Genomic DNA, 143,884 nt, shown 5'->3' on the forward strand with positions numbered 1-143,884 from the left:
GCATGAAAAAGGGAATGTTGGACAATTTAATCCCCAACTGATAAAAGTTATTGTAAGGGTCTTATTGCTCTTTGGTTAGGTTTTGGAAAATTAAGGAAGGAAGATGTAGACTGGAAACAAGAGATTTGCCCTAACCGAAGTTCCTTAAAATATGGGAAGTCTACCAATGTGGAGTTTGGAATCTCTTTACTAGATGCATTTAGAAATCTTGGGTGGTCCTATAAATTGGAATCCTACTCAGAGGTGGAGAGCTGAATCAGGAAGTATCTTGACATGACCTCTTCCAAATAAGCTGTATGATTCAGCAGACCTTTAGGTGACTTAATGGCAGGAGTGACATTTGGTCCAATCATTTCCAATCAAACACATACTTGCTTCAAAAGCAGCAAAAATGAAATGAATTTATTTCAAACATTCCCATTGGATGCTGAGACTATGTCCCACCTCCTCCTGAACAAAATCTCTTCCCTTGGTCAGACTATCTAGAGTCTTTCATCGGCTGCATGGGAGAAACATCTGTCAATATGTTTAGGTGCCTTCTAAAAAATTTTCAACTCTTTTTTTTTTTAATTTATCTTTATTGTTGAAAATATTACAGGTGTCCCATTTTCCCCCCCAATTAACTCGCCCACCTTGCTCCCACCCCCTTCCCAGGCCTTCACCCCATCATTAACTGTGTCCATGGGCTATGCATATAGGTATAAACTTCTTTGGTTAGTCTCTTCCCACCCTCCACCTCCTTCCCTATTTCCTCTGAAATATGACCGTCTGTTGCATGTGTCAGCGTCTCTGGATCTATTTAGTTCGTCAGATTCTTCTGTTCATTAGCTTCTTCTTAAAGAAGACCCTTCAGCTTTTCCTTTAGTGCTGGTCTGGTGGTGATGAACTCCTTTAGCTTTTCCTTGTGTGAGAAGCTCTTTATCTGACCTTCAGTTCTAAATGATAGCTTTGCTGGGTAGAGCAATCTTGGTTGTAGTTCCATGTATTTCATCACTTTGAATATTTCTTGCCACTCCCCTCTGGCCTGCAAGGTTTCTGTTGAGGAATCAGCTGACAGTCGTATGGGTGCTCCCTTGTAGGTAACTAACTGCTTTTCTCTTGCTGCTTTTAAGATTCTCTCTTTGTCTTTAACCTTAGGCATTTTAATTATCATGTGTCTTGCTGTGGGCCTCTTTGGGTTCCTCCTCTTTGAGACCCTCTGTGCTTCCTGGACTTGTAAGTCTATTTCTTTCCCCAGATAGGGAAAGTTTTCTGTAATTATTTTTCAAATAGGTTTTCAATTTCTTGGTATTTTTCTTCCCCTTCTGGCACCCCAATAGTACAAACGTTGGGCCTCTTGAAGTTGTCCCAGAGGCTCCTTATACTATCTTCATACTTCTGGATTCCTTTTTCTTTTTGCTCTTCTGGTTGGGTGTTTCTTGTTTACTCATGTTCCAAATTGCTGATTTGATTCTCAGTGTCCTCTACTCTACTGTTGCTTCCCTGTAAATTATTCTTCATTTCAGTTCGTGTAGCCTTCATTTCCGATTGGTACTTTATTATGTCATCTATGGTCTCAGTTGTTTTCATAATAATATGCTTGAGGATCCTTATAAACAAAATTCTGAACTCTGTATCTGTTAGCTTGCTTGGATCTACTTCATTTAGTTCCTTTTCTAGATATTTCTTCTGATCTTTCCTTTGTGACATGTTTCTTTGCCTCGACATTTTGGCTGCTTTCGGGTGTTTGTTTCTATGTATTAGGTAGAGCTGCTGTGTCTCCTGGAATTTGTAGAGTGGCTTTGTGTTGTAGGTGTCCTCTAGGGTCCAGTGGCTCAGCCTCCCCAGTCACCTGAGCTGGGCCTTCTAGGTGCTCCCCTGTGTGGGCTGTGTGCACTGTCCTGTTGTAGTTGAGCCTTGGTTGCTGTTGGCGTCCCTGGGAGGAATTGACCCCCCAGGCCAATCGGCTGTGAGGACCAGCTGCAGCTACAGCCAAAGAGCTGCTGTGCTGGAGACACCCCTATGGAGCAGGATTTACTCCAGTGGGGCTTTGATATTCACCAAGTACGCCCCTTGAGTGTCACTCGTGGATGTGGTAGGGTTGTAATCCAGCGTGGTGGAGTCTCCCCACCAGGTGCACTGTCTCTGGGGCCTCCCGGGGGGTGCAAAGTCAGCCTGTGCCAGTGCCTTGCCCAGGGCCACCCAGCATGAGCTGCACAGCAAACCGTAGTTGGCTGCTGCTTGTGCTGGGCTTGGAGGTGCCCAGGAGAGGCCAAGCTATGAGCCAGTGCAGCTGCCGCTAGTGCCAGGCCTGGGGCCGCTTATCAAGCTGTATGGGGCAGCTGCTGCTTATTTGAGAGATTTTAGGAAAGTCCTAAGCATGAGGCTGGAGAGGCCACTTGCACAGAAAAGCCCCTGGAAATGGCCTGGATGAGCTGCAGGTGGGGAGGGGCGGGGCCTCCGGGAATCACGGGGCGGGGCCAAAGGTGAGTCAGGTGCTGGCGACTCAAACATGGCGCCCGCCTGCCGGCTGTGTGCGGGGAGGACTCGCCACAGGAGCCATGGCCTCCGCCAGCCCTTCTGCCTGGGAGGAAGCCGCCCTCCGCCTCTCGCCCAGATCTCAGGCAGGTTAGTTCCCCCCCGAGTGTCCCGGGTCCTTTCAGGCTGCTCCCGGCGCTGGGCTCAGAGGGAGCGTCCGAGTGAGTCCGCGCCGGGCCCTTTAGAGGAGCTGCTGGGGCTCCCGCAGCCTCCGTGACCCTCAGGGACAGTCCCCGCTGGGTTCACAGCCTGAAGGTGTGGGGAAGTTGCTTCCCAGCCCTGGAGCCCTGTGCTGGGGGCCTGCTGTGGGGCTGGGACCCCTCACTCCTCTGGGAAACCCCCACCGCCGAGATGCCCTCCCGGGTTTCAACCGTGGCACCGGGTGTGGGCCCGCGGCCTCGTCTCCAGGATTCAGCCCCGATCCCCCCGCGTCTCCGCCCCTCCTACCCTCTCGGTGCGTCCTCAGCTCCCTGGTTGTGGGGCTTCTGCTCAGCTGGATCTCAGGGGGCTCCGAGTGACGGTGGTTCTGTGTTTTAGTTGTGATTTTGATGTGGTTGCGGAGGCGGCGACTGCGGCTGTTCCCTGCGCCGCCATCTTGTTTCCTCCCCCAGGATTTTCTACTCTGTGCGGAGCTGAAAGGCTCGGAACTAAGGCTTTCCCATAAGTAAACAGGTTGTTGAAAACATGCATGCCTTCTACGGGCCTTATCTTGGTTCAAATTAAAGCCTTCCTAGAATGACGTCAATATCAGGCCTCACTCATTATGGTGTGTAACCTTGCTGAATTCTTGTTTTTAAATTCAGTAAAATACCATATGTGCCTGTCAACTTGATGTGTATGTGTGAAAACGCTCATCCATGCCTGGAACGCAGCTCCTTGAGAGATAAGAAACAGAGATAGCGACTGGGACTGAGGCTAGGACCACGTCCCCGGAGAAGCAGGAATACCACTGGCTGCCTCCCATTTCAGGGACATTGGCGTGGACACTGCGCTATTTTTTATTTTTATTTTATTTATTTATTTATTTACTTACTTACTTATTTATTTATTTATTTTTAAACATATCTATTGATTTCAGAGAGAGGACAGGAGGGGGAGAGAGAGAGAGAAACATCAATGATGGAGAGTCATTGATCGGCTGCCTCCTGCACGCCCCCGACTGGGGATCGAGCCCGCAACCTGGGCATGTGCCCTGACCGGAATCGAACCCCGATCTCCTGGGTCCTAGGTCGATGCTCAACCCCGAGCCACGCCCAGCCAGCTGCTGCTGTGCTATTTTAATGAACTGCTTTGGTCTGGAAATGGTGGTTCTCCCCCCCTCCCTTTGACTCAACTATCTTTAGCTGCCTCATGACCTTAAACATTACCGGAAAGCAAATGAATTTGGACTCTTAAAAAAATCAATGTCATTAAAAAAAAAAAGATGGAGGAAATTATAGAATTAAATGCACTAAAGGTACGGGGCAACAAGTGCAATCTTTGATTGGATCATGTTTGTTACTCAGTGAGCACAACCTTTCTGTGTATTTGAAAAATTTTCAAAATCAAAAAATTGAGGGGAAAACCGAAACAATCCAGCTCTCAGAAAAATTACCTGGGGTTATGTTTTGGTGATAACTCATCACCTTAAAACTTTTAGTAAGAAGCTCTGTACATTTTGGTAAAATGCTCGGCACAGTGCTTTATGGGTGCTTAAATTGTACTTTTTAGGGGCTAAAATGTAAAACAAAGAAAGTCACAAAGGGAGAGGGCACCATTCCTGGTTATGAAGCACGTTCATCAACCTCATGCTTTAATTACAGCTTCTCCGGAGCCCACAGCACGTCGCCGTCATCAATCCCCAGCCAGAGGTTTGAGCCACGGAAGTGAAGCTGCAGGACGCGCGCCGGGCCGCGCTCTGCCCGGAGCGGCCGCTGCGCCTCCAGCTCTGCAGGAGCCAGAAGCGGAGCCCCGGAGGGGGGCAGCCTGTACTTAGGGGGTGTTTTTGCAGATGCCGGTTGGGACATGCAGACAAACGTAGGAGTGTTTAAATGCTGAGAACAGAGGGGAAACTTCACTGGGGAAATACAACGTTCCTGGTAGAAGCAGCTTAAGTTAACTTCAATGCGTAATGACGCCCATCGGTTTTACGCTCAGCGGCTGTACCCAGGGCAGGTATGGGGTTAGCTTCACATAATGACGTGGTTCTTTGGGGAGGAGGGCTTGGGGGGGGGGGGTCTTGGGAATGGGGGAGATCTTGGAAGAGTGGGATTCCTTCTGGACCTCAAAGGGAAACAGCCCAAGTTGATTCGAATCGGATCTGTTCTGTCCTCTTTCCGTTTGCCACAGCAGCACTGCGCAGGATTCCCCGCGCTGCTCCATGTGCGCCCGCGATTCGCGGTGGGGACTCTCCTGACGCACCCGGAACCCCTGTTCAGCAGTTCTCAGGCTGAGCCACCCCGAGACGCCCCACGAGGCAGTCGGCTCCCCTGGGCGCTCACACGCGTCCAGGGCTGCGTCCTGGGGAGGAGGTAAAGGCGCCAGGTCCGGGAAACTTCCTGGCGGGAGGTGGCCGGGGTCTCCGCGCGCCCCAGCCCTCCCGCCGGCCCCGGGTTTCCCTGAAGTGGTGCCGCAAGGACTGCAGGTCCCCAGCTGCGGACACCGCGCGACCTGCAGCCACGCCTCCCGGCGGGGACCTGCGTCCCGCCCGAGCGCGCGCGGACAGGGCCGCGGGGGCTGGCGGGGCGCGGGGCCCCTTTGCGCCAGGATGCTTTGTTTTCCTGCCGCAGGAGCCCGAGGCGGCCTCTTGCCACCAGACGTGACTCGCCCGCAGCAGTAGCCATGGAAGTCGAGGCGGCTGAAAACGAGAGGGGACCGCTTGGCGCGGCACCTTTTCCGGATGCTGTTTCTCTGCACAGCCCACTCCTTCCCTCCTCCTCGGGGTAAGTGGAATCCAGTTGGCAATAATGAAGGTGGAGAATTGAAACAGTAGCACAAAGGTCTAAAGTGCCAAGTTGTCTCACTTGGCGGGGTGGGGGGGCTTCCCCCTTCCCCCCACCGCCAGCCGCCGGCAGTCCATTCCAAGTACTACGCAGGTCAGGAGTTGGACTTGATTTAGGCCAGGTAGAGGGGGCTAATTAATTGATTATTTTTTTTGGTGGACACCCCCCCCCAAAAAAAAACTTGTCTTTGTCTTCATTCTGAGAAAGCAGAATGAAAGCGGAGGTGAGAAAAACCCCGGAGGTGGTGGTGTTGGGGGCGGGGGAGAGGCACCTAGTGACTTAGCAAAGAGATGATCTTAAGGGCCAAGGACCGGTGCAAGTCTTTAACCCGCAGGGGGACCCCACAGCCCTGATCCTGCTCCCTCACCCCAGTAGGCCCACCCCAAACCTCCCCAGCTTCCAAATTATCTTCCTGCTGATGCTTTCCTGGGAAGGTTCTCCAGGTCCTGATGTAACTTTTAAGAAAAACTGCAAACTGTCTTGTACGCAGGAGATGCTCAATAAATGTTGGTTGATTGGCTGAAAGATGTGCCCTAAGGCTGTGTTTTGTGCTTTGGGAACTTGCCCAGGACAGTGAACTAATTCCCTGATGTAGACCCCAGGGAACAAGGTTGTCCAGCTCACTTGGCATTGGAGGGGCTGAAGTCTTAGGTTATAGAGTGTTTAGATTTCCGTTACCCAGAAGAACCCATGAAGACGGCTTCAGGGGGTCAGATTCATGGGGTCAGGGACCAGATGATGAGCTCACTGGGGTTTATATCCCCCTGTTGTGACCTTGGGCATGTTCCTTCATCTCTCTGAGCTTTGGTCTTCTCACCTGTAAAATGGGACCAGTTAGAGCTTCCTCAGAGGAAAGATGTAGGGAAGATGAGTGGAGAGAAGAGTGAGAAGGTGAGGGCTGTGTCTGATAAATGTTAGTCTTATATCTCCCTCCTCAGAGGATTTGGAGAGAGGGAATCTTTCTCTGTGGACACCTCTCTGACTTGGATGCAGGTTTAAAAAAAAAAAACAAAACACACACGTGGCATTGCAGTGACTGGGCTGGAGCTTCCTGCCCATGAGCAATTAAGGAGGGGGCAGAAGGGGGCTCTGGGGGCTCGCTCAGGAACTTACAAGCAGTTCCCTTTGGGTTTGGAGCAGAATTGACATAGACACTGATGTCTCTGGTGGCATGGCTGGAGAAGCAAAAATTCCTTGTTTGTCTCATTTCCATGTCTCATCCGCCCTCTCTGCCTTCTAGTAGAGGGAAGCAAAGTGTGGAAGGAGTCCCAGAGAAGGTGTCTCTGACGCGCCTGGGGAACCTGAGCCTGCCCAAAGGGCATTGTCAGAATGGTACCAGTTTTTCTGAACAGGGTTTGCAGAGGACTCCAGGCTCTGGCCATGGCAGCCCGTAGGGTCAGTGACAAAGCACTTACCAACCCTTCCCACAGATGACGGTGGAGCTCTGTGGATCTTGCCCTGGAACTCAGAAACCTGAAGTGACAGTGGAGAATAGATGCTGAAAATGATGCTGCTGGCCCAAGGCTCCTCAGGAGCCTCAGGGTGCCCCATCACGCAGGCAGTTCAGAGAGCAACTCCTGGCCTAGAGGCTAGGGCCATAGCGGGCAGGCTCAGCGATGAGCCAGGCAGTCACTTTCTCTTCCATAAGTGAAGGCAAGGACCACCTAACCCACCTGGTGGCGGCAGGCAGGAAGCTCCACGAGGGCAGGTCCCGTGCCTGTCCTGTTCTTTGCTGTCTGGCCAGCACCTAGTGCACTGATGGCGCAGAGAAGGGGTCCAAGATCTGTGCAGATGGACAGGGAATGGGCAGTAACTTAAACCACTTCCTCTCCAGCACTGCTTTGTGGAATCCATGCCTTCATTTAGCAAGTATTGCTCCAGCATGTGCTATGCGCAAGGTTCCATTACCAGGCACCCGAAGTAATTTCCAGACATTGTTCATGGGCACTTTCAGTGGCCCATTCAGGACCATCTCAGCCCACTAGGTTCTTCTGGAGGCTGAGGTCCCACGCAAGTCTTTGTGTAGCTTCAGGCAGGGGCAGAGAGAGGCGGGGAGGGGGAACTGCCAGGTTTAGCCTCTTTCTGGGAACAGGTCTGGAGGCCCTTTGCACCTGTACCCGCTGGGCCCTGGAGCTGCCAGGTCTTGGCAACTCCGCTTTCCTCTGGGGGCTCTGCGTCTCTCTCCAGCCTCCTCCCCGGGTCTCGGAACAGCGGCCTCAGCTACTGCAGGTAGCTGGGGAAGGGACAGGGCTGTGCCTGGGGAGCGAGGCCCAGGGAGAGAGAGGCTGATGCTGAGCGGCCCCAGAACAAAAGGCTCATGGCTGGCACGGGTCTCCTCCGAGCGCGCTGGGCATGCAGGTTCGGGGCGCAGGCGGGAGAGCCTGGCGCTGGAGGGGAATGGAGTGAAAAATGAAGTGAGAAAAGAAGGGGGGTGCGCCCAGGGTGGGAGCGGTGACAAGAGGTGACCCCGGAGCAGAGGTCTGCGGCAGGGCCACCGCGGCTCTTCCTCCGCCTCCTGCAGCGCCTTCCAGGCAGCCAAGCGCGTCTCCGGCTGCAACTCCACCGCGCGCCGCGGCCGCCTCCACGCCCGCCCGGAGCCAGTAAGTAGCGGAGCGCCGGCCGCCCGCGCCCCGCCCCGCAGCGGCTTCCCGGGCCCCGCTTCCCGCCGCTGCCACCGCCCCGCCCCGCCCCCGCCCCGCACGGCCCCGCGGGCAAGTCCGCGGCCCGCCGCTGCCTCGGGCCGGGCGCCTGGGGCAGAGCCCTGGCCAGGCACCTCCACCCGCCTGGAGCTCTCCGGTCTCGGCGCAGCTTCTGCAGAGCAAAGCGCAAAGCGGGGAGGGTCTCCTTCGCGGCGAGCTCCCCGAGCGCCGCGCCACCCCTACGTCCAATGGCTTTTCAGGGGTGGAGAGTGGGGGGCGTCGCCTGCAGGCGAGGAGCCACCGCTGGGGTGGGGCGTGTGCGCGCTGCACCACCGAGCCCGGCTGACGTGCCACCGGAGCCTGCGCCTGGCGAGTGTGTGCGCGAGTGTGTGTGTGCGTGTGCGCGCGGGAGTGCGAGCACACTCGCCTTCGGGGGCTGGAGTGACACTGCAGTGGGCTTCTCCCTCGCGCAGGCCCTCCGGCTGCTCAGCCCCAGCCAGCGCGCGGCGCATTTGGGGAGCTTGGCCCTTTCATCTTCCCGAGGCTCCTTCGTCTTCACCTCGTGGATCTTACTTTTCCTTTTTACCCAGGAGGTTGCTGCCTCCCACTCCTCAGCCGGTGCAAACACCCAAGCCGCCTCCAGTTCTCTCCTAAGCCAGTCTTTCCCACTTGTTTTCCTCGGGGGTTCCTCCACGAGCCGGTCCAGGGCTCCCCCATCCTGGGAAATTGTTTCGTTGGACTGCTGTTACCGCGGCGGTTAAAGCTTGAGGAATTTGTTATTTTGTTTCTTGTTATTTCCTCCCCGTCTGGGCAACGGAGCAATGAAATTTCCAATCGAGACTCCAAGAAAACAGGTGAACTGGGATCCTAAAGGTTGGTACTCGCTACTTTCGGCCGCCCTCGCCCGGCCTCCACCTCCCGCGTGTGCGCGCTGCCGCGAGTGGAAGCACGGGCGCTCCTGGCAGCGAGTGTCCTGAGGCAGAAAAATGCGCCTGGGAACTGCACCCGGGTGGGAGGAGGGCGGAGGCAGCGTGGGTTCCAAACCCAGGTAGCGCCTGTCATTATCACACAGTCATTGTCCCTCCTGGATTGTTGCAAAATCTATTTAAAGATGCACCACGCTGGCTGTTTGGCTTGAAACCGCACCAAGTGTGGGTATTTGCTGTTGACTTTGTGTGCGCACGAGTCTGTGTGTGTGTGTGTGTGTGTGTGTGTGTGTGTGTCCTTTGTTTCTGGTGATCTTTGTCTCTCTAGCAGATGGGTGGGGTGCCTCCTCTTGGACCTGGGGCTGCGCCTGCCCAGGGTGTCCTCAATGGGAAAGGTTTCCTGGCAGCAAGTGGGGCTGGATGTGCAGAACAGTCCCTGGAGGTGGCCCTTCTTGTAGGTTGTGCGTAATAATGGAGCCCAGGGGGCCTTCCGAGTCTTCCCTCAATCTTATTACCAAACCAGGCAGCTAGTTTGGCTCTGATCTGAGGAGGAGTGGGGAGTGGTGTGTGAGCAGGGTGGGGCTGGAAAGGGCTGGGGAGGGGGCAGTCCAAGCAGTAGTATTGTTTCACAAGCTCTTAAGAATGTTGGACAACGGTTCCTCCACGCCAGCCACTAAGTCAGATTTGCGTGTGCCTAGCGTTGGCCACCGAGTCTGTAATTAGCATGCAGATGCTAAGTAAGGCTCCTCCTGAGATCACATGGGGGCAGGATAAGTTGAAAGCTAGTGTCCAGTTTTGACAAGAATGTGCTTTAGCTTTTCTCTTATCTCATCTGAAGGCTAATTCTGGCTTGGACACACCTCCGTGTGTATTGGGGTTGAAATTTCTTTTTTGATGTGTATGTGTGCATGTGTGTGTGTGTGTGCGTGTGTGTGTGTGTGTTTAGTGTTCTTTACAAGTGCTTTTTTTTCTTCTTTTCTCCAGACTGGAAAGAGGAAACCCCTTCGTGCATTAAGTAAATGTCTTATAAATTGACTGGCTGTTGAAGAGTGAAGAGATAGTGCCTATTTTCAACCCTGAGGCTGTTACTCCTTAAATACGACTCACACCTCTTTTGTCTCTAGATCTCTGGGAATATGAAAGTGTGCCTTGGCTTTGTTTGTTTGTTTGTTTGTTTGTTTGTTTTAATCCCTGCAAAACATTTTCATTGAATACCTACTACAAACCAACCAGCCGCTGTCCCAGGTGCTGGAGATACAGTTAGAATAACACAGAGGCTCTGCCTTCTTAGAGTTGATTGTGAGGGAGACAGACCTAAATCAGTCATTGCACAGAGGAATGCATAATTACAGGTTATGTATGTTCCATGGGGGAGAGCAGCAGCATTTTAAGAAAGCGGTTGGTCAAGGAATGTATTCAGACACTTGTACTGAGACCTAGAGGATATGTAAGGAGGAGAACTGTTGCAGAAGAGGGGCAGCATGTGCAAAGGCCCTGAGACAGAAGGAGCATGTGCATTTGAAGAACTGAAAGGAAGTTTCTATGGCTTGAGAAGAAAGAAAGGGAGTGTGTGTTTTGAGGTGTGGCTGGGGGTCTGTAGGGTCAGACCCCAAAGCCTCAGGTCTTGCAGGTAGGATGTGACTACGGTCAGCAGGATGACCATAGTCTTTATCTTAAGCCACTGAAGGGCTTCAAGCTAAGGAATGACAGTATCTGAGCTAAGTTTAAAAACAAGTGCTGTGTAGCTCTTGTGGATGTGAGGGACCAGATACCATGGTGACATGGACCAGGAATGGAAAAGTGGATGGAGTGGGGAGCTACTGAGGACACAGGCTTCGGGTGAAGCAGGATTTGTGGAGATGGAGGAATGGGAATCACTGAGGCAGCAGCCAGGGCAGGACCAGTCTTGAGGGAAAGCCTGTGAATTCAGTCCAGGACTTGCTGAATGGGAGATGTTCCTGTGTCGGTCAAGAGGCGTGTCCAGTGGGCAGTTGTCCAAAGAGTCAGATCAGGCTCTTCAAGGAACTCTGATAGGGAGGGCTGTGGGGCTGCCTGTGTGAAGCTGGCCTTGGCTTTTAAATGCATTTCTATATGACTGTCTTTCTATATATTTATGCCACAGTGATAAACAGATGAGTCCCACGTTATAGCCCAACACAGTGAAGAAGCATGCAAGTAGCATCCACAGTCACAGCCACTGGTGCTAAAGATAAAAAGACGCTAAAAAATAACATTCAATGAGCAATTATTGCACGCCAGGTGTGTTCTGTACATTATTTCATATGATCATTCTCATAATGCTTATCTGATGGTACAACTGTTATCGTCCCATCTTGATTATCATCAGGACACCTCTGAGCTGATATCCAGCAAGGTGCTCTGCCTTCCTGCACAATTGTTCCTGAAGGTGGGGGTGACAGGTCTTTCCTAGCCAAGAGGCCAGAGGCAGGAGAAGAGTGCGGAGTGAGGGTGACACACCTCACACCTGTATAGAACTGTGCCGGACACCATGTAGTGTTTTACCTGCATTCAATAAATAAATTATTACTCAATTATTATTTAATTAGAAGATTAATTTATTTAATCTCGAGAAAAAGATACTGTCCTTATTTTACAGTTGAGGGAACTGAGGAACAAAGAGGTTGAATAACTTGCCCAAGTTTACACAGATAGTAGGCGGCAGTGTTGGACTATAAGATGGACCCTCAAACACTTTTCAACTCTCTCTCTTAAGTTATTGGACCTCTGGCTCTTGCCTTGCGAGGCTCCCAGAGCTCAGGGACCAGAGAAAGCTTGTTTCTAGGAGAAAGAGGAAAAGAGGGGAGGTGGGGCGAGGAGGAGGGAGGGAGGGAGGCAGCGAATCAGCCTTTCCACAGATTCCTTTCTCTACTGACCCCTCCAGCCAGATAGCACCTCTGCTTCTTCGGTGGACCAGTCACTGGCCACTGGACAGTTTGGGTCTGTCCTTTGGAGGTTTGCATTTACACAGGCCAAGTGGGCTTAGCAGGACAAAGATAAAGAGGAACCTAGCATTATACCTGAAAGGCGAAGGGGCAGTTCACATTAAACAGGCTGCACGATTTGAGTGTTCACAGATCTGAGCCTTCAAGTGGAGGCGCTCACAGATTGCGGAAGGAAGTTGTAATTATGATGTTTTGCTTACGGCCCTGTTACCTGACAATTTAATAGCACAAAATGAAGGTGGATTGTGAACAGATTGGTTTTGATTGCACTTGGGTGAATTAAGCAAAGCACCGTCAAGAGGTTTAGGTGCAAAAGTAAGACCTAAAGGTAAAATGATTACTCTCTGGTGAGCTCTGGCCTTCCTCCTATTTGTAAAGCTGAGCCTTTAATCAATAGTTACTGTTTGTGTGGGACCTACACAAAAGTAGATTGACACTAAGTCTTAGCTTCCGTAGCAGAACGTATGGGTACTTTAAATTGGTGGGATGGCTTGATGATTTTCTGCTGAAAAGTGGGATTCGCTTGTTGGCTTTATGCATGTTAAGGGCTTTTAAAAACCAATAAAATTAGTGAACAATATTCCCACGGTTTGAGAGAAGCTGATAAATATGGCTTAAAGAACTCTGCATTTGGGAACAAAAGGATGAGTTGCTAGAATGAGCTGTAGCAATAATAAGCTGTTAGACTTTGGGCTGTTCATTTAGCCTCGTTGGGCTTCACTTTCCTCCCATGCGCAAGGGGGTCATTGACCCTGTTGACCTCTTTGACCCCATCTCTTCAACTTCCCCCCTTGGTCTGACCTTTGGACCACTTGGCTTCTTTTGGTTCCTCAAATAGAGCACCTTTGTTCCTGCCTCAGGGCCTTCGCACTTGCACTTCCCATAGCTTACAATGCCTGTTTGTGTGAATGACTGCTTTCCACCCTTTGAATCTCAGCTCAATTGTCAGCTCATCAATCTCAGCTCATTGTCCCCTCTGAAGACCTCTCCTCTCCTTCCCCAGCCCTGTCACTTATGTCACCTGTTCAGTTGTCTTCCTGGCACTTGTCATGATCTGAAGCCCTCTTACTTAACTCATGTGTCCTCTCCAGCATGTGAGTCCCATGAGCAAGAACTTTCCCTGTCATAAATAACCGCAATACCCAAGGAAGGGCTGGCACACAGTAGTAACTAACTCAATAACCTTTTGCTGAATGAATGGATGGTAGGATGGATTGGAGAGGATCTCTAAGGCTTCATGCAGATGGACTCCTCCAAGCCACAAATGGCAAAGTGCAAACAGGGAGAAGGAAGTGTATCTCTAAATAATGGAGCATCAGAAAGGGCACCAATACTGCCTCTTCCTTGCAGGCCCCCAGCTCTCGAAAGCCTCCAGCCCACTGTTTTCCTTCTGTTCTTCTCACCGGGAGTCAAAGGGCTGATCGGGCATGAGGTGGGGACGGGTAGGTGAGCTGGCACAGATACGCTTGGTGTCTAAAGAATAACTTGGCTCATATTGGCCATTGGTGTGAGGCTCTTTTGAGGTATTTAAATCCATGTAAGAAAGAAGCAAAGCTGCAGATCTGGAGATGTATTTTTTTAACTGCATTTTTTATGCATAATTTAATGCAAAATTCTGGAGAGGCTGTATTGTATGTGCGTAGCATCTTTCAGTGTACAGAACACTTTTTACAAGTTATCTCACGTGTTCTTTAAGCAGCTCTCTTTTTGTCAGTTTTGGATCTAGATTTACTGTTGGTAGCACAAAGAGTAAATTACTTATTTGGGGGGGGAAGGTGTCCAAGGCTGCAAACAGGCAGAGCTGGGGCCAACCCAGGCCTTTCGATGCTTACATTCAGGGCAGTTTCTCTCAGGCTTTCTTCCCTTTCAGGGTCTTTGTGCCTTCCACACTCCCCTGTTCCTCCTTATCCAAAAATGTGTTCAGAGGTTGCTCTGAAAGATTTAGAGAAAAAAAGGCTCTCAGTTGATCAGTGAGTTCTTAGTCAATGGCTGTTTTCTGCAGGTTGGGTTTGCACCGGCCACACATCATCCCAGGAACTCAGTGGAAGACTCTGGGATCCCACTTCTCTTCTGGCTAAAACAAGATCCCGCTCTCTTATGAATGTGAGCCACGCTCAACTTGCAAGGCTGCTCGACTGCATCTTTATTAATGTGTTTCCAAACTCATTTGTGTAGCTTAGATTTCCTGGAAAGAAAATAATCTGTTTTGATTTAATATCCAACTTTCCAGAGATCAGCTTTCCAAATGGGATTAATAATGTGCCAAAATCACCACAATTATCCTAGAAAGTAAAGAGGAAAGATGTTCCAAAGACTGTCTGAGCCAAGACTTGGTTTGGGCTTCTTTTCCAATGGTGTCTACGGGAGCTTCATTAGCTTTTGTCAATCCCAGTGATTTCTGGGTAGAATTAAGACTAAGTAGGTAGATTTTGTTATTTCACCCATTTCCAAAACATCTATGCTTTGGCTCTGTATTAATCTGCTCAGACTGTCATAACAAAATACAATAGACAGGGTGGCTTAAACAACAGAAATGCCTTTTCTCACAGTTCTGGAGACTGGAAGTCCAAGATCAAGGGCTAGCAGGGTTGATGTCTGGTGAGGGCTGTCCTCTTGGGTTACAGATGGCCACCTTCTCGCCATGTCCTCACATGGTGGAAAGAGTGTGCTCTGATGTCTCTCCCTCTTCTCAAAGGGCACAAGCCCTATGGATTAGAGCCCTACCCTTATGACCTTATTTAACCTTAATTCTCTCCTAAAGGCTTTACTTCTAGTATAGTCCCATTGGGGTTAAGGTTTCAAAATGAGTTTGAGGGGACACGATTCAGTCCATAGCAGTCTTTATTATGAGCATCATCTTAAATCAGATGTACTTAAAAGAATACAATCCACATTTTGCCCCAAATTGGGAAACTTCAACCACAACTGAGATGTGGTATAAAGTATATCTGATACAGGCTTAGAGCTAGGGACCCGCTGTTGGCAAGAAACGTATTTTTGAGATAGTGGATTCCTTTTACTTTTAGTCTCTAGGGAATGAGAGTGTGTTCAATGATGAAACAGAATGAAGTGATTTTATTGATGGCCAACGAGGAAGTTTCCGTTTGGATGGCTCCCTTGACGGAAGCAGCAAGGAGCATATAAGTGACTATTTTTGCTGCACTCAGATTCTGGCCTAAAGGGCACTGGCTGGATGGCCAGACAGGGTTAGAGCTGGCTAGGGGCTCAGACTTGGTTACAGAATCTACCTAAACACGGCACCAGCACCATGTTGGTTACACCCCGTGGCAGATTTCTTATGGAGGAAGGAGGAAAGATGTTGAAAGTCAGCCTGCCCAACCTTAATCCTACCCTGCAATCACTGAGATTGGCAGAAGGATGACAAATCTCCCCTGGATGCCACTGGAAAGGAAGCCTGAACCAAATCTTGGCTCAGACACTCTTTGGAGCATCATTTTTCTTTACGGAGGTCGAAGGGATCATCCACTTTTGGGCTCTGGTCCTAGTGGTGCTCTCAGTGGGAACTTGACTGTTTCTCTGTGTCAGAATGAAGAAACAGAAATCTCATGTTTACTTTCTAGAACATTTATTTGTGGTCTGCAGACAAAGTTTGAAACTCATTTTTCCCTCTTAGGTGCCTGGAACTGAGTACTATGAGTTGAGAATGAAGTCTGACTTTCCAACCCTCTCTTTAATGTTGGGGTGGGGGGGAAGAGGGCCTGGACCATTGGCAAGGGGGGGTCACTAGGGGAAAGCATTCTCTTCCTTCTGCATTCTCAGAACCAGGGAACAGGGGAGGGGTGAGCATAAGAGGTTGTATGGAGGGGTAGGTGGGTAGGATTCCAAGGGATTCCAGTTTCTATGCTGCCAACAGCTTTGGTTCCATTACTTCTCTTTTCCATGGAGGAAATTTTGAGGCAGAGTGGAATGGTGGGAAAACATGGGATTTGGAGAGTTAACCACTGTCATACACAAAACATGTAATCACAGGGAACTTCACCTCCCTATCCCTCCCTCCTTCCCCCCCTCCCTCCCTTCCCTCCCTCCCTCCCTTCCCTCCTTCCCTCCTTCCCTCCCTCCCTCCCTCCCTCCCTCACTCCCTCCCTTCCCTCCCTTCCCTCTCTTCCTTCCCTCCCTTCCCTCCCTCCCTTTTTTCCTCTCCCCTCCCACTTCTACGGAATTCTGGTCTTAATGTCTATTTCTTATGCAAAGGATCCTAATTTTTGTTAATTCATCTCCCCAATGGGTAGGGTGGTAGTAGTGTTTTCCTTTTAAAAAGAGGTGCTTGAAGAGATGAGGCAGATTTGGTCAAGCAATGAAAAATCTGGAAGTCACCGTGACTTTTGCAGAATGGGCTACAATGCCAATATTTGTAATTCCGACATATAGCTAGAGACAATTTTGCTACCAGGAAAATGAGTTCCTTATATGCAAGCAGGCCCATGGGTTCCTCCAAATAATAACATCCAATAGTTTAGGAGGACAAAGACAAAGAATATAAGGTACCAAATTTATTGTGATGGGAGCCTGGCAGTTTGAATAGGGATTCTTGGTCTTGGGTGTGATATTTGACAGTTGAACATTCACTCGCTTTTGTCATGTGAAACAAGGAAGCCATGCCAAATGTTTTTTTAAAATGATGGGAGGAAAAGCTTAGAGGTGAAAAGATTCTATCCATTAACTTATATTTTTTCTCTGCAAATTTGGGACAATCTGTTGTTAACCAATTTTAACCATAAACCAACCTGGGTCAGCTCCTAGATTCTACTGGTTGAGAATGTTGCTTTAGGCCAGGGGTGGGGGAACTTTTTTCTGCCAAGGGCCATGTGGATATTTATAACATCATTCGTGGGCCATGCAAAATTATCAACCTAAAAGTTAGCTATGAAAAAAGCTCCTACATTTATTGAATTCCAAGTCCCGCCTATGGTTGCTTTGGCAGGGCCAGACCAAACAATTTCGTGGGCCATATACGGCCTGTGGGCTGGACGTTCCCCACCCCTGTTCTAGAACAAAGGAGCAAGTGAAATTATTATCCCTGCTGTCTGAGTGAGGAGGCTGAGGCCTACAGAGCTTAAGCAACATGTCCAGTTACCTTGTAGCTCTGTGACTTCAACCTGGTGTCTGCTAATGCTGGAGCTCTCACCTCTACCTTGTACACCTCCCCTGATAAATCCAGCAGTACAGAGACCTGGGCGATTTGTTTAACCCTGCATTTCCCAGTTACCCACAGAGCCACGGCTCATTGAACTCCAAGCCTGTCTTGTGTGGCCACCATGCTACGTGTAGATCTGTAAAACATTCACCAAAAACTGACCACACGATGTAGTCTGTTTCTTGTCACTGTGGGTCAAGAGGTTGAGAGTGACACCTCCCGCACGTGCTTGTCTCACAGAGTCCCTTCTTTGACAGCCCCCTTCCTTTACACAGCCAGTGACTGAGAACGCTGCCTCCTTGGATAAAGCCGGAGGAACAGAATATCCTTCAGGCCGAGCGGTAGAAACGTCAGGGGATGGGTGTCTGCTGTGTGTCTGCAGCAGACCTCCTGGCAAAGGGCGTGATTTAAGCACAAGTCAGGCGTAGCCAAGCTGGCAGGAACTGTGAGCCTGGGGGTGACATCACACACATAAGCAAAGCCCCTGGTGGAGGACTGCTAACACTCCCTGTCCTATTTCCAGTAAACATTTTTTTTAATCCTTACCTGAGGATATGCTTATTGATTTTAGAAAGAGAGGAAGGAGAAGAGAGAGTGAAAGTGAGAGAGAGGGAGAGAGAGAGAGAGAGGGAGGGAGAGAGAGAGAAACATTGATGTGAGAGAGAACACCGACCGGTTGCCTCCCATTCATGCCCCCACCAGGGACTGAACCCGCAGCCTAGGTATGTGCCCCAACAAGGAATCGAACCCAGCCTTGAACACGGGACAGTGCTCAAACCAGCTGAGCCACACCGGCCAGGGCCCAGCGAACATTTTTTGACTAACTTGCTGCTTCTTTGCGTTCTGGGAGAGAAAATGATTTCCAGGAAGCAGGACGCATTTCATAGCTTAGAGGTTCCCGGGCTGCCAAACACTGCACGCCCGGCTTCCTTCTGAGGCGGTTTCATATTCTGAGCACAGTGCTGGAGCTCCTGCGTCCTGGGCAGAGGACAGTGAAGATAGTTTCTTTTGAGTGCCACCGTGGGCTTTGTTGAATGTGTCACTTGCCCCGAACAAAATGGCAAAGAGAAGCCAGCCCCAGGGCAGGGGGAGAGTGGGCTGAATGGGGCCGCCTGAGCCAACTCTCATGGCGTCTGTAACCATAGTAACCGTGGGCTGAAAAATTGTTGGGATGTGGCTATGTCATTGTACCATGTCTGGCTCTGTTGTATTCCCCTCTGTTCCTTTATCCAGAAACGATCCCCCTTCCCTGTGCCTTTCCTCTCTGCTGCCACTGGTGATTTAACTTCCCACCGACTCTTCGCTTCCTGAGGCCCCATCTTCAGTTCTTAGACTTGCAGCTGGTTCATTATGACCCAGTCTAAGCCACATGCATGTGATTCCTCAGCGTTTCAGTTTCTACTATGAAAAGTTGGTCATAAGTCACGTGATGTACACATACTCCAGATTTCGTTGTAGCTGTGCATAATGATGGTGGCTGATGGCCCTCATGATTTCAGATAACACTCCTACAGTTGCGTCTGGTTTAGATCTCAAGAGCGCTGGGATGTGTTCTAAAAGAACAGAGGCGCAGTATGGAGAGCTCGGGTCTCCGGCCAGGAGGCATGGAGTTTGGAACTGGCTGGAGAGCGAGACGTGTCGTGGTGACTGACATGAGGGTGAGGAGGTGGGTGGTGGCCAGATTATGTGGGTGTAGATGACATTGTGAAGGAAATTTTTTTTCTGAGGATAGTGGGAAGGCACTGAATGGTTTGAGGCAGGAAGATGACATCGTCAGGTTGGTATTTTTAAAAGCATTTACACCGCTTATAAATCAAATGATTGTTTCAGCAAATGTTTATGGAGGACCTACTATGTGTCAGGCATGGCGCAGGAGGCAGAACTCATCTGGGGGGTTCAGTTTTCTTATAGAAATCTTAGGAATTTTTGAAAAATGTTTAGACAGGAAAATAGCTTTTCTTGACATCTTTGGTTGCAAACTTTAGGTTGCAAATGGAAGGTGTATCTTAAAGAAATCACCCCCACCCCCCACCCCTGTTTTCAATTTCTATGAATTAAAGATACATTTTCCCTGGCTTTGTTGCTGTGATAATTTGCATATCTGGAGTCAACAAACAATAGACCAAAATCTATGGTGCACCCACATTTTATTGTATTTCAGACGCTTTGGGGAAGCATTCAGCTATCAGCCCAGCATAATGGGCCTAATAAAAATTGCCAGCATCCCTCCATACCCTCTGTCACTTTATTCTTGGAGTGTGGGGAGGCATTGTGACACTGGGATATTTCTCCTTTGACTACAATGGGGCCCCCTGCTAGTTGAGCCTGTGTGGCCTCAGCTCAGAAGCCACCCCGCAGCCTGAATTAATGAGAGGCTATGGCGTACTGGTCCCTTTCCCTGGCAGGGTGAGAACACAGCTTCTATAGGAGCATGAATGCCTGCTCCTCACACAATAATCTCTGCACACAGACTGAGTCTAAAGACGAGTGGAGCCAACAGCCCCCGGGGGTGGGATTAGAGGAGCCCTGTAAGTCCCTGCCTGCAACTGACCTACACAACTCCTTCCTGTGACGATCAGATTGCCTAAAATCTATCAGTTACCCTGTTCACCAACCTCTTGTTCATCCACATGGCTATTCCGTAAACATTTACGGAGTGCATGCCCACAGAAATGGGGCTAAGCACTAGACACAGAAAGATGAAAAGGAACTGAGGTTTTATACCCAGAAAAGTGACAATCTGGCCACCAAGGCAGGTGCATAAATAAGTATTCTGATACACCGTGATCAATGTACTGATAGAAATGGGATTAAAACATCATCTCCTGAATGTGTCTAGTTCAAACCCAAATATATTTCCTCTGGATCACCCATGAGCTCTCAATTACCTATTGGCACAGCCATGCTAATCAAATGTCTAATGGAAAGGTGGGCCAAAGGGAATGGAACCCAGGGCTGAACCGTATTGCTGGGTTGAGATAAAGTGGGGAAGGGGAAAGCTGGGACCACGGAAGATAGGCTTTGGGAAGTGCCATGCAGGGAGCAGACTGAGGACCCTGAATACTGGTACAGTTGTGTGATGGGGCAGGTGGGACACAGGTGCCACAGGGGTGAGCAGAGGGCAGAAGGTACCGTTATAGAGGGCGAGGGAGCTGACAGCAAACTTTCACTTGCTTAAATGTCATCCAGTTCACCAGTTCACACTGAACTCACTTCAGAAACTGGAGGGGACTTTGAGACACCGAAACCCTCTAAGGCTTCTCAAAGGATCACGCTGAAGTCTAGGGAGGTCAAGTGGCTTGCCCTTGCCCAGGCGGGACAGGGGATGAAGCACATCTTTGAGCCCTTGTCTGCTAACCGCCTTTACTCAGCATCGCCTCTCATGGTAACGCTGACAGGGGCTGGGGCCTGCTTTTCTCTCCCCCTCCCTTTGGGAAGAATTAAGAAGGAGCTGTGGCTGCACTAGAGCCTCCAGCATATTGGTTCTGAGAGTGTCCCTGCTCTCCGTAAGTCTGTAACGAGTCTGGACGTGAGTGTATACCCAGCCTCTTGGAGAAGATGTCCGTTCACCTACCCAGTGAATAATTACTGAGTGCCTGCCTTGTGCCTGGTGCTGTCCCAGACCTGGAAGCACACGGATGGACAGCACAGTCCCTGCCTCCTGAAACTCACCACCTGGCCAGAGCTCAGCTGTTCTTACAGACACTCAGGTCAGCTTCTTCTGCACTCGAGAAATCTCTTTCAGGTGCAAGTAAAGGGGTTTAAAAACTATGATAACGAACATGAAAACAAGGCAGTTCTGATGTTATATTGCTCTGCAAAGAAATGTTTCATTTGATAATTTAGTAGGAAAAGAGATTTGATCCTGATAAAGGCAGCAACATTCTGTTGGAAAATTCAGCAATTTCAGAGAGGGCCTCAGAACTGCCTCAGTTGTATTGAAATTTTATTAAGAACCTTTGTTAATTAGGACCATGTGGTTTGTGCGCGGATCACTGGGACGAGATGAGAGTTTGAGTCTCCCCGTGATGATGACATGTAAATTAGTCTCCGAGGAATTGCAAGAGGCTCAAATATCAGCTGCTTAAATTCATTCTCTCTCTCTCTCTCTCTCTCTCTCTCTCTCTCTCTCTCTCTCTCTCTCTCTCAGATCGGACTTTCTGGTACATGTGATTTCCAGAGTGTCTAAATTTGCATGTCTTCTGAATAGGGCGAAATTGGGGCTCCTGGTGGTTATGAGCCTGGCAGCCGCTTTGCTGCATTTGGGATGCTGGGGCAGACTGAGGCCAACAGTGATTCCAGGATGCCAGCCTGGGCCAGGAGGGCTTAAGGAGGCAGCGGCTGGTCAGAGTGTCCACTACGAGTCCAGGGAGCTGTGAGAGTATTACCTGGAGAGTGCGGCACTGTGGGCGTGAGGACACACTTTCACTGCTACAATTCTCGGCTGAGTGGCTGGGAGAGCTCTGTAGGGGCCATCCTGCCAGCAGCTACCAGACCTATCTGTTTTATTTTTAACTGGTCCTAGTGATCGGGAGAACCCTTCCTGGTGATGCTAATAGTGATAACAGTGGCCATTCTGTGATGGGGATGAGAGGTGTGTGATGAGAAGGTGTGCCAGAGCTCAGGTTTGTCCCCAGCTCTGCCACCCCCAAGCTGCTGGTCTTAGGTGCTGTGCCTGTGTTCCTACCTGAGAGCCAGAGACGATGACAGTACCCACCCCCTAGGAGTTGTGACACTTAAATGAGACAATGTACACGAAGAACAGAGTACAGTGCCTGGCACTTAGGAGACGCCTGATAAATGGTGATAGTGATATTACTGGTAACACCATAGACTGAGGGGCTGTGTGAGGCACAACCCTTAGTGCTGATCACAGGAGACTGAATTTCTTCTTCACAGCAGCTTGAGCCACTTTGCCTCTTCTTCCAGTAAATATCCTAATGTTTAGCCAAATGGCCTGGATGCTCATGGGCTCCAAAGAACCTGCACATAGTGAAGGCTCCAGGTCTGTTCCCAATATATTTTTTTAGATGACAGCTTTATGAAGATCTTATTTACAGCCCTGGCCAGTGTGGCTTAGTAGGTAGGGCGTCGTCCCATGTACCGAAAGGTCGCCGGTTCAATTCCCCATCAGGGAACATACCCAGGTTGTAGGTTTGATCCCCAGTTGGGGTGCATGCGGGAGGAAGCCGATTAATGTTTCTCTCTCACATCGATGTTTCTCTCTCTCTTTCTCTCCCTCTAAAATAAATAAAAACATATTTTTTAAAAGATATAACTTATATAACATAACATTTTTCCATCTAAAATGTATAATTCAGTGGTTTGTACTATATTCACAGAGCTGTGCAACCATTACCACTATCTGATTTTAGAAAATTGTCACCACTCCCAAAAAGAAACCCCATCCCCATTAGCAGTGGCCAGGAAAGGCCTAGCACCAGCTGGCTCTTGGGCAGGGATGTGTGTTCTTTGGAAGTTCATCAGGGAACTAGCTAGTCTCTGATGGTGACACAGCCCATCCAATGAAGTGCTGGATTCCCCATGATTTCCAATAACTGCTTCTGTCCTGCTGTTCTCCCTCCTGCTATTCTAGGGAAAAGGTCCCATTGGATCATTAAAATGCAAACAAACTTTCCATTCTCTACCAAAAAAGAAGGTAAATAGCCAGATGTACCTCCAAGGTCCTCTAAAGGCCCTCTAGAAACATCATTAAAACTTACTTTGACTTAAAAACGAGTGGGAATTGGTCTTTGAATTAGCTAATTAGCTAAAGTAGCTGAAGACCCCAGGACTTAGGAAGCAGTGATGTGCTTGTTCTGCAGATTTCCAGGGATGCGGCCTCGGGCCTCACCTTGGTTTATGCGACTTGCAGCTGGAGCCCTGTATAATGTCACAGGCGCATCCATCTTCATCCCTTGGCTCTCTCCACTCAGTGAAAACTGGCTGACTTCTGATGGCCAATTCCTTTTTTTTGTTTGTTTGTTTTTGCCTTTTTCTTTGCTGCTCCCATGGGAGGCGGAAAGTGCAGGGGACTTAGTGCACCCCAAGAGCAGCCTGCAATCAATGACTGATGGGAGATGGTGTATAAACACCCCAGTTCCCTCAGCCTTGGTGGGAGAACTCAGGAATATGTTTTGCATGGGGCCCCTCGTTTCCCCAGAGGGAAAACTCCCATTGTCCCACAGTGATAGCTAGCTTGGTGCTGAACCTTTTATTGGTTTTCTTGGCTGCTTTCCTATCCCTGTCTGTCTTTCCCACTCTCCTACGGTGCTTTCTTCACCTCCCAAACAACTACTGTGCTCAAGTCCCTATCTTAGGATCAGCTTTTGCGGTAGCCCACATTAAGCCCTATGGTGAAGCTTTATTTTTCCCTGGCTTCTCTGCCTGCTTCCCCAGCCAGCTAGCATTGAGTGAGAGGATAGGGTACAGCGCCCCATGACACTTCCAGGCAGGCTAATGGCTCTCGGGGGATACAGTCTACAGCTAATCAGCAGCTTTCTTCCCAAGACACTTTCAGCACACATCCTGGTGCTGCTGAGTAATCCATAAAGCATGAAAAGAGAAGTTAAGGCTTGATGAGACTCATCTCAGCCTCATCCATCCACTGTTTCCGTAATTTTCCTTCTGAGAAGATGGCAAGATGAAGTACAGTTGGTTCTTTGTTATTTGCAATAGCCATGTTCTATAAAGTGGCAGCGATTACAGAATTAGTGACTACCTAACTATTGCTTCTAGGGGAAATACAGGGGTAGGCTTCTGCAAGCCTCTGGTCACCACGCTTTCATCCACTGATCAATATGTAACTTTGTTTTATATGTGTTTCGGTTTAAAGACACCTTATGTGATGTATAATGCTTGTTCATTAACCTTGAGCTCCTGACAACAGCACAGTAACCCGAGCCTGATGGAACCTACCTAGTGAATGTATTTTCTCCATAAGGTATCACAACCTTGCTCTCAGAAACATGAGACAGACCTTCAGCGCTGTGCTTGAGTGCAGTTTCAAGCAGTGAAATGACCAACAAAAAGCACAAATCTGTGAAAAACGTGGGACTAAATAGACCGTGGAGAGGACACCCATCGTATGAGAGCTGACGCATGAAGGCTGTGCATTGCCGTGCTCGACCGCACCTGCAAACACGCGTGTTGAAGTACTGTACTCAAATAGTCTGCTGCTCTGCACTTGCTTGCAAATGACTGCAAAAGCGCCATCAGTTTTGATTTGGGGGTTACAGATAAATTTCAGCAAGCAGGACAACTTGGAAATCCTGAATCTGCAAATAATACGGGTTTACTCTCTTTTTAACCCGGCACATTGGGACTCCATTTCAGTTCGGAATGTTTATGAAACATGTGTGCCAGGCTCTGCGGTGGATTCTGAGATGATAATTAGATGCTCCCTGCCCTTAAGGAGTTTCCATTCTGACGGCATAGGAAATTAAAACTATGACAAAAGATGGGATCCATCCTCCAGAAGAGAGATCATTCTATGGGTGTGTGAAGGAGGGAATTGAGAGTACAGGTAGGTCAGGAAGGACTTCTCAGTGGAGGGAGAGTTTTGAGAGACATTTCACAGTTTGAGCGTTTCATGCACCATTGGAAAAAAGGGGGCAACTGGTCAGAACAAGCTCACTTCCCCTCACCAAGTCTGCCAGACCACCTGCATCTGTATGCACCACCCTCCCCCGTGTGGTTCTCCCTAGGTGCTCACAGCCCTGAGTACCTCCCAAGTGTGTTTCTCCAGATTTCCACAAGCACCTGCCTCCTGGATGGTTCTACTCACATGCCCAATGGCCCTCTCAAACTCCAAACACTGGAACAGGACTGTGCACTTCCCAACCCTAACCTGTTCCTCCCTGATATTTCCTCATCTCAATAAATGGCACCACCATCTATACAGTTTCTGAAACAAAAGTCGAGGAATGATGCATGAGTCTTTTCTTTCACGCCCCCTGCCCTTTCACATCCATTCATCAGCGGGTCATGTCAAATATGACATCTAAACACATTCAGAATCTGTTGGTTTCTGTCTCCGCTGGATGGCTGATATGAGCTATTTTTTGGTTCTATTGGCCCCTATTCCTGCTCTTTATAATCCGTTCCTGTTATTAAAATAATTAGCTAGTTATTAATATTAATAATAGGAAGAGCAAAAAGGTGGCCAGACATCAGAAGCATGGGCATTGGGGCCATTTCACCAGGAAGCTGCAGCTTCACGCTCCCCAGGCCCATTCCCTGCAGATCACTGGGGAAGGGTCAAGCAAAGGGGGAGATGGGCACAGGCACAGTGAAGTTGGGGTGATGTAGGCAAGGAGCTTGCCTGTCAGTCTAGCCTGGGAACTATGGATTGGCTTGGAAGGTGGACCCCACCAGAAATGCATGACATCTTGGAAAGCTAGAATCCCCAGACAAGAGTCGGCCCCGCCCTCTCTCTCTTCTTCCACACTCGCCGGAGCACTTGCCTATGCTCTCTCCATAGCCAGGTGGCCTTAAGCAGCCGCATGGCCCATGGCTGTGTGGACCCCACACACAGCTGGGAACGCAAGCTAAGCTAGCCCGATGCTGGACCGGACTGGACTTTTATAGGAAGCCGAAATCCTGGGCAGTGACTAATTCTGGCTCTGCTGAAGGCAAGATTGGACTTCTTCTGTGGCGAGACAGACAGAAAAGGGACCTTGGAGAGGAACCCCTTTAATTTTAGATCATCAATAAAGCTTCCATGAAACCCCATCTTCCCACGGGGGCCTCAGGAAATTCTTTTCCTCACAGCACCCCGAGAACTCCACTTCCACCAGTAACATTCCCACAGAGCAACCAAAGCAAACTTTTAAAAATGAAAATCATTCCGTGTCACACTCACAGCTTGGAATTCTCGAATAGTGTCCCTTTCCACTTGGCATTCACTCCGAGCTTTCGTTGGCCTGCAAAGGCCTGTGAGGTGGCTGTTGCTTCCTTCCTCTCCAGCCCTGATCTGGAGTCCAGCCCTCTCGAGACCTATTTTTGCCCCTTGAATAAACCAAGCCCCTCCTTAGCCTCAGGCCTTTGTAGGACCCGTTTTCTCCTCTTGGCGTGCCCTTCCATGGGATCGTTATGGGACTGGCTCCTCCTCACTTCTGAAATCTCAGCCCAGTGTCACCTCTTCGGTGATGCTTTTCTAAGCAGCCACCCATACAGGTCACCCTCTGTCGCAGTGCACACTGCACAATTCCCTGCATTATGCTCCTCGCTCAAGGACCATTTTCTTTCTATTTATTCATTTAATACGACAAAACTAAAAAGTTAAAGTAAAAATGCTAAAATGATATTTCTATGAAGTCAAGGGAGGAGAGTTTTAAGGTGGGGAATTTAATTAGAAGCTTTAAATGCTCTACAAAGACTAAAGATGATGATGATGACGATAAAGATAATGACAGTGACAGTGAGGACCAACATTTATCGTTGCTGTGAGCCTGGCACGGTGCCAGGCACTTTGCATACGTTATGTTATTCAGTCCTGACGAGACCTCTGTTGTCAGGGAAAGCTCTCATTCCCATTTTACAGAGGAAAGCATTGAGGCTTATGGAGCTCGGGCACAGTGCCTACCTGGCACCCAGTAGCTGGAACTGATGTTTGCTCTGTGAGTAACTGGATTTCTCCGAGATCCTGGGGCTGGCACCTGTTGAAGCTGAGAGTCTAACCTGGGTCTGAGTGAAACCAAAGTCCGTGTTCATAACCCCTGGACTGTATTTCCTCAAATGATGATTGAAATGCTGAGATACCCCTTAGCAAAATGAGAAAGAGACGTATAATATGGCATAGATGATTTATTTATTTTAAACATGATAGCTAAAATTGATTTTCAGACAAAAGACCTTCTGACTTCTGGACTCCATCAGATTCTTTTGAAGGGATAGTTGAATTTTGTCAAAGTGTTAGGGATGAATCCAGATTGAGCGATTTCCTCCTTAAAATACACTAAGGATATGGTCTAATGATCGACCCAGATTCATCATGCGGGAAGACAGTGAAAACTCGGTCCCTGGGATGAGTGCAGTAGGAGGCGCACCCTAAGCCAAGTTCACAACGCAGTGGAGCACCCCGGGTGAGGCATCTTCTGGATGTGCTGGGTTTTAGTTTATTCTGTTACGAGACATATGCTTAGTGCTCGTGGTATGCTCAGCGCTCTTGCAGGCGGGTCGAGACTTCACACGACATTAATGGCATAGTCTTTGTCCTTGCCCAGCCCACCGTCTAATCAGGATGATGAAATTCCCCAGTGAGTGAATGAATTCATCAGTGGAGCGGACCAAGAATGTCCGGTGCGAGGTGGATCAAAATAAGAAATAGAAGAAGTGAAGGCTTTGAACTTCCATCACTCGGGGGAGGGAATGCACGTGGGTTGGTGGAGAGGAAAGGGGTGTGCTGGAGAATGTTCTAAGCACAAGCAAGATGGTCCACATTTTCAAGGTTTGGCCAAGGGGGAGGAAAGGCAGAGTCCCCCTCCGGAGGAATCAGAGGGAGTCTGGAAAAGAGTGTTAGAGAAATGAGAGCTGTCCGTAGAGGCAGTGAGATGTGGCTGGTTGTGGGGAGCTGCTGTGGCTCCTGAGACCTGATGTGACATGAAGGAATATTCGTAAGGGATGAATCTAGTAATGGGGATGGGATATTTGGGAGCAAAATCAGTTTTGAACTGGAAATACTAGTTAGGGTCAGGTTTCTTAACTTCAGCCTTTGCTATGCCACATTCAATTTTTAATTTTTTTTGGCCATATTTGAATATCACCTGGACCGCTAGTTAGAAGAAAGGTCTGAATAGAGGGACAACGCAGAGGTCTAGGGATCTATTGGCCACCAGCATAGTGGAGGCAGTTCCTTCTTTTAAATTATAAGAAGGAGAGCGGTGTCATCATGAGGAATGGAACATTGGGGAGCATTGATCGCAGGGGAAATCGAAGGTAACGATTGCTGTTGTGCATGTGGGCGAGGGGGAGGTGGCGTCCGACAGATAGCACTTCACTACGACAGAGCAGAGGCAGCCAGTCCATAGTCCGTGGATTCCTTTTATTTTGTCTCTAAGCGCCCACAATGAGAAAGAGCTGTATCATTTCTGTGCCGACGTTTATGCTCCAGGGTCATTTAGGTCGCACTGAAAATGGACATCATTGCTCTTGATTTGTACAAGGGTAACATGTCTTGGGAAACTGGCCTATAGTCTTCTGTGAAAAGCCATTTGAGTGACTTGCTTTTATCTCTAGAGTGGCCATTTCCCCTGTATGTAGGGACACTTATTGACAGGACTCCTCTATTCCAATGCCTTGTGTTTCACCTGTAAAGGACCTGACCTCCCGTGGCTGTGGATGCAGTTCTCCCTCAACACAGAGACAGGCCTAGTGTGGATGTAGCCAAGCAAACAGCAGACGAAGGCTTAACAAGAGCAGGGCCCGGAATTCAGAGTGAAGAGAGGGGTGGCTCTCTCTGATGCTGGTGACATCTGTCACTGGAAGTGTTCCCGGAGAACCTTTTAAGTTTATGAATCTCGAAAATCTATCTATATTTTGGGTTCTTTATCTGTCTGTTTTATATAATGCCTACCTCTGTAGCACACTGATGGATTTTTATTGATTTTTAGAGAGAGAAGGGAGAGAGAGTGAGAAAGAGAGAGAAAGATGGATGTGAGAGAGAAACATCGATTGACTGCCTCCTGCACCCACCCTGACTGGGGATTGATGGTAGGAATAGTAGGAAACACTCAAAACCTGGGTATGCGCCCTGACCGGGAATCAACCCTGTGACCCTTCCATGTGCAGGACAATGCCCCAACCAACTGAGCCACACTGGCAGAGCAAAATGCACTAATTTTTTTTTTTTAAATATATCTTTATTGATTTCAGAGAGAGGAAAGGAGAGGGAGAGAGAGAGGTAGAAACATTAATGATGAGAGAGTCATTGATCGAGCCCGCAACCCGGGCATGTGCCCTGACAGGGAATCGAACCCCGATCGCCTGGATCTTAGGTCGACGTGCTCCAAGCACCCTGAGCTTTCTAGTTCTTTCACAGCGGGCTAGATGCTACATCTCTCCAGCCCCTGCCATGGTCCACAGCTGCAAGTTCATGGCCCTGTCCTTTGGGCAAATGTTGCCTTGTCTTTAAGAGAAACTAATAGCACGTGTTCATCTTCTTACTGAACTGATCCCTTTCCAAGATTGTTTGTCAAAATGCCAGTGGGGTCCTGCTTCAAGCTGAGGTAGCAGGCGGATAGACTAGGAAGAGCCCAGTGAAACCGCTCTTTAGTGTTTCACAGAGAAACCACCTGGCGATTTTAAAGGGCAAAAAGAGAGTACATTAAGGTGAGTCTGAAGGGAATCATTTGAATACTAAAGGCCATATTATTCTTGATTTTTGCAAGAGTTTCCTTTGGTGGAAATGGAAATGTTACATGAAGGACAAGGTGAGGGGAAGGTTGGCCTCCTGATTAGGAGTGGTGTCACAATGACAGTGACACAGCTGCTGGGATGACTGGCACCAGCTTACCTGGGTATGTTAGATGCTGGTAGGACAAGGAGAGGAGGGAGAAGGTGAGGAGGGTCGGCCCAGACTCTGGGATGGGGCTCATGAACTTGGAAAGTGCTGATGCCTCCCCAGCTCTGAGCCGAGAAAGTGCCACAGGCGAAGGTTTCCTGAGCTCTCCCTTCTGTGGGGCAGGCTGCTGGGGGAGGGTTTGCATTTCCACCTTCTTATTTCCTGAGACCACTCTGTCCCCATGCCTTTGGTTGCACCCGGAGCCTAGGAGACACATTTTAGACACAATCACAGATTGGCTAATAGAAAAATGCTTGTTAAATTATGGCAGACATAGGGTGGCCAGACATTCTGGTTTTTTAAGATAGCAATTATTTTTTAATACTGGTGACTGATTAAATGCATTCTATATGGGGGTTAATTTTGGGATATTTGTAAGATTTTACATGTATAAAATCACAAGTCAGAAAAATTCAGTGGCATACCATGGCTTCATTTCCTTTTTCCTTCCTTCTCTCCCTTTTTCTCTGCCGTTCTGTCTATCTGTCTCTCTCTGTCTCTTTCTCCCTCACTCACTCTCCCTTTTCTCTCTTTCACTGGTTACTCTGGGATAGACTTTGGACTCAGAACTTGGGATACAAAGATGAATAATTACCGTCCCTGACTGCCAGGGACCGGTAAAGGAATTCATTTATTGTATCCAACAGCTATTTATAAACTATGGTGTAGCGGACACTAGTCTAGGGTTGGAATGCAGCAATGAACAAACAGACCAAATCTTATATCCCAGGTGGGAAGTCTGGGTTCCAATGGGGGGACACACAACAAACGAACAAATACAGAATACAACTGGGCTCATGCTACTATTTCAGCTGCGAAGACAATAAAGTCAGGCAATGGGCTGGAACGTGACTAGAGGGGAGACTGGCCTTTCTGAAGTGGGGTGGTGAGGCAGAGGCCTCTCTGAGGAGGTCACATTGAGAAAGAGCTACCCTGCAAGGATCTGGGCAAGAAAGTTCCAGCTAGAGGGCACAGCAAATGTGAAGTCCCCGAGGTGGGAGCTAACTTGAGAAAAACTAAAGGATCAGGGTGGCTGGAGGGTGTTGTGGTGGGCAATGAAGTTGGAGAGATGGGCAGTGGCCAAACTGTAGCGAACTAAGGAAGGAAGTTTGGATGCTCTTTGGGGTGAAATGGGGATGATCTGGAGTGTTTTAAGCAAGGGGGAGGTGGGGTTGAATTTACGTTTTAGAAAGAAGTCACCTGGCTGCTGTGTGGTGAAGGGGAGAGAGCAGGGGCAGGAGTGGAAGAGCTGGCTGGTTAGGACACTGCTGTGCGGCTTGGATTGGGGCTGTGAGGCTGGGTGGGGAGCGGTGGACATCAGGATATATTTGGAAGGGAGAGTTGGCCAGATTGGCCGACACGTGGCTGGTGGCACAGAATGGAACCACGAATGACTCAGGACTTTTGGGCTAAACTGCTGGGTGAACAGCAGTGCCAGTAACTGACTCAGGTGGTCTGGAGAAGAGGCAGATTTCGGGCAGGGGTATTATGAGTGAAAACAGGATTTCTCTTAAATCATGTTCTGGTTAAATTTGAGAAGCGAAATGGACATTTAAGGTGTATACTTTTATGATAGCTTTGGAGATCACGTAGTGTCACTTCTGCCTTAGTCACAGCCTGTCCGGATTCAATGAGACGGAGCATAAATTCCACCTTCTCATGGGGAGAATAGCACAGTCATACAGTGAGAAGAGCATGCAGGACGGGAGAGGTTGCGGCCAGTTTCAGAAACACATCGTCTACCATGAGGCTTAACCAGGAAATCATTTGTGAGACTAACTGGGCTTAAAGGATTCAATTTCTTCTAAATTTTGGACATGCTCTGAAATCAGGGTCCCTTGTATTTATTAAAGGACTTGACTGCTCTTAACCTAACTTGTATTAGAGTTCAAAGGTTGACACATTAGAACTGGTAAGCACTCATTCGTTTAAGGAACATGGATGGAACACTTACTTTGTACAAGACCTGTGCGAATTGCTGTGGGGGCAAATCGAGATACCACAAGACATCAACAAGCTAAAAGGTGAAGACCAATACAGTTGACTTTCAATTAACTAGTCTCTGGAGAGGAAGAAAGCCATTGACAATCCCTAATGATAATTACAATAAAAGTACTCAAAACAAAACACAAAGTGAATGTAATGGAAATTTGTTCAGTTGGCATTGCACTCAATGTTCAGAAATATATTTCTTAGTCTAAAGACTTTATCAATTAATTATTACAATTTAGCAATTATTCAATACTTACTCTAACCATTCAATATACTAAGCGCCCTACAAGAATGATATCATTTAATTTGCAATGTAATCCAATGAGGCAGATTACTATGTCAGTTTTACAGATAAGGGAGAGATTGGTAGGGAGGTTAAGTGACACAGGCTGGCATTTGTACCGGGGTCTTCTGCTCTCACAGTGTATGTACAAAGCTGGGACAAGACTCAAAGTTCTGGATTTTCTCTTTAATGCTCTTTTCTCTAGACTCATGCTTTCCAGTCGTGTTTCATGAATTGTCTGAGTCCTAAGGGGAACTTAGGACCCAGCAAGTATTGAGAGGGAGGAAAAGCTCGTATGACTCTGGGCCCCTTCTCTAAATTTCAACCAAATAAACTTTCTGAGATATGTTACATTATATATATTCTATTACACTTGTGATATTATATATATTTATGTTATATCATAACCTATTATACTTACTTATATATAGCAATACAGTATATAAAATACTGGTTTGATAGAAAATCAGTGATACTTGAATGAAAAGAAACTCCCTGGTACCTGTGACACTACCTAGAGAATTCCATAGAATGAGCTTTACGTGGAAGTTCTCAGGGAATTAAGGCACTAGTGGCTGTGCTGGAGAAGTCAAGTACTTACTCCATGACTCACCTGTTTTAGCCCCACGGTTCTGGAGCAAATGGCTTTGCTGATTTCGGGACATCCCAGTTAGAAGCTTAAATGCAGCTGGCTTCTGAGGGGCCATTAGAAATCTTTAAAAGGCAGGGCGCTCTTAGAAATGCCCACAAATTCCGAGACAGCCAGTCAGAGTCATTCGCTGTTTTAATTGAGGGCACCAGTTTCTGTGCCTTCCTTTCTCCCCTGTTCTCTGAGGTGGAGAAAACAGAACCACAAGACTGAATTTTCAATGACCCCTTCAGAGGCCATTTCAAAGCAATTAAGTACAAGTTGAATCTAAAATGCAGGACGAATTAACTATCAGCTAGGACTTTCTATGAAGATTCTGTTCCTTGGTTAAAACCCGAGAACTCAAAGGTTAGATTTAACTGTCTATGAAAATGGTTTTTATTCTCTTGGGGTTTTTTTCCTGAGCTGTGCTGTTTACAGACATCTTGCTTCCACAGTTAACATTCATTTGGCAAGCTGAATGTAACATTTGCATTCTACACTGATTGATTGAGCCCTACTGTGTGCCAGTATTCAATAACTAATTTGTGCTTCGATCAAATTAGATTTTCAAATAATGTCTCATGGTTCTTATAACAGTTCCTTGAAAGGGAATCTGCTTATGGTGGCTGCTCAGTTGTGACTAACCTATCACATACTGAGTGTGCCTGGGTAACAGATTTGGGTCTGGGTGTGGTATATGGAAGAGGGATTCACCCCTTGAAAACGAACGACGGCATGCTCTTGCTTTAGGACCTGTTTCTTGGGGAGCAACTTAAGGACTAGCATAGAAGCTTGGCACATTTCCATGTGATCCATGTAAGGGTCTGTCTGCTCTCTGAGGTTTGGAGGCATGCTCTAGAACCTGAGTGCTTGGTCTTTTCTGAAAGTACCGCCACCCCAATTCATCCAGCCTTGATTTCCTGGACAGCGGGGTTCTCTCATCACCTTTGTGTCCTCTGGTGCCTGAAGCACAATAGACACTTGGCAGACACTCGTGGAATCCATTCTGGGACCCTGAAGTGAGCTTTTACTGTAGGCTGTGCACTACAGTTGAGACAAAAGGACCATGCTCAAGAGATATCCAGAGGAATTTACCTTCTGGCAGGAGGAATTACTAGTGAGAAAGGACTGCAGCTATTTGGGGGGTAGGGTGAGGTGTCGGTTTAGCCAGAAGCTCTAGCCCACATTCAGCAGCTCCCTATCGTGGAAAATTTCCCCGAGGCTGGTTCACCCTGTGATCCCCCTGGCAGTACTGACTCTTGCCTTCGTCACACCCCCTTTCACCCCCTAGACCTAGGTGTTGCTGGGAGTACACGGAGCTGGCTTACTGAGGCTTCCCTTCCTGCCTTTGGACATTCATTCCCCCAACGCAAGTCTCTTGACCCCTCGAAGACTCCACTCATTAAAGCTAATGATAATGTTTCATGATCGCTTCTTTGTCTTGGGAGAAATGGGCCTGTCCGTTTCCTGCGTCATTCTGGGCCCAGCCGGGAGAGGAACAAAGCAGGTAGTGTTCCCCTGCTGGTTCAGCGCCGGCTCACCCCCACGCACCGCAGGCCTGCGCCTGGGGCTGCATTTGCAGCAAGTCATGGACATGCTGATGTCAGCAGCAGCGGTGCCGCACTGGAGGAGCCACTTCCCAGGGAGTTGGAGGGTGACGCTGGAAGGCAAAGCTATTTTCTAGGGTATTTCATAGACACTGTTTTCTTCCTTAGACGGATTTCATTCATTTTTGCCACTTAGTAGGCACAGCAAAGGAAGAACTATCTAAAACAAATTTTCCCCATCTAAGTTTTTGGTAGGAGGTTTTTAGTGGCTATGAAATGAGCCAGAAGCACTGAGCCATGAAGCTGCTGAGACTGTTTGCTGAGCAGAGTGTACTGGGGCATGGAGACTCCATCTCCGTGACCCCGGGAGAAGGGCAAAGCAAGGGTACCCCTCACTCTACATCAACGGTTCGTTCTTAAAACTCTGTAGATATAAGCCAAAGCCCATTTACATGCACACAGAGCTTTCTGTTTTAACCCATTCTGCAGAAAATTCATCTGTAAATATCTGTTGCAGAGGGATTTCCATCCACGATTTCAGGTTTGTTTATAGGAAGATCCACCTTAATATCTTCATGCCCTGGGTCCTGACTGCTGGCTCTGAGCAGGGAAGCAGGGCAGGCTTGCAGTGCAGCTTCCAGGGCGGGTGAGGGAGAAACTAATCCCTGAGGCCGTTCAGTTTCTCTAGCAGCCGGGATGTGGACCCTGAGCAGAAGGAAAGAATAACAGTTTCCAGGAAAGGGAGTTGAGTCTATTAGCTGAAGAGTGAGGTGCTGGGCATGGAACCTAAGCTGACGGGAAAGGAAGAAAGGGAACTTAGGGAGGACAGGATAGAGGGCGAGATGGTGCGACAGGATGGGACCTGGGAGTCACTGAGGGTGAGAGCCCACAGGAGAGCATGCTCAGGTCTGAAGTGGGTTTCCTTAATGGGGTATTTCAGAGGAAGGGCCATTTCGTGCAATGACAGGGCCACTGGGGGAGGAGGCAATTGTAGTGGGTGCTGTCAGTGTTCCCAGCTCTCACAGATGGTCTTCCTGGACCTGTGTGCCCATCCTCCAGAGTCTGTGTGCTTGTCCCCGCAGTGCCTACCTACAACTGTTCTCAGAGGACTGTGCTGGGCCTGCTAGAATCTCTTTCCAGGCTGGGCCTGGACATTTATATTCCCCAGGGCTTGTTTGAAGCCAGTGACTGACTGGGTAAGAGAGTGAAAGTTTAGCCCCCTTACGTCAAGGCGAGATGAACTCGGAGATGTAACACATGTGGCAGAGCTCCCCAAGAGCTCAGGGAGAGATGGGGCCTCCCCTGGAATTGCACCCTCGCTTGGCTTCCTGCCCTTCGCGGCCCCGCTCCCTCACTCCCTGCTGGCCTTCTCCTGGAAGTGCTTCCTAAATAAATTGCTTGCAAACCAATGTTCATTTCAGGACCACTCCATGGGTCTACTTAGGAATCTGATCTGCATCAGTGGTTGAAGTAGAATGGAGATGGTGATAATGGTGATAGAATCGTGGCGATGGGCGTGCAGGTATTGGATGGATTGTCTGGGAGCACTGAAACTGCCCAGGAGGAAGGCCAGATCTGATGGAAGGCTTCAGGAACTCTAGGCGAGAAGTCGGGTCTACCACCAACGGCCATGAGGAAAAGGAGAGAGTGGAAGAGCCAGAGGGCTTGCGTCTCAGACGAACGGGGGCTTTGACACAGAGTGTAGACTATTGGTTTTCTGGGACAGAGTGGCCCTGATGTTGTGGGTGAGGGAGATTGAACAACCTGTACCTGAATGCCATGCTCAGAGGACAGCATCCTCAGGGGAAGTCCAGGTATCAGAGAGGAAAGCGGAGGAAGGCTCCCTGATGAGGCTGAGGAAGTAAGGGTGGTCTTCGGTTCTGTAGCGAGGGGTCTTGAGTGTTTGGGGGAAGGTTTGGGATGAGAGAGAAAGGGAAGGTTGGATCAGAGCAGAGGAAGCAGAGAGTAGAAAAGGGACCAAGGCTACATGGAGGGAGATGAAAGCTACAGGGGGGCTTACATCCCGTGGCTTTACAGGCCTCATGCTGCTCAAAAGAATTGTTTCCTCCGGTTTCCTCGTGGATGGTGGCTAGTACTGTTCCTGGCACCTAGTTGACATGCACTGGCTGAGTGAGCCGACGAATGACACAGCAAATTTCTAAATGCCTCCTCCTTGTTCATTATTGTAAAACATCGGTGCGCTTGTCACCTCAATGTATTTTACGCTCTGATAAATATGGAACTTTTTTTAAAATATGGAACTTACTGAAGTACCCCTAGCTACTCTCACCGTCATTGGGTGGGCTGCAATAAATAGATTTCCTAGGGCTAAGGAATTAGGCAATTGCATGGCTTATGGACTTGATCATAGAATTTGTCTCCCTAATGGGTTAACACGTTGTTCAGTTTTGCTTTCTACTGTGGACATTTTATTTTATTAGGGTTTTTTGGTTTTTTTTTTAAATATATCTTTATTGATTTCAGAGAGAGGAAAGGAGGGGGAGAGAGAAAGATAGAAACATCAATGATGAGAGAGTCATCGATCGGCTGCCTAGCCCACAACCCGGGCATGTGCCCTGACCGGGAATCAAACCCTGATCTCCTGGATCTTAGGTCGATGCTCAACCGCTGAGCCACGCCCGGCCGGGCTACTGTGGACATTTTAAAAGAATTAGTTAGATCAGTACAACTACTTATGTGTTTGCTGATATTGATGGGAGTCGGTTGGGGTTGGAGGAAAGCCTGGTGAGGGTGAGGTAGGGCTGAGCCGGGGCCTGAGCACGTGGCACATTGGAGGCCACGTGAAGAGTCACGGGAGTAACAGGGGTTTTAAGCAGGAGCAAGATTGGAATTTTAAGAGGATCCTCTGCTCCAGCCTGGTTGTGGGCATGCTCTGTGTGGAGCCCAGCAAGGAGAGGTATCTGCTTTAACAAGACACCTGGGAAAGGCAAGCCTGTCCCTTGAAGGAATAGGCCCTGACAATAGGATTTAATACACTTGGCTCCAGGGTAAAGGAGATATTTTTGGAAGCTGCAGCTGCTTCTATTATTTTTAATCCCTAAGGGAGGGGAAAAAATGTCTTTCCTTTGAAAAGTGCTGTGGTTAATTTAAATTGTGGAGGAAAAATATTAGGACAGGAGACAAAATATGTTATCCATGAAGCATTTGGGGACAAAGCAAAAGAACCCCAGCTGTGGCTGTGCACCTTTCGTCCTTGACCATGGAGTCAAGACCAATGAGTCTGAGGTCTGATGGGAGAACCACGAAGTAGGCAGCCCTGGGTTCCAAAAGATGAGCAGTCCAGTGGGAAAACTCCGGGGCTATTATGACCAGCTGCGGACGCATAAGGACTCACTCTGTCCTAGGCAATTTGTGCTCGTGTGGGTGATGAGGGTCCACTTCATTGTAGCAATGAAGGCAGCCCACCTACTTCAGGAGTAACCTACAATGCCCAGAAATTCTGGAACAGGCGTTCTTTTGAAGAGAGCTTCCTGGCAGCCAGGGAGAGAAAATGGTCTATGAGATAACCGTTAATGAGCAGCAACATAATGCTATATGGCAGCAACCAATTCAACAGACACACACTGAGGCCTTGTGAATGATGCTGCAGACAGAGAGATGGAATAAGAGCTGCTGTCTCTGATGCCCTGCTTCTTCTGTGTGCATTTCTGCCCCCTGCTATCCCTGGAAAGCTGCTCCCTTGAGCACCATCTTTCAGTCTCTTCTCATTCTATGTGTTCCTCTGGATCAGTTCATCCAGTCCTGTGCCTTCAATACTACTTCTATTCTCATTGCTCTCAAACCTGGCTAGATTTACCCCCATCCCGAATTCTAGTCCCTTAAGCCTAGTGTCTACTAATATCTCCACCTGGGGGTGCTATAGGAGCTGCAGGCCAAAGCCTCCTGCCTCTTCTGTCCTGGGGAACACCACGCCCTTCTAAGCCAGGTACCTGGGTGTCATCCCACCCTCCGCCCCCTCCACACTGCTCATGTAGGTTTTCCAGCCCTTGTCTCTGACCCCGCTTCTTTACCAACCCTGAAATCCTTATTCTCTGGGCCCTGTGTGTTGCTAAGGACCCTGATTGTGTGCCATGCCCCTGGTTATAAATACAACAGGAGATTTGGGGGAAATCAGGAGAAGCCATTTGCTTACTAGTCCTGAGAAGTCACTGGTCCTTTTAGCCCCAAATGAACCAGCAACCTTTGTACTCTTCCTGGGGTGGGAGTCCACTGGGGTGGGTTGGGGAGGGCTTCAGCCTTGGGGCCTTCTAATCCAAATCATGCTGTTTGGTCCTAGTCAGAGGGACCCAGATAAGCAGATTGCAGGGAAATTCTGCCTGCTTGGCACCAGAGAGGTGACTCACCAAGGGTGATTCATGCCATTCAATAGATTTTTTTTCCACCTAACGAATATTTTGTGTCCATGAGTAAACCAGAAACTTCTAGCCCTTTGTGAAGAGAATAAGAAAGCTCAGTGTTTGGAGCACAGTGAAGAGAATCACTTCTCTGTCCCCTTTCCAATAGGACCAATTGACAATGGAACCATGAATAGCTCTGCTTGAACTATTGACTTTCTGAGAACTTAACACCTTGACTTGGGATATCTGTCTATGGAATAAAAAACATGCACATAATAGTACCAGGGCTACTCATATCAATCAGACTCAGTGAACTCTGCAGTTAGATTTTCTTGGGGGCAGGTGCGTGAGCTTGATATTATAAATGCCAGCTCCAGGCAGATCTATGGAGGGATGCATGAATGAGTTCAGATCTATGGAGGGATACGTGAATGAGTCCTAGTTCAATTATAACTAGGAGCCTTCCAGGTGTAGCACTATGCTAAGCTCCACACTGAAACACCGAGAAAGCATAGAGGAAGGGCATCTGATCCCACCGGGGGTTGGACAGCCAGGGAGGACTTCTTGGAGATGGTGACATATGAAATAAGTTTTGAAGTATAAGGAGGAGTTGGCCAGATAAAGAGTGGGGAGGAGAAAGGCATCTGGGAAGCAAGACCCACTCTTCTGGGCTCAGCATGCAGGGACCTGGGTGCTGCTGGGTTTGGCTGGGGCGAAGGTTGTGTGTGAGGGCGTGGCGGTGGGAGAGGCTGGGGAGACAGCCGGCACCAGTTTCTGGAAAGGAGTCTAGGTGCAGGCCACGGAGCCAGCACTCATTCTGAGTCCCTGTGGTGCCCCAGGGGAGCTTAAGTACAAAGTGGATGTGACAGATTCACACCTCGGGGATTGCCGCCTGGCTGCGCTGTGGAAGATGGACTTAAAGGAGGCTGTCCCGGTGATGCAGGTGAGACCAGGGTCTGGACAGATGTGAGTGAAGGTGGCAGCGTATTCTCAGCTCCCTCTTCCTCCCCTCTCAGCCTCATTTCCTCTCACCTGGGCTGTCTGTCTCTAAAGCTTCCCAGAAATTTCACGATACCTTGGTCTTTTCCAACTGGAAACAAAGCCTGAAGTTTTAAAGAGGGCGAGGAGGAAAGAGCAGATGAAGCTCAAAGGGAGAGCCTTCTCCGTGGTGACATTTTGGGGCCCTGGCTTGCTCATTTAGTGTGTGGAGACTGAGCTGTCACTGTACTCTTACCAGGACCAGCGAGAGCACCTTTAATTTACAGCCGTCCCGTGGAAACTGGAAAAACAGGGTTTGGAATCAGAGGGCGCACACATGCTCTTTCTGTTCTTCTCACAGTCAGATCATGGCTGGAACCATGTCACAGCTGCTGTGGCAAGGTGGGCAGATGGGGTAAAATTGTCTGCCCTTCATTTCTTCTTTTCTCTTCCCAGTACACACCCCTCCCCTATGCTCTGGGCAGCCTTTGGGGTTCCCGGCACAGCTGTAGCCTGCGGCTCTTCGGAAGCTCTGAGCTGCCGAGCAGGTGGCCCTGGCACAACTCTGGACCTGAGGGCCTGTCGTGGGGAGAGGCAGGTGTTCTCTGCCTCTTGCCGGTGTGTTGTGGTCACAGTTGTACTTTGCCTGGGTCAATAGGCAGAGTCACGTTGCTGTGCAACAGTGGCACCTCTGAAGTGGCTGCATCTCAGGTTTCCAAGAGACCCTGAGCCCTGCGGGTGACATTTGTTTCAGGTGGTGTGGAGGAGTGGAGGCACTTGGGAGTTAAGTGTCTGAAGACAGGTCCAAGGACATCACTGCTTGTGATAGGCTAGTCCAGATCACCTTTCAGGGCCTCAGTTCCTCTCCCGTCAAGGGGAGATAGATAATGACCCCTCGCCTTTCGTGAAGATAAGCTAGGTTCCCATATGATAAGATCTTTGTCCACTCTCCCACCAACTCTGACGGCAGGGATGTTTTTTTATTTACTTATATATCCCCAGCGCCAAGCATGTTGCCTGGCAAACTCAGATGTTGTTGATTGAATGCATGAATGGATGGTGCACCGAGTGTACAGAACGACATGGAAAACTCTGAATAATGTAAAATTACTAAGAACACGTTCAACCAAGAAAAAGTAGATTTCCACACCAGCCCTCCTGTCTACCTACATTTAGGTAAAAATGGATGGGCTAATGTTTGTGAGGAAACGTTTTAAAATGAACATGAGCAGAAGAGATATTGTCTGCCTGCCTTTCCTGTCTCATCAGTTGGAGCCGAGAAGCAGGATAGGCTGTTACTGATGTGACCCACCCACTATTGATTCATCTTGTGGGGAAAACCTCCATCACCTCCAGGAAATGATAATGGTTAGTCTCAGAGACTGGAAAATATTTTCATGCCTGTCAGAGATAAGTGCCTCTGAGTTTTGGACAAAAGGGCCTTTTCCACCTGGAATTTCTTTGTTTCCTATTTTTCTGTTCCTATGCTCCAGAGAGAACTGATTTTGAAGTCAGATTTCTCTCATTTTAATCCTGGCCCCACCACTCCCTGCCCACGTGGCCTCTGTTGAGTCATTGAACCTCTCTGGGTCTCAGTTTTTTCTTCTGTGAAGTAGGGATGGGTGGTGGCCATGAGCAAGCGTGCACCTTGTAGGCCTCCAACTGGAGGGAGCATAATCGACCAAGAACCTGGGCTGCTGCTGTGGGGGTCCACTGTGGGCTTGCCCCGTGGGCACCTCCCAGCCCGTGACTGAGTGCGCAGGGACTCTAAGGCAGGTGTCTTCCTGGGAGACACACGACTCCTTAGATGGCCAACTTTGGCTCAAGATCTCCTCGACTGCCATACTGAACCTTCCTTAGGCTGCAGGCGGTCTACGATGCTTTTGTCTATCCTTCCCTCCCTCTCTTCTTTACTTGGGGCCAGACTCACAACGTGCTAACCTCCAGATGGACTCCCATCTTCTCTCACATATGCGTTTCCCCTAATAAAATCCATGCACAAAATCCCCCCCTGGTGTCTGCTTCTGGGAGGACCTGGACTCACACAGGGCAACAATGCTTCCTGGTGAGGGCCACACGCAATGATGTAAGCAACGTGTTTATTCGAGTGTTTACTAAAGTAAGTGCCCAGTAAGTGGTAGGATGGCCCATTGCTTTCACCACCACCTCTGCCATCATCACCTGGCCTTTTGCTCCTTGGCTGGCATCAGGCACAGAGAGCTCCAGCAGCATCCCAGGTCACAAGGCACCTTTGTATTAGAGTGAGAGCCACTGTGGCTTCAGAGGAGAAGAAATGGATCAATTAAAACACCCTTTAAAAATTTAACCAATTAAAGCAAAAGGCAAACCAAATTCTTTTCCAGCCAATGAAATGTGTAGCCAACTTTGCTAAGGCAACCAACTCCAATTTTAGTCCGATGCACAAAAGGTTTTTAATGTTTGGAGGTCCCTGCCAGTGCTCCTGATATCTGCAAATATGCTCCAGTCAATAAACCGGGCAGCTCACTTGCTGGTCCTGAGAACCCTGTGGGGCTTAAAACAATTGGCCTTTATTATTCATATTTTGCAGCTAAGGAAACAGAGAAACTAAGAGGCAGTTTCAAGGTCACCCAGATGTTCATGGGTTTGGGACTAGAACTCTGTTTTTCACTCCTGGTGCTTTGGAAACTCAGGGACTGGTCGATTCTGTTCAAACCCTGTTCCCAGGGATGGTCTCTTAGCAAACTGGCACCCATGAACTGGCTTGAAAAGACCTTTCTCAAGCTCAATTCTTCCCAGCCTCGGGGTTTCTAGAAACCCTAGAACCATCGTGATGCAGGAGTCAGTGAAGAAGACCCAGTTCAGCTGGCCTCCATGCTTAGGGCCATCATTTGTCACACAGTGAGGCTTCATCCTGATGGTTGCTACCTGATGCTGTGGACTATGTTCTCTAAGTACATTGTCACTCTCCCCACCCCCACGATGGGAGGGACAGTGACTCAGCCCCACCACCACACAGCTCCCCATGCCCATTTAGTGCTAAATGAATGCTTGTTACAGAGGGTGGTGGTGATTCTGATGGAGCTTTGTTTATAGTTTGAAGGAATTACCAGCAATAACAATAACAGAAAACAAATACTTGCTCTATGCTTAGCATTGGGCCAAAATATGGAGATCCAATGATTGAAAAACGCACTTTCTGACTCCAAGGAGTCTATAGGCTCATGGGGAGACAGAGGTGCCAAGTCTGCCTGGAGAGTCCAGGATGGCTTCACAGAGGAGGCAGCTTTGAGCTGAGACTGAGGAGGCTGGAAGTTTCCCAGGCAGATGAGGGTGGGGAGGGGGCTTCTGGACCAGGGACAGCCGTGAAGGTGTAGAGGTATGAACAGCACTCTGCTGGTTGGAGGGCCTGCTGTCCAGTCTTGCTGGAATGCCAAGTGGTTGTCCACTCAACACCACTCATCCACATTGTGTGTACGGTTTGGATGCACCAACATTTCTTCCTTCCTACCATTCTCTGTTCTTTTCATCAACCATCATTGATTGGCCTCCCACTGTGTACCAGGCACTGTGCAGGACACTGGGGCACAAAGGTGAGGGGGCAGCCGAAGTGCCTGCCCTCCTGCAGCTCTAAGTCGAATGACAAGTAGACAGGCTCTATCAATACCTCAGTGCAGTGGGTGTGGGCCAAGGGAGACTAAATTAATGGGGGGGGGGGGGCAGGATGTTAGTTCCTGTTGCTGCTGAGACTAATCGCTGCATATGTAGTGGCTGAAAAAACACACAAATTAATCATTTTATGGTTTGGGAGGTCAGAAGTTCAAAATCTGTCTCACTGAGAGGAGATTAAGGTGTAGGTGGGGCTGAATCCTTCTGGAGGCCCGAGGGGAGAATCTGTTCCTTGTCTTTTCCAGCTTCTAAAGGCAGCCTGAATCCCTGGGCTCATGGTTATCACTCTGACCTCTCTTTCTGTCCTTATATCTCTCTCTTTCTCTGGTACTCCCTCCTCCCTCTTATAAGGACACTTAATTGAGCTCACCAGATAATCCAGGAAAATCTCCCTATCTCTAGATCCTCAGTTAAGTCACATCTGCAAAGTCCCTTTGTTCCATGTAAGGTAATATAGGCATAGGTCCTGGGGATGCTATTGTGGACATCTTTGGGGACCATTATTCTTCAGACCACAGTGGGAACAAGGGAGAGGTGCTTCCATAGTGGTACTTAACCCCAGATTTATGGGTCAGAAGTTGGGTGGAAGCGGAAGCAGGTAGGTGACCTAGGAGGCTGCTGGATTGATCCGGGTAAGACATGGTAATGGCCTGGAGGAGGCTAGTAGCTGTGGGTTTGGTGAGAAGTGCAAGGGATTGAGATAACAGCAAGGAGGTCGAATGGATGGAAGATGAGGGCAAGGTTGCAAGACAGCTGCCCTAGACAAGGCTCACCCTCTCAGGACCACGGGCAAGTAGGAACTTGAGCGTAGCATCTTCAGGGAAGGGTTAGCAAGAACATAATTCCCAGGGTGCTGATTCTCATTCTTAAATCTTTCAGTGAGAGACTCCAGAGAGTTATATATTCCTGCAAGTTAGAAGGAAGTGTAACATTTAATGATTTTATTTGATAGAATAATATATAATAAAAGCTGATGCTCCGGTTGGTTTCCAGAGAAAAGCTGATTTTGAGGCTCTGGGAGGAAAGGCTAATGTATGTACAAACCTAGATTCCCTGAGGTAGGCATCCCCCTGGCCAGGTGTTGTCATGGTTGCTGGTGTTTTGAACAAGGAGTGACATTCCTGCGTTTTTATTTACCATGAGTTTCCCAAGGCAGAGATGGAGCAGTTAGCTCTCAGGAGTGAGATTGTTTGCCCCACTTAGGTAATTGGGTTTGTCATCTCCTAATACCTTATCTACACAAAGGTCAGGCTGTACCACTATGGAGATCATAATAAGCGTTAGTAAAAATAAAGGGAGACAGAATCAAAATGAAATGGCTGTTCTCTGAAATGCATGGTAGCATTGCGTGCGCAACACTACCCTGAGCTCCCTGCCGTTGCAGAGAAGGCCCCAGCTTGCGCATTTATTTCCAGGGTAGTGAAGTTGTTCTCACAGAGACTAGGGACCTTTGAGAATTCCATGTGTCCTGAAAACCAGGGGAAATTTCCTTTCCAGTAGCTTCTTATTAGAGAAAATAGAAGAAAATTGTTATTACTAATAGCTCAGGAGTGATTACATTGCATCTGAGTCACGTTTTCTGTTGAGAGATATGGTTGGGAGGCATTTTATTATTATTATATTTTCCAGGAAACCAAGTTAAGTGGCAATAACATGACTCGTTGCTTCCTTCCTTCATTATGGCAGCCTTTCTTTTTCTTCAACTTTAGTAGCCTGAAGAAACCCAAACTTTCTTTACTGTCTCTCTCTTTTTTTTTTTTTTTAATATGTCTTTATTGATTTCAGAGAGAGAAAGGGAGAGGGAGAGAGAGAGACAGAAACATTAATGATGAGAGAGTCATCGATCAGCTGCCTCCTGCAGGCCCCCGACTGGGGATCGAGCCACAACCCGGGCATGTGCCCTGACCAGGAATCAAACCATGATCTCCTGGATCCCAGGTTGATTCTCAACCGCTGAGCCACACTGGCGGGGCTACTGTATCTCATTTTTTACTCAGATCCCTTATGGCAAGTTCACCCTTCTTTGTTTTGTGACCACAGCTCTGGGTAACAGGGCCTGTTAAACTTGCTGGTTGTGCATCTCCTCTCTGCTTATCGGTTTCACCTGGTCCTCAGTACTTGGACGGAGGAGCTGGGTATCTATCTCTCATCTGTTTGCTCTCCAAGTTGAACAATATGTCTGTTTTTCCAATATGGTGATTTGTTGTGTGTCTTACGTATTATTTAAAGGAGGAAGCTGAGAGAAGAAATGAATGATAACAGAGGCCTGGCTTCAACTTTGGACCCTTGTAGAAGCATTTCAAACTCAATTAATAACTTTGTTTTAAACTAGGATTCCCGGTGCTCACTTTTTTTTTAGAATTCAAATAAGCACCTGATAACGTTCCCTAAAGGCAGTCTTGGTGAAGCAGTGCTAATCCCCACGGTTGAAAGCTGGCTCGAGGGTGGCCTGCGCGTGAGGGCTGAGCGGCCTTGTGTTCTGTGTTTATAAACCACTCTCTCTCCCCCCCTGTTTCCCAGTGGCCGTTCCCGCCGCAGCGCCCCCCGTGTGCCCGCCCAAGGCTGCCGCTAACGGGCACTACCCGGCCCCACGCCTGTCTATCTCCTCCCGAGCCACGGTGGTAGCCAGGATGGAAGGCGCCCCCCAAGGGGGCCTGCAGACAGTCATGAAGTGGAAAACCGTGGTGGCCATCTTTGTGGTTGTGGTGGTCTACCTTGTCACCGGTGGCCTCGTCTTCCGGGCACTGGAGCAGCCTTTTGAGAGCAGCCAGAAGAATACCATCGCCTTGGAAAAGGCAGAATTCCTGCGGGATCATATCTGTGTGAGCCCACAGGAGCTGGAGACGCTGATCCAGGTGAGCGGGGAGGGACTCGCCCGCAGAACAGCCTGTGGGGACAGAGGACAGCATCGATTTTGTCTCTCTGGTTCTGGGATCACCTGCCTTTGGTTATGACGCTCCTAATGGTCCGAGAGGACCTCTCCGGGGAGGTGACATTTGAGCTGAGACCTCAAAGAAGCCAGAGAATGCGGCATGTGACCATGTGGGGGCCACGGGGCCACGCATGCAGTGGCCCTGATGTCGGAGCCGCCTGTGATCTGCATCACCTGCCTCTGGGTGTGGCTGTCAGAGGCAGCAGCAGGCGAAAGGGTTGTCGATTTTCAAACTCAAGTCTGCTTATGTGTGCTGATTAACGTCCCGGTTCTGAAGTCTCCGTGAGACGCTGGGGTAAGAGGGTGTCCCAGAAGCCAAAGAGAGAAGGCATTTTACTTTATTTTTTTTGGAATAAAAATAATTTTTATTTATTTATTTTTTAATTTTTAATTGAATGTATTGGGGTGACATTGGTTAATAAAATTATATAGGTTTCAGGTATACAATTCTATAACACATCATCTGCATATTGTATTGTGTATTCATCACCCCAAGTCAAGTCTGCTTCCATCACCATTTATCCCCCTTTACCTTCTTCTCCCTCCCCCCACCCCCCTTTCCCTCTGGTAATCACCATGCCATTGTCTATATCTGAGGTGTGTGTTTTTGTTAATCCCTTCACCTTTTTCACCCAGCCCCACAACCCACCTCCCCTATGACAACTGTCAGTCTGTTCTCTATCTATGAGTCTGTTTCTGTTTTGTTTGTTTATTTGTTTTGTTCATTAGATTCCACATATATGTGAAATCATATGTTATTTGTCTTTTACTGACTGGCTCATTTCACTTAGCATAATGCTCTCCAGGTCCACCTTACCAAAGGGTAAGATTTCCTTTTTTATGGCCAAGTAATACTCCATTGTGTAAATGTACCACAGCTTTTTTATCCTCTCATCAACTAACGGGCACGTGGGCTGCTTCCAAATCTTGGCTATTGTAAATAGTGCTGCAATGAACATAGGAGTGCATATATTCTAAGAAAGAAGGAATTTTAAACAAGCTAGGATGCTTTAACCTACCAAAGTCCATGAGGATGGAGTAGAGAAAAGGCCACCAGATGTGGGATGAGAAGGCTATTGTTGACTTGGGACAGCCATTTTGGTGGATTTATAGGGTGAAATAATAAGGATATCAGTAATAATCAAGGTTGCTGTTTTTGAACACTTACCATGTGTTGAGGCCCTTCCATACCCTGCATATTAAGGAGGGGAAAGACCCATAAAAAATGGAGGCAGAGAACTACCACCTAGAGAAGCAAGGCAATGAGAGCAGAGGGTAGAAGTGGCCTTGGCAGTGGTGAACTGGCCTGGGAAGGGCTGTGGGAGAGCAGAACCATCTAAGGTGGTGTGACGGCAGGAAATGAAGCAGGAGGCTTAAGGAGTCTGCAAAGAGAGAACTGAGTCCCAGGAGGAGGGAGGGGAAAAGGTTGGGAGTCCAGCTGGAGGGCTTCCCCTTGGAGGTGAGGGAGGGTGGCTTCCTCTGAGGCTGAAGCCTGATTTCCTCTCCTGCATGCCTTCCTGAACCAGAGGAGCTGGCCATGGGGAAGGTGGTGACATTTACGGAGGCCAGGCAGAATCTCATCTTTCTGGAGGTTCTAAAGTTTGGAAGGCAGGGGGATGGGAAAGACAGCTTCCATGATTCCTTCTGGCTCTGGGATTATCTGCATTAAATTCTGATGGCGAGGACAGTCCAGGATTCTGTAGGATTTGCAAATCCCAGCTGGCTTATTATTTATCCATTTCAAATTGCATTGATAGGAGGGGGGAATTCTGAGGTCACTCATGATCTGGCACCTTCATAGTAATTATATTCTTTTTAATTAGTTTTGATCATCTGACTTGACTCTTAAATAAATAAAAATACACATTCTCCACCCTGGGAATAAATATGATTTTATTCCTATGCCCTACAATTTTTATTTTTAAAAGTAACACTTTTAAATGCTAGCATTCAAGGGCAATGTTTCATATCACTCTCGCTTAGATGGTCTTATCTTTTTTTTTTTTTCTTTCACAAGAAAATGCTACCAAATGTAGTGATGAGAGTATTGTACTAATCTGCCGGATTTAAGGCCTGGAATGCCATGAGAATGGAGGAAATAACTGTGAAGTAGTTTTAACTAAGAATGCAATTCCATTTATACATGTTGTGATATGCAGTGAGATCCTTTTTAGTTACAATACATATAATAACCCAAAAGGTGGCCTGAATTGAGTCTACGCTCCTGCTTGAACTTCCCATCCTTAGACAGGGAGACCTCAAGGCAAAGGGCTGTGTCCACCTTTGTATCCATGTACAGCCTATGTGTTGCTTTGCACCTAAGTGTTACCCAACAGAGAAATGCTTTTGGAGTTGGATATCAAACTAGATCTATGCCACTGGGGATGCTACGAGATATCCGAGCTTATTCGTGCTTTTGTTTACTATTTCAGTATTAATCCTTTGGCTCTCTCCTCTAAAAAAGGGCTCAGAGGCCAGAATGAAGGACAGGGTGGGGGAGTGTAGAGGTTCTAACTCTGATGCTGCCAATTAAGACCTGTCCCAGGTTTTGAGCTGAGGGGTTTCTCTGTGAAATGGGGTGTGTGTGTGTACGTCCTTAAGATCATCTTTATAACAGTTTCAAAAGCTACCTTTTTTTAGGCACCTTTTATAAGCTAGGCATCTTATACCCATTATGTCATTTAATCTTTCCAGCAACCCTCTAAGTTGGTATTATAATGCCCATTTTACAGATGAGGAAACTGATGCTAAAAGAGGTTGAATAACTTTCCAGTTGTCAATGTAGCAGAGCTGGGATTCAAAGTGAGGTCTGTCTGACTCTCCCCTGCCCCGCCTGGTGAGTCTACAAGCCCTTAAGTAGGTCTTGCTTTATCATAAGCTCCACTCTTTCTTAAACATTTGCTTTAGGTGTCACTTTCCAGAATTCTAGCAGAGTCAAGAAACATTGGAGTTCTTTTGCTCTCTGTTTCTTCCCTCTATACCCACTGAGTATCAGAGCTGGAGCTGGGTACCTTAAGATTTCCACCTACTGCGACTGAAGGATTTTTATTTGTGTTTAGCTCCAGTTTTTGTAGGTTAAGTAGGTTTAAATGCTGAACCTTCACAGGGTGAAAATGTCCACACTTATACACCAGGCAGCATTCTCTCATGTTATTCCTCTGAGCAGCACCACAGTGCTCATAAGAAACATGGTATTTTGGGAGGGTTTCCAGTGTAGTGTTTTCTAACCTGGAAAATAGTATGATTGTATCTTTTAAAGGTCGGAAAGAAGTGACTGATAGGTAGAAAATTAGATGGATGGCATTTATCTGGTAATACCAGGACTCTTGTCTAGATTGAGTGATCCCTTCATAAAGCTAAGCTGGAAGGTATGGTTAATGTCATTAATAACAAAAACAGAGTTATCCGGAACAGCGTAGCCCCCATGAAATGGCCAGAAAGCCTTGCTGAGGAGTTTAGACTTTATGCTGTGGGAAGTGGGAGTCACTAAAGGATTTAAGCAAGGTACGGACATGATGGAAGTTATCTGTTGGGAAGGTAACTCTTTCAGCAATGGGGAAGTTGGGTTGGAGGAAGGAGAGGTTGGAGGGAGAAAGACCAGTTAGGAGAATACTGCGGTATCACAGATGAGAGATGCTAAGAAGTAGAGACAAGGCCACAAGAGAGGCCTGTCTTTTCAAGGTCAAGAGAGTCTGACCAAGAAAACTTGAAAATGAGGAAACTGGTCAATTAGAATATTTAGGATTTGAAGCACCAGTGGACATTTCAGGCACTTTCTTCTCTGTTTTCTTAGCAGAACCCCAGGATGCCATACCTCAGGGGCTTTCTGGTTTCTTTTGTCTGCCTTCCCTAATAAATACGTGGTAGCAATCACAATAGCTGTGCTGCCTACATGGCCTTTATGAAGATTTCTGGATGCCTTCTCCGTTTTCCACGTCCCTATCTGTTCAAGCATAGCCTGGTGGTCGGCATCCGGACTCCGGAGCTCACCTTCCCAGGTTAAGTCTCTGCACTGTTCATGGGTGTCATGGCTTCAGGGAGTCACCCTAGGCCTCAGTTTCCCTTCTGCAAAGTGGAGATTATAATAGTAGTATTTACTTGTTAGAGTGCTTTGAGGAGTAAACAAAAATAGCTTAGTTGCTTTTAGCTATTGTGATTGCTATCGTTTATTTGTTAGGGAAGGCAGAAAAGAGAAACCAGAAAGCCCCTGAGGTATGGCATCCTGGGGTTCTGCTAAGAAAACAGAGAAGAAAGTACCTGAAATGCCCACTGGGGCTTCAAATCCTAAACATTCTAATTGACCAATTTCCTCTTGCTTCTGTTAAAGTGTGCAGTCCTTGTCACAGAAATTGTTCCCCCGAGTGCTGGGTTCGGCTGCTTCCTCCATGCTGCCCTGTCTTTGTGGCTTGAGCCCAGGGAAGCCACTTAGCAGTTTTCTATTCCATGTAGAGGGCTTACTCTGGCCACCTAGGTAATCATTTCTATGCTGAGCTTTGGTGGAGACTCTTAGCCTCATATCTAGTTGATAGACACTAGGCCTAGCTCTGTTGATCTCTGGTTGTTCTCTGTGTGGTTTGAGACATAGTTTCAGAGGCCCTTGGGGACCCAGAAGGCTCAGGCAGTCCCCAAGGAGCAGATCACCTGAACCATGTGGTGACCACTGATTCCAAGGTGTGACTGAGGGAAAGGGTTTGTATCCTCTGAGCCTGGTTGCCACTTATCCCCCAGTGAAGCATTGGATCTTATAGTCTGTGCCCTGGGGCAAGGCACTTAACCTGAGCTGGGCCTCAGCAGTTCAGCCCATAGAGGACAGTAAGATCCAGCCATCTCCAGGATCTCACTCCCGAGATATGTGAAGGAGTCTAGATGGCTATAGTAGAGAAACCCTGCAGAGCTGTTGTAATATTAAAACATAGCTCCTGCTTATTGGTGGTTTACTTTCCTCTAGACACTGTTCTAAGTGCTTCGGTCCTTGAGCTTATTCAACCCTTGTAACAAGCCTCCAGGCTCTGTCATAGTGGTTCCATTTTACAGATGAGCAAATAAATTCTAAGATGTTAAGTAGCTTGCCCAAGTTAAGTAACAGTCAATAAGTGGTTAAACTGGCACGTGAGCCTTGAGAGCAGGACTCCAGACCCCATATATTTGACCATTGCACTACACAGCTCACTTGTGTCAATGATGACTGTCTGCTACACGACGTCTGGGCCTTTTCTCAAAGCTTTTACTCCAAGGGAAAGACTGGAGGGAGAAAGAGAAATTAGTAGGGAAAAGCTGGGCTGTCTGGCGTGGTACTGTTGCCCTCCAAATGTGGACTGTTGATTTTCGAAGCAGGGGGTGTCCAGGAGGGGAGGAGGCGCATTAGAGTCAGGTAGACCTGGCCCCTTGCCCCACTGAGCATCAGGCTCCCGCTATAAAGGGACTGGACAGCCCCTTTCATTGGGAATATTGAGGGGAGTGAATGAGAGAACCCACATGAAGTGCCTGACGGAGCGCCTGGCATACAGTTGGCATTTAGGAAACATGGTTGCCTCCCCCTGTTCCATCTTTCTTCTCCAAGGTGAAGCGCAGGGAGCGGAATTGAACAGACAATGATAAGCAGAGTCAGAGCACTTGCATTTCTCTGGCAGTGGAATAGAGTAAATTGAATATGTTTTTGAAGTCACCAGTTCGGGAAACTTGATTTGACAGTCACTCCCTCGCAAGAACTTCTTTGTCAGATGCTTTCCTATGCCACAATTGCTACTTTCCCTGTCCCCAGTACAACTGTCTGAGAAACGTCTGTCATGACTGCTCTTGGAGAAAGTAATGCATTCATCTTCTGCAATCCTCAAAGACAAAATCACGAGACGGTTTCGCTGACGGACAGGACAGGACGAATGCTTGTGCCCACGTGGATGGGGATCGGTGGTCCTCGTCTTTCAGGCCGCGAATTCTTAGATGTTAGAAGATTTTGAATGTCCTCAGTGCAGCTGCTGTGGTCACATGGCTGTGGTTTCTCCAGGTAATCGCCACGTTGAAGGGAGGGGTGTTTCATGGGTGTGGGTTCAGTGCTGGATGAGAGTCCCCCAGGGAGCACCCAGGATTTTTCATAGGAAGTGCCCACATGTAGCAAAAGCAACAAGGATTCCTTTCTACTGGAGAGCATCCTGGGGGCAGCTTGGGGTAACCCCCAGAATGAGCAGGTTACCTCACTGCCTAGAAGGCTGACTTTGCCCCGGGCATACTACAGTCTCCGCCTCGGCAAGTTACTTAACCTCTCAGAACCCTCTTGACCTCAAAGTGGTTACCTTCTACTCACAGCAGCTTGTTGTCTGAAGGAGCCTGAAGCTTTCACCTGCCCAGCGAGGGCCAGGTCTGACTTAGCAGGACAGGGATTCTAGGAGAGGGAGCTGAATAAGGGTCTGCAGTGGAAGGAAGCTGGGCTGTCTAAGGACAGAGAGAATGGAGCCAATGTGGTCAGAGGTCAGTTAGCCAAGGGAGCTGGGTAAGCAATTAGAATGGAGACAGGCAGGGGCCAAACGGTGCCGGGCTTGGTGTTGGATTCTATCCTAAGAGCACTGTAAATCCATACATTGCCATTTTGGTCCCTCATATAAACCTCAAGGGTAGCAGTGGTCTTCATGAGCTGGTTTGAAGTCATTGATTTATTGATTCGTTCATTTAACAACTAAACATTTGTGGAGTGCCACCTATGATCCTCTACTAAGGGTCTTGATCTGGATTTCTGAACTGGTCTATCCTCAGAGGTGCCAAAATTCAAGTCTGGAGGGATGCCTTCATGAACCCTCCATGGTGGGTGGTGCCCTGCTTGGCACTCACGCTCATCTCTACACTTTTCGGACTCTGTTGGATAATCATTTTTCTCATCTGTCTCCTTCCTATACTGAGCTCTTTCAGGTTGAGTCTGTGTCTTTCATTGATACATCCCTCGTGGCTGGCACAGTGGCTGGCCGAAAGAAGATGTGTAAGGTTTCAGGAATTAATGAATAAATCAAGCCTCCTAGATCTGTTTTGGAGACCAAGAGCCCTTCGTTTAAAGTCGTCAAGAAACCAAGCCCAAGATGATTTTGTTTCTGTGCAGAATAAGACCTTTCTTTTCATTCTGGTTGTCAAGAGTACTCCTTTCGAATCATCTTTCTATCTCCTTCATGCAGGAGCAGATTCCCTTGGTGTCCCTAGCTCCCAAAGCTTTCCATAGTTAGGAATATATAAGGATTATAAGGAAAGCGTAGCACCTGAGACATCCATTCATCAGCCTGCGGAGATCCTTGCTGTGAGTGGAGATCAGAGCCAGATAAGCTTTCTCCTTCCTGCCCTTGGCCATCCCTTCTTCCCAGCAGCCTTTGTGCAGGAAGTTTAGGCCACAGCCCAGGCAACAGGTGACCCCTGGTGAGTGCAGGTGAGGGTTCTTTGTGCCTAAGGACACAGCTCTGACGAGGTGAAGTAACTCCTCCCAGCTCTTGCCTGCCCTTTCTCCAGCGAAGCCCTCACATAGAAGACTGTTCAATGAGTGCAAGATTGGACCAGCAGCCCCTGCCTGTCTCCACTGGTCTCCACGTCAGTATTATTATTGTCTGTATCCCTGGGGTTGTTGATTCCATCACTGTTTGGTGAAGAAAAGCTAAAGCTTTTAAGCCAGAAATTAAAGAGCTAATGGAAACTGGCATGTCACTGGAAAAACAAATTTGCAAACGAAAATTCAGTGCTCCCCCCAAAAAAACTCCCATAAAAATAAAACCAAAAAAATGAAATGAATGCTACTGTGTTTACACCTATATACAAATGTGCACATGTTTGCTCTTTCTTTAAAGTGAAGCTAGAAATCTCTTTTAGCAAGATTTTGATGGCATGTGGCTCGTACAATTATTTCCATTACTTATAATCAAATGTATTCATTTAGATAGCTAATATTTACTGAATGCCTGCCCTGAAGTAGGTGCTGTGTTAGGCTCTGGTGGTCAGAAAAACACAACAAAAGGTGCAAAATGCCCTGGCCAGTGTGGCTCATTTAGTTGAGCTTCATCCCATGCACTGAGAGGTCACAGGCTCGATTCCCGGTCAGGGCACATGCCCTGGTTGCAGACTTGACCCCCAGGACAGGGCATGCAGGAGGCAGCCGATTGATGTTTCTTTCTCAGCAATATTTCTATCTTTCCCTCTCCTTTCCTCTCTCTCTGAAAATCGATAAAAATATATATATTTTAAATGTTTTAAATATGGTGCAAGATACCTACTTCCTGTCCCCCAGACGCTTCCATTCTAGTGTTAATAGTGTCCCTAGCTAACACTCGCACGGTGTTTACTGTGGCCAGGCACTGTTCTAAATGCTTTCTGTATTCTAAGTCATTTCATCCTTACAATGGTCCTTTGAGGTAGAGGTAAGCAGCCAAGGAGCAGAAACACGAAATAACTTGCCCATGCTTACGTGAGAAGTAAAAGTGGGATCTGGAATCCATACTTTTTAACCACAGTGCTGTATTCCTGGTTGGGGAGACCGACTTGGCTTGGGTGGTTAGTTAGAGCTCAGTGTGACGGTGCTGGAGACAAGGAAACACTCAGGCTCTGTGCACAGAGCAGGGGTCTCTGACTCAACCTGTGGGGCCCTCAAAAGGACCTTCATTCACCTGTGATAACACCAGAGTATGACGATTATCTGTTGACTGTGCTCTCGAGGGACGTGGCTTTTCACCTTCGCATCAGGTGTTGAGGCTGGGTCAGTACAGTCTCTTTAAAACCAAAGGGCATGAGCTATCGCTCAGGTCTGCAGCGGTCTATATGGAGGACATACCTTTTCTTTCCTTCTCAGAGAAAATGGGCAGAAGGGATGAAAGACTTCCTGTTGCAGGTTAACTTTACTGAATAAATGAGGTTTTTGTCTCTTGTTCTTTGAAAAATGAGGACCAGAAGTACAAATTCCTACTTCTTTTATTGGCTTTTTGGGGGTGTGGGGTGAAGGAAGGTGACATAACAGATGAGCTTTAGAAAAATGTCTACAAGTTGGGCAGGCAGATATCTGTAGGGGAGAGGAGAAGGCCAGAGCTAGGAAGGTGGACTTTTAACCCATCCCGCTCTGCCTTTCACTAACTGCTACAAGCATGGGCAAATTAATCCTGTCTGTTGCCTCGTTTAGAAAACAGGAATAATAATAGGGTTTATTATTACAGGATTTTTGTGTGTGTGAAGGCTGAATAAGATAAGAAGGCAGGTTGCAAATGCTGGCAACTATGATTATTTCTATGAGAATTCTAGACCTTTCTTTGAAGTCCCTGGTATTGTCCCCACTTCTGCGTCTGCCCCCACGTCAAACAGCGATCATCAGAGGCAGGTGCTGACCTTCTCTAAAGGTGCACAGGAAATGAAATATTAATTGGGGATTAATATTGAACACTCAAGAGCAAGAGAGAGTCTAGGTGAACAGCAACAACAAAAACAAGGTAGCAGAAACATCTTTTTTTAAAATCATGGTTTTAATCATCTGTTAAAGCTCAGACTCTCACGATGCAGTGGCAATGGAAGAAATAGTGATCTTTGAGTTAGCTCAGGCTGCAAAGAAGCAGAATTCCTGTAGCTGCTTTTGTAGCCTAGTAAAAAAAATTTCCCGGAAAGTGGATAGACTCACCTTTGATAAGAACAATCCCAAGTGCAGAGATAGCAGGGCATACATCATACAATCTCCCCAGGGCCAGGGCGATTTTTCAACATCACTTGGCAAGTTTGTTATTGAGTCTGTAGAGCTTGAGTTCAAACTGAGATGAGAGGTGACAGTGTGAATGTTTACTGACCTTCTCAGAGCATATATCCTCGCTTCCTTGGTAGACTTGATGCTTTCCTCGTGGTTTAAAGCTTCTCTTTTTTCATCCTCTCATGTAGTCAAAGAGAGAGAAATTAATTTTACATTGTTAGGCACAACTTGGAAGGGGAAGGAGCTCCCCCAAATGTGGCTGGATCCCACATGACAATGGTTAGATAGGTTAGTCATGAGCGTAGACCTAGGTGCTGATGAGCTGAGTTTTAGAACATTTCCCCCCCCGAAGAATTAACTAGCGGTAACAAGGAAAGCGAGCTTGTCTAAGACCGTTGGCTCTGAATGTGCGGTCCAGTTCACCTTGGCTTTCTCCTGCTCTCATTCTCCATACAGGTTTTCCATTTATCCTGTCCAGTCTGCAGCTGGGCTTTACTTTAGATCATAACCAGGCTGTGAAGTTCTGATGAAAGCCTGCCGCCTGGCTCTCCCGGGAACTAAGGAAAGGCTAATATTTGCACATAACTGACACTTAGGACAGCAGGAAAATAAACACCATCATAATACTCACCGTGGCCCTGAAGGTGCCTCCCTCTTTGCCTTTATATGGCCTGGCCTGGTTTTTGTCAGTGTTTATTTGTGGGAGCCTCTCAGGTGATGTGGGCATAGGATGGCCCGTCTGCTCCGGCCAGCACAGCCTGACTGCCACATGGATCATCTGCCTCGGTGGGAGGTGAGGCCACGTGTGCATTGGTGTTCTTTCCCTTCTCCCTTCCCCTCTCATAGACACTTGAGGTGCCCAGCCTGGGTGGGAGCCAGCCGGCTCTCCCCAGAGGGTCGAGATGGGGAGAAAGAAGAACACAGAGGGTGAAGAGAAGCTGCCTTTCTGCATACAGGATGGAGATCTTCCTGTTGACAGTTCTAATAGAGCCCACATGCTGGCTGTGCCTTGTACTAGCTGTGTGGCCATGGACAAGGTACAGTACTACGCTAGTCCAAGTTCATGTGACCCATGGGGACAGTAGTGATGCCCATCTCCAGGGGTCATCATGAGGGTTAACTGAGTTAACCTGTGTACTAGTAACTGCTCAGAAAGTATTCCTGAAACAGAATTAATATTATTACAGATGAAACGACAAGGCACGCTGTCTAAAATCAAATATACATTTTTTTAAAATCCTGGCAAGGAAAGTCCCCCATTTTAAAGATGAGGAAACTGAGGCTCAGAGAAGTTGAGTTACTTGCACAAACTGAACATTTGCCTTTTGATCCATGAAATGTCTCTGTTGCAAAAGAAACATGAGTTGGTTACATGCTTTACCTCTCGGCACTGAAATCAAAGACTTCTTGGAATCAGCCCCGGAAGAGCCTTGCTGGGGGTGGGTCCAGATTTCCTCTCTGACACCCTCCCACTGCTATTTGAAATATTACTATTTTTAATCACTTTTTATTTTTAATTACAGTTGACATACGTTATTAGTTTCAGGCGTACGCCCCAGTGATTAGACAGTACATAACTTACTAAGTGATCATCCTGATAAATCTCGCTCCCACCTGGCGCCGTGCATAGTTATTAGAATAGTATCGGCTATATTCCCCGAGCTGTACTTTACATCCCCGACTCTTCTGTAACCACCCATGTATACTTCTTAACCCCTTCCCCCCTCACCCATCCCCCCGCCCCCTCCCATCTGGCAACCGTCAAAACTCCCTCTGTATCTATGAGTCTCTTTCTGTTCTGCTTGTTTGTTTTTCATTTTTAGATTCAACTGTTGATAGATACATATTTCTTGCCATTTTATTGTTCATATTTTTTATCTTTTTTTCCCCTTCCTCTTCTTAAAGAAGACCCTTTAACATTTCATATGACACTGGTTTGGTATTATGAAGAAAAGCTATCATTTAGAATCGAAGGACAGACGAAGAGCTTCCCAGACGAGAAAAAGCTGCAGGAGCTCCCCACCACCAGACTGTTTGAAATGTGGGCCTGACACGGGCCCTCCCCTGGCGCCAGCATACTCGCTTTTGCTGCAGTGAAGTATTCGGGTGTGAAACTCTCCCGAAGCCTGGGAAATAAAGAGCACCTGCGGCAAACAAATTGCTACTGAGCTTCCACTTCCAACCCGAGGCCCCTCGTCCCCACCGCATGAGGTGCGGGTGCTGCCGGGGTTCGGAAGCACCAGGGGTACCTCTCCGTGGGAATGCGCGTGGCCTGCCAGTTGCCTTTGTCCGTCTCCCAGGGTCTGTGGCCCCCCTCTGTCCATTAATGGCTGAAAGTCTGCTCACTTTTAATACATTTACGAAGCCCTTTCACACTATTTCACACCACCATCCTGCCTCAACCCCTGGCTAACTGTCCCCTCCATCAGTCCCTTTGCCGGCTGGGACTAAGAATGCCGTGGGCTCAGAGCCATCTCCGTGCCCCCCGACGAGGGATCCTTTGCTTTCCTCCGGGTGGTGCGAGCTGTGAGGACAGTGACCGTACGTCCTGGGTTACGCCTGCCCCGTGGTCCCAGCATGATTATGAACAGAGCCCCCTTTCACTCTGCAAGTGTCCTGGGTTGCGCCATAAATCAAATGGTCACCCAGCTATCAGTGCGCAGGCGTATGGCACCCGTCGGTGGCATTCTTTAGCCAGTCTCAGACAGGCTGAGTGATTATTGTAAGCCTGTCTTTGCGGTGCCACGTAAGGACACAGATGATCTCCCTGAGCACACAGATCATAGGAGAAAAGCCACAGACAGCTAGTGGTCCCCTGTGGGCCATCGATCATCTCCGTGTAATGCTAACACTCATGATGGTGTCTCACGCCGTCAAGAGAATGATTTACACAGCTGGGTTTTGCCTTATGGGGTTACGGTGCTGGGGGCAGGTGGGGGAGGGGGGTCTGAGTGATCATTGCCCACCTCCCACCTCTCTCCCCTCACGTCAGCCTCGGGCCCGCCTCGCTGGTGAGAGGCTGCACTTTCTGTTAGGCCTTTCAGGTCCTAATGCGGGGTGGGGGGCGGGGATGGAGAGAGTTTTGTCTGATCTTCAAGCCAAACAGTACAGAGCTCAGTCACATCTTTCTACTACCTGTGTGCTCAGACCTTTCTAATGGGCTGGGGTGTCTCCCCTTTTGCAGCCTGAATGCAGGGAGAGGGGGGAAAGAGAAAAAAGCAGCTTAAGAGCAAATGCATTTCATTTAAAACGTTTTCTTGAGTTCAATTAAGATCGTTGGAAAATATTTTAGAAGATGAGTAAAGTTAGAACTATAAACTCAGAAATATTCTTATTGAACTAAAAACGATGCTATTAATTCAAGCAATAACAGCTGCTTGTGCCGGGTTTTCCCTGTATGTCCATACCCCGAGTTTGCTGATTCGTTTTAATGCTGGTGGTTTATTGGGGTCTTTCTGCCTCATCAGGTCTAAATGGAACCAAACCTTATTCCTGAGACTGGGGGTTGTCCAAAGCCTTAGGAAGAGCTCAGTCACTTGTTGAAGGCCTTACCTTTCTCCTTCCTACTTGTGGTTCGAAATCACACTCTGGCCCCGCTGTGCCCATAACAATCCTTAATTTCCACAAAACGACTTCCCAAAGGCATTTGCATGTATAGCCTACTTTACTGAAGATTTGGGGGAGTGAGAGAGGCAATTACCTCATAGGTAAAGCAAGTTAAAGTTGGATGCTGGGAGGGTGTGCTCTTCAAAAGTCCTGAGCAATGCTGGAACTGACCTCGAGGCTCCCACATGTCAACTGACTCTCCTTTCTCTCTTTTCCCTTCCTCCTTTTTCAGGGCTTTCTCTCTCTTTTCTCTGTTCCCTCCCTCTCAGGGTATAAAATCAGCCTTTCCCGATTTTTATTTATTTATTTTTAAATTTAATTTTTAATGCAACACAGTTAAGCTCTCACCAGCTCCAAGAGCCCAAATAAAGTTCGATGCCTCCACTTCCAAGGAATTCGTCTAATTAGAATTCATCCCTTGGGAGGTCCCTTCTGCCTAAATTCTTAGACAATGACAGTCCTTTCTCCTCATCTCTGTCTGGAGGCGAGCATGGCTGTGGCAGAGGTCTGTGTTCTGGGTACCACACATAGAGGAAAGGGCAAAACCATGGCTTTGTTCCAGCCAGGGTTTGCATTCTGACTTTACTTCCTGGCTGTGTCACCTGAGCCTGTTTTCTTACCACTGAAGTGGGGGATAATTTTACTTTTTCGCAAGTTGTACAAAGGATAAAACTGAACTTCTATAGCACCTCAGCGCGAGCACTCGACAAATGTTAGTTTTCCTTCCTCTCAACCAATAAGCATTTTCCTTGAAGGTAATATATGTAAACATTAAATATTTTATAAGTTTCATAATTCAGAAAAAAACAAAACATGAGAAGGAATCTTACTTCGGAATTTTTGATTAAATAAATAGTCATCTCTGCTTGTCTTTGCTGCAAATTTGTATTTTATATGCAGCATGGGGTCTGCTTATGATGTTTGTATGCAACACTCAGCACAGGGAGAACTGATTGAAACCAAGCTCTCCTTGCCGCTTCACAAAAGCTGTAAATATTAGGTATTGATGGTGTGATCTGAGGTCACCCAAGTGCCTGAGGCCTAGAGCTGTTCCCGAGGTGCTATTTCCAGGTGGGCCCATCAGAGCTGAATAGAAAATGAGGAGATAAACACTAGTTGAGGCCTGTGGCTGGGTCTGATGGCATTCACAGCAGAGTGAAAATGGATTATTTTACTAGCAGAAAGGACTCACCATCTGTCTTTTCTCTACAGCAGAGCAGAGCAGAGTCCCTAGTGAATAAGTGATTGTTGTCAATTAGGCCAATTTAAACCATCGGCAAAGACAGCCTATACACATCCCAGGCAGCTGGATTTTAAATTCTGGGGTGCCGGGGTTTACGTTAGAAACAGTGGCCAGCATAGAATTTCATGTTCTTAGAGGCAGGAAAGAACCAACTAAAGACTTAAACAAGAGGGATTTTTTTTCTATTGTCCAGTCAACTGTCTAGGGTTCGGCCGGGTCCAGCCCGCATGCTGTTTTTGTGCAACACATGAACTAAGAATGGTCTTTGCATATTTAAAGGGTTGTAAAATGAAGACAAAAATATGCGACAGAAATCATAGGCGCCCCACAGAGCCTAAAATATTTATTATCTGATGCTTTATAATGAAATCTTGCTGATCCCTAGTCTAGAGAGTTTATAATATCCTAGAATCATGAAGGCAACATTTAAGGGTGATTGACTTTGTCACTTGTAATCTAATTTGTGGCAACCCCAACAAAGCTTCCCCAACAAAGCTTAAAGGGCATTATTTAGGATAAGTATAATCACATTTCAATACTTAATTGTGTCTTGTCAGCTCCACACAGGGTTATTCCAGGAACAGAGTCTCTAGTGTTCTAGAAGTAGCTCTGTGTCTGTCACCTCCTGACAAAACTCCCTCCTGTCCCTTCCTCCCCTGTCCTCTGGCCTAGCCGGGGTTGGCCGGGCCCAGCTCAGAAGGGCTGCCGAGAGATTTTCACTTCATTCCGCACATGGCTCCCGAGGAAGCGGGCCTGGATTAGACCCTGAAGTAGGAGCACTTTAAGAGAGCATGAGCAAAGGTCCAGAGTGTGAGGGACCGTCCCATGGAGCGTCCTGCCCCAGCGGGAGGCTTCGGTAGCCTGACATGTGGGTGAATCATCAATGTGGATAATTTATTGGGAATTTTAAGGTGTATGGAATTCCAAACCCAGTAGTCAACAAGGAGTCTCTGTCATCTATTTTTAAAAAGAATAATATGTGTCTCTGTGTTGGGGGGACAGTGAAATGACAGTCATAACATTGGCTATCAGTTAAACTCGGTGCGGGACACTGAGCAGAGTGCGTTACACGGACCGTCTCATTTAAGCCTCACAACAACTCCGTGGGGAAGGTATTACCATCCCCAGTTTTCATAGGAGATTTAGGCTCAGAGAGGTTAGAGTAACTTGCCCAAGGTTCTGAAGTGATAAGAGGCAGAGCCAGGGTGGTCTGACCCAGGAACCCAAGCTCCTCCCTCCTGCACTCCTGCAACAAGCTCAGTGTAAGGCATTCTAACAAAGCAGAAAAGAGGCAAAAGCAACCAAAACCCTGTCTGTCAGGAATGACCGCTTTGGGTGAGAATCTTTTAGACATCTTTCTATGTAGTCTATGCAAAGCAATATGTATGCAATTTGCATAACCCAGGCTGGACTGCATAAATCTGCGCCTGAAAATTTTACGTAAATGGCACCAGACGATATACCCTAGCTTTTCCCCGCTTACAACTCATGCTCTAGTTTTAATTAGTGGGTGTGTAGTGTTTCACTTTGTGACTGTACCCTCATTTGAGTAGCCAGCCCTCTGTAGGTCACTGCAGGTTCTTGAGCAGGGAAATTATTTTTTTACTTTTTTTAACCGAGTCTCCTGCTTTCTCACTTTCTTTGCAGCATGCCCTTGATGCTGACAACGCAGGAGTAAGTCCAATAGGAAACTCCTCCAACAACAGCAGCCACTGGGACCTCGGAAGTGCCTTTTTCTTTGCTGGAACTGTCATCACCACCATAGGTATCCATTTGCTTGCTAATCTCGTTTCCTTGGCAGGCCACCCTGAGTAATGGCTCTTGTCAAACGTTTGTCCTCACAGAGTACACAGCAGCTTGAGTTTGCAAGGAGGCTTATGTAACACTGTCACATTAACGCAGTGGTTGTAGTGGATTTCAATAAAAGACAGAGAGGGATGAAGAACAGCACTCGGCCGGGTAGCTTAGGTCCTTAGAGCGTCATCCTGAGACACCAAGGTTGCGGGTTCAATGCCTGGTCAGGGCACATACAAGAATCAACCAATGATGCATGAATAAGTGGAACACTTCTTTCTCTCTCTCCTCCTCTCTCTCTCAAAATCAATTTAAAAAGCGAAAAATTCAGTAAGTGGCTTCTGTTGCCATATCCTGAAGCATAAAAAAATAAAAACAGTGAGAGACTTGGGAGCCTTCAGTTTGAGAGGACCTCGCGAAAGGTTAGATTGAAAAGTCAGAACATGAATCGGTCAATGGCGCTCAGACTGCTCAGTTGCACTCAAATTCCTTTTTAAAAATTGTACTTTTTATTAAAGTTATCCATGAAAGAACCATATAAATGTTCTGGAAGGCTTGTTAACAAAAAACAGCAGTTTCCCATCTCCCCAGGGCAACCGCTTTATTCCCTTTTGATGGTTATTTTGATATTTACCTCCGTGACTCTGAATATCTCGCTTGTATAGCCACTGCCTGAATTCCCAGTTCTGGGAATTGTGTCCTGACTTCCTACAGTGGGACATGGGAGGTGAGGAACTAGCTCTCTTGCATCCACTCCACGGGAGAAGGGCTCTCTCCCTGTCCTCCTGTCCTCCCACTAGAGTTTAATTAGAGCAGAAGCGAGCGTTTGCATTTCTTGGCCTAGGTAAGGGCTCTTCACAACTGATCATATGGTGATCTATAATTACTTCTCTCCTGCAGCATTTTTTGTCTTATAATATTTGTGTGTGTCTTTTTTCTGATACTTGAGGAGTTTTGTATTTCTATCTTAGGGGTTTTTATAATTATAATCGTACATAACAGCTTAGTGTTCTAGCTTTAAGCAGTATCTATTACTTCCCTATCGTGGGCGATGGCATCTCCCTCTCAACACGATCCCTTTAATGTTTACTTTTAAATTATTAAATATACTTCCGCTTCTGTTGGATGATTTGCCCTCTTTAGATGACACCTCTTGACCCTCAGCTGTTGCCTATAAGGTGAACTTAGCATCCCACCTTCTTTCCTTTCTCCACTATCAATTACTACTCAGTGTGTCATTCTGTAACATCAGGGTGTATAATGTACATCCTGGTCTGTTGTCCTGATACATTTGTTTTAGTCGTAATTCTCAGTTAAATGTCGTCAGTGTTCACCTCGAGTCCTTTTGCCTTTTGAGGTTTTCTTCCTCCTCACCTGATTGGCTGAAATTCACCTTCAAGTAGTTGCCTTAAGAATGGCTCAGTGGTTGAGCGTCGACCTAGGATCCAGGAGGTCTCAGTTCGATTCCCGGTCGGGTCACATGCCCGGGTTGCAGGCTCGATCCCCAGTCAGGGGCGTGCAGGAGGCAGCCGATCGATGACTCTCTCATCATTGATGTTTCCTTCTCTCTCCCTCTCCCTTCCTCTCTCTGAAATCAATAAAAACATATTTTAAAAAAAAAAGAATGGCTCATGGGAGCAATATTCCCTGAGGTCTTTGTTGTTCAGAATGGCAGCTTTCCCCTTGAATGGCGGTTTGGCTGGAAATGAAAGCTTTGATCACATGTCTTTACAGGGTCTTGCAGGTGTTGTTTCACTTTCCTCTGATATTTATGCTGCTGTGGAGAAACCTCATGTCGGCCCAATATTTATCCCTTTTGTAAGCGACTTGATCTTTTATTAGTCTATGTAAAAGATATGTCTTTCTCTTTCATCTGATAGCACGACTAGGTTTTGTTTGATTTCAGGGAAGTTTTCTTGATTGTCACCTCTAAACGTTGTCTCTGTTGTATAGTGTTAGTTCTGTCCTTTGGCAATGATTCCAACTACACATATATTATCACTTTTTTGCCTGTATTTTATGTCTGTAATTTTCCTCTGTGCCTTTTTAACTCTGAAGATTTGGTTTTCATTTTGGTAATTTTACCCTCTCTGTTCCTTTTTCGGATGTCCTTCACAGTGCCTATTCCGCCATCTGTTCCTCCCAATTTCATTTTCATTTTGTGATCATTAGTGGATTTTTTTCCTTCCTATTTCTTTCCTGAATTCCATTAGCTCCCATTTCATCTTCACTGTCATCTCACTGTATTTTTTTCCTGATTCCTTGCATTTCTGCTTTGTGGTTTCTCTGTGAAGATTCTTGGAGGTGATTACTTCATAGTTCTTTACAATTTTGTCTGGTTGGGGTGACATTTTTCTACTGTCTTTCATCCATTGGTAAGTTTTGATGCTCTTTTCACTTTTTTTTTTTTTTTAATGGAAGCTTAATGTTGATGCTGGGCCAGTTTCTTTTTTAAATACTTGACACCAAACAGATTGGATGTTCCTGTACCGGCTATCTGCTGAATTTTCCATGGGGCTGGCGAGAGGAGAGCAGGGCGAAGCAGGTAGCCTTTCAGGTAGCACATCCCAACACTCTCTCCTTTCCTGCTGCCAAAGAGACAGCAGGCCCATCTGTGTTCTTCTATGAATAGTTCTACCTCATCTGTTTTTCTGGACCAGATTAAATTCAAGGGGGTGAGGAGGTTCTGCTGCTCTCTCTCTTCAACCTATATCCACAACCTGGTGCAAAGACATCTCTTTTGAAATTCAAGGTGAGACCCTTACCTCCATAATTGGATTTTTGCTGGTACTTTCTGAGATTTGCCACTGATGGGCTTTTATCATTCTCTGAATTTCTTTTTATTTTTTTTCTATATGGTGGAATCACTAAATCATATCCCCCTCCCAGCTCTGCTGAAAATGAGTTTGGCAGTTATCTTCCTCCATTCAATAGTGAAGTCACACGGCAATAAAACTTCTCATTCAGAAGAATGGGAGACACACAGCAGCCACCAGTCCTTAGCAATGAAGGACAGGCATTGGGAGGCCCCTGTGCCCTCACAATGGGAGGATTCCGTCACTAACACCTGCACGGAGCTCTCTCATCTGTTGCTCTCTGAAGACTGCTATGCCGCCTGGGAGGCTCTCTCTCTCCCTTTTCCTTCATGACCACATGGTAAGTGGGTGCTGCAGAGTATACCTTCCTTGGGGGACGCACATCTTTCGTGATCAACTTTTTATTGGTGTAAGTTTCAGAGGCTAAGGGTTGTTTTAGAAGCACAGATTTTTGTTGTTGTTTTTAGACCTAGCCTTTAGGACCTGTGTTGCCTCTACCTTGGTGCAATCAAGAAAGTTATGTGCAATAAGAAAATTCGGAATGAAAGAGAATTGTCATTCCTTCTTAGAAAGACTCTTCAACTCATTCTATGGCAGACTAGGTTCACACTTGCAAATCTGCAGATATATTAAGATCAGCTATTACAGATACTAGAGGCGTGCATTACACTAGCTGGACTGGGACCTAGAAGTCTTTTCAGACACTCCAGACCAGATCCTGCCATACTGGTCCACAGCCTCACAGCCCCCAAGATGAAAAGCATTCACATTTTCTTGTTTTATAGAATGGCTAAATCAGCGGTCTGTGCGATGCACTAAAAAGCACTCTAGCTTCTTTCATATGAGCCCTGATGGTACTTACTGTGTCAACTCATTAGGAACCCAGAGGTTTGGTTTATTGAACAACTGTGTTCATTGGCCCCACATGACATTATGTGATTAAGGAATGCTGCCTCTAATGAAAAACATTTGATATGTAACATCTCTTGCCTTTTTTAAAAATCTTTATTATTGAAAGTATTACAGGTGTCACATGTTTTTCTCCGAATTGACGCCCTCCACATCGCTCTTACCCCCTCCTCAGGCCTTCACCCTGTTATTGACTGTGTCCATGGGCTATGCATATATGCATATAACTTCTTTGGTTAATCTCTTCCCACCCTCCACCCCCCTTCCTTCTTTCCTCTGAAGTATGATCGTCTGTTGCATGTGTCAATATGTTTGGATCTATTTAGTTCATCAGATTCTTTTTGTTCATTAGCTTCTTCTTAAAGATGACCCTTCAACTTTTCCTGTAGTGCTGGTCTGGTGGTGATGAACTCCTTTAGCTTTTCCTTGTGTGAGAAGCTCTTTATCTGACCTTCAGTTCTAAATGATAGCTTTGCTGGGTAGAGCAATCTTGGTTGTAGTTCCTTGTTTTTCATCACTTTGAATATTTCTTGCCACTCCCTTCTGGACTGCAAGGTTTCTGTTGAGAAATCAGCTGACAGTCAAGTGGGTGCTCCCTTGTAGGTAACTGCTTTTCTCTTGCTGCTTTTAAGGTTCTCTCTTTGTCTTTAACCTTTGGCATTTTAATTATGATGTGTCTTGGTGTGGGCCTCTTTGGGTTCCTCTTATTTGGGACCCTCTGTGCTTCCTGGCTTGTAAGTCTATTTCTTTCCCCAGGTAGGGGAAGTTTTCTGTAATTATTTTTTCAAGTAGGTTTTCAATTTCTTGCTCTCTTTCTTCCTCTCTGGCACCCCAATAATACGAATGTTGGGCCTCTTGAAGTTGTCCCAGAGGCTCCTTATACTATCTTCATATTTCTGGATTCTTTTTTCTTTTTGCTCTTCTGGTTGGGTGTTTTTTGTTTCCTCATGTTCCAAATTGCTGATTTGATTCCCAGTGTCCTCTACTCTACTGTTGATTCCATGTAAATTATTCTTCATTTCAGTTCGTTTAGCCTTCATTTCTGATTGGTACTTTATTATGTCACCAATTTTCTCAGTTGTTTTAGTAATAATATGCTTAAACATCCTTATAAACAAAATTCTGAACTCTGTATCTGTTAGCTTGCTTGGGTCTATTTCATTTAGTTCCTCTTCTAGAGATTTCTTCTGTTCTTTCCTTTGTGACATGTTTCTTTGCCTCCACATTTTGGCTGCTTTCAGGCGTTTGTTTCTATGTATTAGGTAGAGCTGCTGTGTCTCCTGGAATTTGTAGAGTGGCTTTGTGTAGTAGGTGTCCTGTAGGGTCCAGTGGCCTCCCCAGTCACCTGAGCTGGGCCTTCCAGGTGCTCCCTGTGTGGGGTGTGTGCACTGTCCTGTTGTAGTTGAGCCTTGGTTGCTGTTGGCGTCCCTGGGAGGAACTGACCCTCAGGCCAATTGGCTGTGAGGACCAGCTGCAACTACAGCCAAAGAGCTTCTGTGCTGGAGACACCCCTATGGAGCAGGATTTACTTCAGTGGGGCTTTGATATTCACCAAGTGCGCCCCTTGAGTGTCACTCGTGGATGTGGAAGGGCTGTAATCCAGCATGGTAGAGTCTGAGCACCAGGTGCACTGTCTCTGGGGCCTCCCAGGAGGTGCAAAGTAAGCCTGTGCCAGTGTCTTGCCCAGGGCCACCCAGCATGAGCTACACAGCAAACCGTAGTTGTGCTGGGCTTGGAGGTGTCAGGAGAGACCAAGCTATGAGCCAATGCAGCTGCTGCTAGTGCCAGGCCTGGGGCCACTTATCAAGCTGCATGGGGCCCGCTGCTGCTTGTTTGAGAGATTTTAGGAAAGTCCTAAGCATGAGGCTGGAGAGGCCATTTGCACAGAAAAGCCCCTGGAAATGGCCTGGATGAGCTGCAGGTGGGGAGGGGCGGGGCCTCCGGGAATCACGGGGCGGGGCCAAAGGTGAGTCAGGTGCTGGCGACTCAAACATGGCGCCCGCCTGCCGGCTGTGTGCGGGGAGGACTCGCCACAGGAGCCATGGCCTCCGCCAGCCCTTCTGCCTGGGAGGAAGCCGCCCTCCGCCTCTCGCCCGGATCTCAGGCAAGTTAGTTCCCCCCGAGTGTCCCGGGTCCTTTCAGGCTGCTGCCCGGCGCTGGGCTCAGAGGGAGCGTCCGAGTGAGTCCGTGCCGGGCCCTTTAAGAGGAGCTGCTGGGGCTCCCGCGGCCTCCGCGACCCTCAGGGACAGTCCCCGCTGGTTTCACAGCCCGGAGCTGTGGGGACGTCTCTTCCCGGCCCTGGAGGCCTGGGCTGGGGGCCTGCTGTGGGGCTGGGACCCCTCACTCCTCCAGGAAACCCCCACAGCCGAGATGTCCTCCCAGGTTTAACCTGCAGCCCTGGGTGTGGGCCCCCAGCAAGTCTCCGGGATCCAGCCCAGATCCTCTCGCGTCTCCGCCCCTCCTCCCGGTCTCGGTGCTTCTTCAGCTCCCTGGTTGTGGGGCTTCTGTTCATCTGGATTTCAGGAGGCTCTGAGTGATGGTGGTTATGTATTTTAGTTGTGATTTTGATGTGGTTGCGTGAGGCGGCGGGTGCAGCTGTTACCTACGCCGCCAGCTTGTTTCCTCTCTTGCCTTTTTAATATGCTCATTCTAGAATCTCTGAGTTTGTACAAATGACACGTGGCCCTTGGTTTCCTACGCCTGGCATCCATTTACTTATTCTGGTAACCACTTCCCCAGTGGTCCTCTGTCCCACTCTTGGCCTCCAGCTCTGGGGGAAGAATCACCTTCTCTAGACTAAGAAATCCATTACCTTGCCCGTGAGTGGCCACAGTCCTTACCAACAAGAACCTCAGCTTCTGGGCTGTTACTTGACCTTTGGAGGAAGTGACTTCCTTTCTTATCGGGGGTAAATCTGGAAAGAGATAGGCCTAGGCCCCTGCTAGTGGTTTTCTTCCTTTCATGGGTTGCTCTGCCTGGAATTCAGCTAAAGATGCAGAGTAAGAAAAAGGGAGTGAAAAGTGGGGTCTTGTCCACACCCTTTGAGCTTTGGGTGGAGCTATCCATGAAGTGTTAAGAAATAAATGTCAAATCTCCTATTTACTGGGCACAATGCATTTCCTTTTCTGCCTAAGCCAGTCTGCATTGGGTTTTCTATTACCTAAAACTGAAAAATTCTAAGTAATACACACCTATGGGCCAGAGATCATGGAAGGGCAGTAAGTATCCTCTGACATCCATGGCTGGTGCCTGACCTTGCTGGACACTGCAGCTGCCATCGCCCACCTTCTTGGGCCACTTGTTCTAGATTTAAAGTCTTAGGCAGAGCATCCCATTGGGTGGACCTCTGTGTCCATGTGCTTGTGTCCTGGCTGCTTGGGAAGGTGCTGCCTCTATAGTGGGAGGCAGGATACTGTGTCATACCTAGACACAGGATAGGGACCTTATCTAAAAGTCTGAATGGAGATAGATGTTGAACAGAAAACGACTGTAAAACAGGCATGAAACAAAAACAAACAAGAATCAAACCCAACCTAAACCACAAGCACACTTCAGTACCGTGTCTCGGTGTTAGTGCTAGAGACTGGGTCCTTGTTCTGTTCAATGAAAAAAAAAGGCTATTTGGTCTCTCTTTCTCAATACATTGTAGAATAATGTGTTGTAAGTTGACCACCATTTAGCTGGCTAGATTTTAACTCCAGAGTGGAGAGTATTTATAAAGGCACATAGAGAATTCTAAAGGGAACCATAATACAATGTCAGTAGGATAATGAACTAAGGAAACAATTGTTTTTCATCATTCATTACATGTGGTAGCAAGGCTGAAAAGAAAACTCAGAACTCACTAATTCTTTTCATTTTTCCTGAGAAATTTTCTATAGTTTAGGAGTCAGGCAATGGAGCAGCTGGAGCCAAGGAGCTGTCTTTTCACTGTTTGTGAAATGCACAAGCGTTAGCCTGCTTGCCTGAGTTCATATAATATATGACATAACACTGTAAACATTTCTCCATATTACTACTCTTCTTCAAAAAGCAATCTTGGATGGGTTCCATTGGATCTACCATCCACGCTGTGACCCCACACTGTTGGAGGCTGAAGCTGTTTCTTCTTTCAGCATCATGATGAAAACTTCTGTGCGTGAAGTGTGGTCTTCATCTCTGGTTGGTGTTTCCTTGGAAAGATCCCCAAGGGATTGCTGTGGCAAAGGTCATGGACCTTTTAAAGGCTCACCAAATTGCCTTCCAGAAAGACTTTCATGAGCCGTGTGAGGTTATGTACTTTTCAGACACACAAAAGTGTGTTCATTGCTTAGAATGTGGGTAGAGAGATCTGAGGAACAATAGATTCTTTTCTGAAAAGCAGCGACCCTACTCAGTATCAGAAGTCCTTTTTATCTGAAGGTATAAAAGCCTTCTTTTTTTTTTTTTAGAAAGCTTTTCTTGTTCTCAGACATACAGATAGACAAGTATATGGCCAAAGAGGATGCATTTAGGCATTTTCCAAACCAGAAGCCCTGTCACAACCACAAGGAAGACTGGACTCAGCTCCATCTCCGTTGAGATCGCCCTGCACCTGTCCCCTTTCTCAGTAACTGATGCTGATGTGAGAAGTTCCACCTGCCTTTGAATGTGGACTCAGCGGGTGGGTCCCCAGCAACCGGCTTTTCTAAGCTGGAGGCATGACAACTTACTCTTGTATGCAGAGACTTTCCCACAATCACTTGCAAAAGGGCCACCAGGGATGGCATTCTGACCCACAGCTCCGAATGCAATTGCAGTTCAGTCTTTGAGGCGTTTTTGGATCAGTCAACAGACTCCACCCACATCAGTGAGAGCCCGTGGTCAGGTTCCAGATGGCAGCCAGTAACTGTGTTACTTGCCTGGAGGCCTCATTTAACAGTTGTGCCTGCCAAGGAACCAGAGCAGCTATTTCTAATTAACCGGCCCTTGCGTTGGCAGTTTAACCCATGATTTTGGAAACAGTCACTGTGGCTAACGTTCACTGAGCACTTACTAGGTTCCAGGCGCTGTGCTCCACATGCTTTGTTTCAATCTCTCATTAACCACATAAGGCAGGTACTGTTATGAGCCTCATTTTACCAATGGGAAGACTAAGGCTCAGAGACATTAAGGAACTTGCCCAATATCTCACAGTGAGTAAGCAACGGAGCTTCATTCAGCAGGACCAGCTACCTAGTGTGTGGGGTCCTGTGCACAGTGAAAATGTGGTCCCATGCTAAAGAATGACTGAGAATGTCAAAATGGCAAGAGCAGAGCATTAAACTCAGCTCGGGGCCCTTCTAAAGGGGGGGCCCTGTTTGCACAGGTTATACACCTATAACGCCAGCCCTGTGTGCACAGACATTCTGGTTCTAGAGTGCACACTCCTCACCACACTCCAGGGCTGCACAGCACGAGGTTTGGCAAAGATGGGACTTTGGCACGTAAATAGCAAATAGGAGCATAATCCGTGTGCTTCTCAGCCATGCGTCCTCTTTAGACATCAGCTTTCTTTTCATAGAAGGTGGGGACTGTTTCCTAGCTGGGGGTGAACAGAGCTGAGCCCCACCGTGGTCCTTCTCTTTCATAACAGACTGTCCTCTCTGGGCCAGTCATCTCCTCTGAAAGTCACCAGAAGCCAGTTGATGGAGTAGCTCTCTGGATGTCTTTTGCTCTACTTAAGTCCAGTTCCAATCTTCTGGGCTAGTTCTACCTGACTGGTTGCTTCTCTAGCAGCTATGTATCCCCTCTCACGTCCCAGCTTTCACAGCCCCCAGCTGCACCAAGTGATGCCCGCACCCCAAATCCAGGCATAGGCGCACACAGGTCTTTGGGCAGCCTGCCCGAGGCACAGACATTTTGTCCCTTGTCCTGGTGCTATGGGAGAACAGCAGAGTTCCCGGAAGGAAAGTAGAAGCCAACCATCTGTTTTCTCCTGGGGCTTCACTTTCCTGGAGACATGTTGCTCAGAAGTGATTTCTTCCTACAGAAAACCCGTAGCAAGATGATAATTGCTAATACTTACTGAGAGCTTCCTTTGCATCAGGCTTCACATACACGTGTTTAATCTTCACAGGTAACTGACTGCTTCACATGTAGCTCATTTCAACTTTATTAGCTATAAAGCGGGTGCTGTTAAGTAGCCTCACCTCTCAGATGAGGAATGTGAGGCAGGGAGGGCAGGGAGGTTGCCCAAGATCTGCGAGTTAGTAAGAGGAAGAACCAGAACAGGAATCCACATGATCTCTAGCTCTAGAACCTACGCGCACCCCTTACACCTCACTTTCAAGCTCTCCCAAGCACTCTGGGAGGCTGGGCAGGGCACTCTAACAGGCCCTGCAGAACTAGAGCCAAAACCCCAGGAACGTGGCCCTACTGTTGCCTCAGAACAAAGTTCCAAAATGTAATTCCTGGGATTTTCCTAGAGTGACAGTGTTGACGGTCAAACTGAAGTAGTCACTCCAAATAGCTCATGAGAGGCAGGGGACCACAGTGTGTGCACACGCACGCCCACGCACAAAACACAGCGTTGCTCAGGAGTGGCGAGCACTTTGTGTCTGATACGATGTGATGCCCTTAAATGTACTTAGAGACTTATTTAAATATCACTTCGCTAGTGCCCTTACCTAAGAACTTGGCTTTAATTTTATTTGTTCTTGTCTGTGAAGCACTGAATAAATGAGCCAATAACAATAATGCTCCTTTGCATTGGTATAGTGCTTTATACATTTTCCATGTCGCCCTAGAACCCCTCCAACACTAGGGTTTGCAGCGGGAAGTGAGTCTAAGGACAAGCGGGTAGAATGAGGTGACTTGGATCTGGAGCCTCTGTCTTCTTACTTCTCTCTCAGGCTCCTCAGTGACTCTGGAAGACCCCTGACCCAGGCAGGGATGGGGGTATGTCCTGTCTGAGAGCTGGAGGAAGGGAATGCAGCACTTGTCAGGGCTAAGAAGATGCCTAGTCAGCAGGTTCAAAGCCTCGGTTTGTTTGCCAGTATCTGCAACATATTTCTTTCTGAATTATTGAACTAAAAAAAAACCTAGATTCCCTGACAGTAATCACGCAATTATGAGACAGCCAAGCAAGAGTCATAAATGTTTCCAGAAGTTACTAGAATGTTTCCCAGAGTCACCCATATAGGAACACTCCCTTTCCAAGAGGGCTATGTTATATAGATCGGATTACTCTTGAGGGGGATGGTTAGAAAAAGGATTGCGTCCAAGTTCCTGAAAGTACCTGAAAAAAGTTCCAAGGGGTTTTTTTTTGCATTAAGTCAAAGTGGTGGTGAGTAAAAGAAGTGAGAGGTTAGGAGGCTTGCCTGAACACTCATTGATGAAACGGCAACTGTAATTTAGATCATTTGTGATAAGAGGTTTGAATGACTCTGAGTGGGAAATTGAAAAGGAAAAAAGCTAGGTGACTCATTACTCAAGGGCAGAAAGTGAGCTCTGTGCGTGCGTCGGAGAATGAGCGAAGAACTCATCAACAAGGTCCTTTCCTGTGTTGCATCCCCAACATGCTGATAACCATGAACCCAATCACTCTCCCACTGGTGGCTTTAGAAACTGACCTCACCTGAGTAACCCTGATATGGGACAATAGTTAGGTCACTATCTAGATACTCCTTGGCATGAAAATGAATAAAGTAATTCAGACTCTCGTTACTATACAACATGTGCTAATGCCATAAGCCATCTTCTTTCTTTCAACACTGCTCTCTTTAGCCCCATAAATAAAGAGTAAGGCCACTAGTCACTGTACCTAAGTTACTTAGGTAATTGCAGAATTCTTAAGAATGCAGATGCAGGTGTTTTTATAGCACTATTTGACAAACATACTAGTAGACCTGGCTATGAAAGGATTCTTTTGTATGTAACATCCATTCCACTGGCAAACATTTATTTAGCACTTGATAAACCTCAGTGCAAGAAGTGGGTGGGAGGACAGGCTGGACTCAGAGATAATGCAGGGTTCCCAGTAAAGAGAAAAAGAGCCAGGCCGAACTCAGCATCACTGTCCGTGTGGGAAAGAGGCACGGTCTCCCCCCACACCCCGCTCTTTACTGTTGTCAGGCTTCCCAGGGTGAGGCTGTATGATCCATGGGTCCTTTCTGAATTTGTGCTAGACCACATAGCCTCCTTAATGCGGAGCGCCCATGACCCTAGGAAGGCAAATGTTGAAGGCAGCCACAGTCTGGCCAGTGGAGGGGCTGCCCATGGGATGAGACTATAAAGGAGGGGCTCTTTTCCAATCTAAAAGCCACAATGGTGAGCCCTTTTCAAGGTGTGCAGGTGTCCCGAAACCAGACAGGTCCGGGATGTTGGGTGTTTCTGAAATGGATGGTTCCATTTTCCATTAGAAATGCAAGTCTGGGTGACCACTAAATTCCTAAAATGTAATCTAACTAAAAACATTCAATGCAGGAAACCTGGATCTCCTTTAAACTATTTACAAGAGAGAAGGAAAGGAGGCAATGGAAAGGTGTTCTGAATTTTGTAATTTTATGGGCCTTTGAAATGAAGTTTACTTCCTAAAGCTCATCAAGGGTGGGGGTGGGGTACAGAAACGTTTTAAAGGCTCTGTGGAGTCTTTGCTTCCAAACTCTTCTTTCTCTGCCACCTCACCACTCTCCCTCTCTCTTTTTAATATTTCTCACCAGGGTATGGGAATATTGCTCCAAGCACTGAAGGAGGCAAAATCTTTTGTATTTTATATGCCATCTTTGGAATTCCACTCTTTGGTTTCTTATTGGCTGGAATTGGAGACCAACTTGGAACCATCTTTGGGAAAAGCATTGCAAGAGTGGAGAAGGTCTTTCGAGTGAGTACTGCCTCTATGTCAACCCTGACCTCTGGGATCCAATTGGCTATAGTCTGGCGGGATCCAGAAGGAATCGGCTGGGTGCTATCATATCATTACCTCTTCTAAGGGAATAGCCTAATGTTATGATCATATTTTCTGTTTGGCTGATGGTAGTCAAAGGTATCGTGCCTCAACTCTTCTCTTCGGTAGTTAGTTATCTTCTGTAGAGTGCTATTTCTGGAATCGCAGCACAGAAGGTTAAGTATGGATTTGTCAGCACAGATTTTCTGAAGACGTGAAGCATACTCTGTGGTTCCTTAGTGTATTTGCAATAAAGTAGAGAACTGTAAATTCATCCATTTTGTTTTGGGAATATCTTTCTTCCATTTTATTTGGAAGCACAGTGTCTTCAGTCTGATCCTGGCTTCTGGGATCTCTTCCAGAGCCTGTCTTTTCTAGACACTGCTTCCTGCTTTGTATCTGCCTCCTCATGGCCCCTCCCTCTTTCTCGTTCCACTACTGAGTGCTCCCTCAGCAAGAGTACGCTGATGTACCAATTCATACTAAGGTGCTGATGACTGCTATTGTGTTAGTGGGGGTGGGGTCTCCTCTTAAGAATACTTACCTCTTTAAACAAGGGACAAAAGCCTCAACTCAAGTAATTTCTTTACTCAAGATGGCATCGCTGGCACCAGTGACAGGCATGTGAAGTACATGTGATTGGACTGGGGTTCCCAAGGAAGGCCCTTTAGCTCATAGCCATTCATAATAATTTAACGGAACACTTGTTTTGCTTTGCTGTAAGGTGGTTTCTGCTGTTTTTCTCATTATTGCCCCACAGTTCAAGTGTTTCAAACCTTGAAATTTCTTTAGGAAATTTTTCTCATGATGACTTAATATTTAAAAATGACTATTTGAGATCTTTTTTAGAATCTAGCAGTGATGGGAAAGATAGGTCAATGAGTGGCAAGCTCTAAATCTGAACTTGTTTTTCCTAGACAAGAAATCATGACTTCAGTTTTTCTTTAGAAGATTATGCAAGGGAGTTCCCCAGCTCAGTTTGTCAGAGCAGTTTCAGCTGGTCAGAGTGGATGGATCAGACCCTACGGCTGGCTTAGAGCCACCTTTTGTAAGCTCAGTGATCCTGGGTGAGCTGCCTCAGTTTACTCATTGGCAAAAGGGGGTAGAATTCTCATCTACTTCATAATCTTTTAGTTATGGTTAAATGAAATAACATATGGGAAGAGCCTGGCTTGGGGCCAGACACTTAGAGTTCAGAGGTACTGCGTGTCTGTCTCCTGAACAAAGTGTTTGTTGGCAGGCTAGCCACCCATTCAGACGTCATGCTAGCAGCTCGGGAGTATGTGTGCTTTTTCTGGAATGTCCCCCAGGCTTTGCTCCCTAAGTTCGGGCTGGTCAGCCAGCCTCATTAGAGCCTGCACCTGGGCTCAGCGGTCACCATGGAAACCGCCAGAGCTCAGCTTCTCTGTTTCTCGGAGGTTCAGGTCTCCCTGAACCAAACAGGGCAACCCTGTCTCCAAGAGCTGTTCTTGGAAGAGCCCTGTTAGCCCTCCAAGCTAAATATAAAAATGTATTGCCGTGTCTTTATTTGTAGAAAGAAGTGATTGGAGTACAAGCTTTTGAAATTCCTCTTTATAAAAAAAATATGAGCAACTATATTCTAAACGAGGAAGGAGGTTGCGCTCATTTGATGACATCTGCTACCAAATTTGGGGACTTAGTTTTTCCCCTAATGTATTTTGAACTCTGAGTCCTGTTCTCCTTCCCCTGAAAGCTGCCTCTCAGTGGACCATTCATCGGGCTCTGGGACAGAGCCTTAAAAATCTCACATTTCACTTTTATGCTCATGGCCCACTCAGTTCCTTACAACACCATCCAAGACTGGGAGTCTTCCAGGAAGCTAAGGCGGAATATTATGGAACTGGCGTCACACAAAGCAGGCATTCGCGGCCCAGTGGAGGGCGCTGTTGGAAGGGATGAAGAGTTCCAGGACCCACACAGGGGCAGTCTGGCAGCAGCAGAAAATCTCCAAACTCCTTGCCATTCATTTAAACTACATCTAAAATGCCAGTTACTCTCAGGTGATTATTTGAGACTTTGAAATTATACAAACCAACAAGCCTTGGGGTTGTGATTTCTGGTTCCCTCGGGGAAGGCTCATTGTTTTTGTTTTTGTTTTTGTTCTTTCGCCTGCTCAATGATTGTTAAGCCTTTCCCTTCATTTGTTGTGGGTTTTTTCCTCAGTTCTTGGGATAGAGAGGATTTTTAGCAGAGTGAAGATAAAAGTTAAAATCAACCTTCTAGCTGCCCGTATTCTGAAGTGACATGATTTGGTCCTTCTACCACATCTGAACCTCATTTTAAAGAGTTGCTGAGGGTGTCTGCATTATTTAGGAATGCTTCTGGCTACAGAGGAATAAAATGCTTGGCTGTTGGAGTTCTTATGGGGTGAATCAAAGAAAACACCCTTTCGCCCTCTGAAGCTCAGAACTAATCAAGTAGACATAGGAGTCGTATGGAATTAAAATATCAACTTCATTGCTAATAACCTCATCAGAGAATGCAGCGTTAGCTTTGATGCCAGAGGGACTTAGTAACCACCTCATCCTAAATTAGAAGGACTCCCTGCTGTATTAGTTTTCTATTGCTGTGTAAGAAATTATCACAAATGCAGATGCTAAAGACAGCACCCATTTCTTATGCCACAGTTCTGGGGCTGACCACATCGCTGTGATGAGCTAAATTAGAATTCTGTCCGTAAAGAAGTTTGGGTAAACAAATGACAGCATCTGCCACAGGTGTCATCAGCTTCTAGTCACACAGACCACTTACAGGAAGCTGACCTCCCTCCCTTTTGTCATAAGTCAGGTGGCCTTTGGGATCCTTGAATCACTTAGGGAAGACTGGATTATGCTATGGTAAAAACAACCCATTTACTCTCACCTCTGCCAGGTCTGCCAAAGCCCAGGCAGCTCTCCAGGTTTTAGGGTGTTTTTTGGGGAGAAGGGGGTTGTAGAGATAGGCATTGCACACTGGTTCTTAAGAGCTTTGGCCTCCAGTCATGGCCATTGGCCTGAACTAGTCGCATAGACCCACTGCAAAGGGAGCCTGAATTGTTTTGTTTGATCTCCAGGAAGGGAGAGAGATGGGAAAATTGGTGACCACTAGTGATCTCATGTGCATATTCCCTGGGACTGTTCCTGGGCTCACTGTAGGGCAACAAGCATCCTTAGGATTTAGAATAGAAGGCCTGTAGATCACTCTTTGGGGAACACTACTCTGGTGAGACTCATTTCACGTCCAAGGATTAGAGCCCGCGATTTGCTCAGTAATTTCCCTAGAGTGACACAGTGAGTTGGGGGCACAGCCTGGACTCCAACCAGTAATCTTGTCTCCTCTTCCAGGTGGGCCACAAATATTTACTGTCAGAGGTGTGAACTCACACCATGAAACCATTGTGGAGTTTAGGTGTTTTGGATATACCATGCTAATTCATGAAGATGATTTAATTTATTTATATTTATGTAATATAAAGTAAAAATAATTTTTCCTACGTTCCCAAGGGGACATCTGGGCAGTTAGCAAGGAAGGATAGTGATTTGGGATTATGCAGGGCTGATCTTGGGTTCCAAAGGAGATTTGGGGAGTGGGCAGCCTCTCTCTCTCCTGCTGTGGGCTGGCTTCTTTGCTGGACCAGACCAACTGTCATTTGCTAGGATGCTGAAGGAAAATTGGTCAGATTTTGGACTGGATCCCATTTTCTTGCTCTGAGCTGGACTTTAGCCTCTGGTGGGAAGCAGCCGCCTCTTTTTCTCTGGCTGACCAGCAGGCTTCCTGATATTACCTCTATAGTCAAGGGGCACCCTTTCTCTTTTCCTTCTCTAGTCTTTTCCCCCAAGAATACTGCAGAAATGTTTATTTGCCTTTGCACCCAAAGAAGCCTGGGTGTGGCTGACAAATAATAAAACATTAGTCTAGGTTTATCGGTGCCATGATAACCCAGGGACTTTGGAGCCTGCCAGATGCTTAAAACCAGGTGAGGACGGTCTCAATCTGCTAATGATGTTCAATTAGTGAGCTAATCAATCACTTTGGATTGTAGGAAGGCGCTGGCGGTGGAAGCCAAGGACTCCTGGAGGCCTCTGCCATGTGCCTGGCAGAGTAGAGGAAGGATCTGAAGGACACATTGGCAGGAGGCTTCTGTTTCTCACAAGGAGTCTTTGAGCTAGTTCCCAGCTCAAAGGGGTTAACTTAAAAAATTATTATTTCAAGAAGATAAAAACCTTTGTTTTGGAAACGGTGTTATTTTCAGCTCTGCAGGTACAATTTTCAAGTCCTAATAGTAGTGGAAATGTTCACTGAGGAATTAGTTATGCGCATCAGCATTATACCTAAGTAGGTGTAGGAAGCCAGGTGGTGAGCTGAGAGTGCCCCAGAGAGAGAGAGAGAGAGAGAGAGAGAGAGAGAGAGTGTGTGTGTGTGTGACTCCCTCTATAAAATGCCTGCCCTACTGCATACCCTACTAAAAATTCCTGAGAACTAATTCAATGTGAGCTTATTTTTATCACAACGAGGACTGCTTTCACAACGTGAACAATTGCTTTCTTATTTTCCCTAAGGGTCCAGAGGGAGTGGGACGTAATTGTTCTAAAATGCAAAGAAGGCAAATATACTTAAACCTTTATCAACCAGGTCTCTTCTAAATTAGGTCAAGGATGTTGTCTAGCTTTAGTGATAGATCTGGATGTGCACTTGGGACGGACCACATAAACGACATGCACAAAACAGACTACATGACATCTCTCAATGACAGCCCATGTCAGTTTGTCCATAATGGACCCTTCTTTCCTTCCCCTTCAGCCTCAGCACTACTGACATTTTAAGCTGAATAATTGTCCTGTGCAGCATCCCTCTCCCCTTACTCATTAGATGCCAGTATCATGGGGCCCGCAGTTATGTCGGCCAAAAATGTCTCCAGACATTACTAAGTGTCCCCTTGAGGACAGAATCATTCCAGTTAAGAACCACGGCTCTGCTGAGATATAAAGGGTCAATTGCCCCACAGGTCCCACAAGTCATGTCCTGGTCTCCCGGCTGAGTCTTCCACACGAGTTCTTGTGTCTCTACCAACAATCTTACCCAGTTCTTCACTGCCAAGGCCGTTCCTACTCAGAACTCTCCTCCCTCAGGTCCTCACAGTGGGCTTTAGAGATTTTACACTCTGGAGTAAGACCATGTTTCCTCAATAAGGGAAAATGCCTGGGGGCTTTCCTAGGATAAACATATCAAGGTAGGTCGTTCTGCTAATATTATTTTTTTAATATATCTTTATTGACTTCAGAGGGAGAGGAAAGGAGTGGGAGAGAGAGATAGAAACATCAAGGATAAGAGAGTCATTGATCGGCTGCCTCCTGCTCGCCCCCAATTGGGGATGGAGCCCGCAACCAGGGCCTGTGCCCTGACCGGGAATCGAACAGCGATCTCCTGGATCCTAGGTTGGTGCTCAACCGCTGAGCCACGCATCCGGGCTCTGCTGCTGTTCTTGAGCGGACTCAGTGGGATCTAATCAAATATACGAGCCTTTCTCCTCCTCAGCTTCTCTTTCATAGCCGGCCAGCGCCCCATTGGTCTTTCCAGTTGTCCTCTGAGATCACTGGCCTTTAAAATGTATCGCACTCTTTTCTATAAAGAGTAAAGCTATGCCTAACATATAACCACTTAAAAGAGCGCCTTGATCATGTTGAACACCAAAACATTTTTATTGTAGTTTTAACAGAGTCTCTCTTTTCCTTTCTGACAAACTTTGACTGTAGGTAATTTCTGGCAATCTGTCGCTTCTGGGAAGTCACTCGTGAATTCTGCATGTAGGGAACTTTGCAGGGAGACTTGGATTTGCCATTTGTCCAAGAGGATTTGATTCTGTTACATTGGGGGCAAATGTGAGAGGCAGGGCCCTGCGCTGTGCCTCCCTCTGGCACCTGCCCCCTCTCCTGTCCTCACCTCCACGTGTGTCCCCTGCTTGTTCCCATCCTGCTTCCTCAGCCCTGGCCCTGCAGCAGAGCTACTGGGAGGGAGGGCGGCCTAACGCCAGGCCACCTGGGGCCTCTGCACACCGGTGACGCCGGTTCCCACCCTGCTTTGCCGCTACTCTGAAATCCCTTTGTTCACCCAGCAGTGATTCCCTCTCCAGCTCCCCCTCATTGCTTCTCCTTCACACATCTCCCAGGTCAGCTTAATGAGCAATTATTAAATAGCGGCCTCTGTGTTCACAACTGTGGGATATGTGGCAATAAACAAGAGAGAGTTTTTTCACCTGAGTAGAAAACAGGCACGCGTAACGACCAATGTCTCTGGTGAGCACGGCTCTGGGGCAGGCAGCCTCTGAGGTCACACTGCCTCAGTGCCTAAGCCCTGCAACCTCAGGCTGTGCCTCAGTTTCCTCGTTTGAGAAATGGGGATGAAGTTCGTAGCTACCTCTTTTGGTACTTAGCTGATGCTTGCGAGCAATGCCTGGAGTACCATCAGCACTCAATGAGTGGTGAACGCTGTTATGACAGGCACCTGTCAGCTCTGAAAGCTCAGAGGAAGGACTGTGAATCCCAGCTTGTATATTTGACAGCACACACATCTTCGGTGGTGCACCCGTCTTAGGTTGCTGATGGATTCTTCTCTTTAAGTGAAGCATGAGGGTCGTGAAACTAAGGGCTACCGTGTCTTTCTTTTCCTGTACCCCTGCTCAGCACTAAGCACTTTGGAGGTGTTCAGTAAGTACTTTATCAATTTTGAATTCACTGGGAATGAGGGAGGAGTGAACTAGATTCCTTTGCACACACCCAAGGTGTGTAAGCTGTGCAGTGAAGAAGAGGCGCGTGATGCTGCGGCCCTCAGTCCTGCCTGCTGGGAGGGAGGGCTTGGGGCTGGGACTCGTCTCCCCTCACCAGTTACTGCCCTCAGAGGAAGAGCTGCCTTGGCCTTGACTCGGCCAAGAAGAATACGGAAGGTCTGAGTGTACCCCTGCCAGTCTGTCTGTGCAAGTGGGGGGGAAGGTGCTCTGCGCTCTCAGCTGAACTTAACGGGCTGCAACTGTTCACGCAGATATGTCCATGATATTCACTCCATACATAGATTCTAGTAAAAGGAAGATCCAAGAATGAGACAGGATTTATTTCAGCTGCTTGCTGGTTGCCTCTCAGCCTGTGGCTGCTCTTACTAGATCTTGAAGGCATGGGCCAGTTCATGTTTTTTTAAAGCATCGAAGTGTTCCTACACTTTCTTCCCCAAAGATAACTGGCCCTCAAATATCAGAGTAGAGATTTGCTGCGTTTGTGTTTAGATACTGCATCTTGCCACGTTGGTGCCAGTTACATGGAGCGATGTCCCCTAGGTTAGTTTTTTCCACCCTTTGGCAGAAGTGAATTTTACTATAAACATCAACAGTCGTTCTATGTGAGCCTGGGGAATGGTAGAAAGGGCTCGTGTTATATTATTATTATTAATATTTGTCTCTCTACATGTCTACCCCCCAGGTTCCCTTTACTGCCGAGTTGGCACAAACCAATGCATTGGGCATCTCCTATCAGTTATCAGGACTTTCCCTTTTAATTTAACACTGCTTTGCAGTTTAGTTTGAAGGGGTAGAAACAGGGATATAAATATAGCGTGCAGTTAAAAAAGGGAAAGGAATCTCTGCATGATTTTAAGGATCAAGTACAGAAAGCTCCTATGTGGTTTTTTTAAATGAATTTTACTGAGTACCGTAACAGAGCTGGCAGCAAAGCCAACAAGAGAGCAAATGTCAACATTTAAAATGGGATGCATGACATATAAATGCCATGTGTTCTTGAGGTGTGATTATCACTTTCTCTCGGCTTTTTTTTTCCTGCTCTTTGCTTCTTGCTTTGCTCTTTTTAAAAGTCCCAAAGGTCCTTAGCCCTTGGATTCTGTGTTTCTGTTAGGTTTATTTCTCTCCTGCCTACCCTTTGGAGGTTTGTCAACCTTCTCTTCACGGGAGAGGAGGAAGAGGGCCTGTCCAGATGGCTGTACAAACATGCGCCACCTGCTTCGGGGAGCCTCTCCCAGTGGAGCCGGAGGGCTGCTGACATTGCCCCCTGCCTAGAAAATGGGCACATTGCTTCCCATCTTTTCTGTGTGTGTTTTTTAATTATCACATGTCTTTAGTTTCAATAATATATATTTTTTAAATGTCTTCAAATTCTTTCTTATGATTAGGGAAACAACAAAAAATGAACCCACTAACCAGATTCTGTGGAGAGTTCATATTGGCCAAACATTGAAAAGTTTTTCAGTTAGCATCCTTGTTTGGAGTAAGATCCTTGAGGATCGTATTTGGGGAGAAATCTGTTTCCACAGGGAAATTCAAAGGCCCGTGCATGTGCACTGAACATGTCACACCCTGTCACTTCCAGACTTTGCACGTGATATTTATGGTGTTTCCAACAGTCCCCATCCCCCCTCCTGCTCTCAGGATGTATCAGTTCTTCAGGGAGGTTTCTCTGACTCCTAATTCGGTCAGCACCCTGTCCCCCCTTCCATCACACCTTGTACACCCCCAGAATAACATTCACCTCTCTGATTGGAGATATGTGCTCGACGCCTGCTGTGCCCATCAACCCGAGAGCCCGCTGGGGATGGGTCCTGTCTGCCCGGCCAGCACAGTCTCTAACACAGGGCCTGGCACCCACACCTGGTGAATGAAGGGGCATCGCTAGATATGAGCTCATTTTGATGTAGAAAATGACCTTGAAACCAAAAGGAGTATCGTATGCAAGTAAATGTCAGTGGGAATAAAACATTCGTAACCTTTGAAATGTAATTATTTTGATGAAAGGGCTTTTAGTAGGGGAGCTGCCCCTGAGAATGATTATTGCCTGTGGACTTTCTCTGCACAGGGACCTTCTCTCTGCAGGCAATACCTGTAAGTGTAATTCTGTAGGCTTCTCAACAGGGTTGTAAAAAACTTCCAGAAGCTCCTTAAGTGCAATACACAATTTAATTTTATCCAGAGGTTCCCAACCCCATAATACGCAACACCCACCCTTTTTAAAAATTTGGTTCATACATTTTTAATTGAATGAATTGGGTAACATTGACTAATAAAATTATATAGGTTTTAGGTTTACAATTCTATAATACATCATTGGTATGTTGTATTGTGTCCAACATCCCCTTTTATAGCAAATATGAATGCCCCTTTACCACATTGAAATGAATTTTATATTAGATAGTGCTACTTAACCTACACATCTAATTTTGAAAAATTCAACACTATTTTCTAGCTACAGTGTGAAGGAGAAATAAAAGGAAGGTCATTTGCAATAAATAATACATGTTGCAGTAATAGGTGCTCGCTCATGAACCCCCAGGGGACCCGCCAAAGCAGTGGGACCTATATGTAGGCATCTATATGTAGAATGACAGAGCTCCAAACGCAGGCTGGTCAGGTGTGTCGTATCAGTGACTAAGACGCCACAGGGGACTTTCCGTTCAATGATGTGGTTTACGAAAATGGAGAACCATTCTTGACAAGGCTCCAGCTAATCCAAATTCAGCCTTCTCACAGTTTACATTAGAGTCATACTCTTGTAAAATTCAGCCTATATTGAAACTGTGAAAAAAAGTTGTGTGTGTGTTTATATGTAAACGGGAGTTCTCAGCTTAGTTATTATAACCATGAATTTTTTTCAATGGGCCATTGAAAACTCATGCTAAATTTGGGGTGATTCTCTGATCTGTGACACTAAGTCTTGTATTAAAAGACTCTTGTAGTACAGGAAGTACCCCACCCACTACAGGCCAGGAGTGTCCCTCCAATTGTGTGACAACCACAAACATCCCCACAGATTGACCAATCACTTCCCAGGGTGTTGTGATCTAAACAGGGTTATTTAAAAAAAACACACACACACACAAAAACCTTTCAGGAGCTCCAGTGTAACTTTCAGGAATACACATACATGATTTCTATTCTTGTGTCAATGGCCGTGTTCAAATAGTCAAGACTCGCCCCTTGACCCAGTGCCTGTGGTATTAATATTCAATCCAACAAGTACAGATTGTGTGCGTGTGTGTGCGGATGTCCACCCCTGCGCCTCTCTATCAGACATGCTCTTACTAGCATCCCACGTTACAAAGTCCTGACAGTTTATCTCTTGCTGGATGAAGAGTTTTATTTCCTTCATAAAATAGTTTACCTTCAACAATGACTCTCAGTTTCTCTAGGTGCTAGAAAAGAGGGAGCAGGTGTAGAAAAATGCGCCGTGGAGGGCACCCAGGGTGCAAAGATAGGGAGACACACAGGCAGGTAGACAGCAGTTCAGGAGGAGCAGGTCCATGGACAAGGGAGCACACTAGGAACGGAGACAGCAGGGAGGAGGAGTCACTCTAACCAGAAGGCCGGAGGGCTTCCTGCAGGAGGCAGTGTTGGAATTGTGGTTCGAGGAACAAACAGGAGTTTGGCGAGCATGAAAAGGGGAAGGACATCCTAACAGATGGGACGGCCTTTTAAAAGGGCACAGAAGCGTGGAATGGTGCGGTATTTGGGCACCAGTCAGCGATCCAGGCCCTTTGGAGAGTAAGGAGCAAAAACAACTGGTATTCTAGACGAGATGGAGAGGGAAGGCAAGTGCTTGCCTGCAGCAGGGCTCCCAGCACTTTTTCTCCGGAGGGAGGTTGCGGGTTTCTGCGGGAAGGGGAGGTGCAGGACGCGATGACTGGATTGGAACAAGGCTTCCTCCAGGCGCCCACCCCCACCTTTGCAAAGGTCCCTGGGATCCCCAAGGCTCAGACAAGGCCCGTCTCTCTTCCTTTACTGTGGGGAATACTGTTCTCCTTCTAGTTTTCCCTCGAGGGCATGGCCGTCACCCCCTTTCCCAAGGAAAGGAAGACAAGTTGTATGACTCTCAAGGGCATCGTGCTGTTTCTGCAGGGACCCACCCACCGCACCCCTGAGCACGGTCATTGTCACCGCCTTCCTGTCCCTCCTCCGGGTCCCTCTCCTCCTCCTCTCCCCCCCATTTTCTTTCTTTCCAAAGATCACAAAGCGAATGCACGGTCCTTGTGGAGACTCTGGGAGGCACAGAAGAATACAATGAAGCAAATAAAGGCTCATGGAAGTCCGTCATCCAGAGGTCCGCCATTAACGTGTCAGAAACTGTACTTGTGAATCTTCCCTCTGCATCTATATTTAGCCCAAACCCCTGCTTCTCCACTGACCCTCCCCAGCGCTCCTGTCCAAGGCCCCCCTCTGGGCTTATGTAGAGGATGTCACCCAGGTCTGTCCTGGCACAGCCTGTGTTCCCCATCACCTCCTCTGGATTGCCGATCTCTGCTCTAACCACCGGCTTCTCTTGCAGTGCTGCTGGTCCCCTCCTGCAGGTGGCAGAGCCCTCTGCCTGGATTGGGGGTTGCTGCTGCCCTGCCCACCTCGGGGGAGGAGGCTTGCACCACATATAATGCCCATCCTAGGAATGGGTACAGCCCCTTCCACAGCACAGCCAAAATGAGCTACAATTTTTTACAAGACTCTCCTGAAATTTAGGAATGTCAGACATTAAAGCCAATAAGTCAGATCTGGTTACAGTTCTAGCTGACCTTGGAGCAGAATTTCAGGCCGGTTACTGGGGGGCTGTGGTCAGGAAGTCAGCTTACCCTGATCTCCAGGAGACGCATTTGCGGGCAGGCAGCTTAGCTGAATCGAGAGAAACCAACTATGGTAATTTAAACGGAAAAGAAAGCTTTTAAGAAGGTTATTGGATAGTTACCAAATCCTTGGGATGGTTGGAAATCCAGACTTGGAAGGTAGCCAGATCAGAAGATTGACCCAAATCTGGCCACAGCCTGGTCCTGGGAGAAGCTACTGCGGCGTCTGCCTGGCACAGACAGCAATGGGCTCTGCCAGCCCCAACTGATGCCGGGCCCTGGGTGCAGCTGCTGGAGCCACCCTTGTGACCACCCCTAGAAAAGGGAGATCGTACCACTACTTGGTCCCCAGCCCCCAAATGGATTCTACATGGTCCCTGCCTCTTTGTAGATCACCAATGGCATGTCCACTCTGCCTGCCAAGCCCCCCGCGGAAGCTCCCACCTGGTGCTGTGCAAGGCCGCCCTGATTGGGGGAGTGGTTCTCCCTCCACGTCTCTGCCCCACTCGGTGTCCAAGTCCCTTACTCTCTGTTCAAGAGACAAGAGGATCCAGGGCCCTGGAGAGGTGGGCTGTGCCAGGTGGTGAAGCTGTTGGTGCCCAATAAAGGGGGCCTCTGCATCTAATCCCTTCTTCTTGACCCCCGGTCCTCCAGGCTGGAGGTTCCGCTGATCTCACGTGGAAGACCCTAAGAAGACGCAGTTCCTGCCGCACTTCCTTCCTCCCCAGGATGAGTGGCCAGCCTGTCTCCAGCCCTAGCCCGGTCTTATCTAGTCTCTGGGCAAGGAAACAGTGGTTCTGCGGGCATGCCTCTGGATTCTCCACCCTTGGGATACAGGAGAGAGATAAAAGGGGGAGGGAAACACACAGAAAGCCATCAGATGAGTACTTCAAGACCAAGTCTCTCACAGCTGCCTCACTGGTGTCTGTTTTGATTTTTTTTTTTTTTTTTTAGAGAGAGGAAGAGAGAGAGAGAGAGAGAAACATTGATCAGTTGCCTCCCACATACACCCTAACCAGGGATCCAACCCACAACCTGGGTATGTGCCCTGACCTCAAAAATTGAAGCCGCCACCTTTTGGTGTACGGGGCACTCTCAGCAGGAGTCCCGCTGGGATCTCACTTTCTTCTCTACTTTTGTTACATGGTCCTTCCTATTAAAGGGCCACAGCCTAAAGAAGGAATGTCACCTTCCATTGAGGACAACTTGACCCACAGCAGATGGCCTGACATCTTTTTTTCATAGTGAAATAATCATTGAACTTTCTACTAAAATTTAAAAAACACACACCATGATACCAGGAGGATGGGAAAAGGAGAGTTGAGATGATTGGGGTCTTTGAAGGAGCCCAATAAGGAGCATCCCCTTTTTCTCAACCAAAGTGTGAATTAATTGAGAAATAAGACAAAAGAGATAGCAGATTGAAGTCTAATATAACTATATTCCCCTGATGCTGGGGAATGTGGCCTCTGTCTGTGGCCAGGTGGGTTTCCTGATACAACCCCAGAATTAGGAGATTACTAGGAGCACTTCTCGGAGGCAACTTGTCCCAGAAGGGGTGGGGGGAGAAGAAAGGCCAAGTTCTCCGTTCCTGGGTCAGAGTAGGAGGCGGGAGTCCGCGTTGTTCCAGTGGGCAGGGTTCCCTGCACAAGGAGAGAAGCATCGGGTGGGAAGGAACATCCTATTGGGGGAGCCCTGCGCCCTGACTCTTGTGGACTGCTTGGCCATCAAACTATGACCTTGAACCTTTGTTGGCCAGCTGAGGGGGGAGAGGGAGCCTACCCTTCAGCCACCTGCAGCCTTGTGGCTGTAGTGATATTACTGAATACTTGTCTGTGTGGTGGCGGGGAGGGCACGTTAGGGTGGAGACTTCGTTCAAGCGCTGCTGACATTTGGGTAAAATAAATTTGGGATGTGGGGGCACCGCTCAGGTTGCCAGGAGCTATTCCATCGGTCTGGCTCATCTGGAGGTGACCGATCCTCCCCTCCTTCCCGCGGCTCTGCCTTCCTCACCTCAGCTGGAGAGGACCATTGTTCAGCCGGGGTGGCATCTGGGCGTTTCCGACATTAGCGTGATTGCTTATGGGACATGGTTTCTGAACGCTTAGCTATCAAAGATCCAAGGATCGTCCGCTGCACTTGGCATATTTATGTGTTCCACATACCAGAGCTGCAAGAATATTCCTTCTCTCCCGGGTGATGTTTTCAATCAGTGCTGTGTCATTAGGCACCAACCTTTGCCATTAATAGCTGGGCCAGTGCTGGGCACCATGGACAGCGCCACAAGGTGTGTTTTGGGCCCAAGACAGCTATTCCTACCCCACTACTGCCCGCCAGACTTCGTGTGAAGCACGAAGGAACTTTTTCTTTCTTTTCTTTTTAAACTGGTGTGTTTCTTGCAACTAGGACAGCCCCCGACATAAAATGTTCTTAACGATTATGTGCTGAGTTAATTGGTTGAATCTGAAAGCAAAAATCTTATGTTTCAATAGAGTATTATTTTCGAATGTTAAAAGCCACTGACTTTTAGAACAGAAAACTTTCAAAGATTTTAACTGAGGTGTTCCTGGAGTGGAACGGCTGGGAATTTTTATTGTTTGTGGATTTAAATTTTTCTCCATCCCAGATACACCTGCATTGGCATTTCAGAGATTAAAAACAATTTGATTGTATATATGAAAAGCTTTTTCAAAAACTTTGCTTGGCAATACCACCAAAATACTGAGTCAGCCAGTAATCTGTTAGATGCCACAGCACAGCTCAGCGTCAGATGCTTGCTATAACTTTGTTTTTTGTGTGTGTAGATTGATCCATTGTGTATTCAGCTTTTGAGTAGGACATTTCCCATAGTCTCCACGGAGATTTTACTGCATGACTCTCACAAACTGTGGTTACAGTATCTCTGTTGTGGGGATTATAGGCAAGTGGTATTTTGAAAGTCTCCTCATAGTTTACATGGTGCTACACGGATATTTGTTGTGATGCTGAAAGTATTAGAACTGGACCTATTAAAAAGAAATCTTTGTGGAAAAATCATAATATGAGAAAATCAAATCAATTCTTTTGTGAGGCAGTTCCTACTATCTTTCCATTTGGAGAAATGATTCTCAGTTCATTTGTATTTACCATGGTGATATGTCCACATTTCAACAAAACTGAACCATAAACGAGAGCTCTAAGTGTCAAGTCCTGTCCTAGGACCTTTATCCCGATATCTTTATTATTGTAAAAAAATCTCCAGTGTTCTGGCTAAAAATTGCAACAAGTCCACAGTTTCTCTGCCAGACACAACAATTTGGGTTGCTGTTCTCAGAATTTCTAAGAAATCGCATAAAAGTGAAAAAAAAAAAAGAATGGCCATTGGCAGGGGGGTAAAAATCAAAGTAAAGCAGCAGCCCAAATGGATGGAAATAAGCTTGCTCTCTAAGATAAGACTGTGGAAGTAAACAAACACGGCCCGGCGTTACGCTTCATGAGAACTGGGTGTGTGGCTTAGCCCTCCGAGGTCTGAACCGCGTCAGCCCTTCCAGAATTGTCCGCGGGTACATCCCTCCCTCCAAGGAGGGCACTTAGAGCTGGCTCCCCGCCGCCTGCTTACGAAAGACGCGCACGTCACTCTTTGAAATGATTGCACATATAATTTGACCATTAAACGAACTCCGCAGCCCGGCCAGGTGTGGCTCAGCGGTTGAGCATCGACCCGGGATCCAGGCGATCGGGGTTCGATTCCCGGTCAGGGCACATGCCCAGGTTGCGGGCTGGGCAGCCGATCAATGACTCTCTCATCATTGATGTTTCTGTCTCTCTCTCTTCCCCTCCTTTCCTCTCTCCAAAATCAATAAAGAGATATTTAAAAAAAAAAAAAAAAATTCTGCAGGCGGTGGGTTCTGAATCCTTCAAAACTTCCAACAGTTAATGTCCATGGAACGCAGGAAATAGTTTTGCATAATTACTATTTGCACAAGGAGAAGGCAAGAAAACATTATCTACTCTAATCAACAAAGTGGGAAAACAAGATTTGGACAAATAGGAGCAACAATCTATCACTTCCACTCAGATATTATATCAAGCCATCTCTTCTGGGATCACAGTTTTTGCAGTGCGGGAACACAGATCCGGGCTCGCCTGAAGCTTTGCGCCAGCTGCTCCGCTTGCTGGTAAATAAGCACTGAGATTTCGCCTGGCAACCCCGCCGCGGAGACACAGCTCGGTTCCCTGCGTGGTGAGGGGGTGCGGGGGCAAGGAAAACCAGCCCCCCCCCCCCCAGGGTCCCTCTGCAGCTGGTTCCTGACATCACAGACATTATCTGCGATTCTCGGCAATGATCAAGAACTAGGGGGAAATTAATTGAAAGGCAAATAAAAAAAGCTTTCAAGGTTGTGAGCTAAGACCACCCGGCAGCTCACTCCGGAGTCAGCATGGAAGAACCCATGAAGATTTTTTTCTCTTATCAAAAATGAGGTAATCATATGAGAAAATGTATCCAGGAAGGGAAAACCAACAGTTACCTCCTGAAGCTAAACAAAGATTATGTTAAGCCAGCCATAAGGAAACATTCCTCCATAGCAAAGGGCAGTGTCAAGTCTGGGACGGTCCACATCAAAGGAAATACTTGAACTTTTACATCAAAAATGGTCGTTAACAATCATTGAGCACTTAGCAGGCACTGTGCTAAGCTTTGACACACTTATGTAATCTTCCAAACAGTCCTATGAGGCGGCTTCTCTTATCTCCACTTTATAGAGGAAGAAACAGATGCACAGAGAAGTTGAGTCAGTTCCCTGAGGTCAATCAGCTGTTTAGCAGTGGGGATGGAATGTGTCTCAGGCAGGCAGAGTCTGCCCCTGGACTTCTGGTTTAAACACCGTTTTACAGTAGTGTGAACAGGTGCAGGGCTAACCAGACTAAGAAGCCCAAAGTATAAGATAATTTGTGGCTCTATCTTGAAAGCGACAGTTTCAAATGTTCAAATAAGGCAACTTTTTTTTTTAATATCTAAAAGGCAGCAAAAACATCCAGAAAAAAACAGATATAGCTAAAATCTTACACCCATACCTCTTCCTTTCATAGGTTCACACACACACACACACACACACACACACACACACACACACGACACTTGATTTCTTAAGTCCCTAAAATACCCCAGTGATCAAATTCTCCAAGCCGCCTCTGAGCACCACCCCCAGATGTCTGGAGCGAGCAGCCCAGGGTCACACTGGTTGGCTGGGACAGTGAGGGGTGCAGACACGCTTACCTGGCTGAGAAACTATCCAACAGATAATACAATTATGGCACCAGGGTCTAGGTTTTGTTACACCCCTCCCCCTCTGCCACCAAACAAATCCTGTCCCGGGCCACCTTCCCTCTACCCGCCGCCTGGAGCCCGGAGTGTCCCCGGCTTCCCCCAGACTTTCAGCCCTCCTTCGCCAGCCTCGACCTCGTTTCGTCTGCAGTTGCATCCACAGCCTGATTTATGACTTAAGTGTCTCACAAACATTTAATTCACTTTAATTGCATTATGTGTTTGAGGAGGACAATTTATAGGTGGGGTGGGGAATGATGTTCCCATTGCCAGCAGTTAGTTAACCTAATGATCTGGTAAGATCTGCTTTGGGGCTCTGGATATTTTTTGCACATGCCTGCAAACAAAACTAAGCTAACGATAACTAGGTTCCTGGATTCTCAGAGCGGCTCAGCTGCTCCCACAAAGGCCTCTTTTAGTAGCCAATATGGAAATTCATGAACGGGTAAAACATTCCCCGGGGTTCTCAGGTCACTTATCTTGACATGATACTTTTATTTGTGAGAAAAATGGTATTTCATATGCATTTTCAAAAGTATCGATAAAATGCCTGGGGTGGTTTTTTTTCAGATGGCTTCTCTGAGGAGATGCTCTATAAGAGCACGAATCAAATTACTGCTCCCTGTTCCCACTTTATATCCCGAGTGTCCTCTGGGGAGTTGGAGCACGTGACTTCTTTTTATAAAGAAGGATGGTAGCTTTTAGCTTTTCCTACGCACGTGTAGGGAACATATCGATCCGGGACGCGGGGCGTAAAGAGTGCTCATGCAGATGTGCGCGGATAAACGTTCTCCACTGTAACTATTGTTCATCTCACTGTCCTCTCCATTCTCCATGTTGACTGCACCCGGGACTCGGGGCCCGTCAGGGGGACTGAGTGGTTTTGATCGCAGGGGAGAGCTGCTTTTTCCCCCTTTTCGGCTCTTGTTCCCTGGAGCTTTCCAGTGAGAGGCAGCACCAGTGCTTCTCCCCAGAGAACGGGGACGAAGGGGGGTGGGGTGGGAGGAAGGGAAACAGAATCATCATCAAACCACCCCCACCCCCGTCTCTGAGACCTCGTCGTTTCCTTGGCTAGCGTTTCCATGGTGCAGCCGCGTGGCTGATCACAGGAGACTCTCTCTTGACCGCTTCTGTCCTGGGAAACCTGGCCCAGGTGTCCCTGCTGTGACTGGCGCTTCCGAATCCCTGGACAGACGGTCCAGTGACAACTTTTTATCCCAGTCTCCCTTCCCAGAAGGGAAACGGGGCGGCCTCTTCCTCGTGGAGGTCAGTCTGGTTTCTTTTGTTAGGAGAGGACTCTGGCAACTTCGTTTGAGCTGGTGAATTGTTGGTTAACTTGAAAAGCCTTTTCTGGACTCTTTTCATTACTCCCTGGAACAGAGACTTAATCACATCAGAATTCTATTCTCGGCTCTGCCCTTAATTAGCAGCAGTGTTTTAGGCAAGTCCCTTAACCCCTTTTGGCTTCTGTTCTTGCATCTGTCAATGAGGTGTCTGAATGTAAAGGTCTCTCTGCACTGGGAGGTCACCTGCCTTCTAATTCACTAGAAGGCAGTGGCTAGAAAATAGATCACGTGGCAAGGATTTCCTGCATCGATTGTCCTAAATGTGCTGTGCTTTTGCAGAAAATCGATCTAGGCAGTATAGAAAGGCCCAGGCATTCTCCTGTTGAAGATATATTTATGATAGCATATTCTTTCGGTGAGGTTACTGTACTAGGGTCTCCTGAAGACAATCTCCGGTGCCAGTTCTGGGAGCTCCGAGACCTTCGGGATCATTCAGTGTGCAGGCACTGCCACGGTGGTCTGGAGTCATGCGAGGGGGTGCAGACGCCTGCCGTCCACCCCCGGCCTGCGCTGGTGTGACCCCTTTACCCCAACAGCAGCGTCATTCCCATTCCAAACGCATTTTTACCTCTTCACCGTTGACTCCTACGGACGCTGATGTGAGCTGACGTGCCTGCTACGCATTTTAGACAGTGACCCTGCCATTGTGACTTCAACTCCCGTCCTGGCCCTTGTGGGTAAAACAGCAACAAACACGATGACCGTGGCACCAGCTCAGACACGTGTGTTTAAAGGAAAAGTGTGTTGTACGTGTCCAACCTCAAGCAGGGCAAGGAGGGTGAGGGAGCACACAGATACCTGCCTGGAGTCTGTCACCAACGTGGATGGGGGTGGCTGTGTTTCTTCTTTTCAGCCAAACATTCTGGCCTGTTTCAGGTCAGCCATATTTTTGACCAGCACCAGACCAGCTAGAACCCCATCGCCGGCACTGTGGACGGAGCTCCACCCCTGGCCTCTGCTGGTGCGATTCCTTCACCCCAATAGCAAGCCCTTCTTGGGAGGTCACTGTTTGCACTGGTGAGGGAGGTAGATCAGCGTCTGGGCTGCACTCATGAGTCACGCAGAGGACAGTCGAGGAGGCGTGAGCCAAGCAGGGTTCCTTGACCGGGTCTATGAACAGGCTTCCTGGGGCCTGAGAACCACCCAGAACACCTGAAAACATCTGCATGTGCATTTTCCTAGGGAAGGTCATGGCTTTCATCAGATTCTCACAAAGCTGCCTGCCCATGGCCAAAGGGAGGCGAAAAGCCACTGACAATTGTGTTCGTTAGATTCCACATATGAGTGAGATCATATGGTGCTTGTCTTTCTCTGACAGGCTCATTTTGCACTTAGCATAATGCTCTCCAGGTCCATCCGTGCTGCCGCAGAGGGTAGGACTGACTAACTAACAAAATAGAAACAGACTCATAGAGAACAGACTGGCAGCTGTCAGAGGGGAGGGGCGGTGTGGGGCTGGGTGAAAAAGGTGAAGGGATTAAGCAGAAACAGAAGAAAAACTCATGGACACAGATAACTGTCTGGTGATAACCAGAGGGAAAGGGGGCGGGGGAGGTAAGAGAGGGTAAAGGGGGGTAAATGGTGATGGAAGACTTGCCATGAACACACAATGCGATAAACAGATGATATTTTATAGAATTGTACCCCTGAAACCTATATAATTTTATTAACCAATGTCACCCCAGTAAATTCAATTTTTTAAAAAAACCACTAACATAGTACATTTTCTTCTGTATCTCTGTCTCCTGGCTCCGGGGCCATGAAACTGACTTGTCTTTCCCCTTTGCTCTTCCTAGAAAAAGCAAGTGAGTCAGACCAAGATCCGGGTCATCTCCACCATCCTGTTCATCCTGGCCGGCTGCATTGTGTTCGTGACAATCCCCGCCGTCATTTTCAAATACATCGAGGGGTGGACAACCTTGGAGTCCATCTACTTTGTGGTGGTCACCCTCACCACGGTGGGCTTTGGAGACTTTGTGGCAGGTGAGCACCTTGGGCATCTAGGGGAAGGTCATGGCTTTCATCAGATTCTCACCCAGGGTCCCTGTGGGTGGTGGAAATATGCTGTTGGCAGTGTTTTCCAAAAACCATGGGAAAATGAGTTGTGGGAGAAGCAAGTGAAAAAGGCCCAGCCCCCTGCTACTGTAGGGGCGGGGGAGGCTCATTTCAAGCCCATGGTTCCCCTGTGATCTAAGCAGCACAGGCTCCTGCTGAGCGAGGAAAGCCAGCCTCTTCCTCCCAGGATGTTTATCGCCCTTATCGTCACATGAATTATGCATGAGTGAAATGAATTTCTCGTTGAATTTTGGACTTCTGAATTGTATTAAGGCTCCTTGAATCAGTTGATACTGTATTGGCAAGTAGCAAATGTGAAAGCCTGAAGAGATTAGCACAGAGTTTAGCCTGCAGTGATCTGCAGTTTAAGCTTCCTACTGCCTCCTGAGGTGAGGGCCATTGTCCCTGCAAAAGTCGTACTGGGCGTGCCAGCCCACAAGGTTTAGGATTGGCCCCTGAGGGAACATAGTACAGTGGCTACTGCGTGGACGTATATAGAAGCAGTAGCCTTCACTGTGAAAGTAAATACCAATGGGGGTTTATGGAAGCAAAAGAAAACCACCACCGCTTGCATTAGGGCCAGGGAGCTGACAGTGAAGTGGGATCTGGCTTCTTACACGTATCGCTTTCCCAGCGTGTGGGAGGAAGGCGGGAGCAGGAGCCACCCTTTCCCTTCTCACGGGACAGCTCCAGGAGGTCAGACTACCCACTGATTCTCTTTCACCCCAAGAAGTGAGTGTGAGCGCTTTGATTAAACACCTCCATCGTAAGTTCGGTGTTTGCGTGGTGTGCGTGGCCTTGCCCAGTTCCCAGTGAAGCAGCTGCCTGGACATTTGCAGGCCGCACTCCCAGGCCAGCTGTCCTTCATCGGGCATTGGATCCTGGCTGCGCCTTGGCCTCTCCATGGAGTGTGGTGCACAGGAGGACAGGGACCTGGTCCCTGGGAATCTGGGAAGCAGGCGGCTCTGGAGGTCACCGTGGAGGCTTTTCAACAGGCACGATACAGATAACCAGCACAGTGGTCATGTGATACAGATAACCAGCAAGCGGACAGGTGAAGATTGATGTCCACGTTGTAGAAAGAGTAGTTTTAATTTTTCTTCCTTTCTATTGACTAAGGACTAGTAATAATTGCAAGGTCAAAGTGATTAAACACTGTTTCTAAAAGCCTGGGAGCCCACCAGTCTTTCCTTATGCACAGTGCTCAGCCACTGTGCAGCTCCTCACCTTGGGGGACAATTCACCTGGCGCCATCTGACTAGGGGCCTGAAGCTCTGGAGAGAAACCACAGAGAAAAGTAAGAGTAGCAATTGTCCAGTTAATTCCTTAGCATCATCCGGAGCTAGTCTGTGGGGAAACTCCGTTGAGGTTCCAGTGAAGGCCGCAGTGGCAGCTGGAGCTTAGAACCATTTCATAAACATCTTTAAGTTCCCCCCAAGCATGGTTCGCACTGGCCAGGCCTCAGAGCACTTTGTGCCAGCCCTGGGCTGTCCGAGAGACTGCCTGTTAGAGGACACCTGTGAAGACTCCTGCTCAAATACTGCTCAATTCAGTCTGTTCATCTGGGCCACAAGTAGCAGAGCTCTGGGAGTGTGAGCTTTAAAAAATTATTTTTCTTTATTTGCATTGGGCTCCATGGACTGTGAGCACTCAGCGCATCCCAGCACTTATCTTTACTTACCTGGTAAGGGCGTGACCTCCACAGTCACAGGCTTGGCACTGTTTCATTTCCCTTACTTACCTCTCATTACAGAGCTGTATTTCCTTTGTCCCGAGGTCTTAACAGACAGGGATCTCTTATAATTCCCAGTGCTGACTGCAATTATATAATTCCCAGGCTCTTCTCCAGTTTCCAGGCTCACATAGACTGGTCCGAAGAATGTGTGCCTTAAAAGACTGGAAGGTAATCACAACCTTTTTGGCAATACTCTCAGAGGGAAGGATGCCCGGTAGTTTAAAAAGGTATATTAGCAAGAGTTGATGGTTGCTGTGATTTAACACGGTATCAATTCTACTAGAAATATAACCGGGAACACCAATCATCACACAGGATTAAGTGACAGTTTATTGGGTAGCTGGCTCAGTTTAGGACAGCAGACAACATTATAGCATTTCACAGCTCTGACTGGGAGTACAGGGAGAGCTCCAGATTCCTGGCAAGCAGCTCATCAAGGAATAGGCAGAAGGGTGATTAACTTCTTGCTCACTAGCGCACCCTAGTGACAGTCCATGTTGGGTGATGGTGACTAGCTAAGGTAAATATTTGCTCTCCGATAACAGCCCCGAGGAGAAAGCTGCAGAGTTCTCTGGCATAGCGCAGAAACAAAATGAACCTCAAAAAACACTTAATGTTGCAGGAACTCCAACAACATCCTAGAGAAAGCTTCCGGGGAGAAGGGGTTCCTAAAGGGAAAAAACAAAGGCAGCTAAACCAAACCGTGGGGGGCTTGCCCTGAAGCTCATTAGCAATGTTCGGAATTCTAATTTTCGGAAATGGCAGCAGCTGTTGATACCTCGTGGGCTACATTGAAAAGTGGGTTCCAGAGCAGAGGGGGTTTGGGGGCTGGGATAAAGAGGTGAAGGGGTTTAGAACAAATTAGTAGTTACAAAATAGTCACCGGAATGTAAAGTACAGCATAGGGAATGCAGTCAATCATATTGCAATAACTGTATATGAGTTGCAGTTGGGTACTGGAAATATTGAAGGGAACACTGTAAAGTATATGACTGTCTAACCACTAAGCTGTACACCTGAAACCAATACAAAATAATATTGAAAGTAAACCATAGTTGAAAATTTTTTTCTTAAAAGTGGGTTCGGTTGCATTGAGAAGAGCCACAGGCCACAGGCCACAGGCCACAGTGCCTGCCCCACTGCCTTTGGAAAGTATAACTGATACCATAAGAGTTCAGTATGGACTCGGTGGTGCTAGATGAGGTTACAACCATGACCCAGTGGGAAAAACTCGTCGTCACTCATCATGTAATAGCATAATTACCGATACACTGCTAATGTCTGCTGTCTTAGAAATGGCTGCCTGCCTGGTTCATTGGGCAACACGTCTCACAGAGTGAGAACAAGGCTGACAGCAATTATTTCGTGGAACATCCTCACTTCTTCAGGAACCTATTTTGCATAGTTAACTCTGGCAGTGCCTGCAGGAGGGCTAGAATAAATAGGCTTATTATTTGGAACAAATGACTAGTCCTTTCAATGCAACAGCCATTCAATGCAATCGGGCAACAGGCCAATTTGGCTTGATGGATTTTTTTCTGTAATCCCTATTTATAACAAAGGGATTGGACTAGCTGGCCTTAGAGGTTCCCTTTTAGCTCTAGCATGGTTGTGGTGGCTCTAATTACTCAGTCTAATTGACCCTTTGGATTAGCATCATGTAAGCACCAGCCCTCAGCATTAAATCGCTATGGCTTGGATCAAAGTCTCAGGAATGCCGGAAAGTTTGATTTTACACTTAGCTCTTGGTAAATAAATGCATGTGCACTTAAGAAGGAAACGGTCCCATGAATTCCAAACAATTTGGGGTGATTTAATGTTTTTTATTTTTATTAAATTTAAAGAAGTTTAAGAAGAAATTGACAGCTGGGTCCGATCTGTTGTCCTGTAGCTCAAGTCAGTCATTGTCAAGCTCAGGGAGAGAACAGGTGGATCAAGTTGGCCACTGACATTTTTGTTATGGGTACTATGGTTAGTGGTCAAGAATCAAAGGAGGTTCAGCCACAAGTCAGGCTTCTTTAGAGACAGGATACATCTTTCCCTTGCCTTCCAACCCTCCCCACGTCTTGTATACAGCAGGCCTAACAGCTGAGTATTAGATGGTGATGGGATGACATCTCGGCTACATGGACCAGAATATGTTTGCTCTGCAAAGACCGCATGCTAGCTCCTGCTTACAGTAACATTTGGTTGTTTTCAGGGGGAAATGCTGGCATCAATTACCGGGAGTGGTATAAGCCCCTAGTGTGGTTTTGGATCCTTGTTGGCCTTGCCTACTTTGCAGCTGTCCTCAGTATGATCGGAGATTGGCTACGGGTTCTGTCCAAAAAGACTAAAGAAGAGGTAGGACCCCTTCCAGATTCTATGAATGTTCCTGAGATCAGATGAGCTCGTGTCGAGAACTTCCTGTCTCTCTCTTCCATGGGCTAGAGTGTTTCTTACTAAATGGAGGGCTCACAAGGCTTCCTTGTTTGCAGTCGTTACCTAAAAGCCAAGTGCAATGGAAGAGCAATTATTTTTGGATCCTTTTTTGGCAGGTGAGAAAATCTGGTGACTCACCAGCCCACGGATCCTGGAAAGACTAGTAAACAACGACTTAGTTTTTTAAATGGAATGAAAAAGACAAGAAAAATATAGTCAGCAGAGGTAGACTGTGGTTGAGGGAGGCGTTCAGTTGCCCCTTATTAGCAAATGTATGGGGGAGGCTCAGAAAATTCATAAAAAGCCTGAGAAGGCCCGCCTGTCCTTCACGTAGCGGGGTCTGTGTGGAAACGCGCTTGAACGCCACAAATCTTTCTTGATTCCTTGTGAGACTGAAGCCACTGAACAGTGGCCAGCCATGGGGAGGTGAACTCAAGGGCCCGCTTTCACCCGTATCCCCTCCTGGTTGTCTGATCTAAGAAATGAGTATGTCCCAGGAGCACACAGCCTTTATTCCTGCATGTAAACATGTATGAAAACCTACACAAAGGCAAGAAAAGGAAGGCCTAGGAAGGGAAGGTAGATTCTTTGTGAGTTAAAAAAAAAAAAAAAAAAGTCCATGTAGGTCTTCTAGGAAGAGAGGAAAGAAATAAGAGGAGGCAAGGGAAGGAGAAGTAAAGAATGCAAAGGAGATAAAATAAATCAATAAAAAGAGGGGCAGCCTCTTTAGGAGCAACTGTGCACTCCCCAGAATGTGGTCATCCTGCATGGAAGGGTGTGGGGGACGGCTGCTGAACGGGGAGACTTGCCCTCTCACTCCTGGGCACAGCGTCATTTCCTGGCGTACAGAAGCACCAGAAATGCAGCCCCCATCCAGTCTGAGTCCCCAGGTGGCTAACTCACCTGCCGAAAACCAGCTATAACGAAAGAGAAAGTGCCAACACAAATACTGACTTTCCTCCATGCGAAAGTCTGAGCTCCTCACGTGTCTGGGAAAGAGTGGGGCTTGCACTACTTGCCCTGCTGAGGAAGAGCCCCGAGACTTGATAACGACCCTCATGCAGAACTCCACTCGGAGCCAGCCCCCTTCCTGCCCCCTGTCCAGGGAAACCTGGCTACCCGGTGCCCCAGGGGGCTTCTTAAACCAGGGTAAGCCTGAGTCCACCTGACCGCAGACAGCCGGGCCCAGATACAGGGCGACGGGCTGTCCCAGTTTGCCCGGGACTGAGGGGGTGCCCACCTAGGCCCACTGGAACAGGTTGGTCCCCCTCCCCATATAGAGGCACTGGTGGGACAGGGAAGGGCCAAGGATCTTCTGGACATGTACTTCGTGCCCGGAACCGAGCTAGGCATGATTCCCGGGGCAGTGCTGGAGGAATGGACCATAGGGTTAACAGGGAGTGGACACAGGGCTGGAACCCTGCAGGCCCGTCCAACTCACAATACTGTTCCTTTAGGCAGACTTCCACCCCTCCCCTCCAGCCCCATCTCCTGGTCTCCAGCTTCCCTTGCCCTCCAGCATGTGTGCCCCCCAGAGCCGCATCAGTCAGGAGCTGGTGTGAGATGGGTATTTAGGGGGCAGGGGAGACAGCGCTTCAGCCCTGGCCCTGGGCACATGCCCCACCCCCACCCCCCAGCCGGCCTTCCCACTGGGACACCCGAGGGCTGCGGGGCGCGGGGGCGCGGGGGGCGCGGGGACCCCGGGAAGAGCGGACCTGTCCTCAGTTATGCTCAGCGTGCCCTTGCTCTCCTGTGTCCCGGCCAGGTGGGTGAAATCAAGGCCCACGCGGCCGAGTGGAAGGCCAACGTGACGGCCGAGTTCCGCGAGACGCGGCGGCGGCTCAGCGTGGAGATCCACGACAAGCTGCAGCGCGCGGCCACCCTGCGCAGCATGGAGCGCCGGCGCCTGGGCCTGGACCAGCGCGCGCACTCGCTCGACATGCTGTCCCCCGAGAAGCGCGCCGTCTTCGCCGCGCTGGACGCCGGCCGCGCCAAGGCCGCGTCCCAGGAGAGCATCGACAGCCGGCCCAACAACCTGCGCCTGCGGGGGCCCGAGCCGCTGGGCAAGCACGCGCAGGGCGCCTCCGAGGACAACATCATCAACAAGCTGGGCTCCACCGCCAGGCTCACCAAGAGGAAGAACAAGGACCTCAGGAAGGCCCTGCCCGAGGACGTCCAGAAGATCTACAGGACCTTCCGCAACCTCTCCCTGGACGAGGAGAGCAAGGCGGAGGGCGCGGCACAGGCGTGCCACTCGGACCACTCGAGCACGGCTGCGCTCACCGCCTGCGCGCAGCCCGCCGGCCTGGACGGGGGCGCGGACGGGGCGTCCGCGCGCGTCCGCGAAGAGAGTGCGCTCCTGGGGGGCGCAGACTAGGCGCCCGAGGGGGGGCGCGGCTTTACATTCACCCGGAGACACGTGCCTTAAACAGACTTCTGCTTGGTCCGAAATTACATAGCATTGAAGAATACATCTCACTGTGCCATAGAGGACTGAGAAAGCTTGCTCTGCCCAAAGGAATCGAGGGGCAAAGGACTTCGCTTCCGACGGCCGCCGACCGCAGGGCGCCCGGGAGCGGCCGCGCGCCTCCGATGGCGGTCAGGGCGCCGCGGGTGCGAGGCGCGGCGCCGCCCTGGATGGCACACGGAAAAGGGCAGCTATTCCTCAGACCAGCCTTCCCAAAGGAACAGGTGCGTCTGTCACACGGGGTCTCGCTTCCTGAGCCGACCCCTAGTGGCACAGGCGCACGCAGAAGGGGACCTGGGCTGGGGCTGAGCTGGGACCTGTAGCTAAGGTTCGAGTGGGCATATTCTGGCACGTTGCCCGGAGCTTGAATGCCGAGCCTACCCACTCAGCGCACACCTAGCCCTGCTCGGCTCCAAATGAATGTCCCTGGGACCTGAGAGCTCCTGGGATGTGTTGGAAGCAGATCAGAGCGCACGTATTAAATGGTGCAGTTGCTTTTCCTCATTACAAAAGAAAAAAACATGTGTCACAAACATCACACTGTGGAGATCACCTCAACCAAGGACGGAAGCCTACCGAATCTGGTCTTTCTCACAGGGGTAGGTAGTCCAGACGGACTCGCGAGCATCCGTGAAAATTCAACCTCAACTGCTGCATGGTTACGGGCAGAAATCATGCATTTTCCTCAGTGGGCGCAGTGGTGAAAATAAACTGGCTTGGAAATGTTCATGTTCCCTTTTCTAGTGGGACCACAGTTACAGCTTGTGTCCATAGGAGGGGGGAAAAAATACCAAAACTGTTGCCTTGCATGATGCCAGTGGCTTGCTGTTCTGTCTAGCTGATCCTAAACTTTTATAAAAATAGACATCCTGCATGTCTGAGACATACCAAGGAGGACCATGGCATCATTCCATCTCAGGGCTTTTTGTCCCTTTGGGTGTCTTAGGGTAGACATAGTTACAAGAGCCAATCTTGCTATCTCCAAACAAAAGGAAAGTTAATCCCTCAACCAGCCCTTGTACAAGAAGATTGAGTCGTTTTAATTGCTTGCAGTTTAAGTGCCATTAATGCCATTTAAAAAAAAAAATACTTAAAAGTTAAGTATCTCAAGTATTTTGCTTTTACATTTGGGAGTTCCTTTATTTTGAAAGCATTTCTTTTCCTTGCTCGTTTCCTCACCAAATACCTGCTATCGCAACACCAGTGGGAACGCCCATGTGAGTGTTTCAAGGCAAACAGGAACCAACCAGCACGGGATATGTGATTGCTCCATGAGGTTAGAACATCAGTGAAGGAAAGTGGGGGGATGGCTAGTTGTAAATTTTGAGAGGAAGATTTTAAATAGATTTTTAATCAGAAAGGGGGAAAAAATGTACTAGGCCAGCCATCTCATGTGAGCCTCAGCCTTTCTCATAACTGGCTGGTCCTTGTACTGGTTCAAGTTCAGCTGTTTGGGCCCCACACTTAAACATTTGGATCTGGCAACAACAGGAAGCTGATGGTTATGGGCCCCCGCTGCTCGGTGCCACTTCTGGGGAATTTCACGTGACTCACGCACAAGTGGATTTATCAAAAGATCACAGGAGTAGTGGAGACTTCCAGGGAAATTTTTACCACATCCATGACCACTGGTACCATGGGGAGACCTCTTCCTGACTATTTCCCCCAAATGCACAGCTCTCCCTTGCCTGTCACACAGGCAGCACACCCCTTCCTGCCCCCAAACTTTTAGGCTCTTAAAGATTTAGCGCTGCTTTGGGAAAGGAGACAAGTAAGAACCTAGTTTTCCTGTCCAAGGTAGGTTTGGGTTAATGCCTCCATGGGGCTGGAGCGGTGGCTCACTGTGACATCCGATGTCCACACAGTAATAAGCAGATGCTTGAGAAACAATATTTGTGCAGGTGAGGACAAGATTTGTGCAGGTTCTCACTATGGGACCATTGCAGCCTGAAGAAAAGTGTTTTAAGAAATTGTTAGGTAACTGGGACTTCCTTACGCTGTCACGTTAAAAGCTTCCTGATTCAACCACCCATGGACGTCATTCATTTGCGTTTCCGCCCTCTATGACTTGGTACCTTCTTCACAGTGGGGTGTTAAAATTCTAGACCCAACAGCCAAATCTGGCAAAGAGGCTTCCCTGTCATTTATCCAGTGGCTTCCATGGGTTGGGCATTAGTTTAGGCACTTTAAAGACATTGAACCATCCCAATATCATAAAGACACCCTGTGGGAAGTGTTTGCAAACCTCTTATACAGATGAGGGCACAGAGTCTCAAGGAGGCTCAGTAACTTACCCAATGGCACACAGCAAGAAAGTGCTAGAGCTGCTCTTCAAAACCCGTCTGACCAAAGTCTGCTTTTGACTTTGCTACAAGGTCCATGTTATGCACCCTTGTGTGTGTGTGTGCGTGCGTGCGCACGTGTGCATGTGCGTGTGTGTGTGTCTTTCTAGTTTCATGGACGCAGCACACAAGTGGGGAGAAGATCCCTACTACCAAGAGGGTACGAGGTCTTTGTGTAGACATGGCCTACGGTGTTGGCCTTGCAGACACTTTGTTATTTTGGTTTGGGTTCTGGGAACGCTGCGTGTGGCAGCCTTTCTCTTTTGTTCAAATTGCCCCTTGAAAGCACTCTTTTGCACTTTACTCGTTACCTTGCAGGAACTCCGCCTACAGCAGGAATAAGTGAGCTGCGCACTCTACCAAAAGGAACGGCTGGTGGCATGTGCACAGATGCTCCCCCACGAGTTAAGTCACAGTAGCATAAAGGGATTGAGATGGCCCTTGACCGAGAGTGGGAACATCTCCAGTGCATGTAACCCTCTCCCCAAGGACAGATGAGGCCAAGGCCCTGATGAACAAAATCAGAGAAGAGCCCTCCCTCTAGGGAGACTGATCTAATCACATGTCGGCAAAGTGGTTGACAAACTCGAATGTAATCTCCAGAGGAGGAGCTGAGGGGGAGTAAGAGGTTGGACTCTTTGTTGTATCCATGAGCAAAGATTGGGGAGGTTGGGGGTGGCCAGTCATCTTGAAGTAGCTTGAATGTTACTTTTCAAAGATGGGGCCAAAGTGTATGTAGAAAACATGTGGATGAGGCAAAGCTGCCACAAAGTCTAAACGCCCATCAGCACAGCCCTGCCCTTCCAACCTGCTCTCCGCACCCCACCGCAAACCTGGAATAGACGTGCTGACCCTCCACACGGGAAGGGGGCCTGTTCAGGGTCTTTAGTGGGCAGTGTCTTTTGCTTCACCTGGTAATTAGGTCCTGAATTTTTCTTCCAAAACAGATCTGGAAGTTTATCGGTGAGAGGCAAGGGATAATTTGAAGAGACTAAAACTCAATACACAGTCCTAACCCAATTGGGACGCTAGGAATTTTTCACTTTGGGGGGTCAGGCCTTAGTGTATGTGTAGGTAGGGGTGTCCCTGGCCTACAACTAGGGTGACTGGGACTATTTGGCTGTGCTCTATCAGTCCTAGCCTGTGATTGTGGGTACCCCTATCCCCTTGCCTACATCTCTGTTACCTCATCAGCACATCAGAGGAGTTGAACAAAGATCATTGTCAAGGTCCCTTTTAGTTCTGCAGTTCTCTGACCAAACATTCCCTGGTCTACAATTAAACTTATTAAGCATGTTTATTAGCTGGATTTGTGAATACTGACTAATGGGCCCACTCATTTTAGGCTAACATGAGAGCTTAGTCTCCTGCTCTTTGGGATTTGTGTTCTGGGTGATTGATGGAGACCAGATGTATCTGGGAGCCTGGTGTCCAAATTAGGACTGTGCCCTGTGTGGGCTCAGTCTGCCCTCCCTTACAGCACACTGTCACCCGGAGGGCTCATGCTACGCGGGCATTTTTTGCATGGCGTTAAGACTATTTGAAGAATTTTAAGCTGTTGCTATTTGCAGTCAATTGTAGTAAAGCTTCCCCCTTTGATTACTTCACAAATTCATTTACTATAGACATCTCTCGCTCAAACACACACACGTACACACATGTGCACACACACAGGAAATGGTTGCTTTGGGATCTGTGGGGACAGTTGGGCATTCGAAGTCCTAGCTGTGCTAGACGTTAGCAAACCACCCCCTTGCCTCCGTCTGAGATGATGTCATTTCCCGGCTGAGTCAATGCCGCTCATCTATCTGTGTGCTCGGCTTGGGGGATAAGTGAGAATGTGGGCAGGGCAGGTGTTTTCCTCACTAGATGGGGTAGGGACGTAGACTGTCCAGCACGCACCCCGGTTTCCGAACGGCGGGGAAGGCGTGGGAGGGCAGACAGGCCTGCAGGGACTCTCTGGAGAGAGGACAAGCCAGGCCTGCGCGCCATGCCTCTGCTCTCTGCGTCCGCGCCCGTGTCAGGCGGGGCTCGTCCTCACTGTGGTGACGCCCTCGTGTGCAATGCCGCGCTCCCTGAGCAGAGGGGGCTTGGGGTGGTGTAATGTGAGAGCTAGTTAGCCATGGCCTTAAAAAAACAAAAATGGTCACTCTCAGAAACAAAGGTCACTTTAAATTGGCATCGTAGGTGCTGTTAGTTCCGTGCATTGAAACTCTGCGATGCAGGTGGATGGCGTGGCGGTAAGAAAGCCCCGCACTCTGTCCTTGCACCATAAACCAGCGGCCTTGAACTTCACCCACCCGTGTCCAGCCTCCGTGTGAACCTCAGTCCCCCCCAGGGCAGGCCCTAAGTCACATGACATCAGCGCAGCAGCAGCATCAGGAAGAGAAATAAGAGGTGTCTCTGATTTTACTGAAAGCGATTATCATTTTCACAGGTGCCTAAGAGATTTGGAATCTACTTTCTGTTCTCGGTTCCTAAGAGAAAAATCTCAAATAGTTCCCTGTGCATTAAAACCATTAAATAAAATCCTTGCGAGGATTCCCGCTCCGTCGACACAGCAGACCTGTGCAGCGGAAGATCATTGGCAAACCTCTCCTTGGCCATCAGGGTGCCGAGCTTGAAGGCAGAGGGTGCTGCGGTGCCTGGAAGAGATATGCAAACCAACCCCCACGCCAGCCTCAGGCCTCTTTCCCTGTCCCAGGGTCACAGGCAGGGGACCCAGGGACAACGACGACGATAAACCCATGTGTGGAGGGGTTTTACCTATTTTTCTCTCTGTAGGATTTCATGGTGCTTTAAAAAAAAAAAAAGGCATTTTACAGAAAATAATGTGGGCGGGGGGAGGAGGGAATTTCATAATGTTCTTAGGAAAAGTACAAAAGCAAATCTGCTTGTAACATTTCAGTAAGCTGTGCTGCTAACTGTCTTTATTTGATGATGTAATTTTTTTTTTTCAATGTTGGAGAAAATTACAACAAAGACCTTCTGGAAGATCCAATGTCTCTCCTGTTTTCTTTTCTTTTGTGGGGCGCCAACTGTGGTTGACAGAGGCTGGGTTGGAATCTATGCTCGGGACCATGGGCCCTCTGGGAACGGGCTCCCTGCCTGGCTGGGCGCTTGAATGTGATCCTCGGGCAGAACCTGTGAAAACTCACGGTCTCGAAGGTGGCGGAACCTGCTGCAACCCAATAAGGGCATCTTAAAACAACCCAAGACTGCCGGTGCTTGCACCCCCACAGTTCTATTGGATCCTGATTGCATGTTCCAACTGGAGGTTGGCCAGCATGATGCCACATCATCTAGGCGAAACACTAAATTTGGACACTGACAAGTCTGGCAATATAAAGTGAACAGCTCCTCGGTTGTCCACATTTTCTAGCTGTATTGGTTTTGCCCTTGCCATGCGTCCACCAGCCATGGGTTTGGAATAATGACTCATAGAGAGAAAATTCCCCCCATTCTTGAGCACCTGTTATGTATGAGGTACTGTGCTAAGTAGTTTGCAAACCCACCCGCTAGGCTCCAAATGAAGCAGGCTGGGTTTCTTCATTTTGTGAATGAAGACTTTGAGGCTTAGGGGGGGAAAAAGTTTCCAGCCCAAGTGAATCAGCTCCAGACCTGAGTTTCTGTCGTGCAGCTGCGAGGAGTATGTGCTTTGCGCCCTCTTACAGGAACAGTGACGTGGCTCTTTCTGACTTGTCCTCGCTGCCTTTCCCCTCCTATCTGTGAGAGAAACATGCCGAGATATCAGAAGTGAATTCCTGGCTGAGGGACTGGGCAAAGCCAAGTGTCCTGACGTGGTAGTCAAAGCCGAGAACCTCACCCAGGCTGACCCGGCGTGACCACTGGCTCATGGGCTGGGCAGGGACAGAGTGGCTCCTATTTTTACTGGTTTAATGGACCTGGCACACAGTGCATGGCACATGGCAGGAGCTCAGAGTGATCTCTCTAGAATGCAAAGTGGTCATGGATCTCCTTGGCCTTCAGGGAAAAGCCCAGCAGCGCTGGTCTATCAGGCCTGTGTGCGTTTCCGCCTCCGTGTACACCGGCCTCTGCTGCTAGCGTTTCTGAATTACTAGTCAGCTGTCCAAATGTCCCCTGCTTTCGTCTTCTGTCTCCAGGTCCTTGCACGTGCTTTCTGTCCCCCTTTTGAAAGTCCTCTTGGCTGATATGCCACCTGACTCATTCAAGTCCTTAGGTACTGAGCTCACACCTGCCCACCCCCTCAGAGAGAGTTGGTTAGCTGCCTTCCACACATCCCGAGCTGCCCTCAGCTATCACACTTGCTAGGCTGGTTTTTAACTGCTGGCTTCTCCGTCTGTTTGATACAGATTCTAAGCTCCCAGGGGCGGGTATTATGCCTGTCTCTTCCATCCCCAGCACTGAGCACAGCCACTGATACAATATAGACACTCAAATTATCGATGGAGTAATTTTAATACCCTTATTGACAGCACATGTGCCTCCTTCAAGGCCGAGCTCATTGTTTCATGAACTGGAAGTCACTTGGAGCCAAGATTGGCGAGATAAGTAATTTATCCAACTCCCAAGTGTCATCTTGGCCGAAACCAAGTTTGCTTACAAAAGAATCAGTTTGATTTGTATTTGGGGTATACAAAGAACTCCAAAAGTGTAATCCCAGTGATAGTTGTTGAAATAGCTTGCCTCTAAAGATGACTGCTCTGAAGAGTAGCTCTCATTTACTATATCGTATTGCTATAGATAGTCTGAATGTCTGTGAACTTCATGAAATATGAGATTAGGCTTCATGGGGATGTCAAATAATATGGCAATGGCCCGCCACTCCCAAGGCAGGAATCTTCATCGGTCACAGAATTTCTTCCCTGTTCATCCAGGTGCATTCTCAGAATCCAGGTTGAGACAACACTCAGGGTTAGTAATTCTCCGAATATGGCCCAGTGACCCTGGTAGGCCCCCCAGCTTCTTTCACGGGATCCACAAGGTCAGAACTGTTTTGAGAACAATACTGAGACATTACTTGCCCTTTTCATGCTCATTCTCTCCTGTGTACAGCACTTAGAATTGAGCAGCGTTGGTCACTCAGAAAACAGAGGCAGGATAATATGACACCTTTTGCTGTACATTATTTTCCAAAATGATAGTAAGTGAAGCTGCCGCATTTCTTAGAGAAGCCCAAAGTACCTGGGTATACTTTTCTTGGAAAGTGCTTCTTGACCAGCCTCTTAAGAATGGATCTAGCAGCAATATTTCTCCGGCCCTGCCCAGCTGCTCTGGGGTGGTCGGGCTCCTCTGACTCCTCTCCAGGTAGCCTTGAGAATCCCAGAGGGGTCTCACAGGTGCTCTATTTCTTGGCCACTGTGCCACGGGGGTCAGCTCTCCAGAAGCCTCCCTGCCCATCCAGGAGTGGATTCGATAGCCTCCCAATGATCCCTTGGAAGCAGTCACTCCATTTCGGTAATTGTTCATTTTGTCCAAACTGAGAACTCCTCAAGGGAGCTCTCTTTCCCTCATTGTTTTCATGGGCCTGAAACAGCACACGGAACATGGTAGGATCTCAAAAGATATTTGTTGGATAAATACCAACTCTCAGACGATAGTGTTAAGGGCCTCTGCGGCAAGCAGGGGCAGAAGAGGGAGCCCGAATCTGGGTAAGCTGGAGGGAAGGTTAAAAGGTTGCACTGTGTGAAGGGATCCCAGGGCAAAGCTAGTGGTCCAGGCAAATAGAAAGCATCTTGGAAGATTTCTGGAGACAGAATACTGACCCCAGCGTTGACTTGAACCCAGTCCTTTCTATGAACTCCCGTCAACCACAGAAACCCGAGTGGTGCAAACACCCCAACCACAAAACTATTCCATCTTTAAAATGCGCGTGTGCACGCGGCTGCAGGAAACGGCAAACAAGTCAATATCCATCCATTGCCTTTATGGGAAACATTTCAAATTGTTGATGACTTCTTCTTAGAAATAAATTTTAAAATACACTGTAAGGATCTAAAACTAAAAAGAGTACTTAAAATGTCTCACAGTTTGAAATTCAAAAAGTATTTACAATGTCTCTCTATTTGAAAGAGACTTGAAGGTCATCATTCATTACTTGAAATCATTCCTTGTAAATAAGGGCTTTCCTCCCTTGGCGTATGGCAACAATAAAGTACTTTCCAATAGAGAAGCCTGTGTTCTCCATAAACTGCCTACATCAATGGCTCGTCTGAATTATTTGCAAACACCCTATACAAACAACACGTGCAGGAGTTGAGAAAGAGAAAAATGTGCTCTGATAAAAAGAACTAATCAACAACATTAGTTGCGAACGTAAGAAATAGGAACACATATCATGCTAGCATAGCTTATGGCTGCACATTTCAATATTTCACATAGAACATTCATCTATGTGTTAAAGAACATTCCCTTCTCTGGTTGTCTGATTCCATAGGGAAAAAATGGTGTGGGCCCTTCTATTATATTGTGAGTACGAATCATCTGAAACAATTTCTCCACTGAATTATGGGCGGCAGAAGGAGCTGATGGTGATGGTCATCGGCTAAGATTGTTCAATCCATCCATTTCACAAGCACTTATCGAACCCTATTCTGTGTGAGGCCCTGAGAGAGTGGCATTGGCATGGCAAAGCCACGGTCCCTGCCCTCAAGAATCTCAGGTAAAATTCTGCAGTCTGGTTAGAGGAAGAACAATAACAGGACTTTATGGGATTTGGTTCAAAAGTACAAGGAATTATCACAAGAATGCTACGCATTCAGAGAGCATGGGGACTGGAGTGCACCTTGGCAGTCAAAGCAGGCTTCCTGTAAGAGGCGACATCTTAAAAGAATATAGAAAGCAGAGGAACGTGAATGGCTCCAAAGCATAATTCTGCATAATCATATCTAGGACTGATCTGTTTGTTCTGAGGATACCACAAATAAATCCTCACTTGTTTTAAGACAATTTTCTGATGAGGAGAATGCTTTAAAATGGCTGAAATAAATCACAGTCTCTAAGCCAAACTTAAAGAATGAACAGAAGATAAGCTCTCACAGTCACCGATTACAACAGAAATTGTAACTCCTTCTGAAAGCAAGGGTGATGAAGACTATACAGTATGCTAGCTTCTCTCCCGGGCCCCTGTGTGTGCCCCCACCCCCCCTTGTCTCACATCAAGTAGATCCCAGGTCTGGGTCTCATTTTCTCAAGGAGGGAATATAATGGCAAGAGTATCCCTGCCTTTGTTTCAAAAGCCAGGCCCTCAGGAGGATTTTATTGGACAGGAAGCAGAGTCACTTGGAGCACACGGAAGGGAAAGAGGCTTCCCAGAACCCAAAGAGATTTCCTTAGGTTGGGGACAGAGCACGGAGGAGCCTGGGGCCCACATGGGGCGGGGGTGGGGGGTAGCTCCAGAAGTGAAGAGATTGCCCTGCCAGGAGGGACACTATGGGCAGGAACAGGGCCCCCGGGCCCCAGCCCAAACCATCAACTGAAGCAGAATTTCCCACATTCCTGGTAGGAGGCGTCTTGAAACTAAAATTATGTTAATTTACAGAAAAGAGTTTCGCCATTTCTTGTACACCTGGACTTTCTTTTCCCCCTGTTCTAAATGGTTCTTGGTTTGAACCTGTATTATCTCGTTTCTTAGGCAGGAAGAGAAGATCAGCGTTCTTCCTGGTTTCTGGAAGATCCCTGTTCTAGAAACACTTTGTGTCTGTGCATTGCCTTGGACTGGAGCCTCTCTTTCTGAGGAGGGGATGGGGGAAGCGGTTTCCTGTCCCTAGAGCCAAGGAACACCCTCAGCTGAGCAGGTGGGAAGGTGGGGCTGAGTCACTGAGGCGGGGCTCGCCTCTTCCCTCAGGACGAGAGGAGGGGACGGGAGGGGAGACCTGTGGGGACCCTGTGGGGACAGAGGGATCCAGCCTGCCCCACAGCCAAACAGGGCACAGAACCGGCTCCAGGCCCGCCCTGGCCGGCCTGCCCTCATATTTGATGCCCGCCCCTTTGCTGTCCCCCATCACCCGCTCAGCACTGTGGGACCGGGGATCCAGGGCCAGCTTGCTGCCAACATGAGGAGGGACTCATCTCAGAAAATAGGCCTGTGTGCGGAGGAGAGAAGGGGGAAGCATCCCGCCCCGCCTCCTCCCCTTCTCCTCCCCGGCCCCTGAGCACCTTCGAGAAGACAGAACCATCAACAAAAAGTTGACTGCATATGACGAATGAGGCCGCGTGGTTGCTGGGCAGCATAGAAAGGTTTTCCTTCTTTCCTTAGTTTGTTTTCCCTTTTCCCATCCCCAGCACACACACAACGCCCCCCCCCAGTTCAATCAGAAGGGGACGGACGGTGCCTCAAGCAGAAGGACCAGCTTGTCGCTCCCTCCACATCTGAACCCCCAGCGGGCGGCGCCCACAGGATCAGAACTGGTCAAAGGGAAAAGACGTGGGACAGGCAGAAACGTCCTCCAGAGACAGAGACGCAAAGGAAGTTGTTCATTCTGGGGGGGAAAGGAATGAAAACAGGAAAGGGGAGGTGGCCAGCCAGACGGGAGGGGAGGTGCCTGCAAAGTGCACCTGGGCAGGTGGGACCAGGCCCTGCTCCCGGGCAGGCACGAATTTGGGGGGGGGGGGGGAGACACGACACAAGGTGTAGGGTTGGGGGAGTGAAGCAAATGTACTGGACAGGGAGGAGGAGGGACAGAGGTCCTGGATGACCGCATCCTGTCCCAGGCACAGGGCCCTGTCAGGACACTAAAGGCAGCCTGGGGCTTGAGGAAGGCCGGTCCCCAACTCACCTCACCACCCCACCTTCTCCACCACCCCACCTTCTCTACCACCCCACCCTCTCCACCACCCCACCCTCCCCACCCCACCCCCCACGTGATGATCTCTGAAACAGTCAAGAGGAAGTGGCCTGAGACCATGAAAAGGACCCGAAGGGAATTGAGCTGAAGGGATTAGGGGCTGAGCCTGTGGCGTGTCCTGGCCTGGCTCTGGGAGACTTTCCCTGCCCCCCCTCCCCTGGATTTCAGTAGCTGCTCCCCTGCTTAGCTCCACAAAACAAAGAAGAGGTGGCTGGGGCAGAGGAGGGAGTTCTACCGGACCGACTCCTTCAAGGGCCCCACCAAACACTCAAGACAAAACAACTCATCCATCAGGGTCTGAAATCGGGTGCCAATCGCACTTGGCTCTGACCGGGAGATCTTGGGAGATCCGAGGCCAGACACTGGAAATTACTTGGCTTCAACGTGATACATCACAAAGCAGTGTGAGGGCAGAGGGGGTCCGTCAGCACTGAATTATGTGCCACACCCCAGCAATATGTCAGGTTTTGTACCTCTGCACAAACAGCTCCTATCTATTGATGGAGAGGTGAACAATTTTGTTGGTGGTTACCCAATAGGAAGACACACATATAGAGATATGGGGGGGTGAGATATTACTTAAGACAGGAGTAAAGAGGGAGGTGAAGACCCCACCTTGTCTTTTCCATGACACACTTGTTCCTATCCTGGATAACCTAACACATTTTTGGATAAGTAGAAGAGTTCCTGACCTTCTTTAGTGATATTACAGAGACACTCCCCCCCCCCCCCCCAAGCCTGAGCACTGACTCAGCTTTCTCACCTGAGATTGTTACAGGTCTCAAGGGGTTCACCGCTTGGGATACTGTGTTTAAGAACAAGACAAGGTCATCGAAAGTTAGTTTTATTTACTTGCAGCCAGTAAAGGAGACAGGGGATTCATATCCAATGCTCTGTCTCCCCAAAGGGAGCCTTAGCCATGGCTCATATACACTGTTTGGTCAGTTACACACTGGTTTCTTCTTTGCCAGTGGCTATACTTGGAACCAACCACCATACAATTTAACATTGTTTCTGTGAATGATGACCAGTTAGCTAATAGGTGACTGCAGATAAACAGCCTGTTGGCTTAAGAATCCTAGGAACTAACTTCAAAAGCAGCAGATTCCAGACCTTAGACATTCTGGCTCCTCCTGGAATAGCAAATATCCTATTTGCTGACCTTCAGCCAGTTATCTGAATCGACTGTGTGGCCTTGCAAGTAATCCCCTCAATACCTCCTTTCAATTCCTTTGTTCTGCTTTCTTTTCCTCCTTTACCCTACAAATAAAAGCCCCTGCCAGTACCTAAGTGTTTAGATGGTCTTTGTGACAAGAGTCCATCTTCTCAAGCTGCAGACTCTGGAATAGGCCACTTTTTCCTTCCGCCAGCCCCTGTCTCTAGATCATTGGTCTTCGAGCGGCAGGCAGCGGAGCCTGGGTTCGGTGAGAGAATTCTCACGGCAGCCAGGAAGGCCCGGCTCCCGATCGGGCCAGGCCTTCTCCATCTCACGTTCCCCGGGAGGAAGCAATGGCTGGTGGGGAGTCTCGGGTGCTTGCAGCAGGCTGACCCCATGGCAGGGACTACGGGGACTTCCCAGCAGCTGCCGAGAGTTTCCTGCCTCAGGGAGCCCTCCCTGCTCTCCCTCTCCCGGCACCAGCCGCCTGTAATCGCTTTCCTAGTGGAAGGAAATGGTCACTAGGGGAGTCCATAGGCTCCCGGGCTGGGTAAGCCGAACCAGCAAGCACAGGGGAATCCTGTCTCCACCGCCGTTTGAGCTTTGTGCCATTTGCATCTTGTAAAGGTCCTCCGAGGTACTGGTTGGTGCGGGGTAAGATTCTAAGACTCAGTGCCTTAGCTGAGAGACAGGGACAGGGACAGGGGAGCTGGGGAGGTGGGTGCGCAGTGTGCCCTTCTTTAGGCTGGGCTATGACAAGCAGTAGCGTTGCTTCCCATGGTGCCACTATGCATAGGCCCTGCCCCTGTGCCCCCAGGCTGGGCAAAGCACTCAGAGGCCCCATTTCCTGGGTCCACGTGGGACAGGAAAGCCTTCCCTGCCTGTCACTACTGGATAATTTCAATAAAAAGCGGTTTTCCTCCCCTTGTCCCCATAATTGCCATCTGTCCTGTCACTGCTGTCAAGCAGCAGGTTGCCCTGGGCCTTCCCAGTCAGCCAGAGCCCTGCATGGCCCACGGGTGCAGGCTTCGGCTGCCACCCCCACTATTCAGGGAACTGCTGTGGGTCCTGAACCGTTTACTCCCAAACCCTCCCTCGCGAGTCCTCCCTGTCCAGTTGTTCTGAATGCAACAACACTGTGGGGAAATCGCCCATTACCACGGGGGTTAGAATTGTAGCAACAACCACAAAGCCAAATTCCTCTGGCCCTGCCCCCGGGCCCGCAGGGAGTGGGCATGCAGCCCCTCAGGTTTCTTTCAGGTCAGCCCGAGAGTCCCAAGAGGGGCTCTCACCAGTACTCATCCTGTTCTTCAGCCGCCCGACGTTCAAACTGAACCGGCATGCCATTAAAGTGACAAAGGGGAGTAAGGCAGAAATGAGAGGGTGCGAGGAGAAAAGGCACAAAATATGCACCCACTGAGAGGCTGGAGGGAGGGAGCAACCAATACAGGTGGCTTCACACTTAGTTTTCAGTCCTCTAAAGGACATCCGGGTTTCAAGTGGCGGGGGGGATGCTTGGTTTACTCATTTATCCCTTTCATTCAACAAACATGCATTGAATGCCTACTGTGTGCTGGGCATGGTGCTCAAAGGTGGAGATGGGTTTCTGCCCAAAGGATCTCACTATCTATTTGCGGGGGGCCAAAACCCATGAAACGATAAATGTCTCAGAATGAGGCCAGTGCAATGCAAGAGGCATGCCCGGGGAAGGGGGGGGGTCACATCTGCCACCTAGAGGCAAGGGGGTGAGTGGGCAGAGGTCATGGCAGGCTTTAGGAAGAGGCCTGAGTAGCAGTGGACCTGAAGGTGGGGGTTAGGTGAGGGTTCCTGGCAGAGCAGAAACATGAGCAAAAGCACAGAGGCTCAGGTTGGGGTGGGTCCAAAGATCAATGAGCCACGGGTGCCGTTAGAATGGGAAGACTAAGGTGGTGGTGGTGGAGGGGGCGAGGGAGCCAGGCCCAAGGCTCGGCAGCCTCAAATACCATGTTGAGGAATTTGGACTTTGGGGGAGGGGGCTGAAGGTTGGTGGGCCAGGATGAGGCCTTAGAGAAGGGTCCACTTAAAACTTTGTCTGAGAATGCAAAGTCAGAACCAAGTGAAGGAACAGACTGTGGGTTGGTAAAGTGCTGCTAGTTCTTTCAAGTAGGGAAGAGAGAGTCCACACATCTGACCAGCCTGTTAAAGGAACTTTTCCCAACTACAGAATCGTGGCACTGAGATCTAAACCTGGTTATTTAGAACTTTAATTCGGTGTCTGCTCAGAAACGAATTCAACAAAATATTTGGTGGTTTGTGGCTGTGGACTTGAGAAAGGGGCTGCTGAGCATATTCAGTTCTCACCTGTATCTCATCTGTATCTGCATATATGACCTCCCTCCCTCTCTCCCCCTCATTTCCCTCTTCCCCCCTCCCTCTCCTTCCGTTCTCCTGGCCTGCCTCCCTCCCTCCCTCCATACCCACTCCCTCCAATCTTCTCTACTTCCCTTCCCTCGCCCTCCTCTCTGCCTCCACGCATCCTTCCTTCCACTTTGACAGTCCCTTCATAAATGCAGGCCAAAATTCATCAGTAATTCCTCCCGCCATGGCCTGCATGCCTTCTACTTAAGGCACAGGACAATCCCTAAATCACTAGGTGAGGTCAACCAGGCTGGGCTCCTTCATTAGTAAGAGCAGAAGAGAATGGAAGATGAGTGGAAATATGCCTTAAGTGGGGAGCTAGCCTTCTTCTGTATTCAGTTCGGTTGTGGAGGGCTCCAGTGTGGGGAAAATGTGGAACTGAGTTCTGCGGTGTAGACCATCAAGTGGGTTATCGGGGCAGATTCTGAATCTTGGCTCTTCTCCCAATACAGTGTCTGCTGTCATCAATCGGCAGAATGATCTCTCTTGGAGAAGACATTGGTTTGGTCAGCAGGACAGGGAGCGTCCCATGCTGCAACAGCGAGGTTGCTTTCCAAGGCCAAGCTTTTGCTTCTGCCTCTGTCCTCTAACTTGCCATCCTATCAGTGCTGCCCGGCCCAAGCACGGGGTCAGAGGGATTTGCCTGTCACAGGAAACCCTGAAAGGCAGATTCCCATAACTTCAGAGCTGGAAAGGGCCTTAGAGATGTTCACATTCATTCCATGTGTTTTTGGGGAACACCTGTTGCCAGGTTCTGCGCTAACTTCTGGTCCTGGCCCTCAGGGGAACAAAGAATAGGAGACACTGCTCTCTGTTCCCACCCTCAGGCTTTCCCCTTTTGTTTTGGCTGCTGGAGCAACTGAATTTTTCAGTCTCTGGGTCTTTCAACCGTTTACTTGAGACAGGCCCTGCTGCTCTTTTTAAGTTCGTTTCATCTGTGTCTGTACGTAGGCTTTCACATTCTTTCTCCCCCCCCTTTCCTTCCCTCCTTCCCTCCTTCCTCCCTCCCTCCCTTCCGTGTTCATTGGCTTCCTACTCTTTGCCAGGCTCAGCTAGGGCACTGATATTAAGTGGCTTATTATCAAGTGGGAGATGAACCAAAAACTGACTAGCAACTATGGGATAAGAGGCACGTGTTCACTTGGAAAGTGAGAGCAAGTCCAAGTCTGAAGCCCCCCACAGCCCCTCCCCCCAGACCTGGGAGTTGCAGCGGCACCTTGCCTTCCCCCAAGTTCCATTCAGTTAAACTGTCCTTTGGGCTGTTCCTCTCGACACTTGCATCCCTGACAGAGACACAGCAGCGGCTCTGTGTGTGTCTCATGACACCTTGAATCTCAAGGTTAAGATCTAATATCTCTAGCTTTAATCAGTATTTCCCTGCTAATGCAGTTTTTATGGGGTTTGCTCTAATCTCCAGTATGAATTTCCTGTTAACTTGGGGTTAAAGGTTTTCCAGGGCAACAGGTGGCCTGTTCTCTAATACAAGCTTCAGGGTAAAGCTGCTTTGACGAATTGGCGCAAAGGTGAATTTTTTTAAAAGCAACTTTTGGCTGGACAGGTCCTGGAGGGAGGCAAGGACCTCAGCACTTGCCCTGTATGTCACCAAAATCCTGAGGTCTAGTTGGAGGCATCTATCAGACAAGGAGAAAAGCAGTAGAAGAGCAACACAGTGTCCTTTAGTTAAACACGTTTTGAACGCCTCTTGCACTGCAGAGGTGTTGCTTAAACAGCTAACTGAAGCCAAATTTGGAAGTCGATTTGAAGTCATTGGACTGACACCATGATTTTGATATCAGAGTCATTTTCCCTTTCTCACTATAATATTTTAAGAGAGTATCTGACTTTTTGGTTTTTAATTCCCCTGGGGGAAAGTAACCTCGCAGGAGAAGTGGTTTCCAATGGTCATTCCCTCAGAGACGATGCCCTCAGCACGTGCACACATGCCCATCACATATACACAGCCACCAGCCCTGAGCCACCCAATGTAGTTCTTGGTGGGCCTCACAGCCTATTTCCAAAGCTAAGCAAAAGAGGGAGTAACCACTCTCTTAGCTGACAGAAAATCATAGTAAGTTTAGATAAAAAGCCAAGGAAATGAATGTATGGATTTCTCACTCCATCGTCCCCCACCACCCTCCCGTAAGAGCTCAATCAAATTATAGAAATGGTTAAAGCTTTTCGTTTACAATGTCGGTGATGAGGGTGAAAGGCAGTGAACAAGATTAAGCCTCTGGAAAAGATATGTAAGCTCCCCAGGGAGTACCTGTTGGGAGCTCCGAATGCCCAGGCTGCCAAGACCTGAAGCAACATGCAGTGTAGAAAATTCCCCTCCTCACCACAGGAGACGGGGAAGGGCCGGGGAGGGTGGGAGAGGAAAGGTAGTCAGATACCAGGAGGAGGCACAGAGTCTCCATTCCCTTCTTAATCTTCCACTCAAAATTCAATGTAATAATAAGGAAAAGACCACAAATGAGATCTGACATAGACGTTTTAGAAAACATCAGTTGGAAAGGTAACACTCTTTGAGCCAGATGATTATTGGATTTTATGGAGAAAGGGACTGGACTATGGGAAGACATAGGGAAATATCCTACCAAGCTTTGGAGTTTATTAGGCCTTGTGACATTCCTTTTTCTTCCTGTTCATACTCATATGCAGAGAAGCTTGTCAGGCCTCTCAGTTCCCCTTCTTTCTCCATGTGGCCATTTCTTGTGTCTCCAGGATCCTTGCTTAATTTCTCTCATGCTTTAGGGACCATGGCTTTGGAGAGTGCCAGTCTGTGTTTGAGTCTTGTCTTTGGCACTTACTAGCTTTGTGACCTTGGGCAAATTAATTAACCTTGTTTGGCATGTATTTCTTCTTCCATAAAACAGGAATGATAACCCTCATCCCATAAGATTATCTTGAGTATAAACTGAGCTATTATATGCCAGGCGCTTAGTACTTGTTGGAACCTGTAGGCACTCAATAAATACTAAGTTGTCTTTCTCAGGAGAACATCTGCTATTTCCAAGCCTGAGCCCTCAACTTGGCCCTCAATCATCTCATTCTTTCCTGATTTTGTGGAGACCTTCCTCCTCTCTCCTGAGTCTTCAACTTTCCTAATTTATTGTGGTCCTTTCCTATGTGAAGGCACCCAGACTTCATGGGTCCCTTTCCCTCTTTGTGACTCAGAAGTTATGGGAAAGGAAAGAATGAACAGAAAATCTGGACCAGGAGATGGTTAGAAAGGGACTTGGTTACTCTGGGTCCTCCATCTATGAGATGAGGCCATGAGCATGGGTAAAAGCCCTCTCACTTGAGCATGTAGAGTGAAAAGACTAGAACTTTGGGGCATGCCATAGGAAAAAGCAAAACTGACACAAGTTAGTAGAGCAGGGGTGGGGGAGAGAAATAAAAGAGTGGGATTGATACCTTTGTTATTAGCTAATTATTAATAATAAGAAAGGAGCAAAGGGAAGGCCAGACACTATAGGCATGTTCCCTGTAAAACACTAGGGGAAGGGGACTGGACAAAGGACAGACAGACGCATGCCTACTAAAGTTGGGGTGACAAGGAAGGTGCTGTCAGTCAGTCATACCTGGGAACAAAGGTCATTGGCCAGAATGGACGTGGCAACTGCAAGCTGGAGAAGATTTGGGATACTTCACCCCCTAAACAAAGGAGTTTGCTCTCTTGTGCTCTTGGTTCCTCATGGCACGCTTGGCTCATGGCTCATGCTTGGCTTCCTGGCATTCTCCCGTGAGGCCCACAACCACGTGGCCCCCACACACAATGGACTAATGGACTGTAACTAGTCTCATGCTGTACTGGGCCTGTCTCCAACATGGAAAGGAAACCCTGGACACTGGCTCTGATTCTAGCTTTGCTGAAACCCCAGCTACACTTCTTCTATGACTGCACTAAGGGAAATGGGACTTTGGGAGCCCAGGGGTGTAATTCCATGGAAATAAAGCTTATCTTCCTGTGGGGGCCTCTGGAAATGCTTCTTCCAGCTGTGCCCCAAGAACCTCACTCCCACTAGCAAAAGGGAAACACAAGGCACATTTTTCTCTAATAACAGGATCACAGAAGCCAGAGCCGGGACTGGAAGGGGGCCAGGGATTTTGGAGAAAGGAGCGATAGAGCATGCACACACAGTCCCAACAGTGTCTGTTGAGCCTGGGTTTGTTACTTGGGTGACCTATCAGCTTTTCCAGGGCATTTTTCAGCAGTGGAGGAGAGAGAAGTTTGGTGCAGTGAGCTAAAGGAGGCAGCGAAGGAAGCAAGTGTAGTCAGTCTCTTAGACCAACTTGGCAGGGAAGATGGAGCAGGTGCCCGAGAAGATGGGAGGAGGGTTGGTGGAGACCTTGACTTTCTCCACAAGTGCACACACACTGGGGCACAGTTTAAAGCTGTGCGGAGGGAGCCTGATGAGAGAGGTTGGGGGGGGGGGGGGAGAAAGCACTGGAGAGGGACAGGGTCCTGGGCCAGGAAGACAGGAGGGAGGTAAATGCACAGCACGGGTGATGAGGATGGCGTGAGGATGGGTGCAGATTTGGATGCATTCATTGGCCTAGGGGATCTCTGCCTGACCCTTTTGAGGGCTTTATTTTCCTCACTGAAGCAGGAGGCGAGACTGCCTGCTGAGGGCAGGAAGGCGAGAATGCGATGGGCTTTGGTAAGAGTGGTGAAGGTTCAGAACAGCTGTGGGTGGGATATGGGAGAGGGCGGTTATGTTGTAGGACCCTGAGATTCCAGGAGAGCCTGGAGACTGGCTGGGTGGTGCCTCTCAAGCAGCGCGCAGCAGTACAGCGGCAGAAGACCAGCTGGGAGAGGGCGTTCGGACCCATCCAAGGCCGGCAGTGGGTGCTGGGGGGCTGAAAGAGAAGGGGGCTAGCGCGCTGACAATGTCAGGAGGGGTCGGGAAGGGATTCCCTTTGAGTCTCACTATGAGTCCTTCCATAACAGGAAGGCAAGCCATGAAAAGGGAGTACAGGAGCAGTGAGCCTGAGAGCTGGGATAAGGCCGGGGGAGAGCTGGAAGGATAATGGACAGTGGTGGCCAGGACTTGGAATTTAACATTTCAAAGATGGTGCTGCCCTGGCTGGTGTGGCTCCATGGTTGGAGCGTCAGCCCACACACCGAAGGGTCTCAGGTTCGATTCCCGGTCGAGGGCATGTACCTGCGTTGGGGCTTTGCTCCCCGCCTCCAGTCGGGGTGCATGTGGGAGGCAACCAATTGATGTGTCTGTCTCACATCGATGTTTCTCTCTCTCTCTTTCTCTTTCTCCCCCTTCCTCCCTCCCACTCTCTCCAAAAAAAAGCAATGAAAAAATATCCTCAGGTGGGGATTAACAACAACAGCAAAGAGATGGTGCTATTTTAAGGGCTGGCCAAGTCCACACAGGGGGTCTGGCTATGGCATAGAATTCAGACTTTTTCAGCAGATCTTACTAATCTTGATTTTTGCTCAAGCTAGTACTATAACCACATTTCTCTGCATCTTGATGGAAAAATTCATTTTCCCAAGAAATCTCTAATAGCGGAGGTTAGGGCATCCAAAGCTCTATTACTTTCCCTAGCATTTAGGGACCTGAGTCCCTTAGTCTTTGTTTCATCTCTTCCTTTTATGACACTGAGTAACGTTTTAAAAAGGTCACCCTAACAATGACAGGAAGTTACAGACCTTGCAGATATAATCCATTCCGCTATTACCTGAATTCTTAGATTCTTGCCCAGCTGGGCAGATCCAAGTTTTTGCTTCTAGCTATGGTAATCCAGGATAATAGAAGAAATATCCTTCAAGTGAAAACACAATCCTTCACACAGGCACCAGAGGTCAGCTCCTTACCTGCCGTGGAGACCTGTTTGTCCCTTGGCTTGGCCCCCCTACCTGTCTCTGGGACCTACCTGTAGCTGGATTCTCAGGTTCTGCACCTCTTTCAGGGAGCTGCGGTTCCTCTAAGCAGCAGAGGAAGTATACATTTTGCTAAAATTTCCCCCTTTGGCTTTTTTACTCTTTCCCTGAAGCTTTCAAATTGGGAATGCCAATTGTAAATTAGTTCTGAATTTGAGCCAAACAGAATCCATACTTCCAAACTGTAGGGAGCTGCTGGGATTCTTGCACAAACGACTCCCCTTTTCTGGTATGGTAGCACATTCCCTCCACTGGGAGCTGGACTTGGACAAGTCACTGTGGGCCTCCGAGTCCTCTGTGGACCCGAGAGTCTGGGTTTGCTATCCCTCCTAAGCTTCATGCACTGTGGGAATATCTGAGGACACCTGTCCGCGCTTACCCATTTTGTGCCAATGGCAACCATGGATGACTGGGAATCTTTTGATAGACTCAGGAAGAGCCAGGTGCAATTGCTTCATTGGAAAGGAAGTAAATGCACCCTCCCCAGGCCTACTTAATTCATGTGTGGCCCATAATCACAGAAGGCTGGAAATTAAGAATGAAGGTATCTCATTACCGCGGCCTGTTGAATTAATCTGCCCTAGCAGTTCGCTCATTTGTTTGTACAGTTGCATTTCTGGTGCTGAATGCACACAGCCTAGGCGCAGGTTGCCCAACGCCCTCCGCGGGCATAAATCACGCACAGAGACACTGGCAGTCTGATCTCACTCTCCCCCCGCTCATCATTTTGGATTCCAAGAGAAGGTAGTTAAGGAAATCAAAAGCTCTATTTCAGTTTTGTTCTGTTTCTGAAATTGTTTTGGTGCCTGTTTAGGGGAGCTGCCGTGGGGCTTCAGTAAAGAATGTCCTCTGCTGCTCTTTTTTCAAGCCCCTTTTGCTTCCAGAGTGACCTTGGATGTCTCTGCCCCCCCCCATGCCTCTTGTGCCTTCCTTTGCCCTGTTGCTCCCACATCCTACCCGGTGTTCGGGCACAAAGGTCCTGGGGAGACTTTTACCACCAGACTGAACGTTTGCTTGCCTTGGATCACACCATCAGGCAAAGCCTGTTTTAATTAATTATCTCAACCAGTGGGATCCAGAAGATGCCCAGGCTGGGAAGGTGAAATGTCCTTTACGGACCAAGGTGTGGCCGGCGGACCAGCCACGTCACGAGCATCACGTGGGAGCTTGTTAGAAATACAAAACTCGAGGCCCCCGCCCAGCCTAAGGATCTGCATTTTACCAAGATTCCCAGGTGGCCTGCGCCGGGGGTGACAGCGCGGCTGGGGCGGCCTGCGAGGGGAGGCTGGGCGCGAACAGTGCTTTTATCCTTTGCCCTGTCTGATCTATGACTGCTGGGCGGCCTTAGCAGCGGCTCTCTCTTTGAACCCCGACGGGGAATTGAGGCCAGTGAGGTCCCATTGACGATGAGCAGAGGGAAACCCTGCGGGGGGGGGGGGGGCGCCCTGGGGACTGGCCCTGCCGGCTTGGCTGCCGCCTGCCTCCCTCTGCAGTGTTTTGGAAACTCGGCTGGCACTCTGCCGAGAAAGGGACAATGTGTAGATGGAAGACACGGGCGACGGTGGCTCTGGTTTCCATCCTAAGACTTTGGATGCAAAATGCAGCCCAGCGATGGTGGTTGCTGGTGGGCTTTCAGGATAAGTAACGAGGGAGGAACAGAAATCTGTTTTGATCGCTCCTGTGACGTTACGAGCAGGCTCATTTTGGGCAGCAGTGTATGAAAGCCATTGAGAGAAACAGTAGTGTGTTTGTGGCACTCTGGCTGTAGGCAGGACATTGTCTGCGGCCTCCTACCAAGGACCTGGGCGAGGGATGACCTTGGGATGAAAGTAGAGCCGCTGTCACCAAGAAGCCCTTCTCTTCGGTGCGGCATAGCACTGTGGTCAGATGTGTCCGTTGTCACTGCTTATGATTTGGAAAGTGAGGAAACAGGTGATCCGTCATTTAAACGAAGCCCGCAACACTTTGGCAGCCACAAACTTAGATAGTCCTTGTAGGAGACTAAGTTTTAGGGAGCGTGGGAGAATGAATATACAAAAACCTTGGATTAAATATTTTGAATTTTTCCCCCTGCTTTTTAAAAAATACCCTTGTTCATTTCATGGGTGTCCATTCCTTTCCCTCTCACTCTAGCTAGATGAGTTTAATCACTGGCAGAAATCTCTCAAAGGGACACCCTAAAAAATGTCCTCACTGGCAGGAGTGGAGGGCTTATAACATGTTTAAGTCAAACAGGGAAATTGTTTTTGCCATTTATATGGTCAAAGTGCTTGGAAAGAGAAGAGCAAAGGACTCAGGAATCTCCTCGAATCAAAGCAATAATCCTTGGGTCTTATCCCAAATTCCTATGCAGTTTAAAAGATGTTATTTCATAGTTTAAAAATGCATGCTCAATGTTAAACTTGAGCAGTATTTGGGGGGGGGGGGGGAAGAGCAACAAAAACTCACCTGCAGTGACCTCTATGCAAAAACTACTTGATACTCTGATTTATATTTAGCTTCTCCCCCTCAGATCTACCTAAAAATATATATAAATGCATACAATATTTATAGTTTTTACAAAAATGTTACCATACTGTCCTCATGTCTGCTTTTGCATTTAGCAATGCTCATTACATCTTCTCACATTAATAAAATACCCTTTTCTATACAATTTTTAACGGCTGCACCCTATGTAGTTTACATCCTCTAAGAAACGAGGGTAACTATAGTTAGGGGTTTAATTAAAACAGGGAAGGAAAACAAAAAAACCCATTCAGGAGCATGGAAGCTAACTCTGTAAATTTCACTTCCACTGGGAAATCGTGTGACTAAAAGGCAATTTGGTTTCCTGTTTTTATATCTCGTTAGGACTACACATGTAAAGTTGCATACACTTGACTCCACGGGTCATTTCTGGAAACGATTTGGGGCTCCAGACCTTTTCTTGTTCCCGAGATTCTCAGATGTCTCAACCTGCCTGCCTTCTGCCTCTAGAAGGACCAAGTGGACACAGAAGCAAAGCCCATGTTATGTAAGTTAATGTGGAGTAGGGAGAGAAACTAGCCAAAGGAAAAAAGAATTATCTCAGTTTGTAAAAAAAAAAAAAGAAATTCCTTGCCCCCTCTCTTGTTGTCTTCATTTACTTTGGGTAACAGTCTACAGATGATTTTGAAAGCCTGAGACCATTTGACTGTTAAGATATGTCAGGTAGCCTTCCAGAAGCACAGTTGATACCATGACTCTGCCCTGCTGAACACATGGACGTGGCTGCTAGCTTCCTACTGCAGGCACTTCTAAGTACTTGGCCCTGCACATGACAGCTCTGCCCTACCTGTTTGCTCTTATCTCCCGATGCCTGCTGCATCGTGTTAACCTTGCATCCAAATAGATCCATTGACCTTGGGGAGACTGGCTCCTCTGGCTCTGCAGAAACCCTTGGCAGGCTTCCTCCAATAGGAGCCTTTTTTTTCTCCCCCTTGTGAATCCCACCCATCCTTACTCAAGACTCAGCCCCTCCAGGCAGCCAGGCCACCTTCCAGAGTTCCCAGCACATGAAGCTTATACACAGGGGCTTCTCCTGATGGACGTTATTCCTCAAATGCTTTAGTCACTTGATTGTGTTTGTTTGCATACTTGGTTGTATGCCTGTATATATGGACACACGCCCCCTTAAAGCAATAACCCTTTTCCATATACAAGTCAGATTTCTCATCAGTTGACCAGAGAGGCTTTGGGGGATGTATTTCTTTTGCTCTCACTCCGTAGACGCTACCTAAAAGCCTCACGAATCACTTTGACATCATCAAGATGGGAGTGGATTTTAAGCCTTTTGAATCAGTCATGATTGGCCACAAAATGAACTAAGTTCATGTGTTTCCTTTCTTAAGTCCTCAGAAAGACTTGCAACCTTTGCCTGAACTGTAGTCTCCAGTCACAACAAACATGTAAAAGTGGGGATGCATGTGAGTAGGTGGAGAGGAAATGGCACACAAAACACAGAAATAATGTGAGCCAATGGAGGAAGAGTCCAGGTGATTCAGAAACATGGGGCTGAAAGCCAAAGTCTCTCCCTCCTCTCTCTCCTTGGTTTTTGTCTATGCTCAAGACTACTCTGTGTCTATGTGAGCAATGCATACTCTTACACGTCTCTTGAATTGTAGTCTTTGGCCAAAATTTGTGTAAGAAATTTTCTCATGGGTATTTCATAACCCAGGGGACATCTGTAGTGCTAAACTGTTAAGTCCCAGGAGAGAGGGCCATGCTGTCTATTCCCTTGGCAAATAGCAGCTTGTACCAAGTCCTTATGCACAGTAGCTGCCCAATGCAATGGATCAAAGCATCTGGAACAACAGGAGGAAATGAGGGTTTCTTTCCAGTAAGCTGCCAGTGGTATAGGTATAACTGCGTATGCCTCTATGTTCTGCCAGACACAAACCTACAAGAGACCACACACAGGAGTTTCTATCTTCTTTAGGGAAGGTGGGCGTTGGGGACAACTCACTGGGAGACCCTTGTTAGCAGAGGCTCCATTATAGGAGCCAAAACATAGGGCCAAGCCCTTGTTAGTGCTTGCTGTGGGCAGAGTGGGGAACTAGCCCTTGCCAAGATGGATGGATTGTCAGATATGGATGGATTGATAGGGCCTCCTTGGTCTGGAAAAGAGGGGGGAATTAATGTTGAGAGTACAGAGAATTCACTATAGATAGTGGAGGAAGAGAGGAACCCAGAGGCCCAGACAAGAAACCTAGAGGTCCCTCGGGTTTAGGGGAAGGGAAATTCTTTTGTGTCTTCCAGGGATGCAAAGAAATTGGCATCTGCATTTAAGATGCTCCCAACCTCCTATATCCAGGCCTCTCCTGGTGGCCTCTCTTGGAGGCCCAGCACTTGAATTCCTCTGTCTTTCCAGCTTCCCCTGTACCCCATTTCTTAGCAGATATCACTTCCCAGTAAGAAATAATTCTGTGAATTTGAAATCACTCTCTAGCTCTACTTTTTCTCCACACAAATGCCGTTGGATAGCAATCTTTGGAAATAGAGAGCTTCTTATTTCTCTGGTCCATTCTCCTGATCATACAGGTGTCAGGCGACGCTTTAAGACGCAACTGGGAGGCCAGGCCAGGCATCTGTCCCAACTGCCTTCCTGTTGGCATATTGAGACAAAAGCTGTCTCTGTGGATTTCTTTGGACTCACATTGTACTGAAATACAAGTAGACAGATAACATGTTGACCTTGACAATATGGGCATCCTCTGAATTATTTGGAGTTGTATCCAGTCAAAGCTTTAGATTGAGGACACATCATATACCCACCATCCCGCCTCCTCTAGCAACTTGTCCAGCTTAAGAGTGGTCAACAAAATAGACATGCCTCCCCCCCACACACACACTTTAGTTTCTGAAGATCATAGGATTATGCTCCAGAGCAGGACAACTTTGGGCATTGTCCTCCAGCTCCCCATTTCTAAAGCCCAAACCTCACAGCTAGCAAAGTGGGCCCCAATCTTAGCTCACTCTTCCCACTGCTGCTAGAGCTGCAAGGGGCAGCTCTACCTGCCTCTTTTCCTCTGTGGTTCCCGATCTCCTGCAGAATCCAGCCATTGCTCCTGGGTGTAGTCGTGGGCCTGCCTTGTGGCCTTGACCCTGCCTGCTTTCCCAGCCTCCCCATGGCTGCCAGGTTTGAGCCATAGAAAAGGAAGTTCTCATGCTTTGCAAATATGTATTGCTGTTTCACCCGTTGGGCTTTTGTACTTAATTTTCCTCTTGCCTGAAATGACCTGCCCAACTTTCTGCCCATAGAAAACTCCTTTTCTCCTTTTATGGGTGAACTCAAGAGTCTTCTTCTGGGAGGCCCTTCCTAACACCATTTTCTGGTATCATCATTTGCTTACATGTTTGTTTCCCCTAAGAGCCTAGGAACTCCATGAGGACAAGGGCCTTGTTTGATTCATTTTTTATATCCTCTAGGCCCAAGGAAAAGCAGGTGTTGAATAAATACATGTTGAATTGGCTCGTGCCAATTCTGAGTTGTCGGGACAGAGCGAGCGTCTTGGTTCAGTGGAGTTGATGTTGAATCGGCTCGTGCATGGGTTGTTGGCACAGAGCAGAATGTTTCCGTTCAGCTAGGTGGATGCTAACTAATGAAAGGTTTGCCTAAGAAAAACCCAGTCTGGGATTCTTCATGATCTGATGGGTTTGAGTCTGTGATAATTCCACTCTCCCAAATGTCATGACCTCTTCTATTTCCCAGGCTTCACAAAGGCCTAAAATTGTATTCCCAGTCTCCCCACCCGCGGCCTACTGTCCAATGATTGAAGGGTTTGCTGTTTGGGTTGGCTTACTCTCCTTCCTAGAGGAGGTAACAATATCCATCCAGCTCAGCCAAGACAGACAAAATGTCATGGTGGTAGGAAGCCGGTGAGCTCAGATGACATTGGAGCTCATTGAAAACGCAAGTGCAACAGAAAGTAGTGCTAAGGAAGGGTTGACACACCTTTCATTTGCTAGAAGAAAAGCTCATTTATTGACTGTCAAGCACCATCTCCTTACATTGGTGTCTAAGGATGGAGTTGAATGCAACATTTTGGAGATGGAAAGAAAAAGTCAGAGCTGGTTTACAACCACTCTGTCCCCCAAATTAGGAAACAATCTTCCAGTCAGAGGGTAAAGGGAAGCAGTGTGGTTGGCTGAAAGGAGGAGGCGGGGAGGTGGAGGCGAAGGGCCGTCACCTGCATTACGGGTCCACTCTTTGCTTGACTCTCAGCTCTGTACTTGCCATACATGAAATAAGTCAATTCTTACAGGAACTTTGCCAGGTAGAACAATTATTTCCATTTTACAGATGCAGAAACTGACGCTCGGAGAAAACAGATGGACATGCCCTGGGTAAACAAGGCTAGTAAGTGTCTGACAGAGTCCCAATGGACCTGACACCAGAGAGTGTGAGCCCTCTTGTGCTGCTTCTGTGTTTTCACTGGGGAAGTCAAAGTGACACGTGGGGTCATGGGGCCGGGGGAATCAGATTGTATGTAGAGCAATATGGGGCTTTCAGTTCCTCCTGACATTCTCCTTATTGTATTTTCTGCCCTGAACCCTGCGGGGTCTCTCCTGCTTAGATGGAACAGAATGTTTAGAAGCGACAGCCTTAGGGAACTAATTCAGAATATAGCTGTGGTGAGCTGGTAAAAAAATCTGTACCGGGACTTCAGAACTAAAAGCAGTACACATTTCCTGAGAAGATGTAATATAGGTTGCCTTGAATTGGTGACTGTTAGCCTCAGTCAGTCTTTGCAGTCATTGGGCAGCCTCCTGACTGTCAAATGGTTAGGGGACAGAGCTTCAGAATGACTAAGATGGGCGCATGTCTCAGGAGGGTTCCCCTGCTAACCATGGAAGAAAGTGGGCATGGAAAGCTTTATGATGCCTCTTTCCTTCTGTGTTCTCACCACTTTATAGGTTTGGAGGGAGATACAATGTTCATGCCAATGAACGTCGTTCTAAGCAAATCGCATTGACCAGGAAGCTGGGCAGCGGGCGCACGAAGGCCCCCGCTCTGCCTGCGATGGGTCATTGAGAAAGTGGCTGTACGCGTCCAAAGGGAATGAGACGGCACCCTCTCCACGCGGACTGGAGGGTCAGGCACAGAATCCTGACGGGTGTGCTCCAGGGGGGTGAGAATGAGAATGTCTGCCCCCCTCCTCCCCAAAAAGGGAACAAGAGCAATTGCTAGTGACAGGGAGAGAGACTAACTCAGTGTTAGAAGAACGGAGTAAGCAGAGCAGACATATGGCTGAGCTTGAGGATAATTGACTCCATGGAGGCCCACAGGGTGCCATGAAGATGACTGAGAGGATTCAGGGTGTGAGATGAGCTGGGAGAAGGTTGACCAGCAGTCAACTTACACTATTTTGCAACTCAAGCCCTGTTGTCTTGCTGTCTTTCCAGGTCAGGGGCTCTCTCTTTTAGTAACCAGATGGCCAGCTGGAGTCCCCATTCCAGGATCCCAAGAGCTCTAGAGCCCTCAAATATATCCAAGGATTTTCTGTGAGCCTTGAATCTCTATAGTTTTCCCCTTTCTCCACCTACCAGATTCTACCGAATTCCATCTTTCATTTTCCCTGGCTTCTTCTGACTCTTCCTTTTTTTGCCCTTGTTACCTCAGAATGACACCTCGCTACTTCTCTTTGTGTATCTGAAGGTTTGGGGTGAGTAAAAGAGATTTTAGCACTGCATGGACTAGGAAACAAAACCCACTGGTCCTCCCAGGTTCTGGGGTTTTCTCACAGGCCACACCTCTCACTAGGCACCCCATTGCCCAGACTTCACTAACTCCTTATTTCTTTCAAGTGCCCAGCCCCTTCACTGGTGGCATCTGCAGACAGCTCCAAAATTTGGGTTGCTTTCTTAAGTAAACCAATTTAGCTCTCTTTAGCTTAACCTGCAGCTAGATTAAGCCAAAGAGTAGAGCTAGTTCAGTGGCCTCACGTCTCCCATCTCAAGAGACAGATCAAACTGACACCTCAACATAAAAAATGTCTACAGGGAGATTGATGGATCACGCCACGTCCCCAGAAGGCAAAAGTAATTGCAGTCCCTTATTGCTTTAAATAGAATTTTTTTTTTCTTCCTCCAATGTTGACAGTGGGCACCGGAGAGTGCAAAGTATATGGGGGCTGGAGGACTGTGCACCCGGCTCCCAGCCCTGCCAATACCTGAGGAGCCCCGGAATTCCTTGTGTGGGGCTGTCTACTGGATTTACTACCTTTGCCCTGGGAGAGGCAAGTGGCTTGGTGGTGGGTGTGCTACTTGGGAAATTTCATGGATTGACGATTTAACACTTCAGTTCAACATGACCTTGGGCGAGTCCTTGACAAATAGAAAAAAAATGGACTTCCAAGCAGAACAGCCTTCCCTTTGGAGCTGCGACTCTGTACATTGTTCAAGCCTCTGATTGCATAGCTCAGACGCAGCCTCCTTTGCCTCTGGTATCCCTCTCCATGCTCCGGCCTTAGGGGTTGAAATGTCTTCTCACATAGAGTGTGTGCTCTGTCTGGGCAGGACTTTGGTGGCAATAACTCTGGAGTGAGTAGAGGAGAGAAGGAAGGGCCGCCTCGGGGTTTTGACTTTGCTTTTCTTTGCAGCCTCTCCGGCCTCTGCATCTGTGGGCAGCCTGCCTGCCTCTCCAGCTGCCTTGCTTTTCCTACTATTTCATAACCTACCGCTCAAAGTCAGCTCCTTCTCCCCACCCTCGCCCCCAGGGTAAATGGGCGGCTACATTTGCCACCCAAATGGAATTATGCATGCCATGGTGATGTTTAAGCAATCTGTCCAGTTCTTAGAAACAGTAATTCCTGCCGTAAAATTAATTACTATGGTTGCCCAGGGAGGGCCAATATGGAGAGAGGCCACAGTTGTCCTTTCATGCTGCAGAATTCATGAACAGAGCCTGAGTGATGACAGAGTTTTTGTTCCCTCAATTCCATCTGCAGAGCAAATAGCTAAGCGAGAGCTAATCCAGAGCTAAGCGAGAGATTTCCCCCCACACACATCTGTCTCTGTGGCAAATATCACATAGGCTATTTGTTTTCAATATCAGTTCATTGAATGCTATACATATTTCCTTTCCTGAGAAACAAGGACATGGATTGAGCTGCTGGCTGCTCACAGATCAGGCTGTTTTAAGGATGTTGACATACTGCTTCTTTATTCTTTCCCATGGTCCTTTAAAAGTCTCAGTTCCTGGTAAATTGCACCCTTGCAGCCACCCTGCACAGACTATCCCACAGGGTTCTCATTCAGGAGGCGTTTGGTGATTGTCTGCTGAGTTTTACAGGGACAAAGACAGCCAGTTGGGTTTATACAGAGTAAAGAAATCTGGTGGCAGAGCCTGGCGGAGGGCTGCTCGGGTTTCTAATGGCGTCTGGTTAATGAAGGGCTGTGACTTTGAGGGGACTCTTGGCTTTTTGGTGCCCCAGCTTCCCCTGCCAACCGATGTCGAAGCGCCGAGGCCCAAGCTAGACCTTTGGAAAGGGCATCAATTCAGTTTGTGTACATTTGGATTCAGAGGAATTTTTTAGGATTCATGTGTCAACACCTTCTAGGGGCCCACCAGGGTTTTGGGAGGTCTGAGGGTAGGGGGTGCTGTGGTGGTGGTCCTCATGCATGAAGTCGGACCTGCGGATCCGCAGTTCAGTGACCAAGATTTGCAGGGCCAGACTGCACCCTTGGGTCCTGTGACTCTAGACGCTCATTTCCCTCCCGCTTTCTGCTTCCCTGACAAGACGACAAAGCAGATTGCACAGAACTGTCCCGGTGAGTGGAAGGTGAGCAAGGCCATGGTCTAAAAAAGGCAAGGACAGGGCAGAATTAGCTATGTGGAATTGGTTTGTGTGGCTCTCGGCCACCTTGGTTCTGTAAAATTCGAGATTGCTGGTGTTCCCAGCAGCAGAATAAAGAAGATGAGTGATCTCTTATACTCTCCTTTCCTTTACTCAGCATCACCCCATTTTCCTGCCCAAACTTCCTGAATCTACATTTGGATTTGGCTGAGGAGGAGGAGGGGGAAGGAAAAGAAGAGAGTTGAGCCAAAGGAGCTAGAAAAAGGGAAGGCGGGTGACAGGGTACTCTCCAGAAGATGAGCGACAGAGTTGGGGGTGCTGAAAGGCAGATATCTGAATGGAGTGCCCTCCTCTTCAGGTATCTGCCTCCCTGGGGAAACAGAGTCATTGGAGCCCAACCTTCATCACTCCATGGGGTGGGTCATTTTCCTGCCTTATTGCTAATCTGGGAACTCACATTTAGATGGATCTGGTCTTGGATGGTTCCCAAGAAGGAAAAGACAGGGACTGTAAGGTGCCTGAAGGGGGTATGCAGATTAGGACCAGGCATAGCACACTCTTTGCTCTATGGGAGGAAGTGGGGTGGCTGGGAGGGAGAACACTGCCAGGCCAGAAAATGACTCACAATGAGTGCCCCCCAGCCATCGTGAGCCAACAAAGCCTTGTGGGGAAGAAGTAACTGTCGGATGAGGTCCAGCCTGCAGGGAAGAGGAAGATCTTCCCTGATTATTGCTTCATTCAAGAGAGCAAGTGGCATCTGAACATCTGCCCCATGAGGACCAGGCTCCACTTTCCATCCAGAAAGAGGAAAGAAAAGGGTGCTTCAATACAATATTCGGTTTCTTTGCTTTCAGACATTTTAAATAGCAAAACATGAATTTACGGCCTGGAGCAATGATTGAAATGCTCTTGTTCCCCCCCCAAATAGTCCAAGCATCTGAAAAATGTATATGATAATTCTTCTAGCAACCTAGGCAGATCTGAGGAGATGGGAGGTGGGAGGTGAGGGAGTCCAGCTGGACTGTGCAGGGGAAGCTGTCTATGGCTAAAGTGTTAGCGTATTCTTTACAAGGGCCAGGACTGAGTAAAACAGTATGAAAAGCAAGAGCTGAATAATTCGTTGAGCCAAAGAAGGTGTTCAACTGGGCCCCTGCTGAAATCAAGAGCCAGAGGAAGAGGGGGAAATGCACAGTCAGGTAGATTTTTGGCAGGGCAAGCAGAAGAGTTGTCCTGGGCAAACCCCTAGCGGGGTACTCTTACTTGCAATGGTCTTATACACACTCTGCGGAGAAATGCATAGGTGCTCGTACTTGCATTTATTTAATTTATTTTTTAATTTTATTTTTGTTTGAAATACTACTGATGTCCCTTTTTCTCCCCAATGACCCCGTACTTGCATTTAAATGTTCAGGGAGAAGGTGGAAAACCCCCTCCCCAACCTTTGGGTGCCCTTTTACTAACAGATCACAAACAGTTGCTGGATCCCCAATGGAAAGGTGTGCTGGAGTGGGAAAGGGGGACACCCAGGGACTGCCCTTCTGGCCTTGCTCTTCCTGGGAGAAGTAGGTACTAAAGCTGTCCATGGTGTCCATGGAGACAGATGCTTCCCCATAAGCTGGATCACCAAAATGTGTGGGAAGCAAGCCGGGGACCCAGGTCAGATACAGCAGTACTCAGGGAGAGATGGAGTACAGGCCTGTGAATGGAGGTTGACAGAACTGAAAGGCTATGGAGTTATGGTCTTGGTTACCTCCAAAAGGTCCTGCCATTGGTTTTCCAGTTTGGGCACAGGAAAATGGTTTATTTTCCATTTCCCATGGAGAGCCAGAGGGTAACTCCTAATTGACTGGAATATACTTGCATCAATCAGGTCATGAATCCCTAGGAGAGCTGATGAAAGCTACAATTTCAGTGTTTTTGTGGACCCCTTGATACCCACCCATGGATCCTGATTCTCATACAAGGAGGTGTTTAGGAATTCTGTAAGGTATTGGCCAGATGCCAAAGGAAGTGATGGGAATATTGGGATGTGACTGAGCTTACGTCAGAAGGGATGGTCTGGGCGGAGGGATGCAGTGAGCTGTGTGAGCTTCCCATTCATTGGAAGATTGGGTTAGTTGTTTGGGGTACATGTAGCAAGATTCTACTTTTTTCCAAGAATACATGTCATCTGTCCACTGCACTGTGGCTGAAGGACAACGACAACTACTAAATGCTAAGGTCAGAGATGTGCTAGCTACGTGGTGAATGGGGATTGAAAAGTTCTAGGTGGTAGTGGCTGGTGCGACCCTGTCAGTAGATTAAACGATGACAAAATGGAAGGATGATGGCCTTTCATCTGGCCCTGAGGCAGCTGCATGAATTAGGAAAGACTACAAAGCTGAAAGGGACACCTCAAAATATAAAGGCTACAGCACTCAGACCCAGAAGGATAAATGTCTCAAGGTCATGACTAAGAAAGATGGATTGTGTTAGCACAGATAAGGCCAAGAGCAAGGACTTTGAGCAGTCAGTAAAGGAAGGAGCCAGAGGAGGCTCATCCTCCTACGCGGTACTCATAGAGAGTCCTGGGTGCCTGGGGGACCCAGTTAGAAACTCTGTGGATACACCTCATTGGGTAGGTTAGTATTTCACACTTGAAATAATGTGTTCCCAGGTGATCCCAAAGAGGCTTTCCATGACCCTAGCAGACAGCCCACTTGAGTTGGTTGCAGTATTCTAATGCCCAGAGTCTCTTCTAGTTTCTCACCCCAACTGATAAGATTTGTCCCAGGTCATAGGTCGTCTGCCCACCTGTCGCTGATGTGAGTGCTCTTTAGAGCCCTCTGCTTTAGTACTGACCCCACTCCTGCCAGAGGCTGAGTGCTGTCTACAGACTCTGAGGATTCTCAGAAAGGCTTAAGAAGCTCCCTTCTGATTTATCCAGCAAGGGGCTTTCCACAGAGTGTGCAGCTCTAGTTATAAAAGGCCCAACTTAGAGGACATCCCTACTGGGATGTATCGATGGGTACCACTCTTTACCAACCTTCAAAGGAAGACACATGGACTCTTATGTGTGAGAGATAATCCAGGAGATGCTGTTTGGATGAGTAAGTGTTGAAATCTTTTTTGAGGACTGAATATTGGAAATCAGGATTGTTCTGGAAAGTCCAGACTGGTGGGGGTCCCATACCCTGGCCCTGGTACTCCTCCAAATCTCTCCGCCAATGGAATGGGCTCTCCTGAACTAAGTCCCCTGACTATTTATCTGTTTATGCTCATGAGGCACTGGGACAAACTACACGAAATACTGCAAAACCTGTCTACAGTCACGGTTAGATGCAAGTTCTCTCCATGCTGTTGGTGTTCAGTGGTTAAAAATTTTGGAAGCGTTTGGGCCCTTGTTATTTAGATACATCATCAAATGCCCCCTCCTTGCCCTTCCTCTCTTCCATCACCCATGAACTTTGTCATTTCTGAAACACAAGTCAGTTGCTATTGGAATATTATTTAGGGAGACGTGTTAATGCCATTCTAAAAATGGTACCAATTTATACCATCATTTAAAGGGGTGCTGTGTTACATGTCAGAATTTGTTAGTGTGACCAGACAATTGGTTTTCTGTGAGACATGGTCAAAGTAGTGAGTGGTCAGGAGGGGTAGGATGGCGCTAGACATCCTACCACCAACATCACCACAGTGGTGGGGTAGATTCCAGGGCACTAAAAGCCTGGCAACAGATCCCCACAACTGAGGTTCAACTAGGTGGCCAGAGGTGTGAAGCTTTCCTGGGAAGCTCTCATCTTGGAGTTGGACCTAGGTCACGGAAATTCGGGAAATACTGAGAAGTCCAGGTGGGCTGGCTATTACTGATAAGAAAGCTCATTCATTTTCTTATTCATCCATCCAAAGTTCTTTCAGTTGACATGTATTTTGTTCTTTCTCTGTGTTAGGCACTGTATTTGCACTAAGGTTGTATAGAAATGGTCAGAACTTTGCCCTTGCCTTCAAAGAGGTCACAACCCACTAGACATGGCGGTCAAGTTGAAGCAGAATTACAAGGGAATGTGAAGTATATGGGTCTCTGCGTCGTAGGGGTGAGATCGTCTCACCTTGCTGTGATGGGGAAAGTCAGAAAAGGCATCCAAAGGGGAGGGGGTTTCTGCTCTAGATCTGGATCTGGCCCAAGGGAGTGCTGCAAGGAAAGAGTGGAGATGAACTTTCCAGCAGAGGGCACCCACTGCTGTGCTGTACTGCCCTGACTTGGTTGTGGTTCATTAGGGCCAGGGCTTCTGTCTGTTAGGGGCTTGGAAAATCAGAGCAGCTCATCTGGAGAATCAGACGAGAGAATCAGAACAGATGTTGGAAACAGGGTACAAAGCAGAAACCCAGTTCTATGATCTTGGGTTACATAGCTATCATCTGGGTTTGGGTACACAAGGGTGCAGGAGCCCTGATTGCTCTGTTGCTAGAATGGACATACAAGAGGTAGTAAACTTGCCTCAGGGAATGTGTGGGAGCTCAGGGGTCAGTCCTGGGGTTCACAGGAGGGGATGGCAGCCAGGGTGGTTGCAGGCACAGAATGGTGTCATAGCTACCATGGGTGGGCACCACACTCCCCTGTCAGTCTACAGGCAGAAAACCTAAAGCTAAGCCCTACCAGATGGGCCATGGGGTTGGAAAGGACAAGTGGGGGGCAAGAACTGAAGCAACTCAACTATTTACTTGCTCAAAGGGCAGCCTTGGTATGGAACTAAACTAGGCGAGGAGCTGGCGTTTGGATAGGCCCAGCTATAGCAGAGAAAATGGAGAGCTGTGCTAAGGGGTCTGGATGTACCGAGAGATTATTTACACTAATGTTTTGTAAGGCTGGGAGCTTTTCTGGCTGAGAGTTGAACTGTTTGAAAATAGCGACATACAAGTGAATACTTAATAATATTGTGGAGATTGATAACAAAGTTGAACAGGAGCAGAAGACTTGCCAGGCTTTGCCCAATCAGGCTTGGGCTGTTCTTTAACTGATCCAACCAAATTGGCCTTATTTTACCCTAAAGATGCCCACAAAATGCTAAATTAAATGAGAAAGGCCCTCAGTCTCTAACAAGGTCATTTCACCCTAGAGTCCTAGTGATCAATTTCTCTTCATTGGCAGACCCCATGATCTTTTGGGTTATTTGATGGCTTTGACTAAATATATACATGTATGTATTTCAGTCCAAAGCTTCAAAAGTGGTAAAACATTATGGTAAAAACCGGGTGGTTTGTAACTGCAGTTTTGCAACAAATTTTAGTTCTCTGATTTAAACATATTCTGTTATAACCAACTCAATAGTGAAAAATATTCAAGAAATTTATGGATTTTTTTTTTTTTTTTTTTTTTTGAGAGAAGAGAAATCTGTGTTTTCTTACATATGCAGAGTCCAGGCCAGTCTGTCAGATGTGGGATGCTGCTGAACTAAGATAGTGTACTTTCTCTATGCCAAATGCTGCTACCGATCCTGGTCTTACGCTGGCACCCTCAGGGAATGTGAGTAATTAGATAGTGCGCCTATATTTAAAGTGTACCCAGGGTATATTTAGCCTCTAATAGAGACACCTGAAGAAGAGCTATCCCTGAGATTGTTAACTGGTGTTGGCGATACTTTGGGCTCCCAAACACCTCCGAGGGTGGGCTTTTGTTTCCAGGAAATGGCTGGTGTCTTTGCCTGCTAAAATAGAATTTATATTTGGGAGACTTCATTTGATGTGGTTTCTCTCTCTGACGCCAATCTGTCTAGCTTAGTTGGAGAGGAATGAACCAGTTGGCACAATCCCACTGGGGCAGTAAAAGGACAATTTGTGAGGACTGGCATAGTTCTCTGGGACCCCCCGAGTGCAGAAGCAGCCCCAGTTCAGAGTGACGGGTCTCCCTGGAACTTCCGAGTAGTTCATGGTATGATGGCACCATGGAAAGGGCTTGTTCCTTGGAAGGAAAGTTGCTTCAGAAAAAGACAATTGATGGAATTTCTAGGCGTGGATATATTTATTTATGGGAAGATATTACCTAAATGTCAAAAATAATCCAACAACCCCGAAACCCAAAAACCAAAAAATATACAAGCAGGACGCGTCTTGTGCCCACAGAGAGAAGCCTGTCCTCTCTGAGGGATACGTTGGGTCAAGCCCGCTCTTGCTATAGACAGCTGTGGGACTTTTAAAGAACACCAGGGCTAACAACGGGAGGAAAACCAGTGGTGAACACAGACCTGTTTCCCTGCCCTTACTTCGGGGCCCTGTCCAGTGGGCGCGCACAGCCCTTCTGAGCAGCTTGTTTACTGATGGAATCCGTCCTGATCGGTTGGTGCCTGTACCATATACCTGTTGTTAAATATTTAGAACATCATCTTCACCTGGCTTAGAATAGAGTTGGGAAAGGAATGGCATTTTAAAGGGTGTGAATCAGTTAGGGGTGACACTCTCAGACGGGAAGGGTCCCAGTTCTGACACCACTCAATAGGAGGGTAGGACTATGAGGGAGGAATTGACTAGACCGCCCAAACTGAGGGGGGGGGGGGGGATGAATGGTCCTCTCAAAATTTGAGCCTTTAAAAGCTCTTCTTACAATGTTCCAATGTGGAAAACACTGACACATGGAACCCAGGGAACAAGAGTGGGCTGGAAAGGGGAGGCAAGGCTGGGGTTCTGGAGCTCATGGGAACGGGAGGCGAGGAGGGTATCCGAGTGAGCATGATGAACAGGGTTGGAGTGTGAATGGCTGGCCTCGACTGGCTACCAGTCAGATGGCATGTGGAGCTGGCCACCCTTGAGGTGCCGGGTGATGGTGGGCACAGCTGTTTAGCTTCTACTTTTCTTACATTAATAGCAGGGCGCTTTCTCAGACTGGAAAGTGTCCTAAGGGTGTGCCCTGGGTGAGGCTCAGGTCTTCCCCCTCCTCCTACTCAGCCACACCTTTCTCATGGCCTCCACTACTTGTCTGAGGATTCAGAACGGACCCCAGTTGATAATCCACAGGTGCACTTGTTTTGTCAGTGCTGGGAACTCCAAGAGAGAAAGGTCAAAGTTGCCTTATACTGTGGTTATGGTATATCACCAACACCCTGACTTTCCAAAGCGTTGATGTGTAAGAAAATTCAAGCATATGCAATGCTTTGTTTTTCCTACCAGATTCACTGTTACCCGAATTTCCTACCAGATTCACTATGTTACCCGAATATAACAGAATTTCTGGAAATAATCTGTATTTGGCTTAAGATGCAGTGTGTGCCTTTTTTCTTGAGCAGCTTAGCTGTTTTCTTCTCTTTTGGGGAGTGATATTAAGTTAGATTTTATTCCTTGATGCCACACCAACACCACAAGGGGCAGGTGAATCAGGCACAACCTGAGCCTGGATAAGATGAACATTTTCCTCTCAGTAAATCACAAGAGGGTAACTGAGAGTGGACACTACTCATAAAGTTACATGATTTTCTTGTCTGTGGGTGTGCCTTAGATTCATTGCTTCTGATGACGCTCTTTGGGGCTAGAAGAACACTTCATTCTAATGAGCTAACATGTTAGTGGTTGAGGATTTTCTATTTCTCGCATTATATATGTGATGCTTCAGTGCCTTACAGACGTAAAGGCTTGAAGACTCATCCAAGTGTCTAAAACACCCTTGAAACCTGATTGGTGCTCCTTTGGGGGAGGGATACCCAACCTCATGTGGAAGGATCAAAGCACATAAGGCTGGGGCTAGACACGTGACTCTGAGCGGACGGAGGGTCAGCATTAAAAATTTCTTGGCATTAGCCAAAGAGAAGCCCAGTAGAGATGGGGAGATAAGACTGAAGCAGATGACTTACTCAGTCCCCTGCTCTTACATTTTTATTCCGGTAGAAGTAGACCTCGTTCCCAAAGACGGGCAGTCTGTGTGACAGCCCATGAGAAGACACTTTTCTCTCTACCCTGGACTTTTAGCTAAAGCCTGGCATTTGAAAGGAATGGGCTAAATAAATAACTCCCCATCCATTCAGAACTTGCCAAAGAAGAACCAGACGTGTCCTTCGAACAGCTGCACCCGTCACCCAAGTTGTGCCTTATAAACTGGAAGATTGAGATTTATTGGACGAATTATTTTGAAGGGAATTTGTGTGAGACAAGGTAGCTACGGGCCTCCTTCTGGGGGATAAGAAAAGAGGAGGAAGTGTCGTGCTGCTGCTTTTCGCTCCCATTCATTAGACAAAGAAGATCCAATAAAAAAAGAATTTCTCCCAGCAGCAGCGTACAAGGGTTCCTTTTCCTCCCCACCCTCGCCAGCGCTTATTGTCCGTTGATTGTTGATGGAGCCATTCCGGCAGGTGTGAGGTGATACCTCATCATGGTTCTAATTTGCATCTCTGATGATTAGTGACCTTGAGCATTTTCTCATTGCCTATTAGCCATCTGCATGTCCTCTTCAGAGAAGTGCCTATTCAGGTCCTTTGTCCATTTTTCAATTGGATTGTTTGTCTTCCTTTTGTTGAGTTGTATGAGTACTTTGTATATTTGGGAAATTTACCCTTTATCCACTGTGTCATTGGCAAATATATTCTCCCACACAGTGGGCTTTTCATTTTGATGCTGGTTTCTTTTGCTGTGCAGCCACTATGAAAAACAGTGTGGAGTTTCCCCCAAATATTAAAAATGGAACTGCCATTTGACTCAGTGATCCCACTTCTTAGGAATATATCCTAAGGATCCCAAAACACCAACCAGAAAGAATATATGCACTCCCTATGTTCATAGCATTATTTATAATAGCTAAGACTGAAAACATCCCAAGTGTCCATCAGCAGATGAGTGGATAAAAAAGCTGTGGTACATTTACACCATGGAATACTATGCAGCTGTAAAAAAGAAGACTCTATTACCCTTTGAGACAGCATATAGGGACCTGGAGAGTATTATGCTAAGCAAAATAAGCCAATCCGAGAAAGACAAATATCACATGATTCCACTTATATGTGGAATCTAATGAACAAAATAAACTGACAAATAAAATAGAACTAGAGGCATGGAAACATGGAACAGACTGATGAATCTCGGAAGGGGGGAGAAGGGGTGGGAAGAGATTAACCAAAGAACTTATATGCATATATACATTGCCCATGGACACAGACGATAGGGTGGTGAAGGCCTGGGGCGGGGCAGGAACTGGGTGGAGGGGAATAATGGTGGGGGAGGGGGAAACATCTGTAATACTCTCAACAATAAAGATTTTAAAAGAGAACTTCTCATAGACTTTGGTGTCATCTGCTAGAAGGAGCAACCATAGCACATTTCTTCTCTGAGGAGCAGCCTGGGTTCAGAAACACACTGGCTTGCCCATGAACACAGAGCTCTCTGGAAAGGTTGACAGATATTCCCCGGAGAAGTCTACAGGTGGGAGTTTGGCTGGGGTGGCTCACAGTAATAGGGCAAGAAGAGCAAGTTGGCTGAGCAAGCTGTTCTTGTACTGCTCCGGGGAGCAAGTATGTACCCTCAAGGCAACAGGCAAGCACGTCTAAAGAATCTGGGCTTGAGGTTTTTTTTGAAGGGTCCTATCCAAAAATGCTGTCTACTAAAAGTAAGGGGACCCCGGAGATATACTGCTAGGAACAGGAGCTGATGAGGCAGGGGTCATAGGAGATCAGCCAGGGAAGAACTGTTTGGGTTAGGAGATGGTGCCACAAGGAGGTCCCCCAAGTGGTCTTCAACACACCCATAACTGCCATCCACAAATGAAGCCAGTATTTATATGATGCAGGTACGTCAAGAGCCAAGAGAGCACGCAAACAGCACCAAGTAAGTAAAAATTCATCTGATACTTCCCCATCTCATCCCCTTTGTATCTGGAGAACCCAGAAGTGGGCACTGGCGGAGAGTGAAGTGGGGTAGGAGGTATTGCAAAGAGAGAAAGCCAGACAATGACCCCTCTCAATATGCCAATTTCCAAACCTAAAATCAAGCTTGACTGGGTTGTATAAAGAAATTTTAATCGGATGCAAAGTTAAAGTTTTGGTTTAGAATGGTCTGGACTGGATTTTTGAATTCTTGAAGATGAGACTGTTTTTAATGACTGAAATTGACTTGAAAGGAATGGAATCTTTCTTCCCCAGGCATTGGTGGGAGGAAACAAAACCATTTCCTGGTTATATCAAACCCAGTTAAACCCTGTACAAACCTGATAAAAATCTGCATTCCAAATGTACCAATGCAGCTTGCTTACTTTTCTTAGCCACACTGGCTTCATCCTGGAGACCTAGACAAAACTACCAAGACAGTGGTAGTTTTGCTATCGGAGGAGTTGCATGAGTGGGGTTCTTGGGGCACCACCGAAATAAGTACTTTCAGAAGCCCCCACAGGAGTATGAGGTGTGGTAGAAAACTTGATTTGGGTGGAGTTGCATTCCTTGGGTTGTAAAGTCCCATGCCCCTTAAACCAGTCCTGAAAAAGGCATATCTGGGGTTCCAGTAGAGCCAAAAGCAAGGCCAGTGTCCAGAGCTTTCCATTCCATGTTGCAGCTGAGCCCAATCCCGCATAAGGTTAATTAAAGTCCATTAGTCCATTGTGTGGAGTCCACATCAGCTATGGGCCATGTGGGCAAATGCAGGCGAGTGTGTCCCTTACAACAGGACTCCCAAGAGGGTCAAGAGCCAAGAGAGCTGAAACTTCCTTTGTTTATAAGTTTAAATATTCAGGTTTCTTGCCCTTGCAGTGGCCACGCCTATTCTGGCCAATTACCTGTTCCCAGGTGTGACTGACAGGTAAGCACCTTTCCACTTCACTCGGACCCTATTGGGCATGCGTCTAAGCCTTTGGCCAGTCCCTTCCCCCATCAATCATCGGGGAATAGACCTGAAGAGTGTTAAATAAGCAAAGCTGTATAAATGGCATTCCTATATTATCTAGTCTTCCCCTTACACCTTTCCTATTAAATAAAAACCAGATTATTATAATGGTATCAGTTTCAGGCACAAAATGTCTGTTTCTT

At 47.8% G+C, this 143,884-nt stretch overlaps 1 protein-coding gene across 1 annotated transcript; it reads left to right on the forward strand.

Moving 5' to 3' along the window:
* Positions 1-39,912: 39,912 nt before the first annotated feature.
* KCNK10 (potassium two pore domain channel subfamily K member 10) lies at positions 39,913-102,862 on the forward strand (the record flags this gene model as incomplete). The annotated part of the gene is made up of 7 exons (XM_081127577.1): positions 39,913-39,934; positions 45,701-46,035; positions 62,294-62,411; positions 74,826-74,986; positions 95,095-95,281; positions 99,289-99,431; positions 101,275-102,862. The coding sequence occupies 7 exons, from the start codon at positions 39,913-39,915 to the stop codon at positions 101,884-101,886; spliced, it is 1,578 nt and encodes a 525-aa protein (XP_080983703.1). The 3' UTR covers positions 101,887-102,862.
* Positions 102,863-143,884: the final 41,022 nt, after the last annotated feature.

The sequence above is a fragment of the Miniopterus schreibersii genome, assembly GCF_964146895.1.
Source record: "Miniopterus schreibersii genome assembly, chromosome: 1".
Classification (NCBI taxonomy): domain Eukaryota; kingdom Metazoa; phylum Chordata; class Mammalia; order Chiroptera; family Miniopteridae; genus Miniopterus; species Miniopterus schreibersii.